The 144,179-nt window shown below is 39.5% G+C and overlaps 1 protein-coding gene across 2 annotated transcripts; it reads right to left on the reverse strand.

Moving 5' to 3' along the window:
- Nucleotides 1–26,753: 26,753 nt before the first annotated feature.
- Nucleotides 26,754–91,614, reverse strand: TMEM200A (transmembrane protein 200A). 2 transcript variants are annotated; one of them, XM_074368379.1, is made up of 3 exons: nt 91,097–91,614; nt 71,601–71,664; nt 26,754–29,758 (listed from the first exon to the last, which is right to left on the reverse strand). In XM_074368379.1, the coding sequence occupies exon 3, from the start codon at nt 29,740–29,742 to the stop codon at nt 28,264–28,266; it is 1,479 nt and encodes a 492-aa protein (XP_074224480.1). In that variant the 5' UTR covers nt 29,743–29,758; nt 71,601–71,664; nt 91,097–91,614; the 3' UTR covers nt 26,754–28,263. The 2 variants fall into 2 exon arrangements, with proteins under 2 accessions (XP_074224480.1, XP_010963843.1); XM_010965541.3 differs by lacking the exon at nt 71,601–71,664 and having other exon boundaries at nt 91,097–91,613.
- Nucleotides 91,615–144,179: the final 52,565 nt, after the last annotated feature.

The following is a 144,179-nucleotide window of genomic DNA, read 5'->3' on the forward strand; positions in this document are numbered from 1 at the left end:
ACCCAGCCACTACTCTTGCAAGTCCCCAGCCCCACCCCAGGCACCAGATGATCTCTGGGGGCAGGACAACCCTGGAGGAAGAAGCCAGATGGCCCGTGACAATGAACTCCTAGAGGAAACTCACCTGTGTGTCCTCACCACACGCACGCGCACACACACACACACACACACACACACACACACACACACACACACACAGCTTATTGCATCACTGGGCACATTGAAGATGCCTAATGCACAGTTATAGATTGACCAATTGATGTGATGGGCCAGAGAGTGTCTTCCAGGCCCTAACATCACCCAAATTAATGTGTCATATGAGGGAAATTCTGTAATAAAACATGAAGTGATTGGTGTTAAGGTGATATTCTGAAAAAGCCCTTTTTAAACTCCAAATGGCTTGAATGAAATAACACTGAAACAACACCAGCATTGATGGTTAATGTTTACTGAGTGTTTCTATGTGCCCAGGACCAAACCCTTCACAACTATTCAAATCTCCACCCTATTGCCCTAAGGTATTTGCTCTTATCACTATTTTGTAAATGCAGAAACTTATCACTTAGCCCTGGGGGACTGGCAGACGACCACAGGGCTGGTAAATCCCAGCAGGCCAACTCCAAAGCGGGGACTCCTAAACCTCACTTCCATTGATGAGTTCATTTTTGGATTGGGGTGCATAGAAAACAGCCCATCTTGAGGAAACTGGGCAGAGGACATGTGTTAAGAGGAGAGCAGGAGCGGTTTAGGGCAGAGAGTAAGAGAGACACGGCAGGGAGGCCTGGGCACCTGTAGAGAGAAAGAGGCAAGTGTAGGTAAAAACCCATCTCACATTCTCTCTGTCCATTCATATACATGCAGTGGAATATTATTCAATCATAAGAGGGAAATCCTGCCTTCTGTGACAGTATGGACAGACCTTGAGGGCATTAATGCTAAGTGAACAAAGTCAGAGAGAGAAAGACAAACACTATATGTTCTCACTTATACGCAGAATCTAATAAATAGGGAATTTGAAATTTGCACCTCTTGGGGAGAAATGTTAGCTACCTTAATTGTGGTGGTGGTTTCATTGGTGTATACATCTATCAAAATTCTTCAAATTGTACCTCTGAAATGTGTGTAGTTTACTGTACAGGAATCATACCATGATAAAGGTGTTAGAAAAAAAAAAGTTGAACTGATAAAGAAGATGGTTGCCAGGGGCTGGGGGCTGGGAGAAATGGGGTGATGTAGGTCAGACAACACAAACTCCCAGCTATAAGATAAATCGAATCAGAGGATCCGATGCACAGCATAGTGATTATAATTCACACTGTACGATATACTTGACAGTTGTTAAGAGAACAGATCTTAAATGTTATCACCACACACATACACACACAAATTGTAATTGTATGAGGGGATAGTGTGTTAACCAACTTTCTTGTGGTAATCATTTTGTAATATATACTTGTATCCTATCATCACAATATGCACCTTAAACTTGTATCTGTTATATGTCAATACTATCTCAATAAAGCTGAAAACAAAACAAAAAACCCCAAAATTTACATTAAGCATTTCTCAGTCCAAACCCAAAAATCAGTCTGAGGTTCATCCTGGACATAGGTTGGTATTGCCAGCTGGGGAGGGTCCAAGTAGATTTTTCTGAACTGAAAAAATTCTCTGTATTAGCTTCCGACTGTTACTGTAGCAAAACCCTGCAAATTCAATGGCTTAAAAGAAGACAAATTTATCATCTTACGGTTCTGGAGGTCAGAAGTACTAAAATCAAGGTGTTGCAAGGCTATTTCTTCTGCAGGCTCTAGAATCCATTTTTTTTTTTTTTTTTTTTTTTTTTTTTTGCCTTTTCTAGCTTGGTAAGGATGCCTGCATTCCTTGGCTCATGGTCCCATCCTTCATCTTCAAAGCCAGCACCATAGCAGCTTCCAATCTTTCTCTGCTTCTGTTGTTGGAGATGACCTTTTTCTGATTCTGAACCTCTTGTCTCTTTCTTGTAAGGACCTTTGTGACTATGGTAACCTCATGCAGATAATCTGTCCAGGAATAAATCCAACTCAAGATCCTTTATCCAAGATCCTCAACTTAGTCATGTCTGCAAAGATTCTATTACCAGGTAACACATTCACAGGTTCTGAGGAGTAGGATGTGGACCTCTTTGGGGCACCATTACTCAGCCTATCATAGTCAGTAAAAGTCGAAGGTGCTATAAATCCAATCCTCTGAATGGAAAAAAAATGACAAAGATTGGAAATCATCTGTGCTGTTGAGAAGGTGGAGAAATGAAAGTTGTCCTACATGACCCATGAGTAGTGAAGGGTAGAGAGGAATTATTATGATCGAAATTTTGAAAACTTGTATCTGGGTTTAACCAACAATTTTAAAGGCACACATCCCTCCCCTTGTGCCACTGTTTTAGGTGCAGTCCCCATGGAGGAAGGGGGAGCAGGACCACCTCCCTCACCTCTCTCAGGAGGGTCCTCATCATTGTTTTGCTCCACTTGTCTCTGTGATTTTGTGGCTTTGCTCCTTGTCCTCACTACAAAGCAGAGGCATTCTTTTTGCAGTTTTGCTTATAACTGTTCTTGCTCTCACTATGTGTATACATAAAAGTCTGTGGTTTTGAATAATGGCAGTAAGGCATAGTGGTTCCAACTTATTTGTCCACTTTTCCCACTTTAACCAATGCAAGTTAGAGTCCCGTTTTTACTACTGTGCACAGAGTCCATATGTATTAGTTAGACTGTGTTGGCTACCAGCAATAGGGCACTGAAACCTTCAACCAGTCAGGACTTTGTCCTCCCCAACAAGGAGTCTGGGGCCATTGCAGCCCAGATTCCTACTGGCTGCTCCTCTTTCCTTAGCATATGGCCTTGGTCCCACGGTGGCAGGAGCGTTACTGCACCTCTTGGCTTTAAGTCCAAGTCTCAGGTGGGAGGGAGATGAGCCAAAAGACAGAAAGGGATGCTGTTTTGCGTGTCTCTTCTGTAATGGGTTCACAAAGCTCTTCTCAGTGATTTTGCCTGAATTTCACAGGCCAGAACTGGGTCCTATTGCAGTCTAGATAGAAGAAAGTCCTGGCAGGTGCATCTTGTGGCTTTCTGGATTCTTGTGGGAGAGAAAAATAGGAAGGGGCAGGGGGTTGTGGAATGGATGTGGGTAGCCAAGCCATAGCATCTGCATCAGCTTTAGAGGGAATTTTAGGTGCTTGAGTTTTGCAAAAAAAAACTATATGATCTGAGATGGAACTAAGTTTATCTTAGACCAAAGGCACCTCTGATGGTCACTCCTGCCTCCATCATAAGATGCCTGGAAACAATTAATTTTTGATAATGATTGCCACAAAGTCCAGAAATCGGTCAGAATTATAATTCTATGAATTTGGGGACAGTAGAGTATACTAGTACAATAGCCCTAATAAAATCTCATTTAACCATTATTATTTGTCTTGGCACTACAGAAAAATGAGATTTAAGGAGAAAAGGTTGCTTCAGAGATTATCCAGATTTACTTTCTTCTTTTGCAGATGAGGAAACAGATTAACATGGTGGTGACGTGATTTTCTCAGGGTTTTGCCTGGTTGGTGCAGGACGCAAAGGGACTGGTGGTCAGAGCTCCTTCTGCCCTGAGCTACTTGAAGGTCAGCCCCACGAGCCAGCCCAGAGGACTGCTGGGCTCAGATCTTACCCAGAGCTACACAGACAGTGCTTTATATGATCTCAGTCTTTATTTTTATACCCAGAAAATAATTTCATGCAACTACTGATGTTTCAATCAACACATATTCTATTTATATTTTCATAAATGCAAATTTGATTTTAAGGGGGAAAATTTACAAGCTGGAAGTGAGGAGATTCCAGTGTTTGTGTGTCTGTCTTAATAACAGCTAAAATACACTTCATAGACAACATATCTACTTGTTAAAAATATAAATGGAAACATCTTGGGAGTGTTTATGTTTAAATATCATAATATCTTCAGTGAACCACAAAATTAATACATACATTTTTTTTTTTCTAAGTAATGTTGCCATAGTAAATTTAGATTCAGGATAAACTGAGGTTCTCATATGCTCAGAATTTTTTTTTCATTCTAATAACCTTTATTATTGATCTTTTAAAGAAATGAAATTCAGAGCCTGTATCATATACTATCTAGCATCCTGTCAGTTATTAAATGTAATCATAACAGTTCTTGATTTTCTAAAAGAATGTTCCAAGTAGTGTCAAAGTACTAATTCTGCTTTGACACATCCTTTTTCTTTTGCTTTTTTTTTTAAGCAAACTGATTTAGAAGTCAGTAATTTAAAATACTACATTGTTTAAAAAAATTGAAAGTATACAAGTCAGTAAGCTGGGTCCTATCCGCATGTCTGCCCGTGAGGCTGTGTAACCTCAGTGACGATCTTGACTTCACATCTCTGGGCTTCAGGTTCCTCATCTGTAAGTGAGATTAGTGGACTCGATTACCTCTACTGTGCCCACAGTCAGTGCTACAAAGAGAATGGCTGATTTGTTATCATCTTTTTGATCCTGAGTGCTGTCCTCACTATGTCATTCCAAGAACCTCTAAGAATTATGGGCTCATAGATTTATTACAGGAATTAGACCTTTCACAATCATTGGTGGGGAGAGGACAATGGGGAACTGATGGACTCATGGGGGAACTGGAGGATCAAAAGAGTTCCTGACCAGTCAATCTGAGAAGTCAAATCCAGGCAGCCACTGAAGGGGCCAGGAGAGGAGGAGCTGATGGAGGAGTCTAAGGAGGAATCAGTGGGGCCACAGCAGGTGTCTGGAGATAGGCTTGGGTTGCTGTTGGTCAACCGGATGAGAGTCGGGAAGGATGCTGGAAGAGAAATAGAGGAGAGTGAGCAGAAACCGGAATGTTCTGACCTCTGTATGGCACCTCTGACCATACAACACCCAGAGAGGGAGACTGCTGTGTAATCCTGCCTCCCAAGCCTTGCACAAGGTTCTCTTTTGGCCAGTTCTAACCTGGAACCACCTAAGGATGAGGTTTCTAGGAAGTACAGTTACAGCTTAATTAAGATGCTAATAGAACGATTTAATACAAACCCAGACAAACAAAGTGGGGGGGGGGATCTTTGTTCTGTTTCTGTCCACTGTTTATTCAGTCCTTTATTCTATGCATTTTTGTAGTTCGTCTCAAATCCTTGGTGCAGAAAGTTAGGTAATGAAGACTTCTAAAGAAGTATGGCTATGAAAACATCTGAGGATCGGGGGACCATGTGGACAATCTCAAAGTGAAGCTTTTGGTCTAGAATTAACCTGACTGCCTGCTCACACCAGCCCCTCCCTCCTCACAGATGCCCAGGCTGTGGGAGGAAAGAGTAGGAGGTTTTGCAGAAATGGGACACAGAGCCAGAAGGGAAGAGGAGGCAGTGGGCGGAAGTGGCAGGTGGAGATACAGGATGGAGAGGGAGAGAGAGTTCAGGAGAAGAGAATAGGGGGTAATAGAGGAACAGGAGTTTGGAAGAAGCAGGGAGCAGCCATGAAAGTTGGAGAAACAACACTGAATGCACATCTGGCTAATTATAAGAATTATTTTGGGAACTTTCTTTTTTATTACAATGAAATCATTTGTATATCTCAAGGAATACAGGTCACAAATATTTAAAGGTTGCTGCGTTATACTCCATCAGATATCCACCACTCAGCTTAAGGAAAAAAATATTGCCTGCTGCTGAGGGTCTGTGGGGGCCCTCCTCAGACTACCTTTCTTACCCTGGGAAGGTAACCTTGATCCTGAAATTAGACCCCAGAAATGTGAGGTTGCCTTTCAAAAGAATACAAAGGAGAATAAACAGTGTGAGTGGAAGGGGAGTGGATGGGATTTCACTGAGCAAATTTTCTTTCTCAAGAAAAGTGTCATAGAGATTTGTATATTCTGACCACACCAGCTGAGTGGTCTCTGGGTATGTTGATAAGGTCTGAGTGGGCTGGCAGGGGTCATTGTTCTCATCCTGCCTCCAGTATGTTATCCTTCCATGCCTTTTGCATTTTTTTTCCCCAGCAAAACTGGAGCCCTGTGGTTCTGTCATCTAAACAAGCAGAGAAACCTCATCTGCAAATTGGTACCATCTACAAATTAGAGGCATTAACTGAGATAGTTCTTGTATACAGAAATTCAGTATTTAATAGCACCATTGAAGGCTGTTTCTTTGTAAATGATAAATTACCTGGATCTTCTTCTAACATAAAGAGGGCTACTATTCTGTTGCCTTTCTGAGACCTCGAGATCGGTCTCTTTGGGTTCTTTTGGCTTTGTAGGTCCTCAGCAGCCAGTAAGTCGAGTCCATCATAAGGAAGGGCTTTTTAGGTGGGCGAGGTGGGCGTGCACAGCAGAGGGAGCTAAGAGGAAGGGATGGTCTTACCCAGTTTTCAGCCCTTCCCTGTGTCTAACGCTTTGCCTGGCACAGAAGCTTTTGTTGAATTGTTGAGTAGAAAGGAGACAGACATAATTGGTCAGCAAAGCCTCCGCAGCTTTCTAGTTTAACTATGCTTTTCGATCATCTACTTTGATTCCAACCCCACTGTTTCCGAACTGCAAGCAGAGCTGAAAATCCACAGAGAAATCTTTCCAGCATCACTACGTCTGCCAAATGCAGTGATGACTCAGGAGCAACCAGAGCAAGCCCATCGTCCTTCAAACCTTCAAGTATAATTCCTCCAAAGGGTCAGAGATGAGCCAGCATTTTCTGCCCTGTATCTCTGTACCCAGGTTGTCAGAATGGCCTATAATAAACCCCTGAGTGGACACGGGTGGGAGGAGGGGCGAGCAGCCGCCAATGCCAGGCTTGACTTGGTAGGGAAGCTGCAAACTAAATGCAGAATGCTCTGAGCTCCGGACGCAAGTCTGCCAAAGTCAGTGTGGTGATAGAGCAGGTTTTCTCAGCTTCAGCACCGTTGTCATTTTGAATCAGGAAATTCTTTGTGGGGAGCAGTCCTGCGCATTGTAGCACGTGCAGCAGCATCTTCGATCTGCACCCACTAGGTACCAGGAGCACCGCCCCTATCCCCTCCCCACCAAGTTGTGACCATCAATACCTCCAGACATCGTCGAACGTTCCCTGGGGGCAAATTCATCTCCCTTGGGAACGACTGTGTTTAGAATATGTCTATAGCAGTTTTTTTCTCAAAACATGATTCTAACCCACCTGTATCAGAAACACCTGGTGTTCTCATTAAAATGCAGAGTCCTAAAGGGCATTCCAGAATCACTGGGATGTTAGTATTTGCATGTTTGATGAGTGTCCTAAGAAATTCTTATATACATGAGGTTTGCAACCCATGGTCTTCACTAACATTTGAAATAGGAATTTGTTTTGATAATCCAATAATACGTGGCTTGTAAGTAAAACTATTTTAATGAACTTCCTTTAAGTGCAGGATTTTGTTCAAGAAAGCATTTCCATGTCTCAAAGGACAGGGCTTGTCGTAACTAACCCTTGCAGCAATATCTTTTTGGATCCGTCTCCTAGAGTAAAGGACATAAAAGTACCACTCAGTTTTAAGGTTAGTCTTAGCATAGTGCATGGAGGAATGTAAACAGACATTTAAATCCAGGTGAGGGATCAGATGTTGTCTGAGTTTTGAATGAAAAGTGAAAACATTTTAAACTAGGTAATCTGTTAGGATGCTCTTGTGGAGGCAACCTCAACCTTAACATCCTTTGATTCACAGGAGGCTGGGTGCTCTGTGCCTGGTTAATTGGGGGAAGGGGCTCACACTGTCAGAGTCCTGGCTGTGGTGGTTACAGGGAATGCAGTATAAGACTTTCATTCCTCTGAGTGTTGGAGAATCGAAGCTGCCCATGAAGATGTGGGAGAACTGAAAAAGTAGAACAAAAAGACTTCAAAATTAACAGAGCCTGCCTTACATTTTTGCTTAGGGCTGATTCTGCCAAGAACAACAGCTAACATTTGTAATGCATTTACTATGTGTTTAATGAGCATTATCTTATTTAATCTTCTCAACAGCCCTAGGAGGCAGGCACTCTAGTTATTCCCCTTTGCAGATAAGAAAACTCCAGTTTCGAGGTAGAACCATGGCCTGAACACAGGCCTTCTTTTTCTAACCCAGACTCTTTCCTCTACCTGATGGGCTGCCCAGATTCCAAAAGGAATTCGACCTGGGAAACACCCTCTAGGGGACAAAGGTTCACAGGCTTCTGTAGACTTAGCAGTTAATCTGTTAGAAGAGCGTGCTTTTTGATCTGGTTCCCAATTTGGGCTTCGGTTGTATCAGCGTCCTCCCTGCCTGCCGAGGTCGCGGTGGGCTGCGGGGTGAAGGAGCAGAGCGGTCCCAGGGGCGAGGCGGGACGGCAGGAAGGTGGCTGGGGCCAGCGGGGCCACCCCCAGGCCTGGGCAGCGAGGCCTGGCACCCCAGGGCCTGCGGGAGGGGAGGCGGCTCTCCCAGCCGCCGCAGATGTGGGCGGGAGCCCTTTCAACAGTGCAGAGCCATCCGAGTTCTTTTTCTGCGCTCTGCCCTTCTGCTGACTACTCCCTTTTGTGCCTTCTTTTCTCCTCTAAGATATTCTCTTTCATCTGCTTTCACTCACTTAGAAATAAAAGGGAGGCAAGGAGGATGAATCCAAGTGATTTTTCCCAGCTCTGTGTCCCCACAGGGAAGGCCGCGTCTCTAAAGCTCTGCAGAGACCCCGGGAGAGTCTGCTGGTCACTGCGGGGGAGAGACGGGACGAGGAGGGCTGAAAGGAAGGCGGCTGTCAGAGCTGAGTGTCTGGAGAAGGGGCAGACGTTGGAGTCAGTATCCTGTAATAACCTGTCATGGAAAAGAATCTGAGAAAGAATACATATATGTATATAAAGAATATAGATGTATGTATTTGCTGAACACCTGAAACTAACATAACGTTGTACATCAACTATAATTCAATTAAAAACACAAACAAAATAGGAGAGAGAACGCGTGGTATTCTGATCGACCGTAGAATTTTAATGTCCAATCAAGCGGGTTCACATTAGGATTTATTTGTATCTGTGTTTCCACAATTCTGTCATCTTTCACTCCCAGTGTTTGCTCTTCCTTCTGACCTGGTCTGAAAAACTCGATGCCTCCAAGGGCAGGACCTAAGGCCATGACAAGGTGACCTTTCCAGTTGCCAGCACGCTGGATTACCTGGTATCCTGCTTGCGGCCCCCCAGTTCCAGCTCCTCAAGTCACATAGAGAAGGGGTCAGGGCACAAAGTTGAGCTCTATTTGTCTTCAAAGCGTATTCTGCAGCCCTGAGAGGGCCAGTCCTTGGCCTGAGACCCCAGACAGAGCTTCCAAGGAACAGAGCCGCCGAGGAACAGAGCCACTGACTGCTCTTTCGTTTCTATTCCTCCTTCATCCTGTAGGCCACCTGCAAATCCAGAATGCTGGGACTGAGGGCTTTTCTTGTACTTGCTTCAGGGTCTCCTGCCACTTCAGCTTGGTGTGCTTATAGGTATCATTGGAGAGGATCTGGCTCGACGTGAGTCACCCAACACCTGTTTTCCTGTGCAAAGTGCCGGTCAGTGGGGAGCGTGAGCCTTCATTCCAAGGCCTTTGTGTCCTGTACTGGGTAAGCCCTCCATTCCAACATCACTTAAGTGTCTTTGTGCCCTGTGTTTGGGACAGAGACATACCCATTACACAATGAAAAGAATGCTCAGAGTTGAAGAAAATAAAGGAAGCAGAACTTGGCTTCCACACAGAAAGTGACTCGTTTTACACACACACACACACACACACACACACACACACACAACAAAACTGTCAGGAAACCCCAATTTCCATGCATCCAGTAGAGAGCAACCACCACCAGGAACCTGGACTCCGGAACTTGCTTTCATAGAATAATTTGCTTTTCAAGAACCACATCAATCTTGTCTATTTTAAAGGCTTCCCTCGGGGAGTATCCACTCCCTGAATAGCCACCTCAAAGATAAAGTGCTCCCTCTGAGAGAATGGAGCTAATTCTATTCATGTCTAATTCAAATGACTCCTTTTATCATGATGACAGTGGACTTTGAAATCAATCTGAGATTCTATGGGGATGTTCCTTAATAAGAGCATAAAAGCTTGCTGGAGAAGCAGACCTAATACCGCGTCCCAGTGCTGCCAGGGTTTTATTGTCTCCCCACCCTCCCTCTTTTATATTAGAAGTATTGAAAGAGAAATAGAATAACTTAATGGTTGAGGAGTGGGTATAGCTCAGTGGTAAAGTGCATGCTTAGCATGTACAAGGTCTTGGGTTCAGTTCCCAGTACCTCTGAGACAGGATGGAGGGGGCAGGGCACAGCCATTCAAGGAATCCCACAGCAATTAACATCAAAATAGTGAAAGATTCAACCCCCAGTAGGTCTTGAGGCTCAGAATGATGAGAGATTTAACTTCTAGTAGATCTTGAGCTTCATTATATGCCCATTGTAATATATTAGCATGGTGAATAACATGCCCACAGGTACTACGGCAGTCCCAAGGCTAGCCACAAAAGGTCAAAGAGTGGGAAATGGCCAACTTCCTGGGAATCCCAGCCCCTTCCCCAGGCTATTTGGTCCTTCCACTTATTAGCATATGAAGCCACCAAGCCCATAAAAACCAGCAAAGCAGGCGCTTCGCGGCCGCCCCCCTCTCCCTCTTCGGAGACGGCCCACATTCTGTCTATGGAGTGTGTACCTACTTTTAATCTGAGCACCCAAGCCCCACACCTCGTGGCCTTTCTCTTGCCTTTCAGTGTATCTCTCTGAATAAATCTACCTTCCCTCAGCTGTGGTTTGCTCTTGAATTCTTCCCTGCGCAAGCCAAGGACCCACACTTGGCGGGGCACGTCCCAGGGGCTCAACCGAGACCTGGGACACAGCCTTTCTCATGCCCCACATCTGTTTTCCTGCATCATTTCCATTAAATAAATAAAAATAAATAAGTAAACCTAATTACTTCCCTCCTCCTCCTCAAAAAAAAAGCCTCTTAGAATAAACTTAATGGTTGAGTTTGAAGTCTTGGAGGAAGGAGCAGTGACTCAGGATGGATTTCACTCTGTAAGGTCATATTTTCATATTTGGAGATTTCCACTATGTATAAATCACTGTGTATGAATTAAGGGGTACAGTAGAAAAAGTTTGGATATGTGCAACCTGAGATAGCTCTTTGTTTTAAACAGTTCCCTTCGGCTGGAGTAAGTTTTTTCCTTCCACTTTAGTGCAGCATATCTTCTGAGCACGTGGTGTGTAAAGACCTGTTCTGGATGCTCAGTTTCCCTACACCTTGTCTCCTCTGCAGCCACCAGGCACCGGGTACGATCACTTCAGAACTTAACCAGGGCGGCGCTCATTAGAGGACAGGACAGGAGTCCCAGTGCACACAGCACTGTGACCCTCCAAAGTGGCCTCATGTTAATGACTTCACTGTCTGCCCTCCCCTTTCCCTGGTCTCTGCCCCCTCTGCAGCTTTCCCCATCTCCTATCCCAGAGATGATAAGAACAAGTTTCTAAGAGGGCAATTCACCATTCTGTGGTACCATTCCAACCTTTGGTAAACGGGGAAAGATGAGGCCAATTTTGTGCATAAGCAGGATGGAAGATGCCTCCATGTCATGATTTATTAAAAAGCCTAGGGAGCTATCATTTTAAAGTTTATTAGTCTAACGGGTTAATAGTGTCTTTTAGAAGACACACAGGCTGAAAAGAACTTGAAGAAATGCTGCAGGATACAAACACTGTTAATTCAAGAGACGAGGAGCCTATAATTTTGCCCCAGGCCATCTTTCAGAAGAGGCTTTCTTCCACCTTCGAATCCATGTAGGTGTTGCAAGCCAGCCTGCTCGATTTCATTGTTCTGGAAACTCTTTCTAGGAAAATCTTGATAACTGGTACAATATTTATTACTTCTGGTGAAGACAGGAAGGATCGGAGACTTTTCCTCTTTATTCACTCTTGAATTTTATTAATCTTAATGAAATTCAGAAACTTTAATTCAGTGTCCGTTGGGCTTGCCTGATATCTCTGTTTTGAAGAGAATATAAAGTTGTACCTCTTATTTATTTTCCATTTCTCTGAGGGAGTTATACCTGTATCTCCTCAGTCTATTTCCATATAAATATGAGAGGGCTACCTTATGTACATTTTAAGTCATCATGAGAATGTGGATGCAAATACCAGGAGCTTTTTTAGTCAGCAAAAACCCTTTGGACCTTAAAGCTTAGTAACCTGGAACCAAAGGGCAGGGTTGTCTCAGAACACCATTGTAATTCAATTGTCTGAGTACAGATTAGTAATAATACTTGCAAGTGGTGAACTGGTTTTCTAATATCAGCAATAAAAAATGTATGGCTGAGATTTAACATTTCAGGATTACTCTCCTCTCCCAACCATTGGAGACCAGCCAGTGCTGTAGTGAAAAAATAAATATTACGGTTGCCATGGAAACTGAGATCACCTTGGAGATGATGAATACCAGCAGGGCTAACTGGAAGCTGCAATCACATCCTTTCTGGCCAAATTAATCACGATCAAACAAAGATCAGCAAACACTTTTATAAAGGCACATGAGCCCAAATTCCCTTTTCCGGACCACTTAAGTAATACCAAGTTTTGTTCTCTGTGAGTAAAGGAGTGTCCTGATAAGCAGTTATATTTCCATTTCCTGCAAACTTTTTTTCTAGTTCAAATGGAGGGGATGTGGGATGCCTCTTTCATGGTACAGAGAAGGTTTGACGATGAAAGTCCACCTCATACAGGAAAGATCACAAATTTTTTTCCATTATTTTTTCCTTTTGCTATGAACTCTTATCTCTTGAGAATCTGGTGAATCTAGGTTATTATGATTTTTGAAGTTTTAAAAGTTTATGGCTTTTACAGAGACTCCTGCTTGACAGAGCTTGGCCAAAATCATCAAATACATGGTGATGTTATCAAGAAAGTATTATTGGACAGGAAAATATTATTATTGTATAAACAGAAGAGTTCTTAACTGAATGTTGAGATGATAAAAAAAATCTTTGTTATCAGGCATGGTTGGTTGGACCTGGTTTTAAAAGACAGTAAAGTCATTATCAACAGTGATACTATTTCAGTCACATATTTCTATCAAGTATTGGAGGGAGCAATAATAACAGAAATAGTTGTGTTTTTCAGGAAAATAGGATTACATTATGAAAATATTGTTAAAACTTGATAACGTCAAATGTGATTGTTTAGATGTCTGTAATTTACTTTCTAATCCTTCCTCCTGGGCAAAGTGATATTACTATAGGTATATGAATAGTGATGGGTAACATGGCTTCTGTCACAGAAAATCTGAGAAATCTCAGAGGTTTAATTCAACAAAGGTTATTTCTCAATTCCTAACGCAAGCCAATTTTAGCAGCCTACTTAATCTTAACATCACTATTTTGGAAAAACTTGGCTTTTTTCCCTTTCTCTGTAAGAAGAGTCCCAGTTCTTCCTTACTGTATTTCTCTCCCCTGTGAGTCTACCTTTGCTACTTACACAAAACACTTCACTTTTGATCACCAAATACATGGAGGTTTTTCCCGACATTAAGCAATTCTCTGCAACACCAGCTGGGTGTCCTACAATTTAACTCAATTCTGACCCTCTCTACCCGGAGCTAGTGTCAGAACCCACAGGTAATGGCCCAGTCCTACAAGATCATCCCCTCAACACACATGCACTACAGATGCCAGTCACAAGCTCAGGGTATCACCTGTGCTTCTGACCAGCCAGCTACAGATATTAATCAATCCCCCGGGTTCAATTAACACGCTAGAGCGGCTCGCAGAACTCAGGGAAACACTCGTGTTTACCAGTTTTTTAAAGGATATGATAAAAGATACAGATGAATAGCCAGATGAAGACATACAAAGGGAGAGGTCTGGGAGGGTCCTGAGTGCAGGAGTTTCTGTCCCCCTGGAGTTGCGGTGTGTCACCCTCCTGGTATGGATGTGTTCAACCAACCCAGAAGCTCCCTGACCACCCTACTATCGGGGTTTTATGGAGGCTTCCTTGAGTAAACATGATCAATTATTAACTCCATTTCAGCTTCCTCTTTCCCCTCTGGAGGATGGGTGTTGGGACTGAAAATTCCAAGCTTCTAATCATGGCTTGGTCTAGTCCCTGTCCAGGCGTCATCCAGGAGCCCATTCAAAGTTGCTCATTAGAACAAAAGATGCTCCTAGTGTTCTTATCCCTTAGGAACTTACAGGACTTTTAGGAGCCTTGTGTCAGGGACAAGGGCAAAGTCAAAGACAAATATTAGAATAAGAGATGTTCCTAGTGTTCTTATCACTGGGGAGATGATGAGGGTTCCAGGAGCACTGTGCCAGGATCTGGGAGCGGAGACCAATATATGTATTTTCTATTATTTCAAATCACAAAAAAGAGACCAGGAGTTTCATGTGCCTCCTTAAGGGGATCCAGGGAAAAGTACATGATACCAACTATAAAATGTTCTCGCCAAAAAACCTCACTGATCAGACAACCCATCCACAGGACACTGGGGCACAGAAACTTGTCTTTGGGCACAGAAACACCAGAGGGATGCAATCAGCTAAATCCAGAGTGCGGAAAACGATACAGGACAAATGGTTTGTTTCCTTCAACAAAGAAATTGCGGGGTGGTGGGGGAGGGGAAATCTAAAAATTCAAAGAGACTTAAGAGATATTACCGATTATAATGTGTGGGATCCTGACATGAAGAAACCGACAGAAAAAAATTATGAGACAACTGGAGAAATTTTAATACCAATTGAGTATTTGATACTATTAAATTCCTGTTACATTTTGGTGCATGGTAGTGGTGTTGTGACTAAATTAAGATGAGAGGAAACTCCTTTAGGGATACACGCTGAAACATTTACAGAAGAAATGGTAAGTCTGGGATCTGTTCCAAGATAAATTCAGACGGTAATGGTAGTCGGGGTGAGACCTTTACCTTTTCGTTTTTCTGATCTCTCAGCAACAACAAAGCCCTTGCTCATTAGTATGATGTTATTAGAAATGAGTTTCCATTGTTAAAATTAGGGGCTTTCTAAAAACAAAATGGATGTGAGAGATGGGCTTCTGCTTGTGAAATCTGTGGTATTTAAGACAAGAGGATTGGCTAAAATGTTTTAGGGTTATTCCTACACTTTAATGAACAAGTTTAAAAGCCTTGGGATCCCTTTTATTTCATTCTTCATCTTTCACCTGTAGGGGTGGTGTCTGAGGTTTTATTCTTAAACTGTCCTGTATCCAAGGTATTGGTTGAGAGGAGTCTAGTTGTGTCTGTTCCTTTTGAATAACTGAATCGTGACTCTACATGAGTGATTCTGAAAGTATGCTTCAGGGCCTTCCAGGGGCCCTCAAGACTTGAAAGAGGTCTATGAGGTCAAAGTTATTTTCCTAATAGTAAGGTTATGTTTGTTTTTCTCACTCTCGTTCTCTGATGAGTACACGGTGGAGTTTTTCAGAGGCTCCGTGATATGTGAAAAACATCATTGCTCTGCCAGCTAGAAGGAGGCGTGTTTATATTTATGAAAGTTCTCAGTTTCATCTTCCAATGAAGTAAGTACTCAGAGATATAAAGTATGTAAACAAAATCTCTTTGGGGTCTTCAATCAATTTTAAGAAGGTAAAGGGTTCCTGAGCCCCCAAAGTTTGAGAAACACTTCTTTAGATGGTTATCATATGTGCCTTTAGTAAAACTGTCATGCAAGATATTGAAGGGGTTCAGAACACACTACTCCAAAATATGGCACCTTGGAGTATTAAACATCTTACGATGAAGGAATTTGAGCAAACGGCAGAAGCAGGAAGGTGGTTCTGATATCCCCACCTGCCTTTTTCCCTGAAAGCAGGAGATAAATGTCCCGTGTGAGAGGTGTCCTCTCTGTACCTGGAGGAAGGGGGACATTCTTATCATGGAGACAGGAGATGTCAGGCTGAGAAGGCTGTATGCACAAACCATGTTACTTCACCATTGATTCAACTCAAACCCCTCTGTCTTGTCAGTTCTTCACATATGTATCATTTCTTCATCTGCAAGGGTATAAAATCTTTCTGCCCTGACCACTTCTTCATGGGTCTTTGTTCTCTTGTGAAAGTTCTCGTGTACATGTAAACATTTTTAAAAATTGATATGCTTTTAACTCTGTCTTTGTCTATTTAATTTTCAGACCCAGCCAGGAACGCTGAGAGAGTGGAGGAAAATTTTCCCCTCCTCTCCAGTGTAATAGGAGTGTATATATTTTTGGAGAATTAAACTTCACCCGGCTTACAGAACAGTTTTTCTCTTACATGCTAATTAATGTCTATATCGTCATAAGACTCATTAAGCGGCTCGCCTTTGTTATAACCTGGTAGCAAGGAAGAGGGTATCTACACTGATCTGTAATCTTTGGGCTAATTATAATTAGCCCAAAAGAATTTAGTGGTTATTTGTGCTCATGCTGGCTTGGGTCAGTCTATAGCAGTAATGAAAACCATAAAGCATATGCTCAGGAGATTTGGGATAGAGGGTTAGGAAGCTGGAGGAGAAATAAGACTAAGGGATGAGAAGATAGAATGGAGTTTAAATTCAGGCAGAGAAGACAGGAGGGGGAGGCGTTGGGGGAAGGGCTGGTATGGAAGGAATGCAGAGTTCTAGGTCCTAGAAAAAGCAGGTGGTCTGGAACTTTTCCATTCTCAGCAATTCCTGAAATAGTTCTCTGGCACCTAAGCCAGCCCTGGTTTTCCCTTCTAGAGAAAGACGTTTCCAGAAGAGTAGAGCCTACAGAAGTATTGTTGCCTCCTGCCCCAACTGCTTGCAAAGACTGAGATGATTTATTGCAGAACAAAGTCATTAACTGTCCCAGTTAGAGATAAAGAGACTAAAAATCAAAATGCAATTAATTAGTCAGTTAACCAGCATGAGTTATCATTTTAGATCGTTTCCTCTTGGGAGCTCTGAGGATGGAAGAAGTTGTTCCAAAGAGCCACATGTAGAGACAGGAAGAAGAGGGTACTGAAGGCTGGACTGCCAACAGACATGTATTAAAAATTTCTGTAGGGCCCCTGTGGCTGGGTCAAAGACGTCTCCTTGCCTGGGTGGTTTTTCAAACAGAGTTAAGATTGTGTGCCCTCTGTTTATCAAGTTTGGGAAGACTTTTAGTCTAAGGGACATTTTTTTTTTTTAAATAATGATTTAGAAAGTTCTGAGAAGATCTGTCACTGAAAAAGAAAGAAACAGAATATACTCAAATCCATTCAAGTATAGGCGACATGACATTTTTCAGTTTCTGGAGCAGCTCAGAAACAGTCTTTTCAAAACCGTTTGCCCTTGGTCTTCCTGGCCTCATCCAGCCTCTTCACTCTGAGTCCACTGTTTCCACCCCTTCATCCCTCTTGCTGTCAGTAGTGGGTTCTGTGCATCCGCAAGGCTAGAGCAGACCACAGAGGCAGAACTGACCCAGGCCGAAGTGGATGGTTACTGTCCAGAGCAAGGTGCAAGCTAACGGTCATCACAGCACAGTGGTTATTCCTGTGCAGTAAAGGGGGACCTGGTTATTTGAGCTTATAAACTCCTTGAAGGACAGGCAATGTCTTACCTTGCTTTATGTTCACAACACCTAACCCAGTGGTGTACAACGAACTCTCAAAAAGTGATCATTACAGTGGCTATCCAAGGGTGCAGTCACTGGGGAGATCTCACTTTCTGAGTCACACAGTTCCATTTTGTTGGAATATGTGTGTTTTTAAAATAATGACTGCAGATTATTTCCATAACCATTAATGTCATGCAAATAATTTTAAATGTATGCATAATAGTTGAAGAAAGTCCTGAAAGCAAAGATGAAGTAGTAGCTTGGGGATGTCAAATCAAAAGGAAAGTCCTAAACACGGCTGAGAGACTAAATGGACAGGGAACAGTAAGTGGCAGGAAAAGCAAGAGAGGGAGATGTGAAAGTCATGCCCTGGTAGGAATCAGCATCCACTGTCCAAATGAGGCAGGACCCAGATGCAAGTTCAAGCTATGCTTTGGGGAACGGGGCAGGAAGAGAGCATGAGAAAAGAACAGACCATAAATTCTTATCTTTATGCTCTGAAATGAGGAAGCAGATCAAAGATGCCCCAGGCACGTCACTTGATGTAGGGCAGGGACAGGTATTGGAAGGAATAGCATTCTAGGCAAAAAGGCACACACCGTAGAAAGACTTAAGACAGGCAAATGCTTGTTGTGTCTGAAGAAAGTGAGTGGGTGAAGCCGAGTGAGGCGGGTAGCAATAGACGAGGTCAGAGGAGTAATAAGGGACAGATTATGGAGGCCTTGCCAGGGCTGGGCAGCCCTTGCAGGGCAGGAGGAGGCGAGTGACGTGACTAATCCAGCTGCCATGTTGAGAGTACACTACACTCAAGGATGGAAGTAGGAAGACTGGTGATGTGACAATTTCAGAATTCCAGGTGAGACAAGGTGAAAAACTGAAACAGTGGAGATGGCTAAGAAATGTTAGAACTATAGATATATTTCGAAGACAGGGCCAAAAGCATTTGCTGAAATAGTGAATGCGGGGTATGAAATAAAAACTAGAATCAATTGTGATGATAGTAAGGTTTCTGGGCTGAGCAACCGGAATAATGGGGTTGCCATCAACTGAGAGGGGAAGACTACAGATGGGCCAGGTTTGTAGGGAAAAACAGGCTTTCAGTTTTGATGTGCTAAATTTCATTTGTCTATTAGACATCCGAGTAGAAAAGATGAGTCTGGAATAAAAGGGAGAGTTTGGGAGTCACGGGCATGAGATGGTTTAAAAGCCATCTGATCACCAAGTGAGTGAGGGTAATTATAGAAGACAGGAGAACCAAGGACTGAGTCCTAGAGCACTGCAGTGTCAGTGAAAAAAGGGAAAAACCAGCCACGAAGACTGACAAAAAGGGGCTAGTGAAGTAGGGAAAAAACAAGAGGATATAGTGTCCAAGAAACCAAAGATGAGGGAGAGAAAGACAAATGAAGCTGGAAAATCAGTAAGACGATGACTGAGAACCAAATACTTCCCCATTTTCTTTGCCTTGATCCAGGTCCTGACTACTCTTTCCCTCCTTGCTTCCAAGATTTCCCAAACAATTCTACAGATCACCATTAAGTCCTGGAAAACCGCCCTCAATGTGGTTTCTCTTCTGCTTAGGAGACCTTACTGCTAGCCTAGGAACCAGTTCCTTAGCCTGGTTTCTGACATTATTGCTAATGTGAACTCCATTTTCTTTTTCAGCTTACTTCCTGCTATTCTCCAATTCAAACACAATACTCCAGAAAGGCTAACATGTCTTGCAGACTTTACTTCTCCATGATTGTAGGTCTATATCTTGGTTGCTCTTTCCCTCTGAAACATTCTTCTTGAAATATTGCCTTGATTCATACAGGTCCTTCAACGTCTACCTCAGGTTGCTTCTTCCCAGAGCATGACCTTCTTTTTGATAAACCTTCAAGGTGTTAAAGACAGTGAAGTTCTTATGGCTGGTTTCCAATCCATAAATAGCATCACATGAGTGTGTTTTCAGATACTTAAGAATCTTTTTGGAAGTCTATTTCTTTACCTATTTAATAAAATGAATAATGTCAGGATTTCCTCTTACTTAACTTGGGAGAGTGGATATTTGCATTTTAAATTTCTATTTTCCCACTCTTCTGATATCTGCTGTTAGCTCATAGGTATAAAATTTCATTAAGACCATTTCTATTTCAGGTTCACATCTATGAAATGAAGGTAATTTACATGTTCAGGTGATGCTGGAATTCCTGGGAGACTGGAGAATGAGGAAGATGTGCTGTACCAATCATAAGACCTTAGTAGATGGACTGTAACCTGAGGCTCTTAAGAAACACTAACTGCAGGTGATCATTTTGGCTTATAAAATCATGAAATTGAAATATTATGTACACCTTGGTAACTGCTCTGTTGATGAAATGAAAATAACTGCTTTATTTCAAATAGGGCTTGGGCCTTAAAATTAAAAGGCAAGTACGTGAGACACAAAGATAATACAACATTAATGTTTCAGAAAGACCATTGACCAACTCTACAAGGACTGAATTGCTTTTGCATTAGAGAAATAGCTTTTCTATTGTCTATGTTTTTAAAACGATATACCCAGCTTTTTAAAAATTTTATCTTTTATTTTAAATTTTTTTTTTCATGTAGGTACTGGGGACCGAACTCAGGGTATCATGCTACAATTGAGCTATACGCTCCCCACCCCGGTAAACACCACTTTTGAAGTTACTTTCCTTGTTTATTCTAGGATCAAATGAGCAAGCGTGCCGCTGGATTAATTCCTTCTTTACCTTCCAGAAATTGGCTTATAGGCCAGCCCGTGCCTTGTATTCCAGTAAAACTTAAAAATCTTGTAACCAGCCACATATGTTCTCCCTTTCTTATCATAGAGTATTTTGCATACTGACCCACAAGTGAAGGACAATGAAATATAGTCTGTATTTTTCACATCAACAAAAGGTTAATTAATTCTATCAATATCCCCCGAAAGCCCAGTGTTTAACAGCACTGTGCAAGACTCTGAGGCATCTTGCTGAATGAAGTCTGAAGTGCAGAAGAATAGAAATATTGAAAAAAAGAGTCTACAAAGAATATGTTAAAATCAATTCCAGAATTTCCTGAACTTTCTAGTATACAAGTAATTCACCTGAATTGACAATAACCTCCTTCTGACCAAGAGTTAACTCTTGGTAGATTATGGCAACAGGAGTGAGAGAACACAAACAAATATAAAATACATACTTTGAAATACCCCCTGTTGCACCTTCTCAGATTTTTTTCCCTTTGTTTCCATTGTAAACCCATGGCAATGTTACCTTTATGTCGCAGAATGGTCAGTACTCGATGTTACCTCTCCTTTAACCCATCAACCAGAGTACATAACCATAACATTGTGTTAACGAAAGAAAATAATGAAATACATACATAAGTTAATTTAAAAAGTTAAGAGAGAAGAGTGTGAATAATCCACCAATTAAACACTAACTAATGTTTGAGAACAGGCTATGTTTGTAGGACTAGACCCTTTTGGTATAATTTTATAAACATACAATTTTTTATTGGAATTTCTTAGTGTATATCATTGCCAGAACTCTAGAGTAAAAAAGGAATGGCTTGTATTAAATTTACTTTGTTAACTGCTGAACATCTTGTTAGCCAATATAAAACACAATGTAGTGTTCACACGCCAAAGAGAATGTATTTCACTTAGATTACTTCGTAAGATAATTTTTTCCTGTCTGTTAAGCAATAATGAGCTTGCTACATTGTAAGAGACAATTATTTATAGCCTATACTGAATATGATCCAGGTTCTAAATGTCTTCCATATTTTTTGCTCATATATATTTTATTTGACCCTCTTACTGCCCTGACACAGTAATAGACTATAATAGTGAGCTCATAAAATGCAAGAGCCTTTGAAAGATATTTCCTTAACTCTTCAACTAACTGGCTGGAAAGTTAATTTGACTTCTCAGGTTATTAACATTGTAAATGATAACATAAGGTAACACATTTGGAATCTGAAAATGCTTTAGGGAAAAATACATACCTAGTGAACACAGAAAACATCTGAGTGCAGAAAAAAGTGATTCCATTTTTAAAAATAATAATCTCTGACCAGCTTTGGGCTATTGATGATTCATTAGTTGACATCTTCAAATTAATAATTAATTCACTAACCCTTAGGGTGACTGATTCAAATGAGCTGGATAATAAACACTGTTAATGTCTACTAAAATATATTTAAAATCAACTAAGAATATTTTCTCACTGATTCAGTGATTAAAAATTATAAGCTTGGGTTTTATTCCAAAATAAAGTATAAATGGGATGCCTTTTGCCGTGCATGAGTTTTCAATTAGTAGAAAAAAAGACATACGGCATTCTCTCCTCTCTCTATTACCCCAAATCCCACATTTCTTCCTTCCCTCCTCCATGTCTTCCTGCCTTCCTTCTAGCACATGTGGTTTATTGAATATGGATGCAAATGACTCATTTCAGCTCCACAGATCTTGTTCAAAGATAATATAATGGCTCAGAAGGGCATAAAGGCATAATTTTCATGGCAGAGTTATGCAGTCAATAATTCAAACACAGGAAATCAATGTATAAAATAAGTACTGAAAATTCTCATTCCAAACCCTATGCCTCCTCTAATGTCAGTCTGTAGTATATCACCCCCTCACCAACCCCATACATACTTCGAAGATGTTATGAAAATTTCAAACTGTATTTTCTGCCTGAAAATTTAGATACTTTTCTCTTACTAGTCTTAATAAACTCTAAAGCTAATCATCAGATTTTGAATATATGTTTTTAAAAAACGTTTTTAAAAAAGCCTGGTTTGATTTTAATTGACATGGATACTGAGAATCAATAGTTCTGGATTTAAGTCATGATTCTGCCACAAAATTGCATGTTCCCTTGGGTGTAGCTCCCATGTCATTATTGCTTCTCTATTCCAGATTTTTAACGCTTCTATTAGCAAGGATTCTATCTTTAATACCACAAATATTGTGACTTTGTCTAGATTATAAACAACTGTACTGCCAATAAGACCTTCACTTTTAATTTGTAGAGTCTACATGATCCTGGAGACAGTCCATGCTCTTCGGTGTTGAGAAAGAATTAGAGACTTTTTAGAAATCTCAAATTATTAAATGGCCTATGGGACAAAGTAATTTTCTTAATCATTTTTATGATAAAACAAGTGCTAAATCAACTAGTAGTAAAGAGAAACAATAAGAGAATACATGAAGCTTAAGATTATGGGGAAAACCAACTTCATGTGAGAATGACAAGATCCAATGGGTAAAGGTTTCCTGTATCCTCTTTATTACTTATTTTCTCTTTCCTTATACTGCCAGCAAAAGAACAAACATAGATGTAAACAAGTTTACCAAAGATGTATTCCAAGATAGGAACTGATCTGTTAACCTGTGAAGATTGAGTGACCTAATTCCGTCACGTTAACGAGCTCTGTTCTTGGGCAGGCCTGATTTTTAAATGACTATCTCAAGATGACATCAACTATTGAGTAAAAGGCACTTCAGTGAAATGGGTCTTGTCTTCCCTCATGCCATCACCCTGGGAGAAAGAGCACGTAGAGAGAACCTAAGAGAATGACTTCAGTGTGAATTCAGATCAAAAGGACTTAAATCATCAAATGGGGATCCAATATCAAGGTTATATACCCTATTATTGATACAAGGTCTAAAACAGGATTACAAATAGGGTGGGGGAAGTATAACAGGGCAATTCATTGAAAGTAAGAGACAGAATAATCTATGTGTGGCTCTTATGATTCCTACTTAGAGAACAAGCAGTTAAGATTTTGGAGCAATCTGAATACCATGGCAGTTGAATACACACTGCTGGCAGGTCAACGTTTTAATATTTAAAGCACTGTAAGTAAAGTTTTGGTAAATTGATGGATTTTAAAAAAAATCTATTTTACTTCTTTTAATTATTCATGATGTGTTTTTACAAGGATTAGAAAGGGTTAGATTTGAATTGCTAAAACAAGTAGGTAAAAACTTATCTTTATCCAGTAAACTGTTAAATGCTGGTATAATATCTTTGATACAGAGTTGTGCTAAAAATGGTTTTCTTCTTAATGACTTATACTGATTACCACTGTTTCTTCTAAAACTATATAGACAGAAACATTCATTTGAGCCTGAAAGCTTTTATAATTGATGGCTGTTCTTAAGCCAACTACAGGGTTTTCTAATTTTTGTTATGTATCAAAAGTAGTATTTCCTACTTCAAAGAAGCTCTACCACTTTTGTTTAAATTATTACACTAGAGGGGAGGGTATAGCTCAAGTGGTAGAGTACATGCTTAACATGCATGAGGTCCTGGGTTCAATCCCCAGTATCTCCTCCAAAAATAAATAAACAAATAAATCTAATTATCAATGCCCCCCAAAAAGTTTTAAAAAAAATTATTATACTTACATTAAGATTATCAATGCTAATGTAAATGTAAAATTGATCATACATTCTGCTTTGGGCCACCTGCCATCACCTGGTATGGATAATTATAACTCTGCTTATAAGTCTGCTGACTACTGGCTCACTGTTCTGAAGATGCTCATTGGTTTGGGGAAAAATATTAGATCCTTATGGCTGCTGTAACAAATTACATAAAATTACATAAAATTAATGGATTAAAATGACACACATTTATTCTCTTGCAGTTCCAGAGGCCAGAAGTCCAAAATCACTCACTGGGCTAGTCAAGGTATCGGCAGGGCTGGTTCCTAGAGAAGCACTAAGGGCAGAATCCATTTTCTTGTTCCTTCCAGCTTCCAGAGCTTCCTTCCTTGCATTTCTTGACTCGTGGCTTCTCCCTCCATCTTCAAAGCCAGGATCTTCCATCCTCTCCCTGCTTTGGTCGTATCACCTTCTCTTCCATCTCCTTTTTATAAGGACCCTTGTGATTGACTTGGGCTCATGTGAATCATGCAGGATAATCTCCCCCATTTTAAGAACCTTAATTTAGAGCTGCAAGTCCATTCTGCTATACAGAACATGGACACTTTTGAGGGGGCTTTATTCATCCTACTACAGAGGATATTCTTGGAGGGTAGAGTGGGGACAGGGTGAAGGTTAAAAAGCTCCTAGGTGACACTTGCAGGTAGTAATAACCCACATTTGTGGAACGCTCACTACATGCCCAGTGGGCACCATCCTGGACCCTCTGTGAGCTTCAAACCATTAAATCTATGGTAATCGGTTTTCAGCCCAGGGCACCGAGAACCCTGGAGTTCAAGGGATAGAAAGGACCTGATATTTTATGTTCTTATTCACCTCACTTCACATTTGAGGAACTAAGGCTTGAAATTAAGAAATTAATTGAAATTGAATTAATTGAATTGGAGAGATTCAGTGATTCATTCAAGGCTACACACAGCAAACCACTGGGGGCCTGTGGTGCCCTCCTCACCCAATCCAGGCTAAGAACACTGAGCTTCCCCTCTTCTCAATGGCATGCCTCATGTGATGGGCACACCCCCAAATTCTATGTTAAAATCCTAACTCCGTGTAATTCAGAATGCAACCATATTTGGAGATAGGGCCTTTTAAAAGGGGATTAAGGTGAAACAAGGCCTCTAGGATAGGGCTTGAACCCACACGACTGCTGTGGTCAGAAAAAGACAGGCACCAGACACGCACAGGGAGAGGGCGGCCTTCTGCAAGCCCAGGAGACAGGCCTCAGGACAAACCAAACACCTTGATCTTGGACTTCAGATCCAAGAAAATCAATTTCTATTGCTTAATCCACCCAATCTGTGCTATTTTGTATGGCAGCCTGAGTAAACCAATATAGCCCAGACAGGCCACGGGCCTCAGAAGCTCTTTGAGCTGGAGGCAGCTAGGTCATGGTCCAGACTCCCGGGGTTTCCCAGAGGAAGAAATGCAGTTTATAAGTAATTTTCAACATTTATAAAAGCCTAAGGGAAATGTACAAACATGCAGTCTAACTAAAATTCCAGGTTTCATTGCTTTGGAGTGGAATTATATCAAATCAGTATGGTAACACAGCTATCTCATATTCATTAGCAACAGCAATGTGGTTTTGATTAATTAAAAATGGAAAAGTTTTAAATTATTTAATAAAGTTGATTTCTCTGATAAGTAAAAAACTCAGGCTTTTTAATGGCGAGGCGGTAGAACAGGAATCACCACTTTGAGCCCCCAGTTCCTTTATTTAAATCTTCCAAAAACCATGCTGTTTAATCCTCTTCAAATTACTAGAGCTTTCAGGAGTAAACTTAGCAAATTATATGGCTTTAGTCACTTGTCACATCAGGGGACTTGAGAGCCATTGTCTTCAAATCTGGGAGTATCACTGACATTTGTTAGATGCTATGTATCTGGTTATTTTCCTGAAAGTCACTGAAATTTTAAGTGAAAATGATCCTGAGTGTATTAGTCAGGGTTCTCCAGAGAAACTAAACCAATAGGAGATTTCTCTATCTATTTAGATGATACATAGATAGATAGATAGATAGATAGATAGATAGATAGATAGATACATACATACATACATACATACATACATACATACATATATTTATTTTGAAGGATTGGCTCTCCTGATTGTGAAGCCAAGAAGTCTTACAATCTGCCCTCTGTATGCAAGCCAGAGAAGCCTAGGAAAGCAGGTGGTGTAGTTCTTGCCCAAACTCAAAGGCCTAAAAACCAAGGGAGCCAATGCTGTAAGTCCCAGTCTGAGTCCAAAGACCCAAGGACCAGGAGCACTGATGTCCTAGGGCAGGAGAAGATGGATGTCCCAGCTCAAGCAGAGAGAAGGAATTCACCCCTGCTCTGCCTTTTTTGTCCTATCCAGGCCTTCGATGGATTGGTTTATGTCCATCTGCATAAGTTAGTGCAATTTTTGTTACTCAGTCTACCAATTCAAATGCTAATCTCTTTTAAAGACACACCCAGAAATCTGGATGCCCCTTAGCCCAGTCAAGTTTTCACATAAAATTAACCATCACGCCAAAAATAACAAAAGATGAAAACAGCTTAATTCAATTGGATGGACCTAGCTCTTTAACCTAATAGAAGCAAAGTAAAAAAGCCACAAAATGAAAAACCCCAGGGCATGTGGTAGGATATCAAGTACCTTCAGTTGAATGTATTTGAAAGTTTAAAAAACAGTACTTTAAGTAGAAATGTATTTTATTTAAAAAATAACAGCAAATGTATGAAGAACACAAACTGGTATTCACTGGAGGTTTATTAAATGCTTTAAGGTAAAATATTAAGCCCACTCTGTTACAACACACAGGCTTGATGTTCTAACAAGAAACACTGTGCCTCAGTTCAGGGAAGCTCGTGATGCCAATACAAGGTAGAATTGGGGGGAGCTACAAATACAGAGCTATCTTCCTTCTTCTCTCCCAACAACTGCAACTCTGATGTTCAGAAACGTTTAGGCATTGGGAAAAACCTGTAAAATTTCCTGAGTATTCCATTAAACAATTTTTAGAAATTATGTTACCTTAATGGAAAACATGAAAATTTTCTGATCGAAAAATCCACTTTAATATTTATTATCTTCAATAACCGAGAACCACAATCCTATACATTTATTACACCATAAGAAAGTCTTTGGAGTTATCATAAGGCTTTCCAGCACAAGGTAAATTTCAAGGCAATGGATCAAGGACTAAATTTTCTTCAACTACCAACTTAGTGATATGCGAAGATAAAAGAAATGTCAAGGTTACCTGACTATTTTCCAAATAACAGGATCTAAAAAATATTGGTGGAAGACAAGGATATGGGGATGAGTGGATATTGGATGATAACAGACATGATTAGGAAAAGGTACTGAGACTAGTTAGCACTAACTAGCATATATTTTCATTCATTACTCAACATTTTCTTCATATATATAGTTATTTCAAGGTAGCACTTCTAAACACTAAATTGGTTCATTCATTTGTTAAGTCAGTTGCAAAGAAATTTTGATTCTGAGTATCTAAAGTTATAGCTAATAGCATTTTGATATCTACCCCTAAGACTATCTGGCATTCTCAGCCTTGGCTCTTCAATAAATGGTTTCTTAATAAAATATCAATAAACTAGAACTGATGTTGAAAAAAAAATACTGTCTATCTAGAGCTCAGGGTACTCGTCACAATCAACTTAAGCAATTCTTATCAATTAGTTCACAAGGAACTAAACTAATTGAACCAGTACATACATGTCACCTTGCACAGAAGCTAGAACCTCCTTTTAAATAATTCAAACAATCCTGTATAAAAGCAATTATTCAGAAAATCACACCTAAGATTTGCATTCACACTCATTTATAAATATACAGTGAATCTGGGGCCTAAATTTGGTACTTCTGGTCCACACTTTCGTACCCAGCCTTTTCCAAATTGGACACTCTGCTCTATGAATATGATCATTGACGCAAGAACTTTAAAGAAAAGAAACTTTAATTTGGATGGAAGTATTTTGTATTCATACTAATAAAAGAGATCATGCTTTCAAAGGAGTGGGAAAAATAAAATCATATGTAATAATATAGAGTACTGTAATCATAAGTAATCCAAACATATAGCCACCCCCATTACAGAATTAAGCAGCCAGGTCTAATAATACACTACAAACCATTTGATTAAAAACGCTTATAACCAATGCTTTAACAAGGAAATGCTGGGGGAAATAGGTTCAAAGTAGATAGCCTTTTAAAATAATATATATATATTTTAACATTAAAACCTTGTTTCAGAAGTTCCCCGCTTCAAGTTGTTACTCAAAAACTCATCATGTTCAAAACTCAAATTATTGTGAGATCTTGAAATCATAAGAAGTTTCTCCTTATTGGTAAAGTCTTTCTTGATTGCAGCTTGGGGCACAAGCAACCTCTCCATCGGGTCCTCTTTGTTCTCCAGTTTCATATATCCTTTGCTGTTGCTTCGATCCAACCGAGGCCAACTTGGATGTTTCCGTTGCTCTGCCTGAACAGTTAGGGTGGAGTGACCCCTGTCTAAGTCTAAGGATTTTGAGTGTGATGAGAGCAAATGCAAGGATGTGTTGGACCCAAACTGTCTTCTAGCAGCCCCAGGAGACAAGAGCTGTCCAGCCCCAGGTCCAAGGGCCACAGAGGACTTGTACTGACTTGCCAATGACTCCCCAATGGAATTATTCCTTGGGAGCATCATACTGACCGGCTGGAAAGACTGACTGGCATTGGGCAAAGGGACCACAAGGGAGTCCATTGACAAATTCCTTGACCTACTTCTGAGGTTATCAGCATCCTCAGTGATGTTATCTATACTAGGCTCATCAATAACACAGTTATTTAGTTTGATCACAGGTAGTGTAAAAGCACTGATGGAGGATGACACAATTGATTTGGTTTCACATTTCTTAGGGCCACCGGTCTTATCATCACTTGTCTTGGAAGGAGGTGGATAGAGGCCACAAACAGAGGCAGAGCTGTCAGAGAGCAAAGGTGGCCTAAGATGCCCACAACTCTTACTTTCATTTAGTACAAGCAGCCCATCCTCCTCAACAGAGCTGTCCATCTGAAAATTGCTCCTAAAACCTGGGAAAGAAGCAACAGTATTTGCTGCCAGTCTGGAAGCACAGGAGTTCCCATTCTGTTTTACTTCTGTTTCTCCCATTAAACCAGTGTAGATGCCATTCATATGCTTTTGCTCCTTGATTCTTAGCGTGTGGATGTCGATGACTGTGGAGTAGATATCCCTCATGTGTATGATTTTGGTTTCTCTATCACGGTTCTCATGAAGAATGGCGTTAGCGCAAATGAAAATGAAAATGCCAATCCCCATTGTGAAAGGGCCAAGCATTTTCATTTTATCAGAATGCAAATGCTGCTCAAAGAAGCGAACCACCACACCACCTTGGTTCCGGATGACCTGAGTTTCGTTTGTTGACAATGTTGTCTCGGCATCGATAAAGTGTTCTTTTTGGGGCCAATATCCAAGGACTGCCATTGCAATTCCTACAATGGAGATAAGAACTCCTAAAATGAGGAAAAAGCCAGATGGGGAATAAAGCCGGATTTTGCCTCGAACCACCACAACATCGGCCCGAGGTCGGCGCCTGACGGGTTTCTTCTCCTGGGCTGCAGGTGATGGGCTGAGGTTGACATGATGCTGGGATCTGGCAGAGTCCTGCCTTTTCAAGGCAGCCAGGCCAGTTATCACCCCACCAGTTGCTATCATAGCTCAATCTTTTATTCTGAAAAGAAGAGAAAAAGATGATAATCTAAATATGTTCTCAGGTATGCTCATCAGTTCAACAATTGTTTATGTATTTTTGTTGTTGTTGTTTCATATAATCAATGGGGCACAAAAAGATCTTTTTAACTGACATAGTTTGAGTAGAAGTTTTGTTTATTGACTAATGTAAAATTCTGGAGATTCCCTTGGCACAACATTGTAAAATGATTATAAATCAATAAAAAATGTTAAAAAAAAATTCTGGAGATTCCCTTTTTTGGCTGAATTAATGTTTCTATTATTAATGAAATGTAAGCTCAAGGCATATTTTACTTAAATAATTTTATCACTTACATGAAACAGTTCCCTGATCTTAAGACGCATTCTCTCTCTCTCTCTCTCTCACACACACACACACACACACACCATCCTTTATTATCTGTGTTAAATAAATAGAAATATCCAGAACACTTAAGAGGCCCCAACAAACCCTAGATTTTTAAATAGAAAACATCCCAGCAACTCATAGTTCTAAGATCACTCTTGTGAAAGTCACCAGTGAACTCTCAGCTATTACATTTAATTTCTCCTGCTCAGTTCTCGGCCTCCTTACTTCTCTGTTTCCATGGGTATTACTTGACCCTTCCTTTCCTGAAACTCACTCTTGTCCAGCTTTTTATGACACTAAGTCTTCCTAGCTCTTCCCTAACCTTGCCCACTGTTTCAATTTTGGCTCATCTTCCCTCACCTAAAAGGAGACTACCTTCCCCTGAGTGTCCTCTCCTTGGCCATCTTCTCCTTATGCCCTCCCTGGACATCCATATTCCTTCCTATGCCTTCTACCATTTCCTTTATGCTAATGAGTCCCAAGTCTATATTTCAAACCACAGCCTGAGTGTATTTGACATTTCCAACTTTCTGCTGGGGAACCTACTTTCATGCTCCACCAGTAAAACTGCTCCTCTTCCACTATGCACCACACAAAGTTGAACCCACCTTCCACCAGGACTACTTGACTTGTCTGACTTTTTCAGTGGTGTCAGTTCTCAGGCTTGACTCTTCACAGTTATCTTTACCCCACTCCCTTTCTTCTTCCTCTCATTTCCCAATCAGGTTCTAAATCTTAGAAATTTTCCCTCTAGAAAGTCTCTCAGTTCTACCCCTTCATTTCAATTTTGCTCTTCTCAGCCTAGTACATTCTTCTTAACTCTTACCATTTAGTAACCAGTATAATAATCTCCCAACTGCTCTTCCAAATTCCATTTCTCTTCCCCCACAATCAAGCTTACATGCTGAGGACAGATTAATTATCCTCAAATACAGCTCTGAAGTTGTTTAAAGAGTGGAAGAATGGATAAAATATTCCCCACTACCTATTAAAGTTTTAATTTGAGATTTCAGATCCAGAGAATTTACCTTTATCTCTAACTGTTGTCTTTCATTTACATAAAACCAAAACCCAACAATATTGCCTGTACTCCATACTACACTGTTTCTGAGACGTTAATACGTTTCATCTGTCTAGACCCCCCTCCCCCCCCATCGTATTTCTCGTATTATCATCTGGCTACTCATCAAAGCTCATATTCCACTTCCTTTATAAAGCTTCTCTGATTGACTCACCAAATCCCACACAAGCTCATTCCTCAGAGCATTTTAGCAAGTTTTCTATGGCACTCGCTGTATTATAATATCTTAGTTTTTCTACTTCTTGTGGTCAAACATCAAATTTAATTCATATTTCTCTTACCAGAAACATTTAATATAATATCTTACACACAGCTAGTGTCAAGAAATATTTTCTAAAATGCTCAGTAAGGGAGTAATACTTCTCCTGAGATTTGCTAGATGACTATCACATTACTATACTAACATTCCTAGTTAAAATTTTAAACAAATTTAATACCAAAACAAAAAGTAACATTTTGTGTGTTGGTAAAATATTTGTCATTATTTGTCATGAATAGTTCTCAAGCTGCCAAATCTGCCTGGAAGGGAACAGAGGATATTTTAAGACCCACAAGGTCTCTGGCAAATTTCTGAGGGTTTCTTCATGGCATTGAATTTCGTCTTGCAAAAAATCAAGCTCTCCTTTGAATTTCTATTTATGATTTCTAAATCATGTTTAAATAACAAGGTTGTGGATGGTATCTACAGTTTTAGCTAGCTGAACACGCTGCTGAGTAAATCCAGCCTTGCCTAGAGTCATCACTTGGATTAAAATGTTGGAAGAACAAATATTATAACCCATGGCTCTACTCTATGAAATTTATCAAAGTATACACACTATAGTTTAGAACTTCTCCCAAACCTTGGCTAAAATAAAGCTTCGTTGTCAGCTTCTGTTTTCTTGATCAAAACCAGTTTTGGGTGTTTGAAAAAATGCTTAGATAGCAGCCACCTAACTCAGTTATTTCCATATGGCAGGATAAGGATTTAGTTTGAAATCCTTCAAGTAGAATGAAAACAAGGGCAAAAGGCTTTGATCTGGTTTAAAAGCAACCATTGTGACTCCCCATTCCAGACACATTCCTAGTCCTCCCCAAGTTGTGGAAACATTTTCTGCTAGCAATGCCATTTTCCAATCTTGAAGCTGATAGAAGAAAAGGGGCTGGAAGAGAAACAAACATTTTGAGAAAGATGAAGAAAGCAAGACAGAAAAGAGCAGTGAGTGACTGGGCTCCTCTGTGAGAAAGTAAAGCGGGTTGGACGAGACAGGAAGAAAACGCTAGGGCAGTTTAAGAGCATGAATGAAACTGAAAACAGACTCACCCTAGGATCCAGCAATCCCACTCCTGGGCATATATCCAGAGGAAACCTTAATTCAAAAAGATACATGCACCCCAATGTTTTATAGCAGCACTATTTACAATACCCAAGACATGGAAGCAACCTAAATGTCCATCAACAGATGACTTGATAAAGAAATTGAGGTATATTTATACAATGGAATACTACTCAGTCATAAAAGAGTAAAATAATGCCATTTGCAGCAACATGAATGGACCTAGAGATTGTTATACTAAGTGAAGTAAGCCAGAAGGAGAAAGAAAAATATCATATGATATCACTCATATGTGGAATCTAAAAAAAGAAAAGACACTAATGAAAACAGAAAAAGACTTGTGGACATAGTAAACAAACTTATGGCTACAGGGGGAAAAGGGGGTGGGAAGGGATAAATTGGGAGTTCGGGATTTGCAGATACTAACTACTGTATATAAAATAGATAAACAACAAGGTCCTGATGTATAGCACAGGGAACTATATTCAATACCCTGTAATAGCCTATAATGAAAAATAATATGAAAAGGAATATATACATGTACATATAAACACATGTGTACGTACATATGTACATATACATATATATATAACTGAATCACTATGTTGAATGCCAGAAATTAACACAACACTGTAAATGGACTATACTTCAATTGAAAAAAAAAGTGTGAATAGGAGGAGGAAAGAGCCCTGGAGGAGTTTAGAAATCAAAACTAGAATGAGGGGAAAATGACAGGCTCCCACAGCTTCTGCAGCTTCTACCTGGCCAGCCTGGACAGGGGCACCAAGACGTCCAAGGACTAACAAGCTCAGGTTGGGGGCCAAGGTCCTCCTTTAATTCAATTCAAGGCAATTCAACACTAAGTGAGCCTCTTTTAGGATTCGGGGCCCCAAACTGACCCTTGGGGGAAAGCAAAAGTGCGCAAACTCAATTACTACTCCAAAGACCTTGAAAGCTAATGAACAGGTGCATATATCTACGTAAGACAGTATGTGACAATCCCTAGAATAAAATTTTAATCAGGGAGGACCGTTAAAACAGGCTTCATGCAGGTGATAACATTCTAACACTGATCACCATAAAACAAATCAAGTGAGTGGCATTTCGGGTAAGGTCAAGAGAAAGGAAGGCTGGAGACCAGAGCTCTGGCTTGCCTTCAGCACACAGTGCAGCCCTGAAGGAAGAAACCAGGCAGGGTGAGAGAGGAAGGGGATGGCCAGGTCTTGGAAGGTAGTGAGAGTCACTCCTGAATGCCTGAATGTTACACTCACAGGCCGCAGAGCTGGAGGAAGGTGCAAACACTGCTGTCGTCATCTTAGGAAAATTAACCTCAGCTTGTAGATGAAAGCTGTAATGAGGAGCTGATATTGGAAAACAGTATAAGGATGCTAAAGGCAGCTTGGCAATAAGAAGCCAAGTGAAACTATAAAACCTGAAGGGAGTGAATGTACAGGCCTCTGCATCTTCAAACTGCAACCTCACCTTGGTCCAAAATACTCAGTACATGCAAAAACAGCCTAAGTCTACTTTTTAATTTATGCTGCAAAGTCACATCTCCTCCATCTTATACTTTTGTTTTGTTTTGTCTTGTTTTTTGGTTTTTCTTGGTGGTGGTGAAGGGTCAGAGGTATAGGGACACTGTTAACTACAGTCTTCTTATAGTAACAATCATAGCATTCTTCTAAGTGTTAATAACAAAGGTAATAGTAATAATAGCTAACACACACTGCTTATAGTCAGGCACCGTTCTTTAGCAATAAGAACATATTTAACCTCACAACTATTCTGGAAGTGGACATATTATGGTCTATATTTTGCAGATGAGGCAACAGAGGCTCAGAGAGGTTAGGTAACTTGCTTAAGGTCACACAGCTCAGGGGTGTCCCCAGAGCTTGTGCTCTTACAGAATTTGAGATGGGGATGGGCCTCCACATTTGCTTTCAGCTGAGGTCCTCTTTCCATGTCAGTTTTTCTTATTTTGATTCCTGTTTCTATCAGAACACCAGACTCTAAAGAATACTTTGTGCCTTCAAAACTGTGAGTGTAAACCAACCGGCTCCCATTTCTTGAATCACACTGACCACCTGGGAAAAGTCATGGGGAGTAGATGAAGATGAAGGCCTGGCCCTGCGTGAGGCTGGCCTCTCACACCTGCTTCCCTCCCCTTCAGCATGTGGAGGTGCAGGCTCAGAACGGACCACTCCCCGCCCCTACTCTCCTCTTCTCTCTACCATCTGTGACAGGACAGGGTAGGGACTTATTTTCTCAAAGGTCCATGTGAAGAATTCTTCTACACCGAGTTTCATTTTGTCAGCTTGGGCACAGAGTTTGGGTTGATCAATTTCTCTGGAGATTGGATCCAAGGCTTCACCCAAACTTTTGGAAACTGAAGCAAGCCCTGCGGCATTCCCCTAGAGATCTCCTCCTAGGTGGGCGCTGTTAATCTGTGTAGATACTCATTCATGTAATCGGCAAAAATTGTTAACTGATACTGGAATAGACATAGGGCTCAAAATATGTGTCATGGCCTGAAGAATATCATGCTTATTAGCAGCTACCTTTTTGAGGAGGTCATTCAACTAGCTGTACATAAACCTAACCTGAGGGTCAGCTACACTCAGGGTTTCCATATTCTCCAAAAAAGATACCACGATTTTGTTAAATACCAAGCTAAAAGACAGGTATTCTTCTGTTGACAACCCAAAATTAAAAATAAATTAGTCTGGGTTAACTTTTGGCTACATATTTGATCACCTTATTTTTCATTCCCAGTGTTCATAAATCAGCTCCAGCTTGCCAGCAACAGCTAACAAGATCAGCTGCTTAGACTCTGCACGACGTGCCTTCCTCTTCACAGGGCGAACCAGGGCTCCCCTGGTTGTCTCCAGGCCCTTGTCATTGAACCCACTGGCTGCAGACCTCAGGAAGCATCAGTAGGAATTCAATCTCATTTGCTACCTTTCTCATGACAGATGTAGACTCTTGCATTCTTTGAAGCGCTCTGTTACCATCTACTCACCTACCTTGGGCTCCTCTTCCCTCTGGACAACGTTTATTCTACACCTTTCAGGCAAAAGCTCGTTCTCCTCAACTAAGAAGATTTCTGCCTGTGCACCACGTAGTAACACTACACCATCCCATGTAAGTGTCAGGTTTATCCTCTCCTATTCTTGCTCTGATGATAATTCTAAAAGCCTTACTGATGTCCTTTACCCTTTTTACAAGCTTAAGCACATTCTGGGATTTGCTTTTTATAGCACTAATCCATACCAGGTTTTAATATTCCCACCCTCAAGGAAGTTTCTTTCCGTACATGTAAGTCCTCTTCTGACCACATGTGAGCCTACCACACACCAGACACGATCCTAGATGCATTCACATACTTAGATCTGAGGTAATGGTAAGTAAACAGACTTGCGGAGTTGAAAGCCTTAGAAGACTTTGAACCCAGACAGTCCTTTTAGCCAATTAAGGGCCAGGAATGTTGTCTAAGACCCAACAATGAAACAGCAGAAAGAATAGGATTGGAATTCAAGTTTTCAGACTCCCAGTCCAATGTTCATTCTTGGTTAGACATTCCTCTATTATTTTTCATGCTATCTCCCAATGCCTCTCAGAGTTCCTGGAGGTAATAAATGCTCAGCAAGTTTTGTCTGTGGACTGTAAACTACCCTGATGAATGCTTGGATATGACTGAAATACACTAGGCACTGGGCATACAAAGTTAATACCCGGTCCCTGGTTTCAAGGAGTATGAAGCCCAGTGGGAAACTAAAGTGCACATTTAAGATAAAATGAATGAACTGCTATGAGGGAGTTATGCCAAAGAACGCTCTTGCACACTATCTGGAGGAATCAGGGGAAGCTTCCAAGAAGCAGCAGCAGGTCACGGAGACTGGCGCATCGGTAGTTCTCCACACAGACTCGAAGTCATCCCATTCCTCCCTGTTTCACAAGGGTCCTTACCCTATGGCTTTCCTCCATTTTCTAAGCTGAAGTGTGCCTATTATTTTAAATAGATTTGATATTGCCTTACTTGTATATTTGAATTTTTATTCTTCTCTCAGGGTTTACAAAGTTGCCAGACGGTGAGGCTATCTGCCAAAAGGAAGTAAAAAGTAATCTATGCCTTCAGGACCAAACAAAAACATTATATAAAAACCCCATGTGGTATCCACAAATGTGACAGATGGAAATATCTTCTGTTCAAGCTAGAACAGTTTCAGGACTTCCTTTCCAGTAGAGACATTTTAAACTTTGAGAGGAGGATTTCTAATCCATATCTTTACTGGAGTTGACAGAGAAAATGCCTATGGATGACAGATAGCTCAATCATATTAAAGTTTAAAAAATGAGAATAGAATAGAAATCATCTTTTAATGTGTAGCATAATGGCTGTGCACAGGGACTTTAGAATCAGAGATGAGGGTTCACATCCTTGCTTCCTTAACTTGATAGCCATGCAACCTTGGACATGTTGTTTTAAGCTTTTCTCATCTCAGTTCTCCATCTGAAAAATGGCAAAACTCCTCTTTAATACAGAGTATACAGTACACAGGGGGCAGAAGACCTGGGGAGACCTGAATTCCTCCACACCCCTTTTAGCCATCCTTAAACAATTGTCTCAACCTCTTGGGCTCAGTTTCCTTATCGGTAAAATAAGAATAGTAACAATACCTACAGGGTTGTTGTAAAGCAAAGGAGATAATGAATGCAAAGCACAGATCAGTGTCTGGGAACTAAGTTCTGGACATCAGTGACATCAGCTGTGGTTGACTTTACAGTCTTTTTAAGGATAAAATGAAGTAATATATATAAAGTGTTCACTATAGTATTGTTTACAGTAACTCCTCCGTAAACAATAGCTGTTATTATTAACTCTTCATTGGTCAGTATTATTAACTCTTTCATTGCTCAGCTAAGGAAACCGAAAATATATTTTAACGTATTGAGTTAAACAATTCATGATGGTGAGGGAATTATGACTACAAGTTGGCACGGAGATTTAGAGTCAAAAACTATCTGAGTGGAGTCTGTGTATGTTAGTGGCAGAACACTGGTAATTTAGTAGTTCCAAAGAAGAGCTGAATTTATGGAAGAGATAGGCGGGAAATACATCAGAGAAAGAATAAAGCATGTTTTCTTTTTAATTCATTCTATTTGTTGAGACTTGGAGACTTGTCTGTGTCAAAAAGTAACAGCAATAATAAAAACAAGGTAGGAGAGCCCACACCACTTCATCTGATGTTTTTACTTCTCTTAATGATGCAACTGAATCAAATGCCTGAGAAATCTGATCAATTCTGCACGCACCATTCCATTTCCTTGGGGGCACTTGGACATAAAACAGATTGAAAACAAAGGAATATGGGGGCTTGGGGATATGAGGATGAGAGAAGATGCCATAAGGGTGGCATAAAGTGAAAATTTACAAAATGTCAATTTTGTGACAAGCAATTTAAGCTATGATTTTATGCACACTCTGAAGATCTTTGTTGGCCTGCCTTGGAGAGAATGGTTTCTTAATACTTAGTACAGTTCTACTTCCATGTGAATGTTGGAGCTAAAGGGAAACACAGGGTGTTTTGATAATTAACAGTGTGACACTCAAGTCATTAAATATAAAATACTGTTTTATGGTCAAGTACATCCTAAGCATGCAGAAAATGCTAGGAATGGAGAATGCACTTGGAAATCTATATAAATTCTTTGTTACTGATGCTTTTGTAACCTGCCAGCCTGACAAACTGTAAAATATGGGCCCAAACCAATTACGAACTGTGTAACAGTGACAGGGAACAATTTCTCTCCAAGGGATAAAAGCCATGAAGCCCACAGAACACAAAAAATCTTCACGAGGCCAAACAATAAATCCACAAGGAGCTGTTAGAAAAAACCCTGCTGAGACCCAGTGGGAGACATTTTTTGCAGAAGAAACAGAAAATTATTTCCCCCAAAGTAGAAATACGCTCCCCATCCTGGACCCCAATTCTTCAAATCTGGACAAGCTCTTACAATGATTGCCACACTTTCTGTTCACTGCGTTTCCTGGCAGGAAGTTGATTTGAAATTGGTGTAAAGAAGCTATCACTAAAGGAGTCACAGATTTACTAAAATGCAGGAAATTCGTCAAGATATTCCTGGATAAAGAGCTGAAGTATTTAAAATCACAAATTGGACTTTTTATACGGATCCCTCCTCTGCAGGATAACGTATCTGGTAACTTCACTTACAGGTAGGGTGACCATGGTTTTGAAGATGATATTGGAAAGTGAGATTAGTAAGTAGTAATGTCCTTTTCAGTAATTTTAAATGCCTGGAAAATCCGAACACATGCTGACATACCTATAGGACAAGGGGAAAAGCTGGAGGGCAGTAGTAAATTTTAATTCCATTTGCTCCACTTTCTAGTCAATATCTTGTATGCATCTATCAGTTTTGCACATAACACAGCAGTACTAACACCGTTAAGGATGCAAAAGGTCTTCTCTAGTGCAAATAAGGAAGCATCTCTCATCATAACAGAAACACCATCTAAATTAGCAGTGAGCCGTGCCATCCTTTAATCCATGGTAACAGTACGTTAGTACATCAAATTTCTTATAAAGTTTTCCAACTGACAGTATAATAGGGGAGAACCTTTGTATTCTGTTACAAGTTAATCACTAAAGGGCCAATGGTAGCTCTAAACTACAAAGCATTTTTAAAACCTTAGAAAAACATTAGGAAATATTTCATATTACATCATTCCCACTCAAGAATTTACTTTTTCCTCCCCCATAAGTAAAATCTGAGCAAGATTGCCCTTAAAGCAAAATAGAAAGAGGTGTGAAGGGAGGTCTCAGAAGGAATGGCAAGATCAAATGCCTCAGGATTCACAAAAAAGTGAATTTGTTATGCTTGGAAATACAAAAGTCCATTAGCACTTAAGGAACATATTGCACACATTCCTTTAGAGAAACGCCACTCACGGTAAATGTACTGAAAAAACATACATGTTTTCCTGTATGAAAAACATACAGGAGGCAGCAGGGATGCGTGGAACTGTTTCTACTTTCACTTCCTTCCCTCTCTGCCTCTACTTGTACAGGTTAGTGGCAGCAAGGGAGACTGAGGAAAACAGATTTTGAGGTTTGAAGTTTTAAAAAAGTATTCGTTGCCCAGTCTGTCTTCCTTTTATTTTTCTTATTCAGGAACTACTGTGCTGAGGGTAAAGACCCAACAGTAGAAAGTGGAGAAGAAGCCTCTCCCACCACCGGGTTCTCTAGTTCCCCTCCCTGGAGGTAAGCACAGTGCTGGATTTCTCAAAGCTATTTGCAGAGAAGGGGGCACTGTTTTCTCATTTGTTTTTTTTAGAATTGACTTATACAAGATCTTCATATATTGAAGAAATCAGCTCTCTGGTAGGGATATGCTTGGCAAACATATTTAATTTATATTTTTACTCTTTTTGATTGTATCTTTTAGCAAATAGGAAATTTCAATTGTATGTGGTTTAACTTATCAGTATGTTGACTGATGACCTCACATAATCTGCAGAAAGGTCTAATTCAATATAACATTATATTAAAAAATTTCCCATGTTATCTTCCAATAATTGTATGCTCCAATTCCCTTATATTTTAATTTCTGATGTATCTGGAATCCCCTTTTGTGTAAGAACTGAGATAGAGATCTGCTTTGTTTACAGGTAATCAATCTCTCCTTCCTTGGTTTGAAATGCTACTTTCATTACATATTCATTTCATATGCTTGTACTATTATACCAGATCCCATTTGTTTATGGGTGAACATTAAGACTTATCATTCTGTCCCATTAATAAGTCTATTAATTTGCCATAAACAAACTGATTTAATTAATATTCATATTAAAATACATATTTGAATATCTGATAAGATTAGCTCATTCTCATTCTCCTTTGTCAAAAGTTTATCTATTGTTACACATTTTATGTTGTCTATGAAGTTTAAAATTTGATTTTTAAAAACCTGGTTAGTACTTTTATTGGGATCATGCTAAATTTTACATAAAGCTAGGGAAACTTGGCATTGTTATACCACTGCAGCATTCTATCTAAACAGTTTAATTAAATTAATTAATTAATTAAAGTATAGTCAGTTTGCAATGTGTCAATTTCTGGTGCACAGTGTTATGTTTCCGTCATACATATACATACATATGTTCCTTTTCTTATTGTTTTTCATTATAGGTTATTATAAGATATTGAATATAGTTCCCTGTGCTATATAGCAGAAACTTACTGTTTATCTATTTTATATACAGTAGTTAGAATGTGCAAATCTCAAACTCCCAATTTATCCCTTCCTACCCCTTTTCCCCTCTGGTAAACATAACTTGGTTTTCTATGTCTGTGAGTCTGTTTCTGTTTTGTAAATAAATTCATTTGTGTCTTTTTAAAGAATGTTATTTTAAGTCACAAATTTTTTAAAACACAGCTCTTCCTCATTTGTTGTTACCTTTGTTTCCTTGTCACTGGGTCTCTATTGCACATCAGTACGTTTTCTGTCACTATCACTTCTAACGTCAAGTGGGTGTTGTTTGGATGAAGGAAGGTATTGGTTTTTGTACATTAATTTTGTAATAAGCTACTGTACTGAAATCATTCCCATGAAAAAAAGCTTTCCAGTTCATTCTCTTAGGTGTTCTAGAAATACAATTATATCATGCAGACATATTCTTGCCTCCCTTTTCCCAATTTTAAGCCTCCACCTGCTATTATCTAACTACATCATCCACTCCCCGGAGAGCAAAGGTAAACCAGCGAACAGCAGGGCCAACGTGGCCATCTGTGCCTCACCCCTGAACTGAGGGGAACGCCTGCTGTTTCACCACCAAAGAAATACCAGTCGATGCCTGTTTTACTGAGAGTTTTCACCTAGAATTCCAGGAGACAAAATTAATTGATTCAGAGCTGCTGCTGGAGAGGAAGATGGAGAAAGAGAAAGGAAAGAGGAGAGAAGGGTGGGAAAAATGAACAATGAGAAGGAGAAACACGTCCTGGAGGAGAACACCATAGATTATTAGTGCAAATGTTGTCTCAAACCATGAACACCTCCTATATATTTCCTTAAAGTTCTTTACTTCTTGCCATCTCTTCTATTAAAAGGCATTTGTATAAAGACAGGAACTGTCCTTCTGAGGTTGCCGGGATAACTGAATCTTCTACAAATCCTGACTCTAAGTAGATTAGCTAAAAGGGAAATATTGAGAAGAATGTTGGATGTCAGGAATACGAAAAAGACTGGAAAGAATGCTTCGCAGTAAAAATGATTTCAAGGGAGACATAACCTAATGTTAACCAGAGATAAAACTGTGTTTCTAAAAACATTACACACGCACATTACAACTTTCTACAAGGGTAGGGTATTTTTGGATCATGTCTGAGATATTTTTAGCTTCAAATCTCTGTTATACTTTAGAATGGTTTGCCTCACTGGTAATTTCCTGTGACAGATAGCAATCCAAAAGAAAATGGACAAAAGATGCTAACAGTCAATTCACAGAAGAAAAAAAATTCTAATGTTCAGGTAACAAATGAAAAGAACAGTAGTAAGCAAAGAAATGCAAACTAAAGCAATCTCAAAAGTAAAATCATAACTTCACTAACTGACAAAAATGAAAAAAAAAAAGAGGGATTATTATGCCAATTATTGGTGAGGTGTAAGAGAATGAACTCTAATAAGCTGCTGATGAGAAGACAAATGGTACTTTTCTGGGGTTAATTTGGGAATGACTATCAAAGGTTTAAATGTCCATTCCCTTTGCCATGCCCCGCCCACATTTCATTTCCATAAAACATCCTTTAGGAAGACTCGCAGCAGTACACATAAAATTATGCATTCAGCGCTACAGTAACAGCAACACCTTGGAAACAAATGTTCACTAACAGAAGTCTGGTTTTGTAGATTATGCTGTATCTGTATTACACAGATACTTACAGATATTCAAAATGATTAATATAGACCACTAAGGAAAAATTTTCACATCATATTCTTCAGATTTAACAACAGAAACAGCAGGATCCTGCTTATGTGAAATCTACAGATGTGTTTGGATGTGCACTGAAGCAATGCAGAGGGCAGCGTCATTGTTAACAGTGCTTATGCCGGAAGAGCGGGATAGTGGGGGATACCTAAGTGAATGTTCACTTTATACCTATCCAAATTAGTCACCTTTTTGCAAGAAGCACATGCTGCTTTTATTTCATTTCCACATTGGAACTCTACTTAAACACAGAGCAACAACAGGAGGCTGAAGCTTGGAAAATAAAAGCAATAGGCAGACCAACCTCATTCACATTTGGGTAATTCCATGGGCTTGCTAATTTAAAAATAGGTGTCATGTAGATTTTGAGACAAAAATGCAGACCTTGAGAAAGTAGAAAATGGCTAAAATCACTAACCTGACTAAACTGGAAATTCAGGAACAAAAGGTTTATTTATGATACATCATAATCTTGGAGCACAGAAAACAAGTCTATCTACCTGGGCAACACCTGCATTTACTGAGTGCAACACACAGGATGAATTAAGAACGGGTATCTGTCTAGAAGCAATTTATAATCTAGAATATGTTCAAGGATAAGGTGTGTGATACAAACCTAGATGTTTCTGACACTAAAACTTGTGATTTTATCACAGTGCTACATGGCTTTTCTGGCTAAATGCATCTGGAAAAGACTCAAAGGTCTGGTCCGTAATAGCTATAATCTTGAGGCAACAACGTAAGTTACAGCTTCAGGTCCTTACTTGTAAAGTGAGAACACGTATCCTCTGTGGAGCTAGGTTATTTGAAGCGTTTGCAAACTATGCATCAATAGAATTAGAAGTAGTAAACAGTAAAACTTCAGCTCTGAGACACTCCATGGGTTACAAGTGGCCCTTAAAAAACGGAATTAATGACTTTGTATTCAGCTCTTTCAGAAGAAGAGCTTTTTATTTCCATTATGAGGGATGAAAACATTTCTAAAATATAATATTTCATTCCAGGCTCCTCAAACAATACTAAACATAATTTAATTTTCTCTCGATGACTCAAGAGTTGTTTTGCTTTGTTTTGATTATGAATATCAACAATGACATGTTTTTGTGTGATACTCTGAAAGCCTTAGGAAAAGTCAAGTTTTTTCCTTAAAAGCTTATGATCAAGAATGGGAAATGACTTTTTAAAAGCATAATCATGCCCCTCGGTGAATATGGTTAGTTCTGTCACACAAATAAGGTTCCACAGAAGTTTGGACGAGGGCAAGATGACACTGCCATTGGGAACAGTGGGTTACTGCAACTGTCTTTCCCTGTCGGTTATTATTTGGGGTTTTGGCCTTGGAAATGAAATAGCTGAACAAATAGGTTTATTGCTATCATGTGCAAATTAAGAGCAAGCAAAACTGGAGTGAAGACTTTGAGGTTACAGATACTTTGGGCTTTACGACATCTATTTGACATGTTTTTTTTTCACTTTTCGTGTGTGTGCCTACTTTCTGGTTTTTCTGCATTCTTAATATGCCTGCAAATTTCCAGTTGAGTGTAGAGTTATCATATTGTATCATCCTTTACATGTTAGAGAGCTGTTTAGATACATTGTAGCATGACTACAAGAAAACAAGTATCTTCTAGACTTTACATTCCATATGTATTCTCGTAAAGAGTCCTTTCCACCTGTTCAGGGCTTTTATGAATATATTTCAATATCCTTACCTGAAAGATTCTCTCTCTCTGTTTCCATACATTGTTAAGTTAATTTGAACTTGAGTAGACAAGAATGTTGATGATACTTTGAAACAAACTTTTAAAAAGCACCACCCATTTGTGCTCAATTCACACTATCATAATAATTCAAAACCAAGAGTAAATATCTGAGTGATAACTCATATCAGTCTTTCATTCACTCATTTTCATTCATCCAGCAAACATTTCCTCTGCATTCACTATGTGTCGAGTACTCTTCTGGGGACCAGGGATAAAATGATGAACAACTCAGACTTGATCCTCACCTCACTGAATCTATCTGTTGAGTGGGAAAAACAGACTTAGAACAAATAATGACAAGTGTTATATGTATTAAGAAGAGAAAATTTAGGATGGTGTGGCAATGAACATCAAGGTGACTTACCTAAATCTGAGAAGTTTGAGGAAGTGACTTTAAACTGAGACAGTGCAGAGAAGGTAGGGCAGAATAGCACGTGCCAGGACTCTGAAATGAAGGAATGCCTGGTTCTCAAAGAAATGAACAAAAGCAGTGTAGCTCTGGCAAGGGGGTGAGTGAACAGGTTGTAGAGGCAAGATCACATGAGGTTTTATAGATCACATTAAGGGCTTTGAACTTTATCTTAGGAGACATACTGCGTGGACTTTATGCAGAGATAGACCAGGATCAGATTTGCATTATTTTAAGATTCCTGCTGCCATATGGAAAAGAGGGAAAAAATGGATGTAGGAAGACCAGTTAAGAAGCCCTACAGCAATCCAGGTAAGCGATGATGGTAGTTTGAACCAAGGTGGTAGCCTGGGGTGAATTGAGTGGACAGAATTGAGAAGGCCATTTAGAAGGCAGAATAAAGAGACCTTGGCATTGGATCAGATGTAGGAGGTAAGGGAGAGAAAGCTGTCAAGATGATGCCTAGTTGCTGGTTTGAGCAATGGGATGGATGATGACACCTTTTAGAGAACTAAGGAACAAAAGAAAAAAAGATATTGGAGGAAAAAGTTTAGTTTTGATATGTTAATGGTTCTTATATTCCTAGAGACTTACTGTTAATTGTCTACATGTAACACACACACACACACACAGCAATCTGATAATCAGGAGCTGAAAATTTAATCCACTGAAAAAACAAGCATGAGGTTTAATGACTATGAATCATAATGTTGTTTTTCTTAGTGAAATAAGATCTTTGAATCTTCATATTAGTCAAATATTAATGACGAATGTGATTTTGGAAATAATTTCTGTTCTCTTACAGTATTAACTTATTTTATAATTTGAAGGAGAATCTCAGTAGCAATTAGTATGGAATAATTGTTAAACTTAATTTACTATTAAGAAAACAACAACCACAAAAAGACTGATTCCAAAATTAATGTCTTAATAAAAATCAATGTAATTGTGACATTTAAAATGCTAAAAGAAAAAAAACCAAGAACATCTATAAAATATTCAGTATATGAAACACTTTAAAGTCTCAGAAGAAAAGGGAATTCAAAGCATTATTGTTAACAAATTATTTCTAGTTTAATTTTCAAATGGCTTGTCTCAATAAAGATGATAAATTTTCACTAATGCCGCTTATAAATGCTATAAAACTTCCTTAGACATACACAGCACAGTAAGTCATTTACATATCAGGTTGCAGTTTTCTTTTAAATAAGGGCACAACCTCAGACACCCTCCTGGAATTGTCTTCTGGGCAGCAGAGACCAGTGGGAGGGGGTCTAATGACTCTCAAGTAGAGAATAGGAGATCTCGGGAGCAGGAACGGGGCGGGGGTCAGCTTTATGGTAATTACTTAGTAAACTGTGAGAGTGGGGCTCAAAGGAGTCCCAGGGTCCTTTCAAAATTGAAGGATCTATTATGTTATGAAGACTTTGGCTCTCTTTTCTCTAACTACTGACATGTAGTTCTCTTTAAATTATAGACAGCTGATTTTTTCACCGAGTACTGATGCAATTCATCAGTAATGAAGCTTGCTGTTGGTAAGTGACGCACAAAGAGCTGAGGAGAACATGCTAAATGGTTCATCTCTTCAGCTTCCAATTGTACCTTGTGGTCTCTGCCGGGTGCATGGGGAATTTCTCTCTTCTGCTCATCCTCCCAACTCGGCACCTTATCATACACTCGGTAGAGGAAGAAAAACCCTCCAGCTTTGGGCCAGACCTCTGTTCTTTCCATCCTCCACTGTCTCTAACTCCCTGGCTCACCTCTCCTTGCCCTTCCTTCTTCAGAGGCTAAGTTTGCAAGTCCTTGCATTCCACTGAATTTCATTCTGGATGGAGTAAGATAGGCTCTCAGTTCTCATGGACAGATTATCTACAAAAAAAAAAAAAAAAAATCTTTTATACTGCCTCCAAATAACTTACAAAACAATAAAATCTTTTTATAATGTCCTAAAATAACTAACCTCCTATGAGTTTAACAATGCCAAAAGAGTCTCTGACTCCCCCTTCCAAAATTTGGTTTGGAAGTTCGGGACATTGTTCCTGGTTCCAGAGAAACAGTATGAGCACAAAAAAATAGCCTTCCAACCACATGTATGTATTTGGTGGCTGCCTTGTTTATTATGTGTCTCCTCCACTAGGTCATGAGCTCTAAGAGAACATTTTTGTTCACATTCCCAGCAGACGGAGGGGGTGTGGAGGAAAGGGAACCCTCCTACTCTGTTGGTGGGAATGTAAATTGGTGCAGCTACTATGGAAAACAGTATGAATATTTCTTAAAAAACTCAAAATAGACTTACCATAGGATCCAGCAAGCCTACTCCTGGGCATATATCCAGAGGGAACTCTAATTCAAAAAGATACATGCACCCCAATGTTCATAGCAGTGCTATTTACAACAGCCAAGACACGGAAGCAACCTAAATGTCCATTGACAGATGACTGGATAAAGAAGTTGCAGTACATTTATACAATGGGATACTACCCGGCCATAAAAAAGTATCAAATAATGCCATTTGCAGCAACATGGATGGACCTGGAGATTGTCATACTAGTGAAGTAAGACAGAAAGAGAGAAAAATGCCACATGATATCACTTACATGTGGAATCTAAAAAAAATGACACGAACTTATTTACAAACTAGAAAGAGACTCACAAACATAAAAAAACAAGCTTATGGTTACCAGTAGGGGAAGGGGTTGGGAAGGGATAAATTGGGAGTTCGAGATTTGCAGATACTAACTAATATATGTAAAAAATAGATAAACAAGTTCATACTGTATAGCACAGGGAACTATATTCAACACCCTGTAAGAGCCTATCATGAAAAAGAATATGAAAAGGAATGTACATATATAAATGAATCATTATGCTGTGCACCAGAAATTAATACATTGTAAATCAACTATACGCCAATAAAAAACCAAACAAAAAAATTCCTAGCATAGCACTTGATGCATAAGATACTATCAAGCAGTATTTATTGAATGAAGGTGAAGTCTAGAGAACTCGACTTGGCCAGGTGATGCTCGTGAGGCTGGAATTCAAGTGAGAAAATGCGTGCACGTGTTCTTGTGCACTGGCCCGTGCTATGTGCATGTAAGGAATTGTTATAGTATTTACAAATACCGTGAATAAAAATTCGCCATCTTTACTGAAATGAGTCATGTGAAAATTAAACTAGTAACAATTTGCTAACAGTAATACGTTGAATCCCCTTTTCTTCCAGGGTTTCAAAGTGTTTAATGTACTGAATATTTTATACACACTGTGGCACTTTTTTTTCCTTTTTACATTTTAGATGTCATAATTACATTGATTTTTATTAAGATGTTTATTTTAAAAGCAGTTGGACACAGATGCTTTCCTACTGTTTTCTTAATAGTTAAATGTAACAATTATTTCATACTAATTGCCACTGAGATTCTCCTCCAAGAACAAAACAAATAATACGGTAAGAGAACAGAAATGAGTCCCCAAATCACACTCATCAGTAAGCATTTGGCTCTAGTGTAAAGATTCAAAGGTTCTAATTGGAATAGGGAAGCTAATGATCTTCTAGGCAGATGATGCTCAGAAGCTCTAAGGTGGCAAAACGTCTGATACGTTCCAAGAACAGAAAGAAGGCCAAGTGCTTAGGGATGAATAGCACAAGATGAGACTGGAGACATGAATAGGGGGCTGGTCATGCAGCTGTACTTAAGAACTGTCAAGTGTGTTTAAGTAGGTTAGTGACATGATCCAATGTGCAGACATCACTTTGGCAGCTGTGAGGATAATCAATCACAAGGTGGCAAGAACGAAGTCAAAGGCAGACCAGGTGAGGAATGTTGGTGGGCTGGAGTAGGGCTGAGACAGATGGTGCTGAAAAGAACAGAACAGACCAGAGGGATGCACTGATCTAGCCTATATAAAGGATAAAGGAGCAGATCTCTGGCTGGGGGGATGGTTTTGCCGTTCATTGAGGTAGGGAAGACTGGGAAGAAGATCTCTGCTGCAGAGGGCAGTATTGGGGATCACAGGTTCAGGTGTGGGTGTGCTGAGTTTGAGATGCCTGTGAGACATCAAAATGGAGATGTCACACAGGCACTGGCTATGGGAGCATGAAGAACAGGGGATGCCTACCTGACATGTGCATTTTGATATCTCACAGGCATCTCAATGCCAAAGTTTTAGCACAGTTGAAACAAAGTGCAGCCCAAAGTAAGGGAGTTTGAAGGTAGTTCCGTGGCCAAGATCTGAGCTGGAAATATAAACTCAGGGTCATTAGTATACATCCCATGTGTAGAATGGAAAGTGCCTTAGACCTTTTGTCTGATTTAAAAGACCACAGATCTGATGGAATGTAAGTGAGGAAATGCTGGCGCTTGAATTCTGAAATTTCCTTCATGGATTTTGGACACAAAATCCTCTGAAGACAACTTACTCCTAAATAATTAATGCACATGTATATTTTGGAAACAAAATCCTATAAATGTGTTTATTTCTCATTGAATGCAGAATCAATTAAACATCAAAGCTTTCCCTTATTAAAATATGTATCCTCACGTTAAAAACATATCTTGAAAAAAGAACTGACACAAGGAGACTCAAGAAATCATTTCTCTTCAATTATGTGTTCCAGAACCTTGGTTAAAAAATGTGACCATAGACCTTCTGAGTTTGGCAAGTTATTAGGTAACTTTTAAATTTACATTTTAAAATAGCATCGTGCTCCATTCCCCTTCATGAACAACTCACTCCTAAAGCCATCTGTTGGGGCTGAGCAAGGCAGAAATCCACACAGGAGCAGAGGAGCCACAATGGCTGAGAGTGGCGTGTCGAAGCCTGGCTGGGATGAGGAATATGTATACTCAGAGGAGTGGCAGCTCAAAGTCTGAGTGGAGGAAAGAAGGCATCCCCACAGGGAGGGGGCAGGGGTGCCCAGCCAAAGAGCTGCAGAGCCTAAGCAAAGCAAGGAGCATTTCCACCTGGGGCTGGGCCAACACAGGGTGTGAGAGCCTGCACCCGGCGAGACAGGACTCCCTGTGGGAGGGGCAAGGTAGCCTGAGATGGGTGTTGAGACCCGGGCAGCATGAGGAAGGAGTGCTATTACACTATAGCCCAGCGCAGGGAATCAGAGCAGTGACAACGAATCCCCATGGGGTGGGTGGGGTGGGGTGGGAGCAGCAGTGATGAGAGATCGGCACCTACTGAGAGGGTCTGTGAGCAGCAGCAACACCCTGATGGCAATGAGCACAACTATCGTCCAGATCCTGGGGACTAAATACCATTCTCCACTAAAAGGAGTCAGGGCTTCTGGGAGGAAGGTTAGTTTCAGAGCTAAGGCAAGGAAACTATAAGAAGATGATCTCAAAACAACATGCGCCCCCACAAAAGCAAGGAAATTCTTAAAGAATGATGGAATCATGCTAAAAGGACATAAAAGCCAGCATGAATAAGCGCTCACTGGCCAAATATGGGATAACCGAGCATCAAAATAAATAATGAGAGTAACAGATTGTAATCCATTAAACCATGAGACCATAATAATATAAACTCACATATGTGTAAACTGAAAGACATCTGCATAAGTTCAAAGTACCCCCTCACAAAATACCTTTGATAACTAGAAATGGAAAACAACATGAAACTTTACAGTGGCAGATACCCCTTTATCAAGTGATCAAAGTGAACACCGTTATTATGAGAGGAACTGAAATCACACACTAAATGACACAATGAGAATACAGTGCCATGAAGGGATCCAGAATAAGCCACTGCGGCATAAAAATTATTTTAAGCTAAAGGCACTTGAGTTCCTGAAATCCCTTATCTGCCTAAAAGCAGAGCCTCTCAAAAGAACTCAAAAAAATTCAATTGTCATAAACCCCATCCCTGGGAATGACTCTGATCTTCTCTTTCAGAAAGAGAAGTTGGCACTAAAACCAAACACATGCTGTCACAAAACTATTTATCTCCCATCTATTCTCCTATGGCCCATTTATCTTTCCCCAAAGTCATTTGTTTATCTTTAAGTGCCCTTTGTCTCCACTTCCTAAGAAGTTACTTGTTCTCCCAGCAGTGTCCCTCTGGCCCTCCCCATTCCCTATTAAGTTGGTATATAAGCCCCAAATCCTAAACTGCCCCTTTGCGTCACATTCCTTTGTGAACTCCTGTGCATACGTGCATTAAATCTGTTTTCCTTTCCTCTTGCTAATCTGTCTTTTGTCAGTTGAACTCAAAGCCCTCCAAACACTGAACTAAAGAGGGTAAAGAAAAAGTTATTTTCCACCCCAACAACCACTTCTGTGATATTCCCACCAAACCTGAATCTAACATCAAGGAAGCATCAAAGTTACACTGAGAGACATCCTATAATAATTGGCCTTTCAAAATCATGAAAGTCTGGGAAAGACTAAAGAAACATTCCAGACTGAAGGAGACTAAAGAGACATGACCACTGAATCCAACACATGATTCTGGACTGGATCTTTTTGTTATAAAAGACATTATTGGGACAACTAGCAAAACTTGAGTGGAGTCTAAGAATTAGATGGTAGCAATGTACCAATGGGAATGTTTTGCATTTGGTGGTTATATTGGTAGTGATGTAGCGAATGTCTTTGTAAGAAACATACACTAAAGTCCATGAAGGGAAGATTCTCATACCAGTAAGTTATTTTCTAGTGGTTTAGGAAAAAATGTTCTTTGTACTATACTTACAAAATTTCTGTAAGCATGAGACTAAAAAAAAAAAGAAAAGAAAAAAAAAAGCACTTCAAAAAATGGCATTGATTTGCCTTAATGGCCCATGCACTCATCCCAACACAGTCAATTACTGGTTTGAAACAAATCTAGAGGGTCATTGTGAGATATCCTATTAGGTTTCCCAAAACTTCCACTTGACACAGGCAGCCTCTCAATAGTAGCCAAGTCTACAATCCACTGTGGTTTCCCTAGAGCTGCAACAACACTGATAACTTATTCCTAATCAAATAGGAAGGTCATGCCCCCAAATTCAATCTTATCAGAACTAAGACATAAGTTCATTAGCATTTCACTTGGGCTTTTGAAGTAATCACTCTTGTCATGTTTGCTGATTATCATTTAGCTTTGTTTAAACAAGGGATCTGCCACACTGAACAGGAGCAATGTCTCAATTATGCATGGGTCTTAATAGTGCAAAATTATATCATACAAAATCCTTTCACCGGATAGACTTCCCAGCACTATTAGACACGTCCACAGAAATAGATTTTTCTTTACATGGTTCTTTTCACATTTAAGCAAGTACCATGTATTCTCTTCAAATGAAAACTTACTAGAAAATGCCCACAATTATAGTCAGATCATTAGGACTTAATAGATACGTTTTTAATGGAAATTTTAATGTTAAAAGCACTTAACATTTTATCATTCCACATATTTTGAATCCATCTGAATTTTTGTCAGCCTTTTAGTTTTCACTTACCGAAGAGATGCTAATGTGTGAAATGAGAGCAGCAGTGCAGACAAAGTCGTAAGGTTGGTCCTCAGTCCCCCTCTAAATCCTGGACCACACAGGGAATCTCCGTTCACAGAGAATTCACAAAAGAGCTCTGATCACGGGGACACCTGAAAGCTTGCCCAGGAGATTAGAAAACGTTCAATTCTACAACTTAACTCAAACAAATTCATTTTAGTTTCAGGAAACATGATACTCAACCTCACATTTTATTTTAAATAAATGTAGCGCACAATTTTGCTGTTAGCCATAGTATATAAACCACAACATGACAGACCCTCTAAAGACAAAAATTAACTTCCTTACTTTTCCCATGTTTGAAGATTACAACCCACTTCAAGAACATGATTCATTGTTTTTACTTAAAGTGATTTTTTTTTATTAAAAAGAGAGAAGAAGTGGTGCTTTTCATACATGAGGCATCATATTCCACAGAGAAAGAGAAAATCACACAGTGATTTGCTATAATTAATCCTGTCCTCCCAAATGCTGGGTCCCAGGCTTTTAAGCTGCTGAATTATCTTCCTCTTTTACCTAACCACCTGCTAGTCATGAGATATCAAAATACTTTATAAGAACGACAGAAAAAAAAATCCTATCTGTCTGAAGCACTTCCTGTCCATCAGCTCTTTGAACCTGAGCCAACCCTGCCATGACGGGATGTGGGAAACACATTACTGAGTAGAACTAAGCAAGGCCAGCCGTTCTGCCCTGGTCCCCCAGGAGCCTCTGGGATCCCAAGCAGTTGTAATGACAAACTGGCTCAGAGAAGCCTGGCATGCCCGAGGGTCCAAACTACCCTGAGATAATTTGTTTAAGGTTACCTCTGACTTCATGAAACAGTGTATTTCATATAAAGGAAAGCGTGCTAGTTCAGAGGGTAAGACATGTAAACACCACTTAAAGATATATACAAAGATTTAAAAATAGACTTTGAGGCATCAAATGTCAGTTCACGTCCTATGGGAAGCAGATGTCAAGACAGAATTAGAACTATAAGAGATTATTGAGGGGAGACACCTATGACAGATAAAGAGGGGAGGGTTCAGGAGTAGGCAGAGGAATGCTCAGACCACCATAAACACTAGGCACCTGTGAAAGGAAAGAGAAGGAATGAATAGGAGACTCTGTGTGATGTGTGTGGCTCTGAGAATGTCTCTTCCAGCCCAGCCTCCAGGAGACTGCCCACTAGAAGAGTCCCGCGTTGGGCAGGACTGGTCTGGCCCTGCCATGCTCAGTCGTCCACCGCCTGGGGCAGCATTCCTGTGGGAATATTGTGCAGGTCAAAAGACGTGGCACCTGCAGGCTGTTGGCCAACTACCCCAACACCAGTTCTCTCCTGAAGGAAGGTCGGAGCCTTGCACCTCATCAACAGCTTCAACGCAGAAACAATCAAACTAGCTCAACACGATGCACAAACTTACTACACAAGTCTTTTCAAGTCAATTTGCTACTTGAAAGCCTTTCAGGGTTCTCCCATTACCCACATAATAATGTCCAGACTCCTCGCCAAAGCACATATGTTCCTTTGGGATCTGGACCCTGCTTTTCTTTTTCCAGTCGACTCCGTTTCCCCTTCTTCGCCATAAACATCCTACCATGCTACAGCCACGCAGATTCTCTCATGCTCTCGTATGCTGGCTTTGCTTCCCTCCTTTTCACATGCTCCTTTCTCTCCTTTTGTGTCTGGTTCCCCAACCCCATGTAAGCACCAACTCCTGATAAATCCATTCTGGGCTCTGGGGCCATCCAGAGCCTAGAATCCAAATTCAAGGGAAGTAGATAAGCAGTAGGAGGTCTGGGTCAAGGGATGGAGGGTGGAGACAGGAGCAATGCCAGAACTAATCACAGGGTCTGGGGAGAGGTTTGTCAGAGACTTTCTCCAGCCCTAAGGGGTAGTTGGAGGCAAAACCTTGAAAAATGCCCTCCTGGGCAGAAAACCTGGAAAACCCTCTCCTTTAGGGTCCCCCTGGTGAATTTCTATTCATCCTTCAAAAGCCCCCCTGGGTCCTGAAGCCTGTATAATCTGCCCTACCTAATCAGGGTTCACACCTCTGTCCATGGTATTGTGTACACGGGGACACTTTTTGTACTGTGCTGCAAATACAGTTTCCCTATCTACCCCCTCACTGCTCTGAATTTCTCAACTACATTTTACTAAGCTTGCATGCCTGCACTTTGTAATGGAGCATAGTAAGTACTCAACACAAGTTTGATGAATGAACTAAACTTATTTCAAATGTTAGAATACAGACAGTATGTAAATAATACATCAATATGCTTGTTATCTAAAAATAAAGGGATGGGGGTGGAAAATTCAAAGATCAGGTCTGAGATGTAGTCTCCTAAGCCTGCTTCAAAAGAGAATTAAGTATCAAAGTTTGTGAGAGGCAAGCCCCCTTTTCACATGAACCTTTATATACTTTTTCCACTTCTTAAATGTCATTTGTTGTCTGATTTGCAATATAAATTATCTGTCTACTTTGGGTTTTTTCTCCTCTAGATTGGAGGCAACTTGAGGGCTATCTCTCCTATCCATCTCCGGGTTTCTTGCAGCCCCCGTCAGTGTTTTAGACACAGCAAGTATTTATGATATTGATCGAATCAAGCATCTTCCTGTACGGAGGTGTAAGGGGACACGGGTAGTTGATGTCCAACTACTGAGATAATTATTTGTGTAGAGATAATTGAGGCAACAAAGGTTTTGGTTCTGAATTACTTAGATCATTATTTTAATTCTCTTTGTTAAATTCTGCAAACACATACAAAATACATCTCTTAAACACAACAATCCGACTTTAGTAAGATCCTGACCCAAATGACCAGAAGCTATTAATCCTGCTGTCAAGCATATGTGGTGTTTCACAGTCTTGCTACCTGAACCCCACTCCAAAGTAAACTGAATCTCTCAGTAAAAGGAAACATTCAGTGAGATTTTTTCCAATTAACTTTGCTTCTATCACTGTTATTCAGAAGGTATTTAAAATATGTTTAAACATTTTCAGATGCAAGGTTATTTCTCCACATTCTCTCACCAACTCATCCATACAGACTTGATAGGAGACTTTCAGAGAGTAATTATCTTTCCAGGAGCCTTTAACACTATGTATGATAGTCTTTACCCCATCGATATGAAAATAAAAGAAATGCTAAGTTAAAATCAAGTACAAGGCGTTCAGACCTAGGAAACCTGATTATAAACTCTTTGAGGCTTATATTTAACATCTAGCAGAGGCAAAAAAAGAGCCTGTCATAAGCTTTGTCAAGAAAATCAAAGAAAAAAGTTTAAAAAACATGGAGGAGTCAACCTTGAGGAGGCAAAATAAATCCTGGCTGGGAGGCTAAGACACAGAGACAGTCAGTGTGAACTACTCTCTCTAAGATGTTAGTCTTGAAGGGAAGCAGAAAGAGCAGCGGTGAGAGATGGATTCACCATTAAGGAGAGGGGATTGGTTTTCTGTTTAAGACAGAAGAGTTTTATTTCTGGCAACAAAGCTGACAACGTGAAACAAAATAAGCTATTTTCAGGGAATAAAAACTGAGAAGTAAAGTCACTTTGTTTGGAGTTCACGACATTAGACAGCAGGTATAAATCTAAAACAGTGTACCTGGAACATGGGAATCAGAAGATAGGAAACTACATGTTAATGCAGATTAATTTCACAAACCTAGTGAAGAGTGAAAAAGCTGGTTTTGGAAGATATTATTATTGTGTTTATATTAAATAACATGTGAGGCTAAACAAAAGATTTTTTAAGTGATACATACATGTGGGATTAAACTATAAAGAAAAGCAAGGGAGAAAATGACCTAAAATTCAGGATAGTGCTGGGGAGAGACGGAGGCGTGATCAGAGCACACAAGCGGTTCCGATACGCTGGAAAGGGTCTAGTTCTAAGCTGGGTAGTGTTTGTTATACTATTACTCTTTGAACTGCACATATATTTTATATTTCTCTTTTGTACATGTGTTATGTTGTAGATAGTTTAAAAAATCAAATACAAAGGCAGAAAAGACTTGGTTATATTATATGTTAATGAAAAGGAGCCAGGGCAAAAGTTAGAAGTGGAAGGTAGGAAAAGACAAGGATGACTGATGGAGGCGGATCCTGGAAGAGAAATGATTTATGAGTTCCTGGGATGGATGAATTAACCTTGAAGAAGAGGGTCATCTATTCCCCGAAGTCAGGGAATGACAGGAGGAAAATAAGCATGCACTGGCTTGAAGCAGATGCAATCGCTGACTTTGCAAGTCAAAACCAGTCAGACATTGGCAAATTTCACCTGGGTCTGTCCAATTTGTGGAGAGGCTATGGTCCAATGAGGTATTAGGAATCACAGGTCAGTCATCTGGACTAGGAAGCAGTGGGCGAGGAGACTTGGGGAGGGCGATGTGAACTGGCATAAGGAGAGGACAAGAGGCACCCACGAGGACTTCGGAGCAGTGTAAGCACATCCGGGGCTGGAAACCACAACTGTGTAAGGGCAGTTGTCAGAGCTGAGTGACTGCTCACGTGGATGTGAATGCACATAATTTCTCCTTCGAATGACTCTCCTGCCATGACACAAAGCCAACTACTGGAAAGTGAATGGTAAGAAGAATTCAAAACAAACTGCTGCAGTAGTGCATTTAAGTGAGAAGAGCAATTCTTAAAAGTTTCTGTAACAAGAATAATTCATTCAAAAACCATAGAATACACTTCTGCAGTTGAAATACAAGCTATCCAAGATTACACCTTTCTCATTCAAAATTCTGTAACATTTAACATATAATTTGCTTCCTCCAATCACACTGTGATCATGTAAGTGATCACCAACGTAAATCAGCAGAAAAAAATTTCCTCAAAGTTAAAAAAAAGAGAATCATGTCTGGACACCATTTATCAAAATAATAACAATAAAGAAGATGCCATCATGACAAGTATCTAGAATTTACTCAGCATGAAAGTGGAATCTTCTTTGGTCATATATTCTGTCTGAATGATAGGAAAGGAAATCTGTGAATCTGCTGTCATCGGAAATTAAATATTGTAAATGTTTGGTTACATTTGTCAACAGAATTCAAATCATTAATTAGTAATCACTAATGCAGTCACACATCAGATGCCTCTCAGAATGGAGGGGACCATTAATGTAAGGAATCCAAGGCAGAACTGTCCATCCATGTGCTTTTCCCAAGTGTTTTTACCTGGAGCAACTGAACCTAGAGATAGAAGGAGAGAAACAAGGCTGCCAGGGACAGAAATAATATGAAATGGAGCCACTGCAGATCCAGAGGGTGGAGGGTGGAGAATAAGACCAAGATGCAAAAAGTAGAGCAAAAGCGACATGGGAGGGAAAAGGGATGAAGAAGGGCTCTTGTGTGCAAACAGATAATTTAAATAGGCAGTATTTTTCATAGTAACTTAAGAAGATACTGTGTTAAGTAAAATTTGTAATGGAGGACAGAGTATCTCACTTCACCTAACATACACACTTTTAATAAACTTTACACGTCAACTTTTTGTAAAATTAAATAAATTGTAAACCTAGGATTTATAGAAATCCCTTGAGTTCGCTATGACGTGTTTAAACTGCACAGTCTGGACATTTCTCTTTTGCTTCTGCAGTATATAACACAATGGACTATATACATTTTGAAAAATCTTGGCTGTGTTATATGCTGAAGAACAGGAGCCAAAGGGGAAGGGGAAATAGTGAAGATACAGAAAGACAGGAATAATTCACGGAGTTAAGCTCTGGAAGAGAAAGGGAATTATAGCGACTTGAGGTGAATAAATGAGCCCCGGCTCCTCCTAGAAGTTGGAGGTGGAGTAGAAAGTAGGCAGGAGGAGAAAAGGGTGAAGGTAAGTTGGTATTTGAAACAAATGAAACTGCTGATACTGCAGGGAAAAACAGTTAAACATCGGCAATTTCATACAGATCAATCTAACGAACCAAAATAATCACCCACAAATTATTTTCTGGAACATAACCGGTAATCAACACATGTTCACTCAATAATAAACACAAAAATTAAGTTTCCTTAAAGTTGAATAGATGCTCAAGTCATTCTCATAAGTATAATTTAAAAGTGCCTTTGTAGCTCCCACCCATTTAATAATAAATCCTTCCAATATGTAAATTGATAAAACGATTGCAGGGTTTACAAACGTCTTTCATTGAGACCTCATTACTGAGTCGCTTGGCCTTTTTTCTATTTTTCACTCAACTGATTGTCATTTTCCATGAACACTGTTGTAGTCTCTCCACTAGATGCAGGGTGTCTCCAATTTCATTCTTTGAAAATTGTTTGTCACCACTGACTCAGCGTCATATGGCCTGCAGTTATTTTACTAGAAATAGAAGAAAACGTGCAGGTGTGCCCCCGCCCTTCCACGCCTCATTAGTTATTTGGGAAGGCAAAGCAAAGACAGATGAAAAGATCAAGGGTAGGAAATACATGAAGTGTCCACACGCACTGTGTACTCAGTATATTCAGCAAAAGGTTGAAAAAGAGGAAACCAATAAAATTATAAGTTGTTGAAGCAAGAAAAAAAACCTGTTTAATGTATTTCACTTTAAAAGTTTCATTGTTTTAATTAAAGTGTATCAATATATTTTTTCCTATTTATTATAGAAATGTTATTTTTACATAATGCTCCATTTGCTTAATCGTATGAATTATTCTCATGGCAAGTTAGAATTTTTTCCCAAAAGAGCCCTTCACAAATTCTTTCTCTTGAGTATTTTAGTCATAGTAATAAAGTCAAAAGCCATCAAGTTTTTTTTTAATGAAGCTATGAATATACAAAATTTGAAACATTTAAAACTCTTGTAAGGCAAAGCCACTTTAGTAAAATTTAGCAGAGGAAATGCAGATGGAGAATAATTGCAACACATATGACATGCAAAGGAATACTGTCCCTACTATATAAAGAGTGCTTGGAAATCAATGGTTAAAAAAAAAACTTAATAGAAAAATAGGGCATAAACAGGCAATTTACAAAAAATTTTTTAAAAGATTATTGATACATAAAGAAGACGCTTGACCTTATTAATAAAGTAAAGCAACGACAAGGAAGGCCAGGACACATCATGTTTTACTTATCAAATTTACACAGTTGAAACAATTCAAAAGACCGAGTGACGGCAAAGTGTGGAGTAATAAGCATGGAGCCAGTATAACTTGTATAAACTTTCAGGATATCAGACTTGCAGTATTTGTCCAGTTTTATTAAATATGCACACTTTAGGCCTAATAATTCCTTTTCCAGCATTATTCTACAAATTGGGTGTGTGGGATAGGAAAACATTTATATAAATTTCAAAACACAAAAGACACTCCTCTGAATAATCATGGACGCAAACATATATGGCAAAAGGATAAAAACAGGGAGGTGAAGGCTGCACAAGGTACTAGTTACCGCCAAGGTTGGACGGCTGAGCGTGGAATATGGGGGAGGAAAGTTCCAATGGAACCTAAAGCATCTTATTCCTTAAAAAATATTTTTAAATAGCAAAATGTTAACATAAATTATGTCTGGGTGATGAGTGCCTCCTATTCTCTATAAATTTTTGTATATTTGAAGTACTTCACTACTAAACGTAAAGCGTTAACTGAATCAAAAAGTGGGTATGTGTTAATTATATTTTTGTTAACAACATTAAGTATATAAATGTATATGTGTGCATATCTGATATGTATATATATTATATTTTTTAAAATCAGGAAGGTTATGCTCAAAAAATATGAGTAGTCAATTTCTCTGGGGAAGAGGTTATTGCTGACTTCTATTTACTTCTTTATATTTTTCTGAATTATCCGCTTTTTTTTTTAAAAGTTAAGTATTATTTTCACAAAACCACCAACAACAACAATCACAGAAAACAACTCCTTCATTTCCTCTTGGGAAATCTGATTTTTTTTTTTTTTACAACTTTTATCTCACAAATTTGGAATATTCTTGGCTTAAAAAAAAAAAAACCTGGTCAAAATCCAAAATATCTGAGGAATTTCTCAAAATTCCAATAAAAATATAAACAAACAAAACTCCATAAATAAAAAGTTGGTGCAATAGATTTTCCTTAATTTTTTTTCATCTTCTATAGCATCCCCTACTAATATCTGCAGAGCACCCACTATGTGTAAGAAAATGCTAAGCCCATGTACACAAATGTCAGAAACACTATTGAATAAGAAGTCTGAGAGTGGAGAAAGTTTTTTAAAGCTCTAGCTGATATTTTAAGCACCTCTGTCAAATGTAAACTGTATTGACTTTGCACACAGGTTCATAATTAAAGTATGTCTGATACGTTCCTTTGAAAATGATTCCGACACCGAATGTCCCTTGTCACTGTTTTCATATTTACTCCAGGGAGGAAGAGGAAGATGTTAAAGTGTTACATTTGAGCCACTAAGGGCACCAGCACAAGCTTGATATTCCTGTACTATTTAAACTGCTGTCAAAAAATGATTATTGCCTTAAATGACCACACCATTATGGTCTCTGTATTTTAACTACCATGACGCACAGCATTTGCTTTAAGTTCCATCAAACTTCAATCCGGCTAGAGTTTCCCTTCTTGGATACGCATCACAGTCCAGTCAAGGAAGTGTGTGGTGTGCCTGTTGCTGGCAAAACCTTCTCCCGCTGACCAGCGAATTTAAAAGCAATTGTTATGAACAGATATTTAGTTCCTTAACCTTTTATTTTAAAAAAAAGAATCACTCCTAATGCCAGGTTTAATTAGAGCTTTTGTAAAAATTATTTAATTGAGCTCTTCAGATTTTCAGTCAGAACCTGAAATATTTTCTGAGCTTTTTTCACTCAAATGAGTTGTTTACGTAATTCTCCGAAGAAACAATTTGTGAGATCTGTTCTTCCCGAGCGTGCCTTCACAAATGTGCCACGAATGTTTCAGAGAGTGTCACAGAGCAGACTGTCCAGGGCCGGCGGTCGGAACTGCTTTTCCACAACTTCCAAAATTACAGACTGATTTTGACACATTTCAGCAGGCTGGCATCTCAACTGAGGGTTCTAACCAGTTGGCAGAGGGGAAAACTACTGAAATGACCCCTTTTCCAGGCAACTCAGTCTAGCTGTGGGAATTAGAGCCAATCCATCCAGCATGGCTAGGTAGCTAGTCAGAATTCTTTTGTTGGGAAAAAGGTTAGGTTCTTTTTTTTTTCCATCCTACATGCAGAAAGAACTAGGAAGATATTTCATATAACTAATATAATTTACTGAGTGCCCACTACTTTCAAAACATCGCAATATGGTGAAAAGAATGCAAGACAAAGGGAGAAGGCCAGCATTCTGGCATAGGTTTTAACACTGGCCGATGGGGTGGGCTTGGGCAAGTCACATAAACGTTCCCGCCGCAATTTCCTCAGCTGGGAAATGAAGGAGATAGAACACATGAACTTTCAAATCCTTACCCACTTACAAGTTTAGGATTCTGTGATTCAATGTTCTCTAAAGGGTCTTGAGACTCTTGGAAGAGGGAGAGTAAATCACACTCACGATCCTCTATTTACCCAGCATTGTATCCTATATTCTCGAGAAAGAACGTCATATCGGAAGCTCCTGCATGTAAATTCAGCCTTCACTCCAGTGCTTCGTACGTACCATTTGACATCTTAACAAATGCACAAAGGATACCAAAAAATAAATTAGCAGGGGCGCTGTCAGCCAGACATGAAGCGAAGAGGATAATCCGTGCCAGAAACTGTCCTCCCACACGTAAAGAAACTGGTAATTGGAAGTCAGAGGAATCCCCCACCTCCGGGAGCAGACTGTGCAGAGGCGGGGCGCCCCTGCCAATACCCAAAGCTTTGCCAGAAGCAGCAGCAGCGTGGGGGGAGAAGAAAGCTCTTCCACCCCCGCTACTCTGAGTATTTACAGGGATTCATTCCAGTTCCTGGCAAGAACCTGCTGGCAGAAGTAAGTACTCCCTTCTGTAGGGACGGACGGGAACTTCAGTGTGACAGTCATGAAACAGCAACATCAGATCAAGCCTGGATAAAGGGTTGTTCTTGCCTATCAGCTCAGCATTTTCCTTTAAGCCATCTCAGGCTTACAGATCCTAGGCTTGGGTTTAGACCAAGGTTTCCTTCCGCACAGAACAGTCAAGAGCCGAATCTTCTGGGGTGGATAAAAGGCTTTGGAGACATGGACAAATATTGACTTCCCACTCTAACAACTGACTCACAATACGGTTTGTTGAATCCCTAAGTACAACCAGGGATGTGATTCATGACGCTTTCACCTCGACGACAACGCAGCGTACAAACAATGGGAACGGAAACCAGTTCATTATTCTAACTGAAGGGCAACGTGTGATACTCAATCTGTCAGATCAAGAAAGGGAGAGAGGAGTCCTTTCTCAGACGGTGAGGTAACATCTCAAAAGATAAAACGTGGCTAGAGGTTTTTCAAATGTAATTTATAAACGCACATTTTTGAGCAATAGAGAAACACGTTCCTTGGCCCAAGCCGAACAACACTGGTTCCTTCGATGAAATCATGGGTTAAAATGGCTCGTCATGCTACTAAATGTTTCAGGCATCTCCTTAGTGCTGAGAAGCTGTTTGCCATGCTTCCCTGCTTTACATGTCAGGCCTGAAAAATAATCTTCCTGAAAAAAAGGACTCTTGAGACTATTGCTTTTAGCAGCAAAACAGTCTAAAAGTACTTAGGTAGAAAATGACAAAACACCGGCACCGTTTGTGTGAGGTCACGTGATCCCAAGGGGGCCAGCCCGCTGAATGAGATCTTTGATCAGGCTCCTTCCATAAAGCTGTTATTGGCACTGAGGCTTGAAACTGATGTAAAACATCTGCCCACTGCACATGTACCTTTGATGTTTGCATTGGTCATTTCTGGCCCCCAGGCAATGACGTGACTCCATTTGTTGAAAAATTACTTCATCTCTGTTGCCATAACACTAGGCATATAGCTTTTCAAACAGCACTCAATTGTAAGAATTGATTTACCTTTTTCTTCTGATGCTCCCCCCTCGAGAGATCAAGCTCCTTGAACCCAGGGACAGTAAAAGGAGGCAGCGTGCCTTAACACCCAGACCCCTTGGTATTCCTCTCTCTTCCACCTTTTATTACAGACGATCTTATTCAACTAACACTTCTAACTTGATCTCGGCTTTCAGATTCTGTATCCCCTGATCACTGGATTCTATCCAATAGTGATACCTACATGGTTTCTTCATTCCTAATTTTGCTGGTTAATTCTGTCAGTTTATTCTGATCCAACTTTATTTCTGCAATTTTGTATGTCTACACTCCCTGACTCAATCTTACAGAATCCTAGCTTTATTTAACTATAAATAGTTATTAAACCCTACTATATGCCAAGAAATGAGCTACTCACAATAGAAACCAAAATGAATGAGAAATCAAAATGAATGCAATGTCAAAAATTCACAGTTTAGCGGGGAACACAACCAAGAAACATAAGTCACGTATAGTAAGTGCTAGAAGATACAGATCCAGGGTGTTAGTTTGGTAAGAGGACAGGCACGTAGTGAGGAAACGATTTCAGTGAAAGGTGGTCACGTATGGCTTCCAAAATGAAGAGATGACGGAGGCTTGTCTTAAAGATGAATGGATGTTAGCTTGACAAAGAAAACAAAAAAGAGGAAAAACAAGGAGGGAACAGTTGGCACAAAGAGTGAGTGGATCTGGCAGGTTGGGATCTGACTGCTAAAGAGTGTTGAGCCGAGAAGGTCAGCAGGTCACCAAGGGCCATCTATGTCATGCTTAAGAGGCTAACCTTCACTATAAAGGCAAGGGGAGGCACTAAGGAGTAACTCCACCCAGGCAGCAGTACAATGGACAGGAGGACTGAAGGTGAAACTGGAGGCAGAAAGGCTGGTTTTAAGGACTGCCATAATATTCTAAGCAAGAGACGCCTTCACTGAAGCCATTGCACTTGAAATGGATAAGAATGGGCCATGATGAACTGAAATGACAGGCAGGATGAACAAAAGGGATTTGTAGGGATTTGCTAGGTGCAAATGGGGAAATGATGAAGGGAAGAGTAGGAGATGGTTCTCAAGTACCTGGTTAAGGCATGTTTTTAGACAATAACAACATCTATCATTTGTTAAGCAGACCAGGCAATCTTTTCAAAGTGATTAACATGCATTACCTAATCTGAACTTCATAACAATCCTGGATGATTAGTAACTGTTTGACAGATGAGGAAAATGAGGCAACAAGAGGAGGAATAATCTGCACAAGGTCATTGAGTTATCAGGGAACAAATGAAGATTCTGACTCCAGAGCCCTGCATCAGTCCTTCAGATTAAAAATCTTGAAGGAAGTTTAAAAGGAGCAAGGAAATTAGAGAGGCTGTGGAGAAAAGGGAACCCTCCTACACTGTTGGTGGAAAGGTAATTTGGTGCAGCCACTATAGAAAGCAGTATGGAGATTCCTTAAAAAACTAAAAATAGACTTACCATATGATCCAGCAATCCCACTCTTGGGCATACACCTGGAGAAAACTCTAATTTGAAAAGATATATGCACCCTCAATGTTCACAGAAGCACTATTTACAATAGTCAAGACATAGAAGCAAACTAAATGTCTATCAACAGATGAATGGATAAAGGAATATAATGAAATACTACTTAGTCATTAAAAAGGATGAAATAATGTCATTTGCAGCAACATAATGGACCTAGAGATTATTACACTCAGTGAAGCCAGAAAGAGAAAGACAAATACCATATGATATCACTTATACATGGAATCTAAAAAAAAATGACACAAGTGAACTTAATTACAAGACAGAAACACACTCACAGACATAGAAACCAAAAGGGAAAGGGGCAGGGAGAGATAAATCAGGAGTTCGAGATTTGCAGATACTGACTACTGTGTATAAAACAGATAAACAAGGTCCTACTGCATAGCACAGGAAACTATATTCAATATCTTGTAATAACCTATAATGAAAATGAATATGAAAACATATATATATATATATATATATATATATATATATATATAAATAAACTGAATTACTATGCTGTACACCAGAAACTAACACAACATTGTAAATCAATAAAGGCAGTAAAAAGGCGAGGGGCAAAGAAGTAAGATGATGAGTTTACTTGAATACATACTAGGTTTGTTTCTGGAGCTTGTGAAATATATGAGAGAAGATCTCTAGTCAGGCCAGGAAACACGATTCTGGAATTAATATGGAGGTTATAAGCTAAAGATACATATTTAGGAATCTTCAGGGTATAGGTGGTAGTTGGAGTCTGGGTGTGGAAGGTGTTATAAAATTTGAAAGAAAGATGGAGAGAAAGAGGCACCTTCGATCTCTGCCTGGACCTTGAAGCCTAAAGTCCCAATATCCAATGCCAGATTTCTCTCCACTTTGAATGAACACACTGCATAATTCTGCCAATGATCAGGGCATGGGGGAGCAGAAGATCTGAGAAAAAGGTGATGGCATTAATGGTTTCATAAAAGAGACTGGAGGTTATGGCGAGTCCTTGTCCTTTTGATCCAGAAGAAAACAAAAAACCTGCTATACATAATGAACAGACACAACTACTATAACTGATTAGTTCAAGTACCTTTTCCTTTTCTTCTTTCCATATTTATTGCACGTCTGCCCTGGGTGGGATCTGTGGCTCCGACAAAGACACAGTGCTGCCCTCTAGGGGCTGGTAGTCTGGGAGTCGTGGGGAGGCACAGACAAGCTGATCATTACATTACAAATCTGGGAATTCTGTGTGACTGCCTTTCTCAACTCCAGGCAACTTTGTTCCCAGAGGACAAGAGGCAATGTCTGAAGATAATTTTTACCGTTCAACTTGGTCTGCTTTTAAAGAGTATGTCTTTTCTAGTTGTTTTTTTTTTTTTTTTTTTAATGGAGGTACTAGGAATTGAACCCAGGACCTCACGCATGCTAAGCACACGATCTACCATTGAGATATACCTATCCCCAACTTGGTCTGCTCTTAACGCTGAAGTTACTGGCATCTGTAAGTAGAGGCTACGGATGTGGCTAAATATCCTACGATGCATAGGACAGTTTTCCACAACAAAGAATTATATGATGCAAACCATCAATCATGGGAAGGTTGAGAAATTCTGCTGTAGTGAAGGAGAGCAAACAAAGTCCAAGGCAGAGGGACCAAACACTCAAGGCTGCCTTGGAGGACCAGAGCAAGCTCACAAACATTGGAATGGACTCCAGAAGAAGGAATCTGCCAGGCAGTGAGTCGGTATCTGATTTTAATGGATCCATGTTCCTTGAAGAGCAGTATTTTTTCACGTCCCAATCCATTATCAGTATTTATTAAGCACCTATTATGTGCAATGCATTCCCTCCATGATAAGGAGAAATATTTATGAGAAAGACAGGGTTCATCCCCTTATGTGTATAAAGAATACTAACTCTTATCAAGCTTTTTCACACATTTCATCATTTAAACATCAAGAGTAATCCTGTGAAGTACATAGTACTAGCCTCGCTTTGTAAATTCAGGAATGGCTCACTGAGATTAAATGACATACTTTTCAGACCACACAGAAAGTGGCAGAGTTGCTCCAAACACTGAAGTCACTCTTATGCTCCTCCTGCCCTCCACATAATAGCACCCTCAAAATGTGTGTCATTCACCTGATATGAGAAAAGGCACTGGTCATTTCACAAAAATGGCACACATTCAAGTTTGCTTTACAGCTACAGTTAAGAACTTCACAATGCTTCACGGTTAAAACTAGATGACCGCGAGGTATAATCAGATCTCATTTATCCAAGATCCAAACAACTGAAATAAAATAAATAAAACTGTATGATTTATAATCACGTCTATCCAGCCCTGAAATTTTGTAATCAAAGAAAAATTAAATTATAGTCAAAAATAGCTTGAAGCCTGTTGTGCAGTTTGAATTTTTTTTTTTTACAGTTTTTTGGAAACTGATAAAGCATTTATCATATTTTTAGCTAACCAGAACATCTAAGAAATCAAAACACTTCTGGCCATTCTTGATGAGTTCTTAATGCAATGATAAGCAGAATAACTTTTATTAGTAACTCTTAAGCATCCATAGGAGCATTTTTTGCATGGCTAAACCCTCTTAAGTCAAGCATATTAACAAAAAGATAATTAGCTCTTTGGATGGAGACCTTATATCTTTACTAAACAAAGCAAGTCCACGTAATAAAATGAGCCCATAGAAGCTTGAACATATGTTCCTTACTTAGCACAACTGACTTGGAAATTTTACTGAGAAAGTTTGAAATTTCTGAGAAAACCTGAAATTCAGTGAATCATGGGAATCAATGGATGGTTTTTAAAATCTGGCTGTGATCTCCTGGATCTAAAAGTAATGGTTTCTCAAAATTCTGGAGCTGTATCACTGCCTTCCTTCTATCAGATTCAGAAATTTTTAGTGAAGAGCCCTGGAACCCGTATTAACTTTATACATTACTTTCAAATTTATAACTGTTATTTTTTCTCAATTTTTTTTATAAGATGATGATAGAGTTGTGGGTTGAGGGAGACAACATAATGCTGAAAGAGGAAGCGCTCCGGTGGCAGGCCCTTTACTCAGAGAGCAGTCAAAGACAAGAGTATATTAAGAATATTTCTAGAATATTCTTAGATGGAGAATTGTTACTTCACATGGTGCAGTGAGAATCAAATGAGAAGGCATAAACAAAGAGTACAAACTAATGTTAGGCATTTTCCTTCACTGAAAGATGAAACTCAGGTTCTCAAGGAACAATTCCCTCCCATAGCCCTTTAAATTGGAAAGGCCACCTTTCACAGTGGTCATGTACGGCGGAGTTGGCTTGGTGGACCACGGTTCCTGGTCTTCGCTTTCCTTAATCCTTTTCCGCAGGTTCATGCCTCCCTCTTCCCCTAATGGTACAGACACTGAAATATCTACTCTCTTTCTCATTATTCCCAGCACGTGCCTTCACTGCCCTTTCCAAAATCTACACTTGGCATTCTGGACGGTGCTGCAGTAGAACAGGCCCCGGGCTGAGAATCAGGAGACCCCCAGCCCCTCCCCAATCTGCTTCCTGCTTCCACTAATATTCCACTAACATCTTGCCGAATGACTAGATCCAAGTTATAAATCTTTGTTCCCTCATATGTAAAATCACAGGACTGTATCAAAAGATCTGCTACAGTCTATCCAAATCCAACAATCCACAGTTACAACCTAAAATTATATTCTAAGGTTCTAATTTGTTGAGAGGCAAGGAAAATATCATCGACTTATCTAATTATCTAAAGATGATGAAGCTAGAATATAGTAGCATTTTTCATATTATGTTTATTTTATATTTCTATTCAACACATCTTTATTAGATGAAGGATGAATGGTTTTTTTAAATCAGTTTTCTTGTCTTCTTAAACATAATGATTGTGTTAAAATTAATTAACACTAATTTTAATTTTAAAATTAAAATTTTGCCATTTAGTGACATGCTGAATGCCATGTGTTAAATGGTTTTATAAGCACACATACCTGCAGTGGTTGATGGAATTCACATAAATTGCAACAAATATGCTTTCTGTAAGGATATTAAAATGCTTCCTTTTTTCAGTCTTGGTAATTTTAGTGTTTATAATTGAGTGATGCAAATATGTTTTAAGTATTGAAATTATTAAAAAAATTAAATATGTAAGTACATAAAAGTTAATAGTCATTGTTTCTGGTGACAAGATTGAGAAAGCATGATTGTCTAATTGTGCCGCTCACAAAGAGCATCAATCACTTCATCAGAAGCAGAAAGAAATAAGGCTGTATGAATTTAGATTATGGAGTGAAAGCATTCAAGAATGTCAAGAAGGCACACACGTAACATCAACGGACACAGAACTTATCTGGGCAATGGGTTGTTGTATCTGAAGATAGGTCCCATTTTCTCTAAGGGCAGATATAGTACCTCTCCTGATAATTCATTCTGGAGGTTAGCAATTTAGGAAATATCTACACAGCTAGTTTGCTAATGTTGTAATTTAAGCATGTTTCCTTTTTAATTGTTTTTTTCCCCTAAAGAAGGAGGTATCTGAGTCTTACATTTGAAAGCTACTAATATAAGCCTTCTCTTCTCCAGAATAATCCTAGTTCCTTTCACAGTTAGCAGTGTCTTAATCAGGCCTTACTGCTCACCTAAACTTCAACTCCCTCACTTCACTCATCATTTGAAGATTACTGAAGTAGACACGGTCATCTCCACAGGCCAGGCCATCCACTACTGTACAATATAACGAAGTTAGTGATATTTAAAATTTCACTCTCCTCTTCCCTGAGTGGACCTTGCCATTCTCCCTTCTACTCCCATGCTGCTCATTATGCAAATGTCCACCTGTGAAAGGAAAATTACTCTGAGAAGGAGAAGCTAACTGGTAAATTTTCAGTTCTTACAGTCATTGGAATACCTACCTCACATCTTTGTATTCTTTTCTAATTTCACAAAGGCTAACAAGATTTTTAAAACTTCCAAAGAGAATTCCCCTCCAACCCCAGGGAACTGGACAGGGCTCTGAACCACCTCGATATCCCTAAATCCAGATGTCAGAGAGGTTCAAATATGACTGTTTCAGGGAAACACAGTCAAGGGTACGGAAACTGTGTCATGATTTTGATCTAGAATTCCCTCTAGAGTTGACTCCCCTTGGCTCAGCCACTGGTAAACAAAGTTGAAAACTCATGTGGTTGAGTCCACGTCACCACACTCAAAAGATACAAGGTCTCCTACCCTTTCAAAACTCCATCCAAACAAAACATCCCTTCTGCTACAAAGGAATTATGGGAGTTTTCCCAAAGGCCTTTAATGTTGTTATATTATCTTTATTATAAACAAAATAGGGTAGGGAACAGTAACAGAGAAGTAACTCCTCCTTTCTTTTCAAGCATTTCAGTGTTTGTACCAACTTCACATAAGAAAGACAATACAATCACAAGATGATAGAACTAGAAAGGATCATAAAGGTCAGATGCTCTTAGAACTGATAAAGGGTCCTCCTCTCCCTCTCTCACTTTAACAGCATTAAAGGATCCTTGATGAATGAGCCCTGTCATGTGACTGCCTTCAGCAAAACTGAAAGGTTTCTGGTTTAAAACAGGTTCTCCCTGGGGGAGTGCCTGGAGTCCTGCAGAGTAAACTAGAAAAGGACCAGGCTTTCAACAGCTGCAGATGAATAAAAAGGAATATGACTTTTGAGCACAGTTTTAAAATAACAAAGCAAAATTTGCAAAGCAAATTTATTTTATTAGAAAATCTTCCAAGGTTCTATCTGCTGAGATTAGAGTTTTACTAGGTTCTTTTTTATTTCTTTTTTTGGGGGGGGGGGGTCTTGGGGCTGTGGTGGCAGGTGGATGAAAAAATATTTCAGTGCTAATCACCTAGAGTAGCTTTTAAAGACCTATGGCTTCCTTTCTGCCCAGAAGGCTGATGTTTGTAAGGGATACAGTGAGCAGCGTAGCATCCCTGGTAGGAGGGGGGATGGGTGGGTGTGTGGAACTGACTTTGAAGCTGATGAGGTTAGAAGGCTTCTCTATTCACTTTTCCAGATGCTTTCTACTGGCCTGAAAAGATAATCGATTCCCATGTGCCAGTGTTAACGGCTGACGTTGAGGCGGCTTCCTTTAGTGACTTTAAAAGCAGGCTGTACACGTGCACTGTTAGGGCAATCACAGCTTGCTCTGACAAACAGAATCTGGGTCCAGAGCAGCTTTTAGCTCTGCCCCAAGCAAACTTGGCTGCTACCATTTCAGCAGAGATTTTAAAACACCCAAATGCCGTGAGTATCACTCACCCTTCCTCTGAGCATCAGTGAACAAGATAGGTTTGAGCTCCTGTTTTACTTTGTTAGCGATCATTTCAGGGATGGGGCTGGGATTACCTCAGAGAATGGAAACCAGAAAGCTCTTTCAATACATTAAATACTGTATTTTCAATACTTTGTATTTTCCACAACAACTATACAGTTGCTGTATAAACTCAGATAACATACACATGAATGAAATAAAGAATACAGGAACATTCTGGATAATGTGAATTTAAGAGCTTCCCCTCACAAATACACACATATTTCCTTAGAATATCAATATGATTTCAAAGAAGGGAGAGTTTCTTTCTCAACAGAAGGATAATTTTCTCAACCGTTCATTTTACATTTCAAAGCATGGCCAGAGGGCAGAAGGTCACCCCTAAAAACTCATCTGAAAATTCTTCTCGTGGTTTATTTATAATAATGTGAGATTACACAGCGTTATGAGTGAGTTGATGCTCAGACTCTTAGAAAAGGTTTTCAAAAAGGACAATGACATACAAGATCACTGGTTGCAAGACTATAAACCTCCCTTTATTTCAAGCAGAACATAATGTAATTTTACAATTACAGAAGTGCAAAGAAATTAAATTTACCTTTAGACAATAAGCTTCCAATTAAGGACATTTTCTTCAAGGAACTTGGGTGGAGAGGAAAGACCTGGAGGAACGAGGAGCAATCCCATTAAAAAGCCTCCTGAACAGAATGATCTACACACTTGTTGTTATAGTGAGTGTTTTACCAGAGTAGCAGTCTGTCTTTATTGTGCATTAAAAGCATTTATTGGAGGAACTTTGATTTGGCAAGATAAGACAACTGCTTTATGTAATGAGGTTAACAAAAGAAATGGTCCGACAAACCCTTGACAACGAACTGTTAGGAATTTAAAGGTACTCTGTTAGATCACTGAAGAATAAACAGATTATAAAAATAGTCATAAAAAGCCATCTTCCGGGTGACAACAGTCCTCCAGGGCCCTGATGCCATCCCTCATTGTCACTCACCTCCAGGCACAGGGTCCCAGTAGGAAGCCCTGGTCCCCATCCAACCTTGCAGTGGCTTCTGGTGATAAGAAATTAAAAGTTTCATTATGTGATCTCCATAACTGATAATTCCCCAAATACACATGCATGGATCATAATGTTAACAAAGAAAATCCCCTTTTTAGAGAAAGACTGCTTTTTTCTTACTACTTTCTTCACTGTTTATATCCAAAAGATTGTATTAAACCTGACTGATGGTCTTCCTGTGTTTCTTTCTACCACTGGATGAGATGCTAAAAGGGATAAATCCTTTTGCAAAAAGATAATAAATGTACTCCAAATGTAAACTTCTGTAATATTCTTAGAAGAAAAACAAAACTAAGGAAAAGAAAAAAATTCCATCAGAAAACTTTAGAGGATCGTTATCTGCCCACTGACAAGGTAGTAAGTGTGATATGATCATCACTTTAAATGTCAAGCTTCATTAAAAACATACCGAAATGGCCAATGATGCATCTGAAAAACATGCTTTTCTTTCCCAAGATTGCAAGGAAATTGCAGAGGAAAGTTTTAAATATCACAAAAATTGATATTTCCTTTTTTATTGATTAAAAACTGTAATTTAAAAATGTAAGTAACAGACCATTATGCAGCTTTTAGAAAGATGTGTCTACCAAAACTTCAGCAACATGACAAATATTTATAATAAACTAAAAAAAGCATTCATAAAGAGTAAATTTATTTTATATAAAATACTGATAAAAGTAACTTATGACATTGAAAAACTGTTTAAGAAGTGATTTCTTTTTTCATATGTTTTGAATGAATTATTCCTATAGAGTTCTTTAGGTCCATGGCCCTCAGATTTTTAATATTTGTCAGAATTATTAAGAAAATTTGAAAAAGGGCATAATAATCCTTTGTACTCTAATGAAGACAGTATTCACCACTTCTTGATGTTCATTTTTATCTCTATGCCAACCAACTATGATTTGCTAAAACACTAAAAATTAAAACTGAAGACACTTATTGGGCGCTGAGCATGACAGCTCATAATTTATAGATTAGTATTTTCAGGGAGACTGGGAAAGTAATATCTAGATACGGAGCTAGATACGGAGCTGAGTTATGAACTATGAGAACCAGATTATTCGTCACTGTCAGGCATACAAGTGTTCAACTTTCAAAGTTTATTAAGATGGCATCATGGCTGTTTCAAAACATCAAAATGAAAAAGGCGAGGGGGAGGGTATAGCTCAGTGATAAAGTACACGCCTAGCATGCATGAGGTCCTGGGTTCAGTCTCCACTACCTCCAACAAATAAATAAATCTAATTACCTCTCCCCCAGCTTAAAAAAAAAATAGAAAAGGCCAAGTAAGTGACTAGATTATCTATTGTGGTCCATTCTCTTCAGGATGGCACTGCTGACTTCTTAGCTAACATGAAAAAGAAAACTAAGTCTAGAGTAGCTCTTTCTCTGAACTAGAAAATATCTTTAGCTTGACAAGACTTGCCTGTCCAGACCCTACTTCAAAAAGACACCTGCACCCCAATGTTCATAGCAGCACTATTTACAATAGCCAAGACGTGGAAACAGCCTAAATGTCCATCGACAGATGACTGGATAAAGAAGTTGCGGTATATTTATACAATGGAATACTATTCAGCCATAAAAACGACAACATAACGCCATTTGCAGCAACATGGATGTCCCTGGAGAATGTCATTCTAAGTGAAGTAAGCCAGAAAGAGAAAGAAAAATGAGATCGCTCATATGTGGAATCAAAAAAAAAAAAACATAAATACAGAACAGAAAAAGACTCAAGACATAGAATACAAACTTGTGGTTGCCAAGGGGGAGGAGGGTAGAAAGGGACAGTCTGGGGGTTCGAAATTTGTAGATACTGACAGGCATATGTAGAACAGATAAACAAGATTATACTGTATAGCACAGGGAAATATATATAAGATCTTGTGGTAGCTCACAGCAAAAAAGAATGCGACAATGATATGTATGTTCGTGTATAACTGAAAAATTGTGCTCTACACTGGAAATCGACACAACATTGTAAAATGAGTATAACTCAAAAAAAAAAAAAAAAAAAAAAAAAAAGACTTGCCCGTCCAGGCACCTGATGAACCCCTCCAAGCTGCTCTCCTAATTCAACTGAATTCAACAATTCAACAACTAAAGAGAGGGGTGTTAAACACAGCAGAACACCACACCTGGCCTTAAGGAGCTCACACCATTCATCAAGTGAGAAGGTCTGCTTCTGGTCTGGAGTCCCTCGGGGGCCAGAGCGGTGTCTTAAGGTGCCTGGCCACAGAAAAATGACTTAACAGAGGAAGCTTAATAGCAGAAGGTTAGTAGATTCAGAATCAGAAACGTCCCTGCTTAGTGCATCTACACTGCCCCTGCCCCAAGAAAATGGAGAGAAAAGCTTCCTAGGGAGGAGATACTTCATTTTTTTTTATTGAAGTACAGTTTATTTACAATATTATATTAGTTTCAGGTGTACAGTATAGTGATGCAGTATTTTTACAGATTACACTCCGTTAAAAGTTATTGCAAGATAATGCCTACAATTCCCTGTGCTATGCAATACATGCTGATTGCTGATCTATTTTATACATAGTAGTTTGTATCTCTTAATCTCCTACCCTTAATTCTTGTGAGGCTGCAGGCTTTCTTCAGACTCCTGCCCATTGGTCTCCAAAAATCGAGTGCTCAAGCCTAGAGTTGAAGGCGTTCTATTTTTTGGTAACATTGCCAGTGGTAACAGCACTAATGGAAAACAATAACTCCCTTCCACTCTCTAACCATCTCTTTTTGTTGTCCTCAGGGAGATGTTAGGTCCATTTTTACTACTCACACCTTTGGGTCTGGAATAGAGAGAGAAGGTAGACAAGTCACTCTCTGAGCATCAGGCTTAACTGCTGGCATGAACAAAGCACCTCCAAGGTGCTGGGAAGTGCAACCAACGTTCCCAAGAGAGGCAGGGAAGACTCCACAGAAGAGGTGAAATCAAGGTGGATCTAGAAGAATGAAAAGTGCCTCCCCACAAAGAAAGGATTTCTGCTTAGGCAACAGGCAGAGATGACAGCTGTTTCACACAGAGCATGTGTGCAAAACAAGGGCATGGTGGTGGGAGTCAGTGGAGAGAGGGGACCGCACTGGGCAGTGTCCACTCTGCCAGATCCTCTACTTACATGATCTTTTATAACCCAATGCCCTTCCAAGGAGGTCATGCTGTCCCACGCTAAGGACAGTGAACTAGGGCTCAGCAAGATTAAACAGTTTGACCAAGATCACATAGCTCTTAGGGAGTAAAGCTCAAATTCTCCAGTGATTTTCATATCCTCCCTGGCAAGGGGACACTTTTTGCAAACAAAATCTCACTTAAATCATAAACAGCTCAGATAATCAAAGTTGACTACAGATTTTAAAAAGCATCTTTGAAGGGGAGACACTTTTGCTAGGCAGACAGATGGCAAGGACTCTGGAATGAATGGAAGAGAGAGTGCAGATCAAAGATGGAATCCCACTCAGAGATGGTCCAGGCAGATCAGGTAGCCAGCCTTTCAAAAGTTAACGTTTTATGAGCAATTCTTCAAATCTCACTGGCTAAACTATAGAATTAAAGGATAAAAACCAAATAAACCTTTCTGATGACTACATTTAAATTTTAAAATGGCACTCTGAGTCTTTCCACTAACTACTTTTTATATGTGCACCTCAACAGAAAGAAAAAAAAAGGCTGTCTCCCACTCTGCAGGGATAATATCATGCTTTCATGTGTGTCTGACATATCATGAGGCAGTCTAGGGACTGTCACTCAATGTACTCCAGTTGTACAGAAAAACGACTGACATTCTAAGAGCTTTGTACTTGGAGGAAAGTTAGTGGAATCCCCAGCACAGTGACCCAGGGCTGATGGTTAGCTTTCACTCAACTTCTTCAGCTGACATAATTATCCAAGGGGAAGTCAACTTCCACAGATACTTACAGGAGTCCTGTCTGAACGGCAAACAAGCCCCACTCCTCTGCTCAGGGGTTACCTTCAGTGTTGGTTGACCCAAAGGCACAGATTTGGAAAATATACTTTTTTTTTTTTTTGGTTGGAGGCAAGTAAGATGATAGATCATCAAACACAGCAAGCAGTATCTGGCACAACTTCTTAGGACACACTGCCGTGAAGGTCTCATATAACTGATGGACACTTCTGCTAGCACAGATAACACCAGTGGTAAGTTCAGTTCTAAGCATTCAAGTAAGAAGAGAAAGGTGCCAAAGGAGGTTTGGAGGCTTCTCATTGACACAGGGGACCCTGAGCAGCACGGGGTAAAATCCCAAAGGACTCAAAGTCCAGGAGAGTTTTTATTTTGTACTTTTCAGTCATAACTTAAGAAAGTACTATGGACATTATAAGCACTATTAAATGCTCTGATAATTTCGTATTATAAATAAGGGTGTTCCTGAATCGTAAATCATCTTTGAATATGATGAAAAATATAAAAAATGAAAAGACTATATTAGAAGATTAGAGAAAATGTAAATGTAATCACCTCTAATTTGACAGTGTTCACACAAGGATGATTTTCAATTTTCGCACATTATTTTCATGTACTACTGGTGACTCTCCACTGTGTCTTTCCCTGTAGGAAAATAGGAGCAAAGCTGTGATGCTCCCTCTGGGTCCACTGTCACATGCAGAACGGGCTAAGCGAAGCTCCCAAGCGGAGAGGCTAAAGGCAACCTCAAATAACAGGCGTCTTTTCAATTTTAATGAGCTAAAATGCATTTGTAATAAGACCCAGGGTAATCCTCTGAGTCTTCTGCTAGCGATCCAAGTAACTCTCTTTTAATTTATATACTTTCCTTATAGTATCCTAGAAAAGAAAGTAGCTTAAACTGCTGCTTGCAGGTTTTAAGACATCTATCACATAGATAACATATGACCTGGTAATGCTTTAAAATAAAGTTATAAAATGAATGTCTTAGGGAATATAATGTACAACATAGTGACCATTGTTAATAATACTATATTGTCTATTTGAAAGTTGCTGAGAGTAGATTTAAAAATTCTCATCACAAGAAAAAAAATCTGTAACTATGGGTGTTGATGGATGTTTACTAGATTTATTGTGGTGAGCATTTCACAGTATATACATATATTAAATCATTATGTTGTACACCTGAAACTAATATATGCCAACTATATCTCAATTTTAAAAAAGTATACATACAAATGCTTTAAAAAATTCAAAGACCTACTAAATTGGAAAGCAGTGGTGGAACTGATAGTAGGAATGATTAATAATTAGCATCATAATGAAACTGATCTTCAGGTGTGCTATTCTATCATTATTTTATTGTGAAGACATGACTCGTGCATTCATTCTGTTCTAATTTAGCAGCAACAACCATGACATGGAATGCAAAAAAAGATTTTCAGTAATTTCTATTCCCATTTCACCCAGAAGTTTGTAGGCTTAAACTACATCAAGGTTGCACTGGTAGGTTAAATTGGAGAAAGAAATTGAACCCGAATCCTCAGAAAGGGCTCAGGAAGAAGCCTGTGCAAAGCTTTCTTGGTAATATCATGTACCTTTCATCAATGACATCACACCCCTGGGCAGAGGGAGGGCGGGAGGTGCTGCTGGTCAGCAGGTCTCCTGCCATCACAGCTCCAAGGCTGCTACTTCTCCATATGCTTCTCTAACCACCCTTAAATGTGGAAATCAGCAAAGCATGTTCCTAAGTCACACTCTTTGTTCAGTCTCTGTTCTCTCCTTGGCTTTATTACCAATTACGGGTAAGGAGTCTCAAATTCATGTCTCCATTCTAAATTTCTCATCTGAGCTCCACACCCATCTGTCCAAACATCTACTTGCCCTTTCCCCTGGGAAATCTCACAAGTGACTCAAATGTAGCATGTCCAAAACTGAACTCATGAACGGAATTTGTAGGAAAAGTCTTCCTCACCTTTGTGAATGCTACCACCATCCATGCTAAAATCTTGAAGATTCTGGACCACAATTTCCCACGTGCTGTCAGTTACCAATGTCTGCGGATGCCACCTTCCAAACCTTGACTCTTGACTCTGCCCATTTCTATTGAACATCACTGCCACCACCCGATAGATGGCCCTGTTATCTGTTCCTTTATGCATTCTTGCTTCATCCAACCCCTTCACCACGAAACTACCATATGATGTCTAAATGCAAATCAGTTCATGTCATTCCTCTCTTTTTCAAAGCCTGCTCTTTGGATCAAGTACCAAACCCTTACCATTTCCCTCATGGCACTGCATGACGGCCCTGGCCCAGTTTCCCACGTTCCTCTCTCACCATTTCTCCCCTGCTCACTTTGATCCACTAGCAGATTTCTTTCTGTTCCTCAAAACAACCCAACTCCTTCCTGCCTCAACCCTCCTCTTTTGGTTTTTCTCTCTAGCAAGTATCTGCTCCACTCAAGCTCCTCCAGTATCTGGTCCCACCTTACAAGACATTTTCCAGGGGAGCCTTCACTAGACCCTCTGATTCATGACCTTCTCTCCCAGCAGCCTATGTGTCTTCTTGGCATGAATCACACTTATTATTTATGATGTAATTTTGTTGCCCACTGCTACCAGAGTATAAACTCCCTGTCCACCCTGTTCACAGCTTTCCCCCAGAATCACACACAGTCAGTACTCAGAACATAGCATTTGCTCCATGAATATCTGTTGGCCAAATGAATGCTGGTATTTAAGGAGATTTTTCTGGGCATGCTCCAAGTCATTGACCCTGACAGTCCACTCACTGAGTATTCCCTTCTGAGACTAGTCATGACCATGAGGACTGGGCCCAGGAAAGCCCCTACTATAAATTAGGATTCTAGCAGGTGATTCCTGTGCTACTCGGAGTAAAGTCCAAAGTTTCCTCGTGGCCCCAGGGCCCTCCAAGAGCCCTGCTTTGTTTCAATCACACTGGCCTCTTTGCTATTCAAACATTCCAAGCCAACCCCCACCTCCCCTGCTGCCTCCTCCGGCTTTTGTACTCCTGTTCTTTGCCTGGCACTCTCCTCCCCTGACACTCTAATGACGTCTTCCCTGCCTTCATTCAGGTCTCCCCTCAAGTATCAGACTGATCACTGGGGTCTTCCCTGACTAGGCTACACTACCCTCCATCCCAGCACTCTGTCGCTGAGCTGTTTCATTCTTCTGATTATTTGTCACAACAAATTATACCTGTATTGTCTGTCTCCTCCAACTGGAATGTAGGAATCATAAGGAGAGGAACTCCCGTTTTGTTTCCTGTTACATATCCTGTGCTTAAATTAGAATAAGTATTCAGAAAATATTTAACGAAAGAATGAATAAAGCAATGAATGAGTGATGCTCTACTAGCAATTAGGAAGGCAGCAGTCAACAACCTGCCAATCTAAAGCTGCAGGAGTATATGAAGGTCGGGAGGAGTGGTGCCCATGAGGACTTGGAGGCGAGCTTAGGTCACTAGACCCCAAGGCAAATGAGCCAAGGGGAGGGTTCCTGGGGCAGCAGGTAGGGTTGTATTGGGCAGAGGGAGGGCAGGAGGTGTTGCTGGTCAGCAGGTCTCCTGCCAAAGGAGCAGTGAGTCTCTCTGGCAGATGGGGAATCCCCAGGGTAACAGCAGCAGAAATGAGAATCAGGGCGCAGGTGGCTTTGTTACCTAATGATGGATGGCACACGCTGCCTTTTTCATCTTTGTCTTATTTTTGTAATCTGGCTTTTAAAAACCATTTAACCGAATTCCAAATTGAAGGTGTCTGTGGAATAATCCACAGTTTTACTCATTACCATCTCCATTCCCCAAGCTTAGACTCAGGGAGACTCAAAGATCATCTTTTAAAACACTCGCCCTTGCTCTAGGTACTCAAAGTCTTACCAGATTGCTCTCTGGGCTGTGAGTTCCTTGCAAAAAGCCTGTTAAGTCCCAGCACTGACCACAGTGGATGGCACTTGGCATGCTCTCCATAAACGTCTGATGACTCAGTATTTTGAACTTGATCTCCCGGAAGACACTGAGCTGACCATTAGTTAACAAATATCACTATTTATATGCTATTATCATCTATATTCCACTATGCAGGTGTTGGCAGAAGAGTTTTGAACAGAAGTTAGTTCAAGGATTGGGAGACTCAAAATAAACAAGGAATTTCCACATATGTCAAAGTGTGATAAAACCAACTGAGGTTAATGAAATCTTTATCTAACATGTAGACTTTCCAGAGATTTCCACCTATACTGGGAAGGGGAAAAAGTATATAAAGAAGATGATTATAGCTAAGCATTATATTTTATTTTCAATATTTCAATTTTTAATGTTGAATATAATTGAAAATTATTATTAACATTCAGAGTACAGTTAACTTTTTATCTAAATTCTTTCTAGAGAAGTAATTTGGTCTTTTCATAAAAATATTGTGATTAAATGTAATTTTTTTCATTTATTTATTTTTAATTGAAGTACAGTTGATTTACATGTGTTAGTTTCAGGTGTACAGCAAAGTGATTTGGTTTTATATATATATTCTTTTTCAGATTCTTTTCCATTATAAGTTATTACAATGATGCAATTTTTATATCCAAGATATTTTACTGACAGTATAGAAGATACAATATAATTAATTTAGCAAACATTTAGTGAATGTGTATAATACACAAATCACTATGCTAGGCACAATTTAAAAAACATAAGCTTCACATAAAAAACTCCTTTCTCAGTGGACAGGTTAAGCTATTTATGTTCTAAGGAGAGAACTATATTTATATTAATATTAAGTACTGGTATTTATATTAAAAACCCTTTGAAGGTGGATATACTGTATCTGGGATGTCTGCAGCCACATAATGATGTAGGGCACATCATGGGCAGGACTAACAGGGAGTTTCTAACGTGAACATTGCTTTTGTTCCCAATACCATCATCACAGGGAGGTACTGCTTAGCATTCTTAAACTTAGCTCTTATTTTTAATAAATGACCTAAACATCATGCTCCAAAAGAAACACCTTCTAATGGCTTCTCAGTGGTCTGAGAATAAAGCCTAACTCCCCATCCCAATACACAAGGTTGGTCTTAGCTCAAAGGTCTCAAAGACAGAGGTCTTTCCTGACCCTCGGATCTACAAAAGCCTGGGAATGCTATTACATCAGATTCCTCACTTTCTCTTCAGAGCACTTTCTACTTTCTAAAACCGACTTGTCTTCCTCATTTAGAATGTCCACTTCACCACACTATCCTATCCCCAGCCACCAGCACATAACATTTATTGAATCAATCTTACTAATTAATGTACTTCCGCAAGCTTGAGTTTACTACTTTATGCATGGGATAAGAACTTTCACATGTCTCATCAGAGAGCAAATAACAGATGTATATAGGTTGTGCTTTCCTACGTGGTTTTCTACATTTTCACAGGATAAGATGTGCCTCACATTTGATAAAATAGGTCATAAATATAATTCAACAGTGATTACTGAGTGAATTTCACTAAATAATAATTTAGTGAACAAATGAATGAAAATCATTTTGCTCAATGATTTGCTCAGTAGAGAGCCACAAATAAAATGGAGTCATAACACTCTCATAATATTCTCCTCCAACTCTTAGAAGAAAACCAAAAGTATTTTTATTTTAGTTGTGAATTATATCTGCAGCAAAATAGCAGTTGTGGAGAAATGGAAACTGGCACACAAAAACCACCTCAAATTAACTGCTATGGTAAGTTCAACAGTTCCCTGTAGTCTCAAGCAATGTTTCTGGCCAATAAAACACCCTGCAGAGGTTTGAGTAAGCTCCAAGCTCCTCCTTCTTATGGAGTAAGTCAAGGTTTATCACTATGAAAACCAGACACCATGATGTGGTTGGCTTTTCTTGGGGAAAGGGAGTAAAAAGAGAAGTTTCAACATTCAGGATCTTTGTTTGGCTTGTTTTTGGAGAATCAGTGACTAAGAGAGCAGAGGTCCTCTGGTTGGTGGGGAACTGCTCAGGTGTTCACATCCCACTCATCCGACCTCATGTTCTACCCACCAGCTCCCGCATCACCTGCCCAGAGCACAGCCACGAACAAAACAGACACAGGCCTACGCTCCCTGGGTTACAGACCCTTCCAACAGGGTAGGGGCCATAAGCACAACAGTTTCAAACATTTCACTATCCCAGGACTGCAAGGACCTGGCCACCAGCTACAGAGGTGGGACCGGCAGAAGATTTGCTCTGAAAAGTGGGGCTCTTGTATCACCTTCATTCACAGGTTCTCCACATCAGTCTAGAGAGTGCCCTGGCACCACGTGTCTACCCTTGGCTTTAAAAAATCATTCACAAGCTAATTTTCTCTCTGTCATCATGGGCCCTGATCCGCATATTCAGGACCACTGTGTGAATACATTTTTTAAATGGACTGGTTCATCGGGATATTTTACCAATCTCCATTCTAAAAGAGAGGTCATGGTAATAAAGAAACAAAATCAGCAGTTGGCATAACTCTTACTTATTTTGAAACAGTAGTTTTTTCTCATTTAAGAAAGAAATAAATGAGGGGGGAGGGTATAGCTCAGTGGTAGAGCATATGTTTAGCATGCACGAGGTCCTGGGTTCAATCCCCAGTTCCTCTATTAAAAAAAAAAAAAAAGGAAAGGAAAGGAAGGAAGGAAGGAAGAAAGGAAGAAAGGAAGAAAGGAAGAAAGAAAGAAAGAAAGACCCCTAGTACAAGTACTGTGAGGGGGTATTTCGTGCGCTGTCAATCACAGGTTCACCTCTTCTGAAAATCAGTTTGGCATTAAGTACCAAAAGTCTTAAAACATTCATACTCTTTGACCCAGGAATTACCCTTCCATGAATCTTGCTTAAAGAAGTAATGTGAACTATGAACGAAGATTTCATCAAAATATTATTTATAATACCAGCCATTTGGAAACAGCCTAAAGGTCCAATTTTAAGGGAATAGTTAATAAGTTATGGTAAATCATATTATCAAATATTTACAACATTAATAAAGCTTGCCAAAAAGCTGGAAAATATTTAGGACATAAGGTTAAGCAAACAGAGCAGCCTGTAATTTTATTAACTATGGAAAAATTCATTAAATATAAAGGGGGAGAAAATGCTAAAATGTGAAGGGTGCTTTCGGGTCATGGGATTATAGGCAAATTTTCTCCCTGATTTTTTTATATTTAATGTATTTTCCAAAGTTTTCATTGGAAATATGTATTGCTTTTATGATTGGAAATAATAACAACCCTTCAGAAATGCTAAGTAACTCTACCGTGTCACAAATTCTTGCACACGTATGTTCTGATACTTGCACTGAGCTGATCTGATATATGGTTTGCCAAGTGAGCCAAAAATTTGTGCCTCTCCTTTGCCAAAATCAGCTTAGAGAGAGGGTTGAGATTCTTTGGATTCATACTGCATTTCAGCCCAAAGATGCTGATTCTCAAGCTGAAAATATGCCTTAGCAGCTGCCAACCTATCAGCACCTCTGTTTGCCAAAAAGCCTGGCCCTTCTCAGCATCACTTTTACCCGAGGAGCCTCTCTTATTATTCTTCAGCTATATTCCTAACTCTACCAGCTTTAATCCAAAGCATCATAATCACTGATTTACTTGTGGTTCTCTCATTAGATTGAGATTCTTGAGATTCTTGTCATTCTGACAACTCCAGAATCCAACGTGGTACCTGGTAAACAGTGGGCATTTAATAAGTGTTAAATAAATTTTTACAGGATAGGAAGAAAATCACCTCAATAACCCCCAAGAGAAGTATTCACTAACAAGATCCTATTGTAATGGAAGTCTCGGTTGGTGCCTGAAATCAGATGCACTTTGGAATATACTTTCCAGTTCATGAAAGAGCACGGTAGACCTGACATCTGGGAGCTGGCCCTAGTATTCTCCCGTTGGATGGAAACGATTTCACAGAGCATCAACACCAGGAAAAGCCACTCCGTGATCGCGATGGATCAGGTGGGAAACAAGCCCACTATGTAATCAAATCTGAACACAAACAAAGACGTGAACATCATCCACCAACACAATGACCGATATTCCCCTAATCTGGCTGATGAGCTTTTGCTGCTTCTCTGCCAATCACAGTGCTAGCCTCTCTAGTCTTGCTCCTTCTAGATAAGATTTATTAAGATACAAAATCATAGGATTATCCCTGCTTTATTGCAGAGCAAAGTCCTGCTTCTTTAAACCCTCTTTCAAATCATTTACAAGCCCAAATCCCATAATCACTCATAATCACTCATTTCTAACACCCTTTCTCTATGACACCACATGTCTCTCTACAACATACATTCTCCCTCACTGTAACTAATAGCAAACCTACCCTGTTCAACTACGAGTCATTTTCCCGTGGTCTCTGGCTGGAGGACATTGACGTTCTTAGCCATCCTACCTGGAATCCCTTCTTCTCTTCTCTTCTCTCTGCACATATAAACGCATCAGAGCTCACCTCCTCCTGGAAGCCTCCTCTAATCAGCCTTCCAGGTTTCAGATGGTTCCATTCCTTTTAGTTTCTAGAAAACTTTGTTCAACTGCTACCACTAAGTTTGTACTTCACAATACTAGCTAGCACTGTGATCTTGATTACTGTCTGAAAGATCCTGCCAACTCTACAATCATATTACTCTACCATATTGCTTTAAAAGTTTATGCATGGCTGTTTTACCCCCCCCCCCCAAATAGGCTATGAATTCTCTCAAATATGTCCCAAATACTTCTTTTCATTTACCTTCTCATTCCCCTTTCTCTTATCACATGTATACACAGTCCACTGCAGACAGCAAACAGCTACATCCAGTCATAAAGCCACGCAGAGACAAACCTGACCTTGCATTTGCTGGGCAATGACGTGCTATCACTCATATGCTATTAGTAAACAGTTTCATTCAGAGTATCTTCAAGTACAGGCATTAATCACAGGAATGCGTTCCATGTACCTGCTACATTCGGTATGTGCCAGTGCTCTTCCTTGCTCTCTAAACTCTCTCTCTCTCTTTCTCTCTTCTCTCTCTGAATCTATCTCTCATGTATTGAATTTCAGGGCAAAGCACCTGTATGTACAAAGGTAACTTCAGGCCATTGCAGCTGGCGGAGATCTCTTCTCTTTAACTGGAATCAGTGACTAAAATTAAGCCCTCCAAACACCTAACTTGCCTACATTTCTATCCTGCATAATGATAGCGATCCTGCACTGAGGGGAGAATCCCACCAGATTACTACGTTCTGCCAAAACCAAATATTCAAACGTCTAAACATTCACTCACGATCTCCCTTCACAACCCTCTGCCCCCTCTGACTTCTCATTTTTATGGTCCAGACTTGAAATTGACCTTGGCCCATCAGGACCAGGACGACTCCCTGAAGATCCAGGATGAAGTCTAGATTCAGAGAGGCCTTGGTTTCCATGACAGCTCCTTCATCTTCCAGTCTGGCTCCAAGAGCTCAGGCAAGTAATTTAACCTCTCTAAGCCTTCATTTCCTGCCCCCCCCCCCAAAAAAGCCATAATAAATCTCTTCCCTGGACTCTAATGAAGATTTGGTGAGATTATGTACCTAAGGCATGTGGTAGACACTTTTTTCCCCTACTGGTGCCTGACGACTAACAGAACTCTGTCTCCCTTTAAGGAGCCGCCATTCCATGTCTTATTGATTTACCCCACGCAGGATATTTAAAGCAGGGCAGATGGTAGAGTTCCTGTTCTCAGATCAACAGTCAAGCTCTAGTTGTTCTATTGATCTGCCCACCTGTTCAACTTCCTGATGCTGCTCCCTCCCACTTTCCTTGCTATACCCAAACCCCAGCCCAAGAATCTACCCGTGTGCTACTCTCACTGTGGCACGCTTGTCCAGTTTGCTCTGCACCTGCACCCTGATAGCCTCTATTTCATCCCCTCTGACCTGGACTTCTGGGATCCCAGTTGCCTACTGGAAGGCCCACTTGGGGGCCCATCCTTTAATTTGGCCTGATATCCTGGATTCAGACCTTGATCTTGAGAGGTAGTGTTGAGTAGTTCAAGCACAGGGCTTTTGTTTCAGGTTGTCAGGGTTTGAATCCCAGGTCTACTACTCAATGACCACATAACCTTGAGCAAGTTATTTACCTCCCTAACTTTCAGTTTTCTCACCTTAGAGGGCTTTTATGAAATTTCAATAATATAATGAACGTAATGCATGTAACATGGGACGTGGCATTACTTTTATAAATGTCAGTGCTAAAAATTAAGGTTTTGCCCCAAGGACATGTGGTGGCCACAGGCTTCCTTTCTACACAGTCTAGTTGCTGTGAAACTACTCACAACACACAGCCATTCCACCTACTGGTCCAGCCTGTCTTCCTGGTCTGGCCCCTCCTGATCTGTTTCATCCTACCGATGATTCCGTCAACACAGATGTTCCTTCATCCTCACCAGGCCTTCATAATGTTGCTCACACATGCCAATATTCTAACTGGGGACCTATCACTTTGTGCCTCCTAAGTGATAACCCTAATCCGTGCTCACTGCCTCCCCTCTGCCCGTTTCCCACAAGCTCAGTGAATGTGTATAAACAATACACATGTTCATCTGTATTCAACACTTTACTTCCCAGTTAAAGCTATCACTGTGACACTGGTGTAAGGCCCAATGTAGGGGTCTCCAATCTCATAATCTATGGATGACCAGGGCTTTTGCAAATAAAATCCCTAGGCTGGAGATAAAGCACAAAGGTATTTGCTAAAAGTACATGGACATGGATAAATGGGGGGGGGGGGTTCTCATTCAAAAATATTCTGGGTCCTCTTAGAGAAGTCTAGATATAGAGGGAATTAGCTCATCACCTGGTTTTGCCTTAGTTGGGAAGAGAGACCCACTTCTGGAATTTGCATGGTCTTGGGCGCCTGAGTTGCTTCTATGTGCAAACTACACATCGTTGTGCAGGGGGCTGTCTCGAAAAAGGAGGGAGCACTTCTCCTCAGTAACAGACACACTGTTTTTGATTGGCATCATCATCAGCTTGAGAGAGCCATACGATCTTGACAGAACTGTCAATCATGGGGCCCCTACCAGTCTCCTCTTCCCCACCCCACCACCAGCCCCACACACATCCAGGGCTGGGCACGAGATCCAGTCCGTGACTATCACAGCAGCACTCTCTGCTGGACATGGAGATGGATTCAGTGACCACCACAGCAGGGCCAATTAGAGCCCTGTCAGGAGATTTTTATAAATGGGATGTGGAAGAGACAAGACTTCTCTTTCCTTTGGATCAAAAGCCCAGGAGTGCAGGCTGGGAACTACCAACAATCACCCTTTCTCAGCACATGAAAAGGGGCCTCAGAATGAAGCTGACTCAGAAAAGAAGCTGAGAAATGGGGAGAGAGAAAGAAAGAACCCTTACCAAAGTCAGGTGAGGCTGTGGGTTCCAGCCACGACTGAAGCAAAGGCTACCTTTGGACTTTCCAGGCACAGGAGACAATAAATCTTCTTTCTTAGATTAATTTAGTTAAATGTAGGTTCCTCACGGGTATAATCAAGTGAATCCTGACTAACTCCTTTCCACAGGAATACAAGGTGGGGTGGTGGGCGGGGAAAGGACTACGGTCCCCTTAGTGCACTAATGCTTGGGGCAGAGTGACAAGGACACAGCAGGAAGGAGTGTACAGACCCACATTTTCATGCTTTGCTCACATTCCCATGAATTTTATGTGATTTCACCTCTGGTGACAAAGTTTCTGAAGAACAACTTGCTACTGGAACATATCTCATTAATTAACAGTACAATGGCCCAAGAATCCCCACCTTTATATGAGAATTTCCTTTTTCCAATTGCACTCAAAGCCTTTGGAAGACTCTTATCAATGACTCTTAATGATCAAATCCCAGAATTCCTGGGGGGATGGGGAGGGAGGTGAGATGAGGAGAAAGCCCAGAACAGGAGTAATCAAACTGAAGATTAACCATCAAATTGCACAGCATTTCTGATTTTGATCTCACAACTGGAGATTCTTATCCTCTCGAATGTAACCTAAATTTTTACTCAGAAATTTGAAACTCCACTAAAATCTTATGCCACCCTTCTCTCTCTCTCCCATTTACACAGGGTTTCCAAAGTGCATTCTGGCTTCTCCTATCTCTATGGACCCTGCAGAAAGGCAATGGAGCGTCCTGGTGCAAACGTGCTTTGCTGTATTAGTCCTGATTCCATCACCTTTCTGCTCAAATAACCTCTTGGGGTTGTTACGAAAATCAATTGCCATCACTTGTGAAAATGCATCAAAACCATCAAGTACTAAGTGAACGTTGCTATTCATTATTTTATTATATATTGTGAACTCATATAATCAATGAAGGGCCAGATGCTCCAGGTCAGATCTCCTTGACCTCCTATTATCATGGTCATTACTCTTCCCCTACGTCCGACATCACCTCCAGCCTATCTTCCTCCAACCCAAACTCAACTAACCAAACCACCATCACCGCCACTGCATCCTGATTTCTCCCTCTCCTTAAGTCCTCTAGGGCTCATCAGGCAGCATTTTAAAAAGAAGATGGAAAGATCACAGTCCAAAGTCCTTGGTCTGTCAATGAAGGCAGAGAGACTCAGAAAAGCCTAGAAATCAGTGTGTCCTAGAATCAGTGTCTCAGCCAGGATAACAACTTGGGTTTTCCAGCTCCCCATCCAGTCCTCTTAGCAATCCACCATCGTGCTCCCCAGGGTGAACCAGTCCCCTGATGCTCAAGGACCACTCCAGGTGCTCAGTGATCTAAGGCACATTTTCCAGTCCCCTCCCTGCTAGCCTGTACTCTCCCATAGGAGAGGCTACTTTGCCATCCATCAGCAAGCAAGACACCACAACAAGGGTTCACTCATGTTTTCTGAATGCTTGGACACATATCCAACCTCAGCAGAAAAAACATGCCTTAGGTCCTGAAATGAATACACTTGATAAAACTGCAAATCATACATTCTTTAATACAATGAAAGGTCCATCTCACTGCAGATTTGTTTTTTTCCCATCTCTACACAAGTTCTTTTTCCAATTGTGTTTTGCTTGACAGAGACTTCCCATGCTGTCTCCTCTTTAGGGAGAATAATACTAAATGAAATTTATTTTAAAACTGCCTCCTCTTTTAGACTCTACATTCTATTTGATAAGTAATAAGCACTGCTATGAAGACTTATTTTATCTTCTACTCATGTTGTTTAAGAAATCTAAAAAGTGACATCTGCTTTCATTTTTGTTCTTATCTATTTTCCTAAGTTAAAATGATTGCTTTTCCTTTATACTGAGAATCATTCTGGGAACGAGAGAACTTAAACAAACTGTTCAGATTCACACCCCCCTTTATGTCATTAGTTACCTTTCTCTGCCTCATGAGCTGTTGTCAAAATTCTGAAATTACAAAAGTCTATGTATAGTAATCTAACTCTCAGAACATTCAAGAGCTTCACTAGTAATTCCTCCAAGTTGAAATAAGAAGTGCAGCCATCGTTCTTTACAAAGCGCTTTCCTGAAGAACCCCTTCTGACTGCGAGTGCCTTTGGGATACTCCATGTATTTCCCAGCACCTGACTCAGAAGCAACAGGTAAAATCTCCCTTTGCCAACCGCCTGGAAATTGCATACAGAGGCTTCCCACACAACTCTCTTCCACTGAAGGCTTCCCCAGCCTAGGATACAAAGCTAATTATAACCAGGGTTACAAATTATAGCTAAATCATCTCACAATTATGAGCTCTCTAGTAGGACTTCGTTAGAGAAAATCACTCCTAACACTTCAATGTATATATTCTAAGAGTAAAAAAAGAAAAAAAAAACTTACCACATTAAATTGCTAAAGCATTTAACTATAGTTTCTACTTAAAAGAAACATCATTTTCTGTTTAGAAGAATGCCTATTCATCACTTAGGCTGTTTGAAAAGCATGAAACTAAAGCAGATGCTTCTGCATGGGTGAAAAGTAGAGGGAAAATAAAGTAAGGTTTGAGAAGTTTCAATATTTATCCTACTTTTCACAAAATGGTAATATATTCTAGTATCAGTAGCCAAATAAACGGAAGTCATTTTATAAGTGTTTCCATAATGCAAGACATGACAAGCCAGCAAAGTAAGTAGCTTTCATAGGAGTTGGTAATATTTATTCATAAAGCTCTACAGAAAGTGTATCTCAGAACTTGGTTTGACAGCAAAACCTACAGAGTTCGATATTCTTACTGACAAATAAGAATAGTTGTCGATTCTTGAAATGTTTTCTGCATACACAGTTGTCCACAACTACTTCTGAAGGTCTTCAGAAAAAAAAAGCAAGCAAGCTAAGGTAAGACACTTCAGTCCAACAACTTAGTCCAACACCAGACCAAGGTGGCACTAGGACTTTCAATTACTAAATTACTTATTTGTGAAGCTTCTGACTTTCTGGCGTTACCAATGGCTGGTAATGAACAATGAATTGTTTTTATTACAAATATCACTTACGAACACAAACACATACTTCTCAATCGAAATCAAGCGGCAGTAAATACCGCAGAGAGCCTGTACCTACACAAGGTGAGACGTTGGCCTGGGCAATTAATTACAGCGAAAGAATGATTAATGGAGCAAATCCTGCAAATCCTCAGCCCTTTCTCTTAAGGACAGACTACGTAGGGAGAAGAGTAGTGCCGTATTTGGCAAATAATTGCTTCGCCTCTCCATTTTGCTATGTAGACACTACCACAGACAGATATTGCCTTAGAAAACCCTGACCACACTTTGCTCTTGCCAAGGACTACTATAAATTAACGCCGTGGACATCTTTACAGAGAATGCTGACTCTCTGGAACGGAGACAAAGGAGGGTGTAGCTTAGTGAAACCCTGCCAGGCGCTCCAAGGCTCTGGCTTCTCCAAGGCTGCCCCGCACCGCTTATCCTGGGCTCCCGGGACCGGGGAGATGTCAGGCTTGGTTTATTTCCCAAACTTCAGGAGACAGTTTTTACCCCAACTCTGGGGGCTGAAGCGGGGCGGAGAGGTGGTGGTGAAGCAGCGCCCCGTTTCGGCTGCATCCACTGCCCACCCACCTCCCCACCCTCGGCAGCACCCTTTCCTTCCCCCTCACCTGTCCTGAGCGCGGTGCCTCTGGGGTCCAGTCTCCTCTCGCGGCTCTCACTCCCGGAGCTGGTGAGACGTCGGGCGCCTCCGGAGCCGAGCGCAGGAGGCGGCAGGGTCGGGGGCGTCAGCAGGAATCTCCGCAGCCACCGGCAGCCGCGGTCTCCCTCCCCATCCCGGCGGGGCTCGGGCAGCGGACGCGGCGCGGCCACAGCCGGCGGATGAGTCAGGCGAGGGGGCGGGCGGCGAGGAGCGCGAGCCGGCGGCTGGGGGCGCGGGCGACTGCCTCTGGGCTGGGGGCGCACCGCTGCCTGTGCCCGCCGTGGGTCGTGGGGTCGCCGGCCGCAGCCATAGGGCGCACGGAGTCCGCGCGCTCCTGCCCTCGGATATCACCCGGCGCTGTGCGCCAGGCAGGAGACGGACTCACAGCTCAGTCGCCGCCACCGCCGCCGCACAAGAAAAGACAAAGGGGACCCGGAGCAGGGAGGGGAAAAGTTTTCTGCTGGGCTTCAGACTGATCCCCACCAAACCTCACGCCCGAAGCGCAGAAGAGGCGGCTGGGGGCGGGGTGCAGGGGGCGGGGCGGGCTTCCAGGAGATTCACCACGCTCTCGCGACCCGAGTGCGCGCCAATCTCCAGCCGCCCACGACCCTTGGGAACTCCCGGGGCCTTGCCGCCCTCGCTCTCGCCTCCCGCTTCGTCCTCAAGGATGTGGACAAGATCCAGTCCTCCCCTTGCAGGAACCCCCGACCCCATGACCCGTGCCCCAGCTGCAGAGTTGCACTTCCAGAGCAGGGACCACCGCAGACAAAACCTATCTCTGGGAACAAAAATAGCCGCTTTCAGGAGCTTTTCTCCAGGCTGGAAGGCCAGAGGGTGGAAACGGACACACCCACCCGTAGGGCGCGCCTCTCGCTGAGTTAGAACCCCGGGCCCCAGAGCCAGGGCCCCGCCAGCCCCCGTAGCAGTCGGGAGGCCTGGCTGATTCCCAGTTTTACAGGAGCAGGCGCTGCAGGACCCTCACTCCACGCCCCTCGGACTCTTTCTTATCAGACACCGCCTGGGCGGGTCGGGGTCCCCCTGGCGGGCTGGGCTGGCGCTGCCCGAGCGGAGCCAAATCCGGCCCCGAGCGGACACTGCGAACGTCCGTAGTCTTCACCGCCTGGAGCGTCCACCCGATTAGCTGTGGGTCTAGCCCGGAAAGGGGCTCTGGGAGAGCAGCTCCGGACGAGGGTCATGGGCAGAGCGGACGAGGACTAACCGGATCGTTGAGGGCTTCAATGAGCAGTGCTGAGGTTCCACTCCAAACACCACAGCCTAGGAGGGGTGTAGATTAACCCGGCTTGCCCCTTGCTCCCATGAATGGGGACTGCCCTATTCATAGAGTAAAACCGTATTGTAGTTACCTCCTCTCCGGCAGAGACAGAACTGATGATTGCATGTGTGAAGGTCATCTCAGTAAAGTTTTATGTAAAACTCTGGATTATCAAATATTCCAACCACCACCCTGGCATGTACAGAACACACCAGCCCCCAGCGCTGGGAGTTGGGTGTAACTGTGTGTCTCCTGAATGTATTTGAGGTGATGACTAGAAATGTGACGTTTTAGTGCAGTGTATTTGTGTCTTTCATTATGCAATCTGTTGGTCTTGTTTTCAAGAAAAGCTTGTTTCTGGAGGTGGAAAATGTAAGGAGAGCGAAAGAGAGAACAGAATCCCATGCAAAACTTTAACAGGAAAAAATAAACTTGGAAATCAGATACAACACTGAGGAGAAACTGCTGTTGAAATGGATTTCTTTGGTACAATCTTCTTGTCTTGACTAGAAGAATTTGGAGATTTGACACTTTCAGTAGAAATTTCACAAAATTGTTAAAAAAAAATCTAAAAACTAAAGGGGTTGGAAGTTGGAAGGGGTGGAGAAATGAGTCACCCCTATAAACCATCTGTGATTTTGTTTTTACCCCCACCCCTCCACATCTATACTCTTGAGCCCACAGCCACCTGCTCAGCTCTCTTAGGTGTTCTTACACATTTATCCAGGCACCCGATCAAAGGGGTGTGATTCCATGGGGCCTTTTTTCTAGTTGTAGCTTCTACATTTTATAAAGAAATATCCTGAAGCCACATTTTTCTGAAAAGCTCCAGAGAGAGAATATTCCTGGTTATATGCACTGGCTGGTAAGGTCCACAGAGATCGCTAAACATGACATCCTAAGGCAAGTAGTGACACATTTAAAATGGTCATCTAATCATTATACACATTGAAGGACTGAGCCTCCCTCAAAGAGGGACTGATGAGGACCATGAAAGAAGGAATAAGCACATTCTTTTGGACCCAGATATTGATGATTCATTTCTGAACTTAGATTTCAGTGATTCAACCAAAAAATAAGAAGCAGAAAAATGGACTCCTTACATAGCCTTATGATCACCCAAAGGGAATTATTTACATTTCTTTTTATCTTCTTTTTAAAATAATGACCATTAATCTCAGAAAAGGCAGGGGTGAAATATCCTATAAACAGAGGATTATCTCACTTTAGTAGACCAAGCAGCTCACAAGATATTAGTTATAAATTCTTCCCTGGCACTGAGTGCTCAAGACAAGCTCAGGTAAATTATTTAATCTCTGCTAATGGCCAGTATGTCTCCATCTGGAAAGACTGTGGTGAAAATACTTTGTCAGTAATGGATTTTGAATTTAGCTCCATGTCCTTTTTTGAAGTAATGGATGGAACTTCTCACCATCAAGCTGCATTGCACTTCACACATAATATTTTTTGCAGTGTCCTTCTGTGATGTGTAAATTTCCACTGGAACAAGCTCATCTTATAAGAGTGCATAGAGGGAAGAGAACATTCCCTGTAATTCAAGCTTAACTATATGCTGACAGAGGGACTTTGAACCTCATTTCTTCCATCCCTTAAGTAGGAACAAAATACCTATCTCAAAGTGTTTTTACACAAATTAAATGAAATAATACATATAAGATTCTTTCCACCTGTGACACAGATCTTCAACATATATTTAGTTAAACACACATACACACCAAACTTATTTTAATGCTATTAACACAGTTAAAAAAAAAAAAAAAACTCTTTCTCTGGAATCTAACAATTAACTTTGAGAAAAACAGTGTTGCCATCCACTGGGTTTACATCTATAAAGTACCAAGAGTGAACAGTGTTGTTTTTCCTATTTCAGGGTTCTTCACTTTTAAAAAGTATCATTGTAAACCCAATGCATGCCAACACATTTTTAATAAATTAATTTTGAAAACATACATTGGAATAAAAAGGAGTAAATACTCTTAAGTAGATCATGAAGCAAGGCTAAAGGAACGCCTATTAGAAAGTTTATGTGGGATTATACTCATTTTCTTTTGTCATAAAGTTGGCCCATATCATCTTCAGACCTCAGAAAACAGAAAAAAAAAAATCCTCAACTAGAAAATAAAAATATCTTCAATGGAAAACAAATGAAATTCTTTGCCAGACTCTTATCTGAACTACTTTGCTCCAGCAGTGAAATAAATTGGTAATGTTAAAACCCCTGAGGAATCTTTGCTGGCACCCATAGTTGCTGTTTCAAAGAAAGGGATAAAGAAGGACAAAGTCAAAGAAAATGATCTATATGATTTTATCCTTAACATATGGAGTTAGGTGGAAGGAATCCAGGAGAAAGAAAAAGGTAGCAGATATACATTTAAAAATAAAAATTTAAAGTCATTTTTATTTCAATGTGATTTTGACCTCCATTTTTCCATATTTTTAATTTTTTCTCTCTTATTATGTGCAATTTACTAATAGTTGAGTAGATTTAGCAGCAGAAAGATGTTGATAATTTCTGTTCATTGAATGTGCAAGTTAGAGTACCACCCTCCTCAAACAGGTATTTTATAACGTTGAGGTGATAATATTAGTTAAATATTTTATGAAATCTGTGTTGACCTCCCTGTTTGATAATAAGTCTGATTAGCTTCTTTTTACCTGAGGAGCACTGGCAGCATACATTTTAAAAATGCAAAAATGGGCATTTTTCTCCCCAGTTCTTTCCCCTGGACAGATTTTACACCTATATAAAGGGAAGGATCACCACATAGCTGCTGGCAATCCAAGAAGTACTTTTAAAATATATTCTATTTTGTTACAAGAATCTACCCACAGAAGATAGATATTTGACTGAAATGATAAAGAAAAGGAAGTGGTGGCTCACCTGTGCCACTGTCCATGGTACTGAACCAGCCACAGGTCATGAACACTTGGCTACTCAGAGTGTGGTCCGAGGATCCACAACGATGCCATCACTGGGCAGCTGTTAGAATAGCAGGAGCTCAGGTCCCAGCCCAAACCTATTGAGTCGTACTCTGCAAGTACTAACATCCTCAAGTGATTTGTCTGCTTTTGAAATTCTGAAAAGTGTTGTACTAGGACACAGTTCACATTGCCTTATGAGTTCCCTGGAGCTCTGCTTATCTCAGCCTTCATTACAGTCCCCTCTAGAAGCACACCCCGAATTCTGCTCTTTTAGCTACATTTTATTTGGTAATGGCAGTGTGATGTTACCCAGAGAGCATAACCTTTGAGTCAAACAACTAGGTTAAAATGTCAACTTGTACTGACCATTGTGAGCTTCATTGTCCTCATTCATAAAGTGTCGATAATTGTAGTATGTCCTTATAATGCTGTTTTAAGGATTCAATGATAATAAAATCATATTTTAAAAAATACTTAGCCTGGTAAACAGCAGATTTTCAAAACATCTTTCACCCAGTGTGTGAGTGCTACATCCTCTACCAAGAAGAGATGCCCTCTTAGCATAACACTTCCTAGGCACGGTGACATTTATTGTAAAACAGTTTAATCTCCAACTTCTTTTCAATCAAATCAACACCACAAACATATTAAATTAGTTAATAAAATGAAACTTTAAAACCTACCAAATCTTTCAGTTTAGTGTTCCTCCGCCCATAATTATGAGCTGGAATAAAGATAAGGTCTTTGTTGACAATTACAATAGATCTGTTTTCATTAAATTAGAACAAGATGACTTGGCATTTTGAATTCAAAAGTGTTTACAAATATCTGAATGCCTTAATTATACCACCAACAGAAATCTGTACATCACACAGCTGATTTTGTAAACAGTAATCATTTACACTTATGTATAGACTTTAATTAAGCCATAATGTTGGTAAAATAGAATGCAGTTTAAGCTGTGCTATTTAGAAGCCCTGGGAATACCCTTTCACACATTTGTTTTAGAACACGAAGAAATGTTGACATATTTATTTTTCAGAAGTAACGTCAAACGTGATCATCAGTTCTATTACAATAGTCATTTAATGAGTTTTGACACTTGGGATCGTTGCTCATTGGGCTACTACTGATCTGAAAATACTTGTTTCTATAAGGGAATGAGATATAAAGAACTTAAGCAAGTCAAATCTTCTCTTAGGCACTACATTTGATTTTTTGAATTGCTGGAAAACAGCCTTGGAATTCCTTTCAGTGCTCTCATTTTTTAATTTATGAACACAATATAAGTTCCTATCTCAGGATCATATAACTAGAGAGTGGTAGGACTAAGAGTAGAGTGCAAGTCTTCCTATTCTTATTCAGTGCCTATTCAACACTTATAAAACATGGCTACTGATAGGCTGCTTTAAAGTCCCTAGGTGACTGAGAGATTTCCCTGGAAGTAGATAAACTTCCCCAGCTTTACCATGCCTCCACAACCCAAGAAACCATCCTTATGATAAAATAAGTAGAGCTTCAGTTTCAGATTGTTCATGTATTAATTCAGAAAGCACATAATGTATTGAACATTATATTCAGTTAGGGTCCTATAAAAATGATTCAGAGCCCTTTTCTTCATATTTGTGGCCTGGTATGTTTGGCACTTTCTTAAGCATATAATTTAAGTGTGAAAAGTACCCTAATCAGGGTACAAAATAGTGATACAAAGTAAGGGTCATCAGAAGTCCTTTGGGAAGCTGTAGTTCAAAGGAGATTTCAAAGACATGGAGATACAAGATCTTGGTCTTAAAAGACAAGGAGGCTTCAAAAGGTAGAGAAAGGGGATCAGAATTCAAAGAGGAAGAACTGTGAATACAGTTTACATAGGGGAAAACAGTGTGGTTCATTCAGAGGTGTGTCAGTAAAGCCAGTATGGCTGGGGTATGGCCAGAGCTATAAAAAGAATTTTGGAGAGATAGGCAGGGACCAGCTCACAAAGGGCCTTGCATTCCAGGTTAAGGAGTTTAAGTTCTATCCTGGAGAAATCAAGTAACATGAAAATGTCCCTTTGGTAGCAGTGGTAGAGTTTGAATGGAAGGGATGGGTGACTCAGAAGAAAGCAGGCAAAAATGTTCGATTTTTTAACAGCCCAGGTAAGGGAAGATGATGGACTGAATTAAGACTTTGGGAATAGGGATAAATTGGAGAAATTCAGAAAGTAAATGTCTTTACAGTTCCTAGCACTGGTATTCAATGGGCAGAGCAATGGATTGGCTTTTCTATTCATACTACTTCTGCTAAATAGGAAATGAAAACTAAGGGTTCATTGGCTATTTCCAACACAATGCTATGTCCTCAAAAACTTCTAATCCATTCAAAAGTTAAAATATAGATATATATGAAAGCAATGGATTGCAGTATTGTCCATAGAAACAAAAATATCATAGCGAAACTTCATATACTTACTATGAGGTAGGCACTATTCTGAGCATTTTATACAATTTTTTGGAGTGCTATTTTTTTCCATTTTATAGCTGAGATAACTGAAAACTAGGGAGGTTAAGTAACTTACATAGGTTGGTAAATGGAGGAACTGGGCTTGAGAGCCCATGCAGTCTGATGTCAGAGTCTAAGCCCAAGGACTATGTTAGCCATCTCTCAGTGAAAACTGGAAATCACTCCTGTGCTTATCACTAGTTAAGTTATGATATGTTCATACAATAGAATATCATGCAGCATTAAACAGAAAGATCTATATCCAGTGATATGGTAGATGTCAAAGAGACACCTTTAAGTGAGAAAAGAAGTTGTTGAACATCTTGAATAGTGTGATCCCATCTTTGCTAAAACGTATGTGTATGTGTGTTAGTGTGTGTGTGTGTTGATGTGTGTTTTGTGTAAGGCATGGACGGAAACATATCAAAATATTAGCAGGGGCTACAAGTAGGGAATAAAATTAGAGTGAGAGGATTCTTCTAGTTTTTATTTTATACAATTTTGTTCTTTTAAATTGTTTTATAGTGACATTATATTGCTTTTATAATGAACATTCAAAAAATGACAATAGCACCTATTAAGACCTTTCTCTCCTCTGTAACTGTGGACCTAGCAACAGGATGGATCTTACTTAAAAATGACAGATTTAAGAAGGTCACCTTCATATTTTCAGAGCTTGTCTCCAAACCTGACATATATAAGCAACAAGAAATTTAAAAACCAGATTTCACGTTATAGTTCATCAGCTAAAATATAAAATTTCTGGGATCCTTACTGAGATATGCAAATTGAACTGAAAGCTTCCTGCACTTTCACTGTATGTAAAAGAAAGTCCCAAGAAGACTTCTGCAAATGCGATCAATCTGCAGCTTCACTGTGTTTTCCTTCTTTTGTATGTAGGAAAGTAATTTACTTCAAAATGTGGGAAAAGGCAAAGTAATGGTTGCCTGATTTTTTTTTTATATCCTTCTAACAAGGGCATTATCTGCTTACATTCTTCTGCCTCTATGGGAGAATGCAACTTTTTGCTATAGTATATTTGATTAGCAACCATCAAATGATTAAAAAAAAAAGGAAAGTGATACTTATTGCTTTTAGAGAAATTAATCCTATTAACTAGGCTTATACCTAATTTAGCATTTCTTTTCCTACTGAGAAGATGAATCCCCATGCTTCAAGTGTTTGTCGAATCAGCTCTTTTGTCTTTCTGTAAGCTTCCTCATTAATTACTTAAACAGAAGTCGACATGTGCCAACAATATAATTGAGACCGGCGCTTTCACAAAGTTTACCAAATATAATCATGAACAATGCTCTTTTACAGTGTGTTTTATAACGTTTATAATGTGCCAGAAGGTTTTCCTTCACAGATTTATTAATTACCCAATAGAGAATTTGAAATGACTTTTTTAACCTCAAGAGAGAGGATACATACTGGAATGTCAGAGCTCAAAGAGTCTAACCTGCCCAGATTCTGACACCTAATAAATGTCAAGCTAGAACGAGAACACGGGTTTCTTGTCTTGTTGCTCAATATCTTTCTGTGCAAAAATACTCTCTTCTGGAAAATGACTGAAGTGAGAATACAAGTGGTTTGCCAGGGGCGACTATGAATGAAGAGGTTAACGATGGACAACCTACTGGATCAGCAATTTTGAAGGCATGATTGAAGGAAGATTTTAAAAATTAAAATGAAGAGATGATTTATGAGAGAATTTTACAAATCACATGGCCTTTTAAAGACAAAACAATTTATCAGAGAAATTCAGCTTTCCCATCTGTTGATTTAACCTATGCTCCAAGTTCACGGCACAGTAGTTATAAAGGTAGAAATCTGCTTTCCTCAGCAAAAGGGATATTTTGATAAAAGTGTTTGTGAATCACTTGCAGAAGGAGAAGCAAAGTAACACTGAGATGAGTCAGTCAGATCTGAGAAATATGAATTAATTACTGAATAGTTTAGTGTCTGATTCTCCTCTTATTTTTTTCCTTATACATCCCACAGATGAGTGACTCTTCTACAGGAAGGGAAACTACTAGTTCTAGAAAAGAATAAAGGATTGAAGGTAAAGTACATTTTGATGGACTCCACCTTAGGCAAAAAAGAAGAAAGTCAAGAAGGCTATTGAGGCCTCTGTTACCATCTATGGGAAGGTCAGAAGTTATAAAATTGTGGTAACAACTATTTATTCCTTTATTCAACACACTTTTCATGAGTTCCTACTACTATGTGCCAGGCCAACTGTCCCGGCTCTTAATAACTTGGATCCCAGAGATGCAGAAAATCATTACCTACAGAATAAAAGCATGAGGCAGTGATAAGTGCTATGAAGAAAATCAAGTAGGGAAACAGGCTAGAGAGTGATCCTGGGCTGGGTATGTGCTTTTAGACAGAGGCAACAGGAAAGTCCTCTCTTGGAGGGGATGTTTGAGCAGAATATCTGAATGGGACAAGGCTGGGTCTGGCAAATATCTCCAGCAAGGGCAGACCAGGCTGAGGGAACAGCAAATGCAGAAAGACTCTGAGGGAGAACGTTCTGGGCATGTTTGGGGGCCAAGAAGAAGGCCAGTATGTTGACGCAAATGAGGGTGAGTGGTAAGAGGTTGAAGAGGAGGAGGAGTCAAGGTCCCACTCTTCTGGGCCTTGTAGGAGTCAAGCATCAATTCCACGTTTGATAGGAAACCAGTGAAGAGTTTAAACATGGGAGAGATTTGTATTTTATACAACCAATCAGTTCCTCCCTACTGACACCCTGTCCCCTTATATACATATTTGGAAGGAAGGACGGGTGGAAGAAAGGGGGGAAGGGAAGAAAGAAAGAGAGGAAGACTGTGTTAGCTTTACTTTGATCTGGAAAATTTTCCTCCTGCTGTGTCATGACACCTGCCCCCACTACGGCCAACTGACCCCCTCCATCTCCTCGAAGTTTCCAACGAATCGTGAGTGACTAGAAAGTATCCTTTCATTCTCTTGGTCATGACTAATAATACAGTTAATTCACTTATGATCCCAAGTTGTGGAGATTGGGGCTGATTGGAGTGTTGTCAGGGAGAGTGAATATTCAGTGAAATGAAATCCTTTCTAAGTTAAAAAGATTAATTGAAATAGATTCTGAGAGTTGTTGATAATGCATCTTTGAAATTGCCCTTTATACCAGATTCAATATAAAATTACACACACACACACACAACCCAGAGTACATAAAAATCAATAACAATAATCCTAAAAGTAATTAAATTTTATTATCATTTCCAAAAAGTTAAGTCTTCTCCCAGAAGTTTTCTAAAAGTACTTACTTGACTGCATTCTAGAAAAGTCAGGTTTTGTTCCCAGTAGTTTTGAATCAAGGCCCCCCACATGGTCTGAATTTCCTAGGTTCACCAGTTATGCTGCTTACCAAAGTGTGGTCAGCGTTTCCTTTTCTTTCACACACTATGGATAAAGACCTTGTCACAATAGATAAGGACAGTGTCACATTTTAAGTTATTATTAAAGAAAAAGATGTACATTTTCAGTATTATGGGATTCCATCAAGATGATATGGTATTTCATATTTTTTAAAAGAGAGAAATCCTTGAAAAAACAGAAACACGCTATGGTTTGCAGAGCCTTTAAAGTGAGTTTTAAAGTGACTAACTTTAATTAATTATGAATGTGATTGTAAGATATTAAAATTAATAGCCCAATTCTTGGCTAAAATTAATTGAAAGTGATGCTTAATGCACCGGTTGCTTAGCAATTACATCTTTATGTTTTCATATTAATTTTCCAAAACGGCTGCTCAGTTTATGCACGATAGCCAAAAAACAGCTCATTATGGATTCCAAAACAATGTTTCCGGAGGTTTGTAAGCAAAAAAAAAAAAAAAGAAAAGACTTAAAAAAAAGAAAGATTCTAAATCTCTGGTCTTCAACCATTTTATTTTCTTTGTTATCGTTTATTAGACTCAGAGTCATTTTGAGAATCTGGTGAAAGCTATGGCTTCTTACCCCAGGAAAAGACACGTGCAATCATACCCACAATTTTTCCCTGTGCTTAGAATTCACTGTTGCCCTGATATCCTTTAGGATATCCAGCCAATTATCCATAAATGCAAGGTTAAGAACCCCTGTCCAAAGGCTAGGTCAATGTTTTATGTCAAGGTTAGGAGACATGTCTGTGTCTTTGCTTTGTAGGAACTATCTCCCCGCCAAGTTTAATCCATTGATAAAAATAATAGGGATCATTTTGGAATATTTGAAATTTAATGAACCAAATTTATGAAGGTGTTTGGATGTGGAAAGCACATAATTACGCATTTTAGTATTTCAGCCAGTCTGCAGGGTTAGAGGAAATAGGGAAGGCATAGTGAAATGCCATCTTTTTGTCGTTTATTTCCTGAAAGTCTCCCAAAGAGCATGTTTTAGTGCATTTCACAACCTGCTACGATAACAACAAACATCCCACTCACACATGCTGCCATCAGCACCGCCTGTAGTGCACCAGTTCCAAGGTGCTGACCTGGTCCTTCCTCATGGGCGAAAGATGAAAGTCACTCCACACCGTGACAAAGCTCTGACTACAGGCACAACACTATTGCCTGTCCAATGGCATCTACAGTTCCAGGATGTCCTCATTTACCTGTATATAGTCTAAATGTCATTGGAATTTTTAAGCCAGAGTGGACTTCATTTACCTTTAAGGCAAATAAAGCCTGATTTTATTCCGTTTCTTATTCAACAAATCTCAGTAGGTTCTTAAGCGAGGAAAAAAAAAAAAAAAAAAAAAACAAAACTGAAACCTGAGTTAAAAATAAGAAAATAAGTTGCACTGCCATTGCATCTTTATTCTTAAAGTTACTGATGCTTTCTATTTTATATTGTCCATAGAATAGTCGAAGTTGTCAATTAGCTGAAGAATGCTGATGTCATGTGTTGTGTTCAAAAAAGGTAGAGTGATAGCTCGTATTAGTTACCATCACTTAAATTTTCTTTCTTTCTTGACAGCTAATTGTCAAACAATACACAAAACCCTTAAAACTGAGAGTTTGTGGAATCTAATGTCAGGAGGCCTCAGTCATCAAAGGCACCTAAATCTCTGTGTGGTCCAAATGTATTGGCAATCTTTTAATGCTTCTGGCATCCATTTTTGCTTCCAGACAGATTTCACTCAAAGATGACACACCTTGTCTGGAGACCTGACTGCATCAGGGAAATTAAACAGCATCAGGGAAAAAAAAAAGGTTCAAGAAGAGACTGAACACAATTTGAAGCAACATAATCTTAAATTTAATCATTGACGATGCCAGATGGCTGGCTACAATAACAGGAAGCCACATGAAGGTGTTTGTCAGGGGAAAAAAATCTCAAAATGTTATAAATATAAATACGATCAGAATATCAAATTTGGTTAGACACAGTTTTTGTTTTTAGAGATTCCAAGGAATTCTTGTGGAATTACAGGTGAGACTTGGAGACTCCATCCTGATTTTACCTTAACCCTTTTTATTTTCGCTTAAGTGATTAATGTTTGTGATAAGCAGAATAATGACTACCCAAGATGGCCATGCCTCCATGCCCTAGAAACTGTGAGTTTGTTATGCTACATAGCAATGAAGAACTAAGGTTGTGGATGGAATTAAGGTTATTAATTAGCTGGCCTTGACATGGGGAATTTATCCTGGATTATCTGGGGAGATAGAAGGGGAGGGCAGTGTAATCACAGAGTCCTTGTAGATGAAGGACAGGGTAGGAGAGTCAGAGTCAGAAAGAAATTTGAAGATGCTTTGCTTCTGGCTTTGAAGATAAAAGAAGAGGCCACAAGCCAAGAAATGTTGGAAAAGGCAAGGAAACTGATTTTCCTCTAGAGTCTCCAGGAGAAATTAGCCCTGTCAACACCTTGACTTCAGCCCAGGCAGATTTATCTCAAACTTCTGACCTCCAGAGTTATAAGATAATATATGTGTGTTGTTTAAACCACTAAGTGCATGGTGATTTGTTATAGCAGCAATAGAAAACCAGTAAAGTATTATTGAACACATATTTTTCAACCATCTCTGCATTAAAGATTGGGTACATATTGAGGTATGAATCATGGTCCAACACCCTCAATAAGTTTAGTGGAGGATAAGATTATATTTACAAAACATCTCCTCTGCATATTATGTAGTAAGTCCTGTGGGGGAAATTTCCCTGTGCTATACAGAGTAACTTGTTTATCTATTTTATACATAGCAGTTAGTATCTGCAAATCGCAAACTCCCAATTTATTCCTTCCCACCCTCTTACCCCCCCTGGTAACCATAAGTTTGTTTTCTATGTCTGTGAGTCTTTCTGTTTTGTAAATAAGTTCATTTGTGTCTTTTTTTTTTTTTTTGGTTTGGTTTTAGATTCCACATATGAGTGATACCATGTGGTATTTTTCTTTCTCTTTCTAAGTGAAGTAAACTTAGAATGATGATCTCAAGGTCCATCCATGTTGTTGCAAATGGCATGATTTTATTCTTTTTTTATGGCTGAGTAGTATTCCATTGTATAAATATACCACAATTTCTTTATCCAGTCATCTGTCAATGGACATTTAGGTTGCTTCCATGTTTTGACTATTGTAAATAGTGCTGCTATGAACATTGGGTGCATGTATCTTTTTGAATTAGAGTTCCCTCTGGATATATGCCCAGGAGTGGGATTGCCTGATCATATGGTAAGTCTATTTTTAGTTTTTTTGAGGAATCTCCACAGTGTTTTCCATAGTGACTGTACCAATTTACATTCCCACCAACAGTGTAGGAGGGTTCCATTTTCTCCACATCATCCTTAACAAAGCCCCAGTTTTGATAATGAGCAAATAAATGAATTAATGATTGTGTATCTGATTTGCTAAAGTCTATATCATGTAGTGAGTATATTGTCCTTCACTTAGCAGGTGTAAGTGATGGTCCTCTCTCAGGAAGTTTCACTGTGGAATTGTCTCCTTTGTGGTGACTGGCTTGGGCTGAGTCCTCACTTTCCCTGATATGGTTGTTCTGATGACAGGTTATCCACATTGGACAATTGCTCCGTCAGGTTTAGGGCTGGTCTTGTAGTCTTGGCATATTGTTTCCCCTTTCTGAAACATACCTACCCATGAGGGGAGAGAACTCAGAATCTTGGCCTCATTTCCATTCTCCCTGGAGCATGACAAATGCTACTAATCAACTTCCCGCAGACTACTTGGCTTGTCTATGCGACTAGGAAAGCCAACCTGAGAAAATTAGCAGCTGGAGGCCTGACCTTTTGCTACTGTTAGGCCTTGGTCCATTCCCTGCAGCTCAGAGACAAAGGTGATTTGGTGTTGCCAAGTATTTCTGCAAATGTTATACATCTTGAAATAAAAAGGATTGATTGTCCTTTCTACACTGAGCATGCATTCTGCCTGTCTGCTAGTAACAGATTTGTCTACTGTTAATACGACCTGGTTGTCGATATTTCACTGCGTTTCTCAGATGACCTCATTGACAGCACAATGTGCTCTGGGAGCAGGGTAAGCTGGGCTTTCGTTCTAGATTTGCCATATATTGCTTATATCACTTTGAGCAAAGGGGAAGAAACTAGCATTGTTGAATGTCTTCTATGGACCACTCTCTGAGTAAGATACCGGATATGCATGTAAGCTCCTCAAATCTCCCAGTGACTCTGTAAGGTAGGTATACTGATCCTCATTTTGCAGATGAAGAAGTTGTACCTCAGAGAGACTATAGAACATGCCCAAGATCATTGAACTAATAAATAACAGAATTAGAAAACTAACTTAATTCTGCTAGTTGCAAAGACTTTGCTGTTTCTACCATACAATATTGCCTCTGGAACTTAGTCATCTCATTCATTAAGTGAAAAAAATAAATCAGGTGGAACTCCAGGTTTTCTCAGTAGAGACCCAAACAAGATCAAAATCCAATGCTGTGTAGACCACAGCCTTTCTTTATTTTTTCTCTTTTTCTCCTATTTCTTTTTATGACATTTCTTTAATAGCATGCATTAGGTGGAAGTATTGCAGGATTATTCACTGAGATAGTAATTTGTTTAAATGTGTTTCCCTACTCCCAATTCTCTCACTGCCAGTTTCAAGCAGTGGACAAGGCTCAGCTCTTTCGACTCAGAGGATATATGTGGCAGGTGGGAAAGCAGAAGCCACTTGAAATCAGAGAATTTTCCTAGTTTTTGTGAAAGTCTAAACTATTTGAGATTATTATGATGAATGTTCCAAGCATAGATGAAAGAGAAAGTAGCACCATTGAACAGAGGAAGATGGAAAGATTTCAACAGAGTAGGAGAAGAATGGAGATCTGTGTGAAGGAACCCAAGCATAGCCCCAGGACAGAGCCCTAGAGGAGTGGCAGGTCCACAGAGGGGTCTGGCTGTCCTCTGGTCCCACTGAGGCTGAACCTCAAGCAAGGCTTTGCAACCTCCATGTGGCATAGAAACAGAGCACATGGGTGTAAGGCATGAGCGTAAGGTGACCACGATGAACTGGAGAGGAAACAATCTTTCCTCAATCTGTCAGTACCACATACACTTCCTTGATTCTCATGCAGCCATCGTGACTAAGACTGAATTTCTCTCCTGTCTGTATAGAAGCTTAGAATAGATTTTATCTGAATGTAAAATAATAAATAAAGGTGATACTTCCTGCCACAGAGTTTATAGACTGAATCACACCTGCTCTACAGTACTGGATGTGATTCAAACATGAGTCAGGTGCATATGGAAGCTTTATTCAAACCTAGCTTCCTGTTCTTTATAATCTCTCATAAGGTCCCCTTTTCATGGTGTAATTTTTAAAGTATTAAATGTGAGCTACTCTAATTCTGTATTAAATTATACTGAGCTCCCATTAGAATTGCTAATTGATCCAAGTCTATTTAACAATATAACCGCTAGTAGTCACTCATGGAAATATCATTCAGGAAAGAGTTCAAATGCACTAGATCACTGGGCATACTTAGGCTACAACACAGATTTCCAAATCTTGGTTATTTCTAGGGAAGAGGTAGAGCAACTGGATCAGAGGAGGGTACACAGGGATGTGAGCACTTGTGATGAGTTCTAAAGTCCAGACCTTAAGTGAGTGGTAAGAGCACAGGCTTTCTTTTATTATATATACTTCATAATTTACATATGCATAACAAATACTGATTTGCATGTATCCAATAGACATCAAAATATTTTTCAAGGCTGCAAACCTCTAGCAAGACCCATGTATTGACATCTCTATTTGAATATGTATTGTATTTCTCCAACTTAACATGCCCAAAAGGTAACTCCTGCTTTCCCCGCAAAAGTTCTTTGCCCAGTCTTTTTCCTTCTCAGTAAGTGGCGCCATCTTCTACAGCCTTAGTCACTCAAAATGAAAAAATTAGGAACCACAGTTCATTCTTCTCTCCTTCCCTTTCCACATCTAAATTCTCACATTCTGTCAATTCTACCTCCTAAAAAACACCCCAAACTATCAACTTTGCTCCATTTCTATCACTACCATCCTAAACCAATCATCATCACATTTCATCTTGGCTACTGCAGTAGCCTCCTAACTGGTTTCTTGCTTCCACTTTTCCATCCCATAAACCACCTGCCACATAACAGTCAAAGATACTTTAAAGCATAACTCAGATTCCATCATTGTCAAGGCTCTGTGATCTACTACTGACCATCTCTGCAACTGCATCCCTAACCACTCTTACCCTGCTGTTGTCTGTTTTGCTTTCCATTTCTTAAGCTTGCTCAATTTTCTTAACTGTAGTTCTTTTTTCTTGCTGTTTTCTCCACCTGGCATGATTGACTCCCTACTCATTGGAGGGCCTACTTCACCTTGATGTCCATGTCTTTTTTTTTTTTTACATTTTTTACAGATTTATAATAATTTTACAATGTTGTATCAAATTCCAGTGTAGAGCACAATTTTTCAGTTATACATGAACATATATATATTCATTGTCACATTTTTTTCTCTGTGAGCTCCCATAAGATCTTGTATATATTTCCCTGTGCTATACACTACAATCTTGTTTATCTATTCTGCATTTTGAAATCCTAGTCTATCCCTTCCCACCCCCCACCCCCTTGGCAACCACAAGTTTGTATTCTATGTCTATGAGTCTATTTCTGTTTTGTATTTCTGTTTTGTTTATTTGTTTGTTTGTTTTTAATTTTAGATTCCACATATGAGCGATCTCATATGGTATTTTTCTTTCTCTTTCTGGCTTACTTCACTCTGAATGACATTCTCCAGGAGCATCCATGTTGCTGCAAATGGCATTATGTTGTCGGTTTTTATGCCTGAATAGTATTCCATTGTATAAATATACCACATCTTCTTTATCCAGTCACCTGTTGATGGACATTTGGGCTGTTTCCATGTCTTGGCTATTATAAATAGTGCTGCTATGAACATTGGGGTATAGATGTCATTTTGGAGTAGGGTTCCTTCTGAATATATGCCCAGGAGTGGGATTCCTGGGTCATACGGTAAGTCTATTCCTAGTCTTTTGAGGAATCTCCATACTGTTTTCCACAGTGGCTGCACCAAACTACATTCCCACCAGCAGTGCAGGAGGGTTCCCTTTTCTCCACAGCCTCTCCAGCATTTGTCATTTGTGGATTTTTGAATGACGGCCATTCTGACTGGTGTGAGGTGATACCTCATTATCGTTTTGACTTGCATTTCTCTGATAATTAGTGATATTGAGCATTTTTTCATGTGCCTATTGATCACTAGTATGTCTTCCTTGGAGAATAGCTTGTTTAGATCTTCTGCCCATTTTTGGATTGGGTTGTTTCTTTTTTTCTTATTAAGTCATATGAGCTGCTTATATATTCTGGAGATAAGCCTTTGTCAGTTTCATATGCAAAATTTTTCTCCCATTCCGTAGGTTGTCTTTTTGTCTTACTTCTGGTTTCCTTTGCTGTGCAGAAGCTTGTAAGTTTAATTAGGTCCCATTTGTTTATTCTTGCTTTTATTTCTATTGCTTGAGTAGACTGTTCTAGGAGAACATTTTTGAGATGTATGTCAGATAATGTTTTGCCTTGATGTCCATATCTTGTCTCAAATGTCACATCCTAAGAGAGGACACACTTTGCCACATGGTGTAAAGTTGTAAACACATATGCACACACACACACGCACATATATACATACAACAATCACCCCCTGGCATGATGTCAGGAGTGTTCATTGACCTGCTCCCCATTCTATTCCTAGGGCCTAGAATAGTTGCATTATAAGTAGCAGATATTCAGTAAAGACTTGTTGAATAAGGGAATAATGGCTATTCCAAAACTATATGGCTAGATCTCACATTTCTGCTTAAAGTATTTCTAGTCATTTCATGGCTTGTTTTTACTACTATAAAAGAACCTTTATTTTTACCATTTTATCTTTTAGCTGATTAGTATTAGCACATAGTAAAAACTAATGAATTTTGTATAATTATTTTGTAAGCAGTCACTCTCAGAAATTGTCTCATCAAGTCTAAGATTTTTTTTAAAAGTAAAGTCTCTTGAATTTTCTACTAGACAATCTATTTTTCCAGAGATAATGTTCATATTATCTTCTCCTTTATCATTGCTGTATGTCTTTTTTGCCTTACTTGTATTATTGCATTGGAAAGAAAACCCAAAGCAATGTTGGATTTTAATGATGATGGTAAACAGTAGTCATGTGGTTCTGATTTTAATAAAAACAGCTGGTGACATCTTTATTTGGAGTCTCTATGAAAACTCTAATTTTTCCTGCTCATTGATCCAATATGTTAATGATTAAGTTACAAATATCTTTCATATTCAATCATAGCTTTATTTAATTTCTATTCATTTTTACTTCAGCTTATAGTCTAAGAAATAGCCTATCCTTTAAAATGACTTGTGTAGATAGCTAATCTCATCCATGTTGGGTTAATTTTTTTTTAGTATCAATGTCAGCAAATAATCTTATTTCATATTCTTAAAAGGGAGAAAGAGTGCTGAGGAATAATGCTGGTACCCAGTTATTTGGAGGTTATATATGTGATAGAGATTTGATGTTGGTAATTCAAAGCAACTTCTTTTCCCAGTTCTTCCAAGTCTGATCATGGGAGCAGGCAGCACTCTCAGAGCCAACACCTCTCCAGCATATTAGGAGGAGATCCCAAGACATCTTAAATCTACCCTTTCCACCAACGAAATTCGGTGCCCCTAAATCCTCTTCCTCCTTCTTCTCACTTGTAACTACAGTTCTGGGTTTTTAGCTTTGGCTTTTTTCAAAAGTTCTTCTAGCTCAAGATTATCTGTTATCGAATTCTCCCCCCTTGAAATACACTTGCTCAATAAAACATTTGTATGTTTCTCCAACTCAGTGGTCTTGGAGGCTGTCTTAGTCCCTTTGGGCTGCTGTAATAAAACACCAAGACCAGGTAGCCTAAAAACAACAGGAATTCACTGTTCACAGTTCTGGAGGCTGGGGGTCCAAGATGATGGCTGGGGGAGGGACCTCCTTCTGGCTCCTAGTCAGTGCATTTTCACCACGTCCTCATATGGTGGAAGAGTCAACAGATCTCTCTGGAGCCTCTTTTATAAGAGCAGTAATTCCATTCATAATTTAAACACCTCTCAAAGGCCACACCCACAACACTATCACATAGGGCACTGGGGATTTCAGCTTATGAATCTGGGGGAATACGAACATTCAGACCATAGCAGATCATGCACTTGAGCACTTTATTCACATAATACTTTTTTCCCCTCTCTCCCTCTTCTAAGCTGTAAACTATCCTCAAAATCATAGCTACATAATTAAATTTCACAAGTTTGCCTTCATTGAGGTCCTGATATTAGTAATTTTTTGGTTAGTTACGGAGATTAAAATTTTGGTAGCAACATAAACTCATACATACTTTTTAAGTGGAAAGTTTTTAATACAAAATATAGCCATTTTAACTGTACCCCAATACCATCCCGACACTACAGCCATACCCTAGCATGGCATTCCGAGCCTACAAGTCCCCTTCTTGTATCTATCTCAAGTTTGGATAATATCTTCCCATTCTTGAGGTCTGGCTAACTTTCAGGTAACTACCTTACTCCATCATACATGAGATGCGTTATCCTGCAATTAGTCATTGTTTTCCCACCTTCAACAGGGTCACTAGATGGTTAGCTTCATTCCACGACCCTGCAGGACCTCATTTTGGGTGCTGTGTGTCTGAAAGTGGATAGTAAAGATGTGGGGCAGGTGTCATTGTTCCTCAAAATGAATGTAGTTTCAGTGACAGAGGCAAGCCTAATCAACTGTGCTAAACTTTACCAGTTTTTTTTTTTTTTTTGATATTTGTTGTTAGTGCTAATCTTTCTATTTAGCTATTATAAACAAGACCATGGTAATGATAGCAGCTACCATATTGAAGATAATTATTTAAAATATGGTCTGTCTAATTCAAAACAGAAAGTGGTAGTGAATTAACAGTGATCAACACATATAAATGTGATCATTTTTATCATATAAATTCTGAGTATTAAATGACAAAATTAAAAGCACATAACATTTAGCAAGGTACTAGTTACATAACCCTCAATGTGTTGGTTATTATAAATATTAATACCTATATCTGTTCCATACAGACTATAAATGCCAACTATTAATGTAGCAAGTCTGCACTAGGCCATTTGCCAAGTTGACCTTTTATTTTCATGCCTTTTTGATGCACAAGTTTAATGGCTATTTTTCTAGATTCATTTTCTTGAAATAGTACCAGGCTTACTGTCCACTAATTTATAATTTGCCAGCGACTGAATATGGAATTTCATGTTTTTTAGTCCTAAATTCTCTAAGAGTTAAGCTTTTTGATTTCCTAGAGAAAATTAATGACTTCTTTAAAGCTATAAATTTGAAATTTAATGATAAATTCAATTTCTGAGTCTAATTCTAGAATCTAGAGGAAGGTAGTATCTTTTTACTGGTAGCCATTTTAGAATCAACTCTTTATCTTCTGATTAAAAAGAATCATGTTCCAATTTTGACTGGTCTGTTTGATGGAAATAACTATTTCACAAGGCAAGACTTATTCTTCATAGTGAAACCAATTGACTTATATCTGTCCCTCTGTACAATTTTTATGTTCCAGGGGTTGCAAATTCAATCAAGGAAACGAGAATAAGGTCCAGGAAAGGAAGGTAAAAGATTTCACAATTTATGAGGTGCATACTGGGAAGAACTATATCACGCTAAAACAGACGTTTTCCTATAAAAGAGACAGAAGCAGATAAATTTTCAGAGATTTACTCGGTTATTGAGTATAAATCTGATATTTTTAAACCCAAAGTAAATGTCAATTTAAAATATAACTGTCTTGCAGTTAGTTATAGTTGCTGCAGTGTTTCCTCTGTCTGCATCAGGGCAGCTAACCATAGTTGGGTGACTTGTATAGTTTATAAGTCAAGGGTAGATTGGACCTTCACATTATAATCTATGGTAAAAGTACCCACCCTTTGAGTTGTGCAGTACACAATGTATACAACTGTACTCAGTGGCCTTAGATATATTAGACACATTTAAAATTAGTAGCAATATTAAATTCCTATTTATTCATTCCACAAAAAGAAAAAAATCACATTTCAAAATAACAAATATTTATGGACTGACTTATTACAATGCTTAAGAAAGAATCCCTACCCAAAAGGAGCATAGATGGAAAGCCGGACAGAGAAACAGAGAAAAAGACTATAATACATGTATTTAGTTCAGACAAATGCAGACAAACAGAAAAATAGACCGTAAGACATGTATTAATTTAGGGAAATGCACAAGGTGCAATGGGACAAGAGAAAAGGAGCATTTAATACAACATGGGATTGCAGAAAAGAATTCCAGGAAAACATATCACTTGGACTGAGCAATGCAGATGACCAAGAGTTTGCAAATAAAGAAAAATAACCAAGCATTTCTAGGGAGAGAAACATCGTGGATAAAGTCGTATGGTAAATGCTAAAACTAGGCTCAATGTGGCAGAAATGAAAGAGGGACTAGATTAGATAAATATTCATCATTCATTCATTCCTCAAATATGTGTTGAGCATCCGGGACTGTGATAGGATCTGAGTTTATAGACCAAATCCCTGCCCACACGGCAGCTGCAGTCACATACGGGAGGCACACAGGAGACAAACTCGAGGATTAGATGTCTGACGAATGTGGTAAGTGAGCAAGTAAAACCAATGCAGGCTGACTTCTGGATTTCTGGATGCACAACTGATTAAATTTCAGGTCCATTCCCTGAAATCAGTAATACTGGAAAGGAGCTGGACAATGACAAGTTCAGTAAGGGACACACTGAATTTGAGTCACTTCAACCATGACATTTAAAGAATAATCTAAGTTCTGAACTATGCCAAGAGTACAAAGAAATATATAAATTCTAAATGAACAGTTGTGAGATTTCTGCTAAACTAAAAACCTGCTTAGGTACAGCTTTTGTTTGCAAATGGATACAGTTCTCCAGGGCTGAATCGCACCTGCAGAATTTCATTAAAGGCTACACTGAGATTTATAGCAATAAAAAAATACTTATATTAAAAATGGCAAGATTATCATTTAAAATGGTTTAAAAAAAAACCCACAAGACCTCCTGACTCCTTGGCAAGCTTACACAGTAGTGTCTCAGTGTGAGACACAGAGAAGGATTAGTTTTTATGTGAAGGCTGCACCCAGACTAGATTAGGTGATGGCGTTTGGGCAAGTTTGATGCATGAATTAACATTTTTCTGTTTCAAGAAATTTTCTCCAAGATATAATTTGTGTTATTTTAGTTCCAGTTATTTTCAAGAATAACTGTCAACAACTTTGTGTTTAGGAATTTACTCAATATACTTAAAAGATCATTTGTCTTCCTCCAAGTTTAATTTCCCTGATAAGCAGAGTTTTCACCTAGTTTCTTCAAAGGAAGAGAAAAAGTTTCAAGGAAGAGGAAAGCACTCGATAAATGGGTACAGAAAATGCTTCGTAATTTGAAAAAGGCTAAGAATATAATTTTACGTTTTTATGGTAAAGAAGCCAGATACAAAATTAATTATGTTTTAATATTACATAAATTGATACTACCATACAAAAACATGGGCTGCCAAAAGTATTCCTCACACATATTTTTGACAGTAAAATTAACCACACTTAACATACTCATCATGCTAATGGCTTTTGCCAAATTGGGGCAGCAATGTACTTTAAAAAACTTACTGAATTTAAAGGCCTGTTTCAAGTCTGAAAATAAGAGAATTAATCAATTATCTCAAAGTAACTTCTAACTAGAAAAGTCTCTTGTTCCAAATCAATATTTTGGGATTCAACTAATCTTTCTTAACTATTATCCTAATGTTTAATAACATTTGATCTATCTAAGATATAAAGAAACATTTTAAAACCTTCCTTGTAATTAAAATGTTCTATTTCTCAATCATGCAAGAATAATATATTCATGAAAAATGTTCCAAATGTTAATTGTCAGATTGTATTTATTGTCTTCCCTTGTGCCTCTCAGATGCACCATCATATTTTGGCCATTCATTTATTCATTCATTGCTTTAAATATGTACTGAGCATATGCTGCATATCCAGCACTTAGAAGGCACTAATAAAAGGAAACAAGAAGGCACAGATTTTTATTTTCCTTTTTCTTTACATTCTCATTGCGAAACTGAGCAGGACCCTACAAGGTCTTACCAGAGGCAGACCCCAGACCCCCACCCCATGTCCTCCACCTCTTGTTTATGGAAAAGCTTTAGCCTCCTAGACCTTCCTTGAGTTCCAAGTACAAATTTATTCAGAGAAATGAGAAAATGCAGAAACAAAAGAAAACAGTCAAGCAAGACAAAATGATAATAGTTTAGCCATAACACAAAGTCAAGGACATCTAGTTCCTTCTCAAGGGCTATAGATAATATACTGAGCCATATCCTTGCATTGTTTTGCAGGTACTTAAATCGCCACCAGGTGGAAGAAGTTAACTGCATGCTCACCATAAGCACACAGATACCACACTGGTTGGAACCAGGAGGTTGATGATGTTGACTCCAGAAATACCACCCTGTTACCTCACCACCAACCAATCGGAAGAATATGCACAAGTGAATCAGGCATCCCTTGACCCTTTCCCTCATCTTGCCTTTAAAAACCCATCCCTAAAAGCTATCAGGAAGTTCAAGTCTTTCGAGTATGAGCTGTCCACTCTCCTTGCTTAGCCCTGCAGTAAACACTATATTTTCCTTCACCACAAACTGGTATCAGTAGGTTAACTTTACTGTACGTCCGCCGAGCAGACCCAAGTTTGGTTCGGTAACAGCGGGAGTTTAAGCTATAATGTGGTGTTTACCATCTGTTCCATTAGTTTAAGCACTCTTATATTAACTCATGTAATCCCTGCAGTAACCCTATGAGGTTAGTACTGTTGTTATCCTAGTTTGCAGATAAAGAAAATGAGGCACAGAAGGGTTGAGTAACTTGTCCAAGGTCACACAGCTGGTTAGTAAGTGGTGGTCCCAGAAACAGAAAGGAATGGGGAAAACTTACAGTGCAAAATGTTAGTGTATCTTTGTACATAATTTCAGAGAAACACAAACAAAGAGACAGAAGTAAGATAGCCAGATGTGGTGACTTGTCAGGGATTTGGCTCCAATAGAATTTCAAAAGGAAACAGGGAATGTGGATTGATAAGAAGGAAGTTGGGCCTGGGGACAGGAAACCCATGCAGCCTGTTAGGTACAGCTCAGGAGCCTGGCTTTTGTAAGGGTTGGCAAAGAGGTACCCGTCATCCTATTCTGTCACTTGTCTGTATTTTAGATATGTCTAATATTAAGGATCATTAGAGAACATAACAGGCAACATTCTTTGCTGTTTTGACTTTTATAAAATGCTTCATCGTTAACTACTTGTAAAACAGTTTTATTTCACATGTCAGTGGCTACTGGCGTGATAGTCATTGTTTGACTTTTTGCCTCTTATTCCATGAATGTTTTCTATTGTTAATTTCTAAATGTCAGAAAGAGCTAGTAGTTTGAGATTCAAATTCCGGTTTCTGTTTACCAGGAGATCACAACCACACTGCCACCTAGTGGGTCTTAGCAGCATGATTGACAAATTGTAATTTAAGTGTCTCAAGCCCACAGTTCTTTAAAATCTCTGTTGTTTTATTATATCGGGTGCTTGGAATACAAAACTTATTTCAATATAGAAATGATATCATGAGTGGTTGTTAGGTTTCCAGCTCATTCACAGAATCATTCATTTCAATGTACTTCGAATGAACACTTTCCAGTGGTGTTGCTTCAACTGTAGTCACAGCTTCATGGAGTCTTCTTGTATCAGGTCACATGTTCCTTCTGCTTGTACTGTTTTGAGACTGTTCCCATGAGAAAGTGCCTGACTCCCAGCCTTCCACTCCAGCCAAGTTGTCTCAGCCTGTCCCCTGGCCTTGGGCAGAAAAGGAACCTCCCTGGGGGTCAATCCCTTTCTCAGCCTGCTGCTGGACCCTGGTGCTACAACTCAGCCACCAGGGGGCCGCAGCCTCTGTCCCCTGCCCCCGAGCTCCGGGCCAGCCCGCTTGAATCTCCTCCTCTTCTACCCTCGCCTGGCCCACTCCACTCCCTCCCAGCCTTGCCTTGCTGGTGGCTCAGTCAGCCTCACTGAGGAGTTCCTGTCAGCGACCTTCACCTTGCCTTCTTGGCTCCTCTTGACTGGAGAGGTAGTTTTCTTCCCTACTTGTTCCTCCTTCCTGAATATTTTAGTGCATAGTGAATTAATACCTTGGTTGCCTTATCACAGGGAAAAGGGAGCACAGTCACTTAAGAAAGTTCTCATTCTTCTGATTTTCTGTGAAAGCCTCTCTCGTTAAGTTGTGATCCATACATGTCTATGGGACTATTTGCTGAAGAGAAGCTGCCTTACCATCTGGACTTTTGTTCTAATTATTTGGTTACTGATGTGTTACGACATTAGAGACTTCTGCATTTTTTATTGCATCGCCATTGCCTACGATGAGACCTAACACATACAGGTCTTCAAGAAATACTTGTATGAATGTTCAGTGAGCCAGAGAGCTCTAATTCTTCTTGGGAAGATGCTCGTGAACTGGCCACCAATTTGTCTAAATCTGGACAGTCACCTTCCCACCAGCATTTCAAGATCCAAAAAGGGGTTGGACTCTGCCACTGTCTTCTTTCTCCCACTCCCTTGTCATCTTGTTGCCTATGGTTGCTAGGGAAAATGACAACCCATAGAAACAGTAAGAGCAGTAAGGCACAGGACAGCTGTGTGGTAAAGCCAAACTGCGTTTCCTAGGATTTCTCCTTAGTCCACCCGCATTGTGTTCTTAAACCATCATAGACCAGGAGTCAGAAGGTCTGGGTGTGCAATCTGCTCTGTCATCTGGTGGCTGTGCAAACCAGGGCAATTAACTAACTTCCTGAAACCATTTTCTCATTTATTAAATGGGAGTGATAATAATACAGATTTACAATCCCTCATCTGCAATTCCAAAATCCTAAAAGCTATGAAAACCAAATGCATTTTCATAGCTCATTTGGTATCAAAATTTGACCTACATGGAATGAACTAACATTAGGCTCTTTGGAACTTTTATTTATCCTCTTGATGTTTTTTTTAATGTATGATAAAGACATCAGCATATCTTTCTAAAAACTTGAACATTCTGAATTCCAAAATCTGGCTCCAAGGTATATACCTTAACACAGCACATCTTTGGGCCCAACCATTTCCTAAAGAGGACTGTGGATCTTTTGATACCTCATGGGGTTGTTGCAAGGTGTAATCTTATCATGAATGAAAGCTGTTATCACAGTGCCTGGATGTATTAAGCCTTCAGTAAATGTAAGTTATTACAATTTTTAAATCTTAACTCCTTTTAAATAAAAGGCATTTTCTCAGTCCTAGATGGGCACAAACGTTCCATAAGCACGCCCTTCCCAGCAATTTGTTCCCGTTTCCTATTTCCTCTCTCGTCTTTCTTTTTTTCTCACATTTTCTCCTTCTTCCTTCCTCTTCCTCCTAATGGCCCATTTTCCCCGTCTCTTTGAGAATGTGATGAAAGATATGAATCTTCTTCCCAGGAAATTGCCCCTTAGCACATACACACATGTGCACTTCAGGGGCACCACCAAACTCCCCAAAGTCTATCAAGGGGTCCTGCGTTGGGGAGCTCATCTTTATGGAGTTCAGTAATATTACATATGTAAGAAAAATCCTATTCATCTGGTAGATTTTTAATTTTTTTAATATAAAATTATTTCTGAACTATGTCATACTAAAAAAAATCCTATGCTTAGTTTTAGTAGATACAATTGTCCAGTGTTTGGAGAAAATTGAAATATCATCAAAATAAATAAAAGGAATATAAAGATTAAGTTACTTCCTGAATGGCTTAGGCAGGTGAGTAAACAAAGCAATCTCTTACAGACACTCCCAGTTCTATTTTTTCCTATAATTCTGTTCTTGTCAACAACTTACATTCATGTAATGCGAACAGTTTATAAAGTGATTTCACATATGTCATCTCCATAAATCCTCACAAGCCTCTTGAGAGCCAGGAAAGGCAGATATTGTCTTCATTTTACAGACAAAAAAATGAAATTTCAGAGGAGCTGGATGATTTGTATCTGAAGTCACATAACTGGATCTCCAAATGTCCAATCCAGTCATTAAACCACCATAAATCACGGCCTCTTATGACAAGTATTCCCATGTACACCTTCCCCGTTCCAAGTTTTCACTAACATTCTAAACCATATCTGCATTTGACTTCTTTTTGCTATACATATAATTATATTTGTATATAATTTTATACATTGAGAATATATGTTTCATATATATTTCTGGCATACTGTAGGATGGCTGTCACCTCTTCTCTCTCCTCCCATGCTTTCTATTGACTTTCCATCCTAGCACATTGAAGTTATATGACATGCCATTATAACATAGATGTAGTGAAAATCAAGGACAAGAACATCATGTTATTTCTCAATTCTTATTAGCTTGAATGTACAATATACTACACAATTCTTAACAGGGCCTTTCTGGCCTGTCCATATACTGGGAGTCAAATAAGTTATAATGCAAAGGAAGTATTCATTTATATTTAGTGACTATGTGCTAACCAAAATTTGTTAATGTGCTAGTATTCCAAAAGCACTAATCATTTCTAGAATTAGCTGGAGGGCATTCTGTCACATATAGCTATACCTGGAGAAAGTTCAAAAGAAGTCAAATGACAGGTCAAAGCGTTACTGATGGGACACTTAGCCTATTTCAGCTGTGATGTTTTACGAGTCTCCTACTGAGAGACATTTACTCCTGAGGGATCCAGTAATTTTCCCAGAGCCAGGCATTTATCTGTAAAGGATTTCCACCTGTCATTTTCTTAATTATTAAATTTAAATTCAATATCCTCTTTGGTTACTTATGGCTAAATGTCACCTGATTCCCAAAAGTCACGAGTCGGGCTCTCAATAAGAGGAGATACACATGAGCAAGTATGACTAATACCGAAATAACTCTTTCAGATTGTGTTCAGATTTCTGATAGCTAATGTCAGGGGAGAAGCAGCCAAGTGGGTCCACTGACTAGAATATTAATGACAACAATAAACCAAAAAAAGTCCGTAAATTTTTCAGGGGTTTATAACTCACTTTTAAACTACTTGGATTACTGCCAATGTTATTTTCAAAGTAGAGAGCAAGTTTACTATAAGGATATATGGCTTTGATTTTGTGGGTATAATTAAGACCTATAATCTTTACAACTTTAAATGAGGAATTATAACCTAACTGGGGTGTGTAACTGAGCAGGACCCTTTGGGGACTTCCCAGGACAGACCCCTCCCCCATATCTCACTTTAGCTCCTCTCTGAAGTACCCAGATAATAGCATCTCATGCCTGTTTCCTGAGTTTTTCAGATTTGGAAAACTACCACCAAATGGAAGAGATTAACTACTTGATGACCATGAGCACATAGCCCCCAGACCTTCTGGCACCTAAGGATTGATCACCATCAATCAATCAGAATCGGGCACAGCTGATCACACACCCTGGGCTGCCCCTCCCTCAACTGGCCTTTAAAAAGGCTCAGCTGTACCCCTTCCAGGAGTTTGAGGGTTTTTGGACGTGAGCCACTCATTCTTGCTTGGCCCAGCAATAAAACTTTCTCTGCTCCAAACTCTGACGTTTTGGTTTGTTTGGCCTCACTGGGCATCCGGCACACAAATTTGCACTTGGTAACAATTTTGGTGAAGCCATTCTAGGAATCTGTGCCTGTGGCAGGTCACCCCCAGCTGGGGCAGCCCTGTCCCTGGGTCCTGGCAGCTGCCAGAGCTCACTTTGCACCAGGGAACTGGGAGGACTCTCCCTGGCAGCTCCAGCCCCCCGTGCATGAAGCTGTTTGGAGCTGAGACGCGTCTAGAGCTGCGGTTCACACTGGTGTTGCCTGTGGGTGAGTAGCTCCAGCTTGTGCAGGCTGTGGATTCTCTCCACTTAATCTGGGCGCATCCCCTTGTGGGACGGGAGCTGCTCTGAGCTCACTGCGAGCCACTCTGGGTCCATTCTCTTATGGGAGCTTTTTGAAGTCCTCTGTCTAGGAGTGGACGTGCATTTTGAGACTACATCTCCTCTGGTTTTCTGTCTGTGTGACTAGCTTTTTTTTTTTTTTTTTTTGTATATTGTTTTGGGATGTGCCACTCCAGCTTGCACAGGATGGGAAAACTCTACCTATTCCACCTGGGCTCATTCCCTTCTGGGAAGTAAGCCCTTCTGGGCTCATTAGGAGCCACTGTGCGTCCATTGTCTTTCAGGAGCCAGGCCATTCTGGAAGCTTTTATCTTGGAGTGGAAGTGGAATTTGAGGGCTACACTGCATCTGATCTTTTGTTTGTGGGACCATGTTTGTTGTTTGTATGTGTGTGTGTGTATTAGTACTCGCATTGGCTGGTTGAGACCTCTTTGGTGAGTAATGGTGTTAACAGAGAATATAGATTTCGTCTCACACAGGAAAGAATTCAAGAGCAAACTATAGAAAAGTGAAAGTAGATTCATTCAGGGAGATACGCCGTAGACAGAGTGCAGGCCATCTCAGAAGGCAAGGAAGGAGGCCCAGGAGGATGGGGTTGTCTCAGACGGTGAGTGGCCCTGGGAGCTAGACACACATTTCACAGACAGAATGCAGGCCGTCTCACCCAGAAGGGAGAGTGGCCACAAGGTGTCAGGGAGTGGTTAGTTTTTATGGACTGGGAAATTTCATATGCTAATGAATGTGAGCATTATTCCAGTTGTTTTGGGGAAGGGGTGGGGATTTCCAGGAATTGGGCCCCACCTACTTTGTGGCCTTTTCTGGTCAGCCTGGGAACTGTCATGGTGCCTGTGGGTGTGTCATTTAGCATGCTAATGTATTACAAGTAGCCTATAATGAGGCTCAAGGTCTACTGGAAGTCAAATCTTCTGCCCTCTTGGGCTGAGTTAGTTCTAACTAATATCCTATCCTCAACTGCTGTGTCAGTCCTTCAGTGGTTGCGCCCTGTCCCCCTTCCATCCTGTCTCAACGGGGCTCGCATGTGATGACAACAGGGTATCCTCCCCTGTGGCATTGCCTGCAGAGTGCTGGTTGGGATTTTCCCTTCCTAGCCTTGGTTATTCATCCAGCTTCATCTCCGATGGAGCACTGGATGGAGCATTGATTCGTTATTAAAAGTAGGCTGGTGCAGGGAGAGTCCCAATCAGTGCTGTCAGTGACCGACAGGGAATCCCCCTCTTTGAGGCCAGGGAACTGTGACCGTGAGAGACAGTTGTAAATTGTGGTTTGCATGATAGTTTATAACATCGGCCATGAAGAATTAAGTATGGATGATCAGAGCTCTGTTTCCATCTTATAGTCCCTCTAGGGCATATTTTGCAAACTAGGAGATCTGCAGCTATGCTTCCATAAATGAAAGAAAATCTTATTTCTTATTGTACATTGTGTGGGCTCAGTACTCCCTGAGATCTGGAGAACAATGGCCCCCTAATGGCTCTGTTATTATATCAAAATAGGTCTTTTGCAATTTGACTTTTATCTTGTGTGTGTATGGATCTCAGTACCTGAGTCCAAATCCTATTCTCTCTTCCTGATTTTGCTGAAAGTGAGCTATGCGAATGTGAGTGAATGGAAAAAAAACAAACACACACACACATTATTATCTAGTGGATATTTGGGAACTGAAAAAAAAAATCCCTGGAAATAGGCAAGATGGCTGGGTTTTGTAAAGCAGTCAGAGGAGGAATTGGCATTTCTCTTCCTGTGCCTTTGAGATATAGATGATCTACCTGGGCTCTCAAGGGGAAAAAAAGGTTTTTAAAAAACTCAAGTGGAAAACCGTGAGATCTCTGGTTCTGTCTGTCTTTATATAAAAATTAACTTGTAAATGAGCTCTAATTGCCTTAAAACTAATTGCTTACAAATTAAATACTTATAAAAGAAACTAGACAACAAATTTCAGGTTTACGTAATCTAGGAAATATTCAATATTGAATTAATACCTGATATTAAAGCTAGTTTAAGTTTGTTGGTATAATCAATATAGACGTATCTTTCATTGTAGCTAGATTTACTAAAGGTTTAATATTTATGCTTTTGTTGCAGAGTTTTTCAGCAGAGAGAAACAAATTAACTTGGTATGATAAAATTCTTGGGGGTGAATTGAATGCAAATGAAATAAGAGCTTTTGGGTGAACTCTTTGAAAATAGTTGTGTTTTAGGAGTATCTACTTGAAGATGATCTCTCCAGATATTTGGTAATTTGAAATTTTGGAGTTGTGCTGGATTGGGTTAAATGATGGAAGTGTATTGAATAGTTGAATAGCTAGTTCATCCCCAAAGTAAGATAATGAAACATTAACTGGAGATTGAGATTTTTAGGAGTTGAGGATATGTAATTAAAGTTACTGAAAATGGTAAAGGAAACATTTTGGTATACAGTAGGAAAGTAGGATGTATGTTTTGGGTGAGAAAGTGTGAGGAATGAAATTATACTTTGTTAGGGGAAGACAAAGTGATTTGATCTTAGAGCTGGGGATGGGGTTTGGATGAAGAAAAAATAAGGGACAAACTAATATGGATACAGAAAGTTGTGGAAAGTTTATAGAAAGAGAGCCCTAAAAAAAGGTGCATGATTGGGCTGAGATTAGATTAAACTTAATTAGGTAAATGAATTTTGTTATTAAAAGTAGGCTGGTGCAGGACTAGATATGGTTCCTCTCCGTTAAGAAAACAAATTTATTTAGAGTGCTTCTGAAAACAGATTGTGTGAAACTTTTTGATATTTTTGACAAACTTCTTATCAAATTCAAATTAAAGTTCTTTTGACTTCAGCTGACTGGGATGCTTCAGAGGGCAGCTGAGGCATCTCAGAGAAAAATATTTAACTAGGACTGGTTGTGATGTTGAAATGCACAGGAAACATTGTCAAATGCGTGATAACCCTCCTCGGATTATACGATATGGATGACTGTTGTTGATGTGGACTTTCTAGAGGTTATAAGATTCAGATAAGGCTTCTGAAATTCAGATACATCCCAGTATAATGCGATCAGTTGTGATTCTAGTTGTTATCTTAGAATATTGTGAGTCACAGCAACTTGATTAAGTTCCTTTATCAAAAACGTCCTAATCAGATCTTTTACCTCTCCTTTTTGAGTCTTTGGTCATTTATAGGCAGTGAAGCTGATGCTTTGCAGAACTGCTTCATCTTCAAGAAGGTTCATAAAAAGGACTTTTTGACAAGTGCAGGTTTCTTTTAAATTATACTACTGAACTAGGTAAGGTACTTAAGAAGCCTAACGAAAACTCTGATTTCATAGAACTATTAGTAAGGGGTACTGAGTGCATGGGATTGAGTGAACTGGTGAATATGGTCGCAGTTTTTTGGTTTTGTCTGAAACGTGACTGGTTTTTGATCTATGTTTTTTAATTGAACTCTTTACCAGATGACTATCTCCCTATCAATATTGTCCCCAATGTTTAGGATAGAGATTTCTCTAATGGAGTTGTCAGTATAACTACTCATGATGTAAGACAATGCTTGTTTTAAGTCTATTGCTAAAAGCACATGTACAATGCTTGTGTATGGGCATAAGTGGTAAAATGTATTGTCCCTGTTAACACATCTCTGAGTCTGTTCATGATATCTGATTAGTTTTCCCTGAGTGTGGATAACTAGGAAAATACAAAGGGGGCATGGCACTGAAGGACATGATCTGAACTTGGGCAAGAGCCACACCCCAGTATCAAGGGACAGATATTTTGATCATCAATGCTTTCTGTCAAAAATTTATAATCAAAGAAGGAAATGGTGAAAAAATCTGCACACTTTAAAGTATGGGGAAGTCATTCTGGCTTATACATGATTTGACTTAAACTTTACTGACCAAAGCAGCCTATTTTATGGCCTTTGGGACCTGCATTGTACATCTGCTTTCACTTTGAGGAGGTGAATGCATTTGAGAGTCAAAATGGAGTAGCTGTGGTTCGGACATCCAAGGTGAAACTAGGTGGCCATTGTGGGTGTAATCACACCCATTCCTGTGTTGTTGAGAACTCAAATTTTCTGAGCTATGTCATATTTGGGATGCCATCAGCCATTCCCAAAGCAGTGTCTGTTGGCAGATAGCAGCTGCAACCTTATGACCTCAAGGTATCCTCTTGTAACTTTTAAATTTTTAGACAAAAAAATTGCTTTAGATCAGATATTAGCAGAAAAAGGATATGTGTAGTGGCCCATAGCTCTTTATATATACACTTAATACCACATCAGAAGTTAAAACCTAGTCAGACAATGTTTAATACCACATCACAAGTCAAACCTACTTAAATAAAAGTAGACGACTGGCTGCCTGGCCACAAGTCCCCCCTAAAGTGCCAGGTCCAGACTGGCTCCAAGTTTATTCTTCTGAATTCCTCAGGGAATTAGATCTTAATCACACAAGACTTGGATCCAGGAATTGGAATTCAGGAATGTGTTCAACTTCGGTGTCCGTTCCCCAGAATGAGGTAGGACTATGCCTAGTTTCAGCAGGAAGTAGCTGTCATGGCCCCATTCCCTTAAAGGTTTGGGGAGGAAAGAAACAAGATTGGAGACTGAAACCGAGTTTCTCTGCTAAATTTATGATGAACTTCTCTATTCAACATATTATTTCTCTTCTTGTCCACCTGTTCTCTTCAAGACTGAGGAGTATCAAAGAAAAGAGGGGAATTGTAACTGAGCAGGACCCTATGGGGCCTTCCCAGGACAGACCCCTCCCCTGCTGTAGCTCCTCTCTGAAGTACCCAGATGATTGTACCTCATGCATATTTCCTGAGTTTTTCAGATGCTAAAAGCCACCACCAAGTGGAAAAAATTAACTACTTGATGACCATGAGCACATAGCCCCCAGATCTTCTGGCGCCTAAGGATTGATCACCAACCAATCAATTATGCACAGCTGACCACATGCCCTGAGACACCCCTCCCTCAGCTGGCCTTTAAAAATGCTAAGCTGAAATCCAGGGAGTTCGGGTTTGGGAGGCATAAGCCACCTGTTCTCCTCGCTCAGCCCAGCAATAAATCTTCCTCTGCCCCAAACTCTGATGTTTTTGTATTTTCTGGCCTCACTGTGTGTCAGGCACATGAACTTGTGTTCAGTAACTGGTGTATGATTAAAATTTATAAAAGGTTTCAATAAATACTGTCTTGCTCAAAGATCCCTGCTTTTTGGATTCCTTCACTTCAGAATTTCTTAAGGGCTACCTTCTGCACTTCAAATGTTTTATATTTTCCATTTCAAATGTTGTTTTTATTGAAAAGATTATAACAAAGTATAACAATCAGGGCTTTAGGCAAAAAAAATGTGAAAAGAATGTATTTTGTACCTTTAAATTTCTTTTCTTCATCTTTAACCCAAATCATTAATAACACCTCCCCAACTCAGGTACTTTAATGCCCTTTCTACCTTCCCTCTCACCAAAACCTAGTATCAAAAAAGCAGCTGGGAATTCCAGTTATACACAGTGGCTTAAACATATGTGTTTATTGTTGATCCTTTGTAATACTCCAGAATGAAAACAAATTCATAAAAGGGCACAAATCTACCAAAACAAAGAGAATGGGAGAACAGATAACAGCAGATGAAAGATGTCAACAAAACTTTGGACTCAGGGAAGCAGGTGGATGAATAGTAATTGACTTAGCAGATCAGAGAAAATAAAACTGTGAGCTTACAAGAGAGGAAGTTGCTTAGCTCTGCTGAACCTCAGAAAGACTTAAATTTTAGAGACAGTAGATATATCTGAAAGCAGAACTTGAGGGCAAAACTGCAAACTGGAGGATAGGTTGAATGTTTATGTGAGGCTCAGTTAGACCCCAGGTTCCCTGAGAGTTGTTTTGACCCTTTTCTACCTCTGTTGAAGAGATTCATGTCTGGAGAGATTTACAGTTGAAAATGGAGAGGGTGGAGGTATTAATGAAAGGCAAAATCAAAAATAAGGGAGTTAGAATCTCCTGACTGAGGGGTAGGACCCTTCAAGGCCCTTGCTGTCTCCCAGCTTGCTACAGCTGGGTTTTCCTTTTCCAGGCAGGGGACAGAAGAACTTCAGGTAGCCAGTGGTGCTCAGTCCAGGGTGATTTGCCCCTTACGGGGGACATTTGGCAATGTCTGGAGACACGGTTGGTACTGGCATCTAGTGATAGAGGTCAGGGATGCTGCTAAGCATCCTATGGATGCACAGGCCAACCCCACATGACATGGAATTATCTGGCATGAAATGTCAATAGAGCCAAGTCTGAGAAACTCTGTACTAAGGCAGTGATTTTCCAAAGTATGGTCCCCAGATCAATAACAGCTGCATTGCCTGGGAACTTGACAGAAATGCAAATTCTCCCAAATCTCTCTACAGATCTACTGATTCACAGACCTGGGGGTGGGGGTTAGGAGTGGGATGGGAGAGGTGAAACTCGCCCTCCAAGTAACGCTGACCCAGCTACAGTCTCACAACCACTGCCGAACTGCTGCTCCGAGGAAACTGCAGCCCAAGGGAGAAGTCCTACAGAGGCTGAGAGCTGGTGGTCCTCCAAGACTAAAGTCTGTCACTGCCTTAGCATTCTCATCGCATGCAAAACCCCATTCCTACCCCCTGAGAACCATCAGCTTGTTAGTGCTTTACTCTTTAAAAAGAACACACATCCAGATAAATCACAAGATTACTGAGAAAGCCAGGGGCCAAAATGCACAAGAGTTATATAAGTGTGCTTATATGTACAGTTGCCCCTTCAACAGCGTGGAGGTCAGGGCTGCTGTACACATAAAAGTCAGGTTTCCACTAAACTGTAGTCTATTAAGTGTGCCATAGCATTATGTCTGAAAAAAATGTGCATACCCTAATTAAAAAATACTTTATTGCTGAAAAGTGCTAACCATCACCTGAGCCTTCAGTGAGTCACAGTAGCAGCTCACTGATCACAGATGATCACCGTAACACATATAATAATAATGAAAACATTTGAAATACTGCAAGAATTATCAAAATGTGACACAGAGACATGAAGTGAGCAAATGCTGTTTGAAAAGTGGTGCTGGTAGACTTGCTTGATGCGGGGTTGCCTCAAACCTTCAATTAGTGAAAAAGCAAAGTATCTGCCAAGGGCAATAAAGTGAAGTAAAGTAAAACAGTATGCCTGTAATTAATATCAGTACTCAAGAGAATTAGGTGGGTTTCCAAAACAAGGCACAGAATCAGAACAGGGATCTCAAAATTAGGGCTCAAGCTGTAATAAGAATAACTTGATGCTGAATCCGAGTGAACCTGCCACTGAACCAAACTTGGGTCCCCTCGCCCTGACATTGATCTACCGACATGGGGTTGTGGGGAAGGAAAGTGCAGCGTTTATCGTAAAAGCCCCAATACAAGGAGGGTGGGTGGCTTGGGCTCTAAAACCCAGAACTCTCCTAAAGTTTTCAGCAAAAGCAATTCTAAAGGCCAGGTGAGGGAGGGGGATCGCAGAGTGGGTGATCAGCTCCTGCACAATTCTCTGATTAACTGGTGTTGAGGTAACAGGGTGGCTAACGTTAACAATCCGTAGGTCTGGGGGCTACGTGCTGATGGTCATTGAGTAGTTAATTCTTCCATTTGGTGGTGGTTTTAGCACCTGTAAGACAACTCAGGAATGTGCATCAGACACACTCTTCTAGGTACTTTGGAAAGGAGCTACAGCAGCGGTAAGGGGAGGGGTCTGTCCCAGAAAGTCCCCATAGGGTCCTGCTCAGTTACAAATGAAGTGAAATGACTTCACTATCTTCTAAGGAATGAATTGGTTCTGGACACATGGTGGTTCAAATGAGAAGACTCTGGATCTGGCTGAGGGGAGCTGCAAAACTTACAGGAAAGTCTTTCCTGGCAAGGAAAGAGCACTTTGTAACAGTATCTCAGACAAGTATGACTCAGGAATCAATGCACCACTTTATTTTTTGTTTCCCATTGTGGTTTTCCAAATTTGTTCCGTGAAAGTCATCTTCTGTTTTTGTTTTTGTTTTTTTTAACATTTTTTATTGATTTATAATCATTTTACAATGTTGTGTCAAATTCCAGTGTTCAGCACAATTTTTCAGTTATTCATGGACATATACACACTCATTGTCACATTTTTTTCTCTGTGAGTTATCATAACATTTTGTGTATATTTCCCTGTGCTATACAGTGTAGTCTATTCTACAATTTTGAAATCCCAGTCTATCCCTTCCCACCCTCCACCCCCCTGGTAACCACAAGTCTGTATTCTCTGTCTGTGAGTCTATTTCTGTCCTTTATTTACGCTTTGTTTTTGTTTGTTTGTTTGTTTTTGTTTTTGTTTTTGTTTTTTAGATTCCACATATGAGTGATCTCATATGGTATTTTTCTTTCTCTTTCTGGCTTACTTCACTTAGAATGACATTCTCCAGGAGCATCCATGTTGCTGCAAATGGCATTATGTTGTCGGTTTTTATGGCTGAGTAGTATTCCATTGTATAAATATACCACCACTTCTTTATCCAGTCACCTGTTGATGGACATTTAAGCTGTTTCCATGTTTTGGCTATTGTAAATAGTGCTGCTATGAACATTGGGGTGCAGGTGTCATCCTGAAGTAGATTTCCTTCTGGATACAAGCCCAGGAGTGGGATTCCTGGGTCATATGGTAAGTCTATTCCTAGTCTTTTGAGGAATCTCCACACTGTTTTCCATAGTGGCTGCACCAAACTGCATTCCCACCAGCAGTGTGGGAGGGTTCCCCTTTCTCCACAGCCTCTCCAGCATTTGTCATTTGTGGATTTTTGAATGACGGCCATTCTGACTGGTGTGAGGTGATACCTCATTGTAGTTTTGATTTGCATTTCTCTGATAATTAGTGATATTGAGCATTTTTTCATGTGCTCATCTTCTGTTTTTGAATAAAATCTTTGGCAGTTTCATGACTTCTCACCGTTAAACTAATAGAACATTCAACCATCACTTAATCTCAATTTACACGTTAGAAATGCCCGGCCCAGGATATCAATCAACATTTCCATATTTATTTGTTCCACATTTATTCTCCTGCCTCTCTCTCAGTTACAGCCCACAAAGGCAAGAAGCTGTTCATGAGGAACAGGTGTTTGCTGGTGGTGCTACTTCTCTCCCTCTCGCTCTGCTTCTGCCGTCGTTGCTCACCATGGTTTAGCATCTCTGGTCTGGGAAGTGAGGAGGAAGAGGGGAAGGGACCTTCTCTGGGCTGGGTGGAGGTTTCAGCTGGGCTCATTCCTCACTGGGTACTTCCTTGGGGTCATCAGAGGCCCCTTCCTGATGGGAGATAGAATCAGTTCCTCTAGTTACCACTCCACCCTTGGTTCCTCCTTCTCTGGTTGTCCCAAATAGACAGGAGTTCCTCCAGAACAGGACTTTAAACTGCTCCAGACCAGCTCCCTTGGCTCTTCCTGCTCCTGTCTCCAATGTGGCTGAAATCTGGACACAGATACCCTTCCATAGCCTTTGTCCTAATAACCTCGGGCATCTAAACTAGTCAACACAGCCACCTCCACTCTGCAGCACAGGGCCCTTAAATTATCTCAGGTTGATTCAGGCACCAAACTGCTCTCTGAGCAGTCTCCTCACTCAGGGTGGAGTTGGAGATCAGCAACTCCCTCTGTGTTTGGTAGGAATGAAGGGACTCAGAGTACAACAACTCTAAGAACTTACAGAAAGGATGCTTGACGTTGCTCATTATTAGAGAAATGCAAATCAAAACTGCAGTGAGGTATCACCTCACACCAGTCAGAATGGCCATCATTCAAAAGGCTACAAATAATCAACACTGGAGAGGGTCTGGAGAAAAAGGAACCCTCCTACACTGTTGGTGGGAATGTAGCTTGGTGCAGCCATTATAGAAAACAGTATGGAGATTCCTTAACAAACTAAAAACAGACTTACCATATGATCTAGCAATCCCACTCCTGGGTATATATCTGGAGAAAACAGTAATTTGAAAAGACACATGCACCCCAATGTTCACAGCAGCAGTATTTACAATAACCAAGATACGGAAACAACCTAATGTCCATTGACAGACAAATGGATAAAGAAGATGTGGTATATATACACAATGGAATACTACTCAGCTGTAAAAAAAAAGAAAAAATAATGCTATTTGAAGCAACATGGATGGACCTGCAGATCATCATTCTAAGTGAAGTAAGCCAGAAAGAGAGAAAAATACCATATGATATCACTTATATGCAGACTCTTAAAAAAGGAACTTATTTATAAGTCAGAAATAGATTCACAGACATAGAGAACAAACTTAAGATTACCTGGGGGTAAAGGAGGTGGGAAGGGATAAATTGGGAGTTTGAAATTTGCAGATACTAACTACCATATATAAAATAGATCAATGACAAGTTTATACCATATAGCACAGGGAACTATATTCAATATCTTGAAGTAACCTATAATAAAGAAATATGAAAATGAATATAAGTATGTATATGTATGACTGAAACATTATGCTGTACACTGGAAATTGACACAATATTGTAAACTGACTATACTTCACTAAAATCCCTTGAGATCTCAAAAAAAAGAACTTCTCATAGATGCCACTCCTTCTTCCTGCTCTCAATCCTTTTATATTTGAAGTTGGCAAAGAGGTTAAAAATACAGAATCAGCTCTCAAACAGTTTTTTCACAAGTTCTGTATATGAGGATTTGTCTCAGTCATTTTGATATCTGACACCTATTGTATTGATGCCTCAGTTGAAAATGAGGTAGAATGAATCCTACCCTTACTGACTTATATAATTATACATAGGGAGGAAAACGGGAAGCTCCAAGAAGGAAATGTATGGTATATCAATCCCCCAAATTAAATAAATAAAATAATTCCCTCCTTCAACTCTGGGTTGAAACTACCCACCCTTTTCTTGGCTAAAGACAGAGTAGTTTGCTCTTTTAAAAGCTCAGCCATGCCATATAACTCAGCAATCCCACTCTTGGGCATATACCCAGAGAAAACTGTAACTCAAAAGGACACATGCACCCCAATATTCACAGCAGCACTATTTACAATAGACAAGATATGGAAACAACCTGAATGTTCATTGACAGATAAATGGATAAAGAAGATGTGAGATACACACACACACAGTGGACTACTACCCATCCATAAAAAAGAATGAAATGTTGCCATTTGCAACAACATGGATGGACTTGGAGAGTATTATGCTAAGTGAAATAAGTCAGACAGAGAAAGACAAACACTGTATGATATCACTTATATGTGGAACATAAAAAATCAGCAGTATTAATTAATTAACCGGGGTAGGGGATTAAGAGGTACAAACTGTTAAGTATAAAAAATAAGATACAAAGATATATTGTATAATGCATAGAATATAGCCAATTTTAATAACTTTAAGTGGAATATAACCTTTAAAAATTGTGAATCACTATGTTGTACAGCTGTAACTTATATTGTACATCAACTAAACCTCAGGAAAGAAAAAAGAAAACCTCAGTCATGGTTAGGATGGAAAAAGAATCTAGGACTGGATGCCCCCTAAACTGGGTCAGCCCACCAATCTATGAGCCAACCTAAATCTTAGGATAGGAGATGGGTATTCAGCAAACCATTTCCTTTTACATGTATTTGATCCTTCCACTGGGATGTTTCCAGACTGGAATCTAGCAGATGAATCAGGAAAAAGTCTAAAAGCAGTAGACCCACAGATGTCTCTACAAATTTTATTGTGAGCACTTCAGGTGTTCCCCTTGCTTTAAGTCTCAGCCAATTTTAAAAAGTATAGGACGACCAGCCCCTGGAAGACCCTTCCCTCACCTTTTCAGGAAGACTCAAGATACTGCTCTGCAGGAACCCAGTACCCTGAGAGTGGCAGCAGCCCTGTCCAGGGCAGGATGGTGGGCTGGGGTGAGGGCTTCCTCTTACCGCTGCCCTTTAGCTAGGCATATAGCTTCGCCAAGCCCCAGTTCCTTCATCTCTCATAAAGTGCATCTTTAATAAAATTGAAACGATTTCTTAGTAAGTTTCCAGCCCTAATATGTTGTGATTCTGACCATAAAATTAAACAATTTTGGTAGCTGGATGAATAAAATCAATATTCACAGCAGAAAAGACTCAATTGAAAGGAAAGATTCAATCCAAATAATTCTAACCTTGCTTCTGAAAGAATGAAAAAATGGAAGAATGGGTAGGAGGTCGATTCTGTTTGCTTACTCCATCAGTTTTCCTTTTTAAATATAACTCCTCCTTGCTGTAGCTGTGTGATTCGGCGGGAGAGGTGAGATGGAGAACCAAATGTGTGGTTCTTTGTCAGGGCTCCCTGGCTCTGCTTCCCAGTCTCTATCCCATCCTCCCAGCACTGCTCAGCCTGGGATCATAGATCTAAGGTATTCCTCACTAGTACCTACCATTGGTTTACCACTGACAGACTCTCCATTCTCAGTCCCTGGGCGAAGAATATCAGCTATGATTTTCGTTTATTTTTTTAAGGATCTAAGCCTGCTAAATTCAACATACTCCTTTGGTTTCTGAATGCCTCATGCTCAGATCTAGCCAATGCAGTAGAAAAATTTGGTGGCTGTGTTAATAGATATGCATTTGCAATCAGTCTTCAGCTCATTATTTCTGTAATATAATTCAGATCCTTAAGCCTTTGAGATCTGCAATCTACAACTGTAGGGCTTGGGAATTTACAGGTGTTAAATTATCTGCACAGAGCACATTTACTGTAATTTTGAATTCAATAGAAGTACATTATTTATTGCCAGGAAAAACTGTAGTACTAAAATAGAATAGAAAAACTATAACATTCAAGGAAATTGTGTTCCCTAGCTCATAACCAGAACTATATATATGTGTGTGTGCAGTGTATTGACATTTTGTTACAATGTGGTATATCGTGCCTTGATTTTTAAACAAAAAGAATTTTATATGAAGTATTTCTTTTAATACATACTCTATCCATGAAGGGTTCTAAAATGCATTACATATGAAATGAAATCTTCTCATAAGGCAGTATAAGGGTTTTACTAAGATTACATACACATTATAGACATTGCAATATTTATAAAGATATGGAGGCGATTATGGTGATGGCGTTTTACAGTCTTTGAAACACATTGAAACTGATTCTGTGACTCAAATGGAAAGGCCTGTCAGAAAATTCTGGGAGAATATTATCCCCTAATATAAGAATAAAGAAAACATGGCTACACTATTTTCTCATTTTTCTATGTGTCTGCAGTGTATTTAGAGTTTCAATTTAGGACAGGAGGTTATGCTCAGAAAAGGTATTATCTTAATTGAATAACAGAATTACCTGCAATCTTGTAAATTGGAGAAAGCTTTTTCTCCTTCATATGATGTTATTAGGTGATTGCTTTCTGAGCCGGAAGGAGAACACTGGGCAGGCTGAGGGACACAATTAAAAAGGAGTTAGGTGTGGAGCTTTCACTTCCCAACGGGACAGGAGCTTAGAGGAGGACAATCAAGAACATCGTGACAAACACAATGGCAGTGAAAACGGTCTGGATTCTGACTCCCCACTCAGCACAATACTGGGTGCCCCAAATCCTGCAAATTGCCTTCCTTCCTCTGGCAAAGTGCCAAGAAGCTCATACTTTTTGGTGACGTTTAAGTTTTTGCTGCTGTTTCAAGTCCGCTGCTTTGTTGGTGGCTGTGTGAGCTGTGACTTCACTACTTCAGAGGACCTGTGCCTCTCCATCTGATTTACTGACCTCGGTAGCTTCTGATGTCAATGATTTTAAAAGCACTAACACTGATTTCACGGCTCCAATATTAAAAGCAACACAAATACATTCAACAACAATAGCAACCATCTCTCAACATTTTTCTGTGTTCCAGGCAGAGTGCTAACACCAGCACCATCTTATCTGATTACTACCACAGCACTACGAGCTAAGGAATGTTATTGTCCCTGTTTTCCAAGTAAGGAAAGCAAAACGTTCTGACAGTTACACAACAAGCTGGGCTACAAACCCAGAATTTAGAATCTCAACGCCCAGCCTCTTATTCCTTACAGTCAAGTTTTCCACTAGCAAAGAAAGAATATTTTCTGACAGTTTACAGCACGCCAGGCATGGTGCCAAGCACTCCAGGTGCATCTTCCCACTGTTGACCACAGTACTGAAAATACTCTGACCCTCCTTCAGTGAAACTGGAGAAGCTTCTCTTCCCAATGAGGTCAAAATTATATAAAAAGACTGCTGAAGGCAGCAAGTCTTAACACCAGTGATTAGACTATGAGTCTTGATCTTGCCACTCACTGATTTTGTAAAGTTTTCCAATTGTCTAAGCTTATGAGTTTTCATCATTAAAAGAAGGTTAACAGTTGTATCTATTTTGTGAGTTATTAAGAGAATTGAGAATTATAACCTATAAAGAATAATGTGTATTCATATTCATCTCTCAATAAACATTGGCTATTTGTATATTAATATTGGTATATTTCCCCTGAAAGGTGGCCTCATGAATCTCTCTCCCAAGTATATTGAGACACCTTTACTTGGAGCTAGGTCACATGGCCATTGTGAATCCGTGTCCAGGAAGAATTTTCAGCACCTTGATTTGCTTCTACATCAAAGTAACTCTACTTCTCAGAAAAGGAATTTCTGCCTTGATTTGAAGCAGACGTTATAATCCCCTTGTTCCAGAGTCTTCATCTAGTTTTCTGGGACCTACCCACCAGCCCCCGATTTATTTCACCTGTATCTCTTACAAGATGTGGGCACCATCAAAATCGGGGTCTTGGAATCTTTCCAGATCAGTTTACAGATGAGATTTCTCTCCCAGGATCTTTCCTACAAAGAGATAAAGATAAAAATAAGTATCTGTAACTCTAGATATAGCAGCATAAATCTCTGAACTTGCCATATCAAGAAGGTTGCGATGGAAGGACGGAATGAGGGGCTCTTGGCCCTCTCGAGAATTTACAGACATCTAGAAATCTTCTGGGACTTTATCTTAACTTTCTGAGAAAGACTCCCCCAGGAACTTGTTGGTCATGCCTTCCAGTTCCTGGTTCAATCAAGACTAACATAGAGCTAAACAGAGCAAACCCAATCAAATCAAGTGAAAACCAAACAGAACTTTGTTTGACTGGAAAGGCCTAACGTGAACAGAATATGAGAGCAGACGCCTAGGATTTATCACATATAACTCATCAAGTTCTTTATGTTCCCTAAAAACTTAAATTAAAAATATTGGATGGGAAGCTTCCTACGAGATGGGACTCATGCCTCATGGTCAGCCACTTATGTCAATGTCAAAAGACAAGTCTCAACTGGTAATGCAGAAATGGACTTTTTACAAATCTTCGGTTCTAAAATAGTCACATTTGGTAGATGCTAAGCCCTTCCAGGCCAGCATCTAGCTACTCATATTTTCAAAAATTAATTAAAATGATCAAATTAAATAAAGTATTGGCCTACTACATTTTATAACCAAAGCTATTTAAAACTTATTCTAACTTCTGGACATAATCATTAACAGCCAATTGACCTAAATTAACTCTGTAATAAAATCCTATAAAAATGCACTGAGGGTTACAGTTATTCAATTTTCAAAAGTAAATTCTCTGTCTCTCCCAGTGTTTGTGAAACAGTCCAACTAAATGTTAAGCCATTTCTCTCTTATTAAATTGTAAACCTGGACTTCATAAATTAGCACTCTAAGTCCTCCCTTAAAAATATTTGAGTTATATTTTTAATAAGGCCTTAGAATACTTATTTTTGTGATTAATGAATACTTTTTTTTAGCAATTACCAAAAACAGAAAGAAAGAAAGAAAAAGAGAGAAAGAGAGAAAGAAAGAGGAAGGAAGGAAGGAAGGAAGAAGCAAGCTTAACCTATCCTCCAATACTCACCACAGGACCAGCTATGTAATTTGCAGGGCCCAATGCAAAATAAAATGTGGGGCCATGTTTTCAAAAAACTAGGAATTTCAAGACAGCAACAGCAGAGCAATAAACCAAGAGTGGGCCCTTCTAAGCATGGGGCTCTGTGCAATGCACAGGTCACATAGGCAGGAAGCCAGCTCTGCTCACGGCCGTATTCACCCCATATGCGGTCTCTCACACTTAGTCAGTGCTTCCTTTTTCACTGCATGTGTAGGTTTAGATATGTGTATAAAGTTTGTGCTTTGTGATTTTATAAATATTACAGAATATTTTAGATACGTAAAAGCCCAGAAAATACAGGAAAAATGGATTAAAATAATTCAAAAATGTTAGTAGAGAGTGAGATAGCATAAAAGTCAAAACAGCAGCTAGATCATGCATATCCTTTGTCACATTATAGAAACAGAACCTCAGCAGTGATTCCATAGTTAAAACTTAAATCAGTACTTTCAAATCTTTACAAAAAAGAAACAACAGGTTCAGATGGTTTATCAGCTGGTTCTATTAAATATTCTATGAAGCAGTAATTCCATGTTCATGAACTCTTTCAGAGAATAGAAAAAGAAAGAGTATTCCCTGGATCTTTCTAAGAGTCTAGTATGAATCTTGATGCCTGTTTTGGTTAATGTTCTCCCTCTACTCTGCACTTGCCCTCTACGCTTTTTTCTATACCCCTGGGGCTAGAAGCTAGCAACTACGTGTCATAGACTCCTTGTAATCTGGCTTTCTGTTAGTTTCTGCTTATTTAAGGCACTGACAAGAGATTGAAAAATGAGAACAACGGAGAAGTGGTTTTTCATTGCTGGCAGCTCTTCCAGCAGTGGCAGCTCCTGCTGGGCAGTGGCGGCTGCCTCTGACAGTGGTGAAATGCTTGCTCAGCTCCCTTTCAATGGCAGCCTCAGAACTGTAGCAATCATGGGAACTAGATATCAATGAGTGACTAGTTTTTTGTTGCTGTTGTTCTCCTCTAACTTGTCCAGTAAATTTGTAATAAATGTTATTCCTTATATTTCCTCTTCTTGCAACATCTAGAATGGCCCTGTATTCCTCTGCTTGGATGCTGACTTATTCAGTGCTTAGATCATCCGAGAATAGTTTGAGAAAGAATTAAACATTTTTTGTATGAGTGCAAAAGTCCCAAATAAAATACTAGCAAATCAATTTAGCAATGCATTAAAAAAGATAACATGTGGTTGCCAAGTTGCGTTTATTCCAAGATTTCAAGGTTGTTTGAATATGAGCGGATCAATCACCACATTTCACACCAATAATATCTGAAAGGAGAACAACCATATGATCTTCTTTATAGACTGAGGAGAAACACTTGATAGAATTTAGTGTGCATTCGTGATTAAAATTCTCATCTAACTAGGAATAGAAAGAGATCTCCATAACCTGCTAAAGGGAATCTCCAAAGGCCTTATATAGCTGTCATTTTCCTGAATGTCAGAATGCTGTGAACATTCTCTTTAGAAACAGGATTATAAAGGATTCACAATGAGTCCCACTATCACAATGTCTACTTAAGATTTTTCAGGAGATCACAGTCAGGAAAATAAGGCAAAAAAAAAAAAAAAAAAAGTAAAAGGATAGAGTATTGAAAATTAAGGGTGAATATTATAATTATTTAGATCACATAGGTGATGTAGGTTATTATCTATACAAAACCCCCATAGAATCTATAGAAAAATGATTAAGATTAAGAGTCTAGCAGAGTTGCTGAAAATAAAATTAATGTAAATTAATAAATTTCATTTCTTTATACCAGCAACAAACAAAATGCAATTTTACTATTTATAATAGCAACCAAAAAAGCCCATAAAAATGTGTAAGCACTTTGCAGGAAAATTATAAAATTTTTATTGAAAGACATTTAAAATACATGAATAAATAGAGCAATGCCATATTCTTTGAAAGAAAGATTCAACATGATCAAAAATATATATCAATTTAATCTCATTTACTTTGGATAGAATTCTTATTAAAAGTTCAGCATGATTTTTTTTGTGTGTGGAGCTTGGCAAGGTGATTCTATGCACTGAAGATCAAAGAGTCCTGAGAAGAGCCAAAATTCTTCTGAGGCAAAAGGATAAATTGGGGAGATTTGCTTTAACTGCAGTAAAAAGATATAAAGGCCTGCTAATTAAGGTATAAATATGATATTAGCATAGAGATAGAGCATTTGGCTGAGGAACTAAAAAGAGAGCCACAACTAATCCACACACTTATGGAAACCTGATTTATGAAAAACATGGCATTTCAGATCAGATGGAAAATGAGGGAATACTCAATGACATTGACAGAACAATTGTTTAACCACACAGGAAAAAAAGAAAACTAGTATGTACCTCACATGATACACAAAAATCAACTCTAGGAGGTTTAAAAACTGAAATTTGAAAGGGAAAATTAAATTGTTGCGGAGAAAATATGGAGAAATAGTTTCAGACACTTAAGTAAGAACTGATTAAGGAAAAACAGAGACAACAAATTTTAAAGGAAAAGATTGATATACTCAACCACTTTAAAGCCTTATGCTAATCAAAACATTTTTAGAAGATGTAAAGCTGGACAGAAACTGGGAGATTATACTTGCAAAACATATAAATAGTAAGAATTAAAATCTGGAGCGTATTCAGGAGAGGGTGATGTGATTTTACATGTGGTTTTAAAAGCTCACTAAGGCCATTGTTTGTTTAGTACACTGTATCGGTGCAAAAGTGACAACTGGGAGAGCAGTTAAGAGGCAAGTTAGGTGAATAAATAATGGAACTTTCGACTGCAGTAGTAGCAGCAGAGGAAAAAGAGACGTAGACAGGTTCAAGATATGTTTTTGCCTGTATTGCCAATGGAACTGCTGACAAATTGTGTGTTTTGAAGAAAAAGAAAAAAAAAATTGATGTGGTTCTAATTTGATTTGGGGCTTGATCAACTGGATAAATGGGGTTATATGAATAAGAATATTTATTTCTATTTATGGAGATGCAGGGGGAGGAAGAGTTTAGGGTTGAGGAGGAATCAAGAGTTCCCTTACGGCCATGTCGAGTCTGAGTTGCCTATTAGATGTCTAAGTGGAGATAGCGGCTCCATTAAAATAGACCTTGGCTGCTTTAGCTCAGAACTCAGCAGAGAGATCAAACTGAAAGTGTTAATTTAGACGGCAATGGCCATGTAGGGTATCCATGTGCCCTTTCTTCCTCTCTGAACTGTGACCTGAAATAGAGAAGGTTGTGATTTTTGACTTTGGGGAAGAAAGACAGAGTGAAAAAGACTGACTTAGAGGAGACATGCCTCCCTGATGTTGGAGACAAGCAAGGTATTAAAGACAGCAATGTCCAGTAGGCAGGGAAGGCGCTCAGTTGATCGGCTCCAGGAAGAAATATATGATGGTAAATAATAAGTTTTATTACCCAAGTTGTAGTTTTCTAACGTCTTCGCTGAATGCCTATGTGGGGGATAATTAAGCTGTTGTGTCCATGGCTACAGCCAAGCAGGGAGAGAAGCAGCTGCAGCCTAGAGAAGCAAGTAAAACATAGAAAGTGGAAACCAGTGGAAAAGCCTAGAACACCATCCGCGGCAGCATACTATGGAATGATTGACTACTCAGATTCCGTTTCCTATTCTGTCTGAGGCAGAGGCTGGGGGACGGGGCAAAAATCACTGATTAATATGGACCAATTACATTTATTTCATCTCTCCTGCTAGAGGTTGTTGATGGAACTGCCTAAGCCAGTGTAAAAATGAGAAGTGAAGAGAGTTTTGCTGGAGACTTTTGGGACAGAAATGTCTTGATTCTTAAGAGAAAGCTATAAAAGGTCAACCTCCTTTCTCCTAGACTTAAAATGGAACTCTGTAGTTCCAGTTGCTATTGACCACCATCCTGGGACAACAAGAGAAATCTGGGATGAAACTGAACCTGAGGATGTAGTGGACAAAGACAGCAAACACCCAGCTCTGAGGCATGCCTTGCCCCTGGAGATCCTCTGATATGAGTCAATATATCCCTTAGTTTTTGAGCCCAGTCTGGATCAGATTTCATGTGGGTTGAAGATGAAAACATTTTAACTGAAATAAATATTGGTACACAAAAATCAGAAGGATTTATGGAAAAAGTAAACGTTTCAGGAGCTCCAAAATATGAGGCGAAGAAAATCCAATAACAAGAGATGAATCCCCTGCAGAAATTCTAGATGAATGACTGGACCATGGTTGCTAGATACTGAAGAGAAAATTGACCTTAGAGATGAAGGACTCGAGGATATTTGGGATATTCAGGGTACTCAAACTTGTGTAATTTTCTGAAGAACCAAAAACTAGGGAATTATGTAACTTCAAGACCATCCTAACAGTCATATTGAAAGCTAAATAAATCTTTGGGAAAAAAATAAAATCCTTGGAATTAGAAACAATAAAGATAGAATAATAATGATTAATATTTATTAGAAAATGCATGAAATGAATTTAGAATGAATTCAAATGAAAAAGGAATAACATTTTACCTTGAAATTTATGCATTAATCCTTCTTTCTGAAGAGTCTAAAGAGCTTCACAAATAAGATAAACATTAATAACTGGTGACTGAGTAAAATTCTTTCTTAAAAAAAATACACACAAAAGACTGTTCAGGCAAAGATTTTCTTAGGCAGATTAGTCTTAAACACCCTGAAGAAAAGCTCATTCAAAACTCTCTGCAGTAATTTTCTGAGTTGTGTAGAATGTGTAAAGCCTTTTGAAGTCTAGTGTATATATTATTTGACATCCTTAGGCTAATCCCAATTGAAATACAGAAAAAAAAAAGTGACCAGTTTCTTTAAAAAAAATATGAATCTACAATTTAAAAATTAATAATTTACTCTTACTCACCAGCTCTTCAAATCCATATTCCCTAATGTCTACTTCCCCAAAAGCGTCCTGGGAGTGAAATCTATGTTCCTTACAGAATATGAAAGATCATTTAAATGAAGGCAGCCCAAGAGGTTGTCTGCCCTCTTCTGGTCAGTCTTGAAACCAAACCAAGCTCAGCCAAACGCAAAGCCCAGGCTGTGAGTTTCTCTCCTTGGCCGTCTAGCATGAAACTTACAAAAGACAAATTCAGTCCTTATTTAGAAAAGTTTGGAGTCCTAAGAAACAAATCATAAAGTCTTTGTAGCATGAGGCACTAAATACAAATGTTCAGCATAAGGCAGCATAGAGCACCCCTAAACTTAAACATAGACCAAACTCACTTCAGACAATAGTGTCAGTCCTCATTGAACTAACATGTCAATATCATGTATTAATCTTACATCTTTAAAGAGTGGGTTTTTTCAAGTGTTGTTTATGGAGACTATGGAAACACCACAATTCGGGTCTATTCTTAGGACTATACAATAACTAATAAAAACTGTATCCTACTTAAGGGTATTATTGTCACCTGCCAGAAAAATATCAGTATATGGTTTTCTGTGAAAGAAAGTCCTTACCTAGGTAAAAAGATTTTTTTCAATATTTGCCTAAGGGAAGCAGGCAGTGTATCTGGAAGGCATCTGCATTCTGATGACTAGAGTGATATGAGTAGAGTGATGCCTTGTATTATGGGTTGAGGATATTTGTGAGCTTTTTTTCAGTAGCTTAGATCAAAGGTGACAGATACATGTCACGCTTGGCTCACACCAGGAACCTTGGGCAGATGTGAGACATTGTCATTCGAGCACAGCATTCCATTTTCACTGGCATCAAATGCTATCCCCAAATACTTTTCAACTCAGCACCCCCAGGAAATAGAGTTGGACCATAATATAAAACCAAATTGTTCCTCTAGCATCGACGCAACTGTCTGCGTCCTTTTACCCTAACTGTGGATTCTCTAAACATAATCTTAGACACTAATGCAGGTTTTCAGGGACTTTGATACCGAAAGAGGGCAGTGCCCTCGATTTCTATCTAATCTCTAGATAGAAACAGCCTCCAGTGTAAATAAGTAAGCCAGCATTCTAAATTATAGAGCAATCATTTATGAGTTTGATTTTTCAAGATTTGTTTCTGAGAATCAAATTAACTAATCAAATTGATGAAACTGTGAAAAGCCAGGGTCCAAGCCTTGGGTCAGAGTGGCCCTGCCAACTTACTGCTAAGCTGTGAGTCTTCCTTGGTGCCAGTTCTTGATCTCAGCTCTGTAAGTGTAGCAAAAAATGACTTCTTACTCATTCATAATTTAGTAAATCCATGTTAAACTTTTGTCTCAAAGGCAGACAAGTATTAGGTTAGTTCTAATAATAACTTTGTTTAACTGACCTTTTAAAATTTTGAATTCCTTTTTTAAATTTCTATTTTCTTTTCATAAGCTAAATTATTTTTCATCCTAACACAACTGGCTTATGAAATACATTAAGAAATAGATCTGCCCACATACAGTTACTTTAATGGAATGGGGAACTGATTAAATATACACTTATGTGACTGAAGGAAAGCTCTCAGTTAATTAAGTAATTCTGAAAAACCAACAAGAGTTGGAAATGGTAAATTCACATGAGTATTAGCAAATGAAATCACATATCAACAAATTGTTTCAGGTGATGCTGGTATGGTATGTTCAGATGCAGAGAAATAAATAAACTATAACCCTCTGAGATTATGGCAAAAAAATTGATGAATAACTTTGCATGAAATTAAGGATGCATTACCAAGATACTGCCTACAAAAAAGCAGTGAGACTTCTTAAACTGACAGATGGCTAACTAATTTGCTGGTTCTCTATTAAATTATAGAATAAGCCATGAATCTGAGTAGCAAGGCTTAACTACCATCTTAGGAAGGTCAATTATCTTTGATACATACAACACAAATATTTTGTAAACCAAACATCAGAATGAAAGTTCTGAAAAAAGAAGTGTGCTAAAGGAGCTATTAGAGCAGAATATTGCAGTTGTGCTCGTTCCAATAAATCCAGGATGATTGGTTACTGTCTTTGTACCCAAACCCCAAGGGGGAGGAAAACAACAAGACTAATAAACGTAAAAATTTATTTTCCATTTCAGAGTTTTGAATTGGTATAGTTCCAGATTTTAAGACAGTGATTATAATGGTGTACAGTTAATAATAATAGCCCTAATTTTCTGCACATTGACTCTGCTACCCTACTCTGAATATATTACACGTATCATCTAATCTCATAACAACTCTGTAAGGTGCTTTAACAGGGAAGAAGACTGAATTACAGAATGAATACAGTATTTGCTCAAGGGAACTCGGCTCCCAAAAGGTGGAGATAGAATTAAATCTATGCAGCTTAACTCAAGAGCCAAGTATTAACTGTAGTGCTGTACTGTGATTAATTTGCCGTGTCACCTTGGCGAGGCTATTGTACCCAGCTGTTTGGTCAGACACCAGTGTAGATGTTACTGTAAAGGTATTTTTAAGGTGTAACTAACATTTAAATCGGTACATTTTAAGTAAAGCAGATTATCTCCCATAATGTGGGTGGACCTCATCCAATCAGCTGAGGGTCTGCAGAGCAAAGACTGAGGTTTCCTGAAGAAAAAGGAATTCTGCCTCAAGACTGCAACATAGGAACCCTGTTTGAGTTTCCAGCCTGCAGCTATGGGACACAGGACTTCAACATCAACTCTTCCTTGAGTTTCTACTTGCCAGCCTCCTCTACAGATTTCAGACTTTCCAGCCTGCATAACTGCATAAGCCAATTCCTTAAAATCAATCTCTCTCTTTCTTGAACTAATACATGTATATTGATATAATCTGAAAGTTCTGATATATTATTGTGTTTATTCCTCACTATATATAACCTTACGCTCTAGGTAAAACAAGTATTACAAACATATTAGAGATAAAGAAAATGAAGCCAGTAGAGGGTGGATTATTTCTGTAAATCATAGCAC

This window comes from Camelus bactrianus, chromosome 8, assembly GCF_048773025.1.
Source record: "Camelus bactrianus isolate YW-2024 breed Bactrian camel chromosome 8, ASM4877302v1, whole genome shotgun sequence".
NCBI lineage: Eukaryota > Metazoa > Chordata > Mammalia > Artiodactyla > Camelidae > Camelus > Camelus bactrianus.

Excerpts from the sequence above, each read along its gene's own strand:
- TMEM200A (XM_074368379.1), bottom strand. The coding sequence starts at position 29,742 with ATGATAGCAACTGGTGGGGTGATAACTGGCCTGGCTGCCTTGAAAAGG.